The sequence below is a fragment of the Mus musculus genome, chromosome 3, assembly GCF_000001635.26.
Source record: "Mus musculus strain C57BL/6J chromosome 3, GRCm38.p6 C57BL/6J".
NCBI classification, from domain to species: Eukaryota; Metazoa; Chordata; class Mammalia; order Rodentia; family Muridae; genus Mus; species Mus musculus.
The window spans coordinates 129945260-130089438 of NC_000069.6; the positions used below are offsets into that span (position 1 = coordinate 129945260).

At 44.2% G+C, this 144179-nt stretch overlaps 2 protein-coding genes, 1 long non-coding RNA gene and 1 pseudogene across 11 annotated transcripts in view; 1 reads left to right on the top strand and 3 right to left on the bottom strand.

Moving 5' to 3' along the window:
• Mcub (mitochondrial calcium uniporter dominant negative beta subunit) overlaps positions 1–24952 on the bottom strand; it is a 55252-nt gene extending 30300 nt beyond the window's left edge. For 2 of the 5 annotated variants that reach the window (XM_006501901.4, XM_006501900.2), the window contains exon 1: positions 24691–24952. In XM_006501901.4, coding sequence (XP_006501964.1) covers positions 24691–24772 — 82 coding nt within the window. In that variant the 5' untranslated portion in view covers positions 24773–24952. The remainder of the gene's footprint in view (positions 1–24690) is intronic. The other 3 variants (NM_001293644.1, NM_025779.3, XM_011240197.3) reach the window with 2 other exon arrangements.
• On the bottom strand, positions 1259–1930 carry Gm40151. Of its 2 annotated transcripts, none has more exons than XR_867640.1 (2): positions 1804–1930; positions 1259–1453 (listed from the first exon to the last, which is right to left on the bottom strand). It is a non-coding gene; the product is annotated as a predicted gene, 40151 (long non-coding RNA). The 2 variants fall into 2 exon arrangements; XR_867639.1 differs by having other exon boundaries at positions 1526–1930.
• A 12547-nt stretch (positions 24953–37499) lies between the features above and the next one.
• Positions 37500–116340, bottom strand: Sec24b (Sec24 related gene family, member B (S. cerevisiae)). Of its 4 annotated transcripts, none has more exons than XM_006502468.4 (25): positions 116181–116340; positions 95415–96188; positions 88572–88715; positions 85273–85398; positions 75279–75383; positions 66533–66613; positions 64403–64635; positions 62152–62336; positions 59735–59837; positions 57681–57807; positions 57046–57155; positions 54253–54365; positions 51422–51540; positions 51082–51137; positions 50655–50861; positions 49010–49133; positions 48471–48629; positions 47716–47889; positions 46072–46182; positions 45036–45211; positions 44390–44527; positions 43637–43741; positions 42428–42520; positions 38908–39011; positions 37505–38747 (listed from the first exon to the last, which is right to left on the bottom strand). In XM_006502468.4, exons 2-25 carry the CDS (start codon positions 96169–96171, stop codon positions 38633–38635), a joined length of 3765 nt encoding a protein of 1254 aa, XP_006502531.1. In that variant the 5' UTR covers positions 96172–96188; positions 116181–116340; the 3' UTR covers positions 37505–38632. The 4 variants fall into 4 exon arrangements, with proteins under 4 accessions (NP_997092.1, XP_006502531.1, XP_006502530.1 ...); XM_006502467.4 differs by lacking the exon at positions 116181–116340 and adding an exon at positions 115310–115794; NM_207209.3 differs by lacking the exons at positions 85273–85398; positions 116181–116340 and adding an exon at positions 115310–115648 and having other exon boundaries at positions 37500–38747.
• Gm9396 (predicted gene 9396) lies at positions 123134–123762 on the top strand (annotated as a pseudogene).

The window sequence follows — 144179 nt, forward strand, 5'->3', positions numbered from 1 at the left end:
GCAGAGGATGGCCTAGTCGGTCATCAATGGGAGGAGAGGCCCTTAGTCCTGTAAAGGTTCTATGTCCCCGTGTAGGGGAATGCCAGGGCCAGGAAGCAGGAGTGGGTGGGTTGGTGAGCAGGGGAAGGGGAAAGGGGATAGAGGATTTTCGGAGGGGAAACTAGGAAAGGGGATAACATTTGAAATGTAAATAAAGAAAGTATCTAAGAAAAAAAGGAAGATAGATTTTTTTTTCTTTCAGTATATTCTGACCACACTTTCCTCTCTAGCAACTCCTCTCAGATCTTCTACATCTCCCTACCTTTCTTTCTCTCATTAGAAAGCAGGCAACTAAAAGAAACCATAACAAAGAAGGAAAAAAAAAGAGCCAAAGAAAACAAGCACAAGAAATGCATACAGATACACACACACACACACACACACACACACACACACACTCAGTTGCACACATACAAATCCCATAAAAGCACAAAATAGTAAACCATAAGAAGAAGCAAAAAAAAAGTGCTTGGACAAAGCATCATGAGAAAAAACTCTAAAAGTGCCATTGAGTCCATCTGTGTTGGCCATCTACTGCTGGGCATGGGGCCTACCCTTAAGTGGCTTGGCAAACCCAGTGAGACCTTGTTGGAGAAAACGTAACTTTTTTCTTTTCAGGTAGTTGCCAATTGGAGGTAACTCTTGTGTTAGGGATAGGGGCAGGGAGTCGTGTTTACTTCCCCTCTCAGGGCTGAGACCCCATCTGGCTTTGATCCTGTCAAAGTCTGCCAGTCTCTGAATTTATACATGCACCAGTCCTGTTGTGTCTAGACGACAGCCTTGTTTCTGTGATGCCTTCCATCCCCGTTGTCTCTACAATCTTTCCATCTCCTCTCCCATAAAGTTTCTGAGCCCTGAAGGGAGGGATTTGATGGAGACGTCCCATTTAAGACTGGACGGTTCAAGTTCTTTGATTCTCTGCACTGTTTAGCTGTGGATTTCTGTATTTGTTCCCATCTGCTGCAAGAGGAAGTTTCTGTGATGCTGGCTGAGCAAGGCACTGCTCTGTGAGTGTAGCAGGGTTTTCAGCCAACCCTGTTTATAGGCTACAATTTAACCCATGGTTTGAGTGGTACTGGTTTCATTCAATCCTGTGGGTACAATTGACGGTTGACTTTGCACTGCCTGGTGGCTTGGTGATAAGGGCACTGATCTGCCCTGTGGTTACAGAGACCACTTGGGTTCAAGCAGAAAAGCAAACAGCTGCACGTGTTTGACATTCATGGAAGACAATATAAAGATTTATTATGGAGATTTGACCTGGAACAACTGTTAGAGCATCTTAAACAGCCTCTATAAGGTTGCTGTCTTGTCTGGTGATGTAGCTGAGGACCACAGGGAGGGCAGGCAGGCACAGAAGATGGATGCACAGTGGATAAAGAAACTCGATGACACAACCATCGCAGCTTGGGACCTGGGAGGAGGGAGTGGGCTGATAATCTGTCTCGGCTGTAACAGGAGGATATGACTGTCTATGGTAGCTTACATGTTGAACTTGACTGCTTGGGGCTCAAGAGGCAGGGAAATCCACAGAGTAGCAACATGGCAGGGTTCTAGGGAAGGCTCTTTAGGGGTTGGGCTCACATGGCAGAGAGGAGGAAGAACAAGCAATCCCTTGTCTCTCCCTTTAAGGGCTCTGACCAATCAGAAAGACTGTACACTAGTGACCTAGTTATTTACCAGAGGCCCCATCTTAAAGTAGCACCCCAGGGTTTAGGGTCTCAACATCTACATTTTAGAAGGACCCAAACCTTCCGTCCATACCACAGAACCATAGATGGAAAGGGACTTTTCTCAGGTCCCTGTTCTTAAAGGCTTGGCCTGAATCCAGTGATACAATTCTGGATTCTGTAATAATGGTGAAGTGGAATAAGAATTTGGGGGTTGCTAGGCAGTGGTGGCGCATGCCTTTAATCCCAGCACTTGGGAGGCAGAGGTAGGCAGATTTCTGAGTTTGAGGTGAGCCTGGTCTACAGAGTGCCAGGACAGCCAGGGCTATATAGAGAAATCCTGCCTTGAAAACAAACAAACAAACAAAGAATTTGGGGGCATTGGATACAAGTTAGTGTTTTTCAATTGGTTTGGTTTCTTGAGACCAGGTCTCACCTAACTTCGGCTGTCCTTGAACTTGTATAACCAAAGATTTATAAGTGTCTTGGTTTGTGTTGCTGGGGGTTGAGCCTATGGCTAAGTATTAAAGGACACTGATCCAGTTCTACTTAGCCACATTCTTAGCCCCATGTTTTGCACATTAGAGTGATAGGAATCTCGGGGCACACTCTTGTAGGCAGTTTCAAATACAATCCTGTAGCATGAAGTATCTTTGATGCAGGAACATCTTGAGACTGTCCTTGCTGTAGGAACATGTCATGGAGTATAGGAATAAGCTCACAAAAACAAGTTGGGAAACATCACTAACATTGGTGACATCTATCCGTGTCAACCCCTGTGGTGACATCATTTCTACAGTCTTGCAAAATGTCACTTTGGAAGGAAATGAGCAACATGTACACCTGGCCTCTCTATATAATCTCTTACAACCAGTCTGTGAATCTATAATAGTTTCAATCAATATGCTGACTGAAAGGAAACACTTAGCTCCCAGTGACCTGGCTCCTGATGGCGTCAGACTCGGGGCTACAACCTCTGCCTCAAGTCATCTCAAGCCACCCATCGCCAAGGAGCAGATTAAAAGAGACAGATTTAAAGCAGAAAGCAGAAAATGGGAAAGTTATTCAATGTGGCCACAGAGGGAAGATGAGCAAGGATAGCCATGAGATGCTTCCCTCCACCCCCTCCAGTCTATCCTGATGTGAGACCAAAGTTTCAATGATGGCCAAGGATAGACAGATCTAAGCAGTCTTGGTGGCAGTGCGGTCCTACCCACCACTGGCCATCATTACCTGGCTTCAATGTCAGCCCACAAGGGGGTCTGACAAGTTGTTAGATCTGTGTCTATCTCTTTCCAGGAGATAAAAGATTGTCCCTGTGGCTGGCACCTTTTCCTTCTCCCAGAATGAGATTCCTACGAAGATCTCCATTTCTGTGGAGCTCATTGTTTCAGCAATCTGACAGAGAGACAGAAGTGTCTCTGCAGAAGATTCTCATTTCTGCCAGGCCCATTACACCGCTGTGCCCACTCGCTCGTGTGCTCTCTGTTCCGGTTGGTGTGGGTGGGTTCCTCTGACTTCCTTCCAACAAATGGAAAGTGGCTGTCTGCTGACAGACTCCCTCTGTTTGCTGCCTGAAGGTTGTTTGGAGAACTGTGCTGCCTTGCTGGAGAGACCCAAGCGGCAAGGACCTGTGGGCTGTTCATCTCTCAGCTCCAATGTTTCCCCACTGTTTCTCTTCCTCTTTTTACTTCTTTTCTTCTGTTGTGTAAGAACTGCAGGGAGGAAGTGGTCCTGTATTTGTTGGATTATTAATCCTGAGATTCACCAGAGAAAAACCAATTCCACTATTTTGGGCCAAATTTGAAGCAAACTTTATTAAATATTAAATACTGACCAAAGATAGACTTTGGTCAGGATCATTCTGTAAAATTTCCCAGCTCAATGGCCTCAAGACATGTGTTGAGAGGGTTTATGAAGACCAGCCTAGGGAAGGGATAGGGGGTTTTCAGAGGGGAAACTAGGAAAGAGGATAACATTTGAAATGTAAATAAAGAAAATATCTAATTAGAAAAAAATAATGAAGAAACAAAACCAAATCTGCCAATTAAGGACTGAATATAGTACAGCATGATGGTTAGGCTAACTTAAATGTTCTTATATAACGATGATAATGAAGTAATAGATATGCTTACTAGTGTGACTTAACTGTCTCATAGTGTATGTGTGTAAATACCATGTTGTACACTATAAATACAGTTGGTCTTCTTATCTACAAGTTCTTCATCCATGAGTTCAAACAAATGCGAATTAAAGTAAAAGAATTCAATAGCATAGCAATACAAAAATAAGATACAAAAATATGCACACAAAAAAGACAAGCCATGTGCTTTCTCGTGAGTCTTTGTTATATTTTAAGAACTACAACTCCCAGCATTCCAGGAAGTCACGTGGTCCTCGGGAAGGTGGGGCTTACAGGTTGATTTTGGGCATTCTAGGACCTGCCATCTTTCATCAGAAGTCATCATCCATCCCTCTGTTAGAGACCAAATGGTTGTATCCTCTCTTCTGTACTGCATGTTGAAGCACTAGTTCCCCGTGAAATGACACACTCACAGTAATGGTTATGAGAGGGATTAGGTTTAGATGAGGTCATAGGGTAGGGCTCCATGACTGGACTGGTTCCTTTAAATGAATAGACACACCAGAACTTCCCCTTTGGAAATGAAAAACTGTAACAGGGAAGTGTCATTGTCAAGCCAAGCAGGGTACCCTCAATCATGCCTGGTACTAGTGCCAGCCCCTAGGAATCAGAACTAAATGCCAGGTTCTAGCCCACCCTACCCATGGTATCTGGTTACAAATACATCACAAGAGCAACACAATGAGCGAGAAGTCCCTTTCAAATGAGCTCTGCTCAATGTTTCCTGCCCCGTGTACCGTGGAGGGGACGGAGAACTTGTATTTCAGAATAGTCTTTACTTTAATGGCTTCTTCAATACAACACAATCACCAGGCTTAATTTTCTTCTTATAGTTCCAGCTAGCAGTGAAACCGAAAAATGCCCCAGTTTGCCATCTGCTGCTCTTTCTCAACAATGAGCCATACCAATAAAAAGCAATAGCCATCAAATAACCAGCCTTCTTCATTTAACAGAGAGAAAAATAAACTCAGGGCCTAGACTCCTGGCTCCAGTGAAGCTTGGCTCTCATTGTGGGAAGCATTCACCTGTAGGAGATCTAAGCAACTGAGTTTCTTTTTTTTTCTCTGTCTAGTCAAGTGTGTGTGTGTGTGTGTGTGTGTGTGTGAGAGAGAGAGGGGGGGGACAAAGAGAGGGGAGAGAGAGAGGGAGGGAGGGAGGAAGGGAGAGAGAGAGAGAGAGAGAAAGAGAGAGAGAAAGAGAGAGAGGGAGAGAGAGAGGGGAGAGAGAGAGGGAGGGAGGGAGAGAGAGAGGAGTCAAAGAAGGGGAGGGGATGGGATGAAATGACTAAAGTTTATCATATGAATGTATGAAACTCATAATTAAAATTAATAAAAAATTAAAGTTAGTATGAATCTAGTTAGTTAGTATGTAGTTAGTATGTATCTCACTGAAGGGCAAAAATTTTCCTGCTCATTTTGGAAGGACGGGGTGGAGGCTGCCTTTCTTCTATACTAGATGAATAGAACATATTATTTTCCCATTCTTACTGATGGGATGGAACGATCCTGGGGACTTTCTTTGTACCATCTCTGCATCAGTTAGTGGAGCCAAGAGCTCACCACTCTACAGTTCATAAGCATCTCACTGGCCTTCACAAGTGGTCAAACATTTCAAACCCACTCCACCTTTGTGAAGACAGTAGGAAACAGCAGACCCCAGATCAAACAAGCATGTTTGGAGGAAGACTCACCAGGAAGCAACCAAGAACTCCTCAGTTCACTTAGGTTAGGGAAAGAAAACCAAAAGGCTTCCTCTGAGGTCAGAGCCGTGTGAAGGATCACCGGATTAATGTTCATTGAGTAAAAGTGCATGCTATGCAAGCCTGATGACCCGAATTCAGTTCCCAGAAAAGGTATGTAAAAGCCAGATGCAGTGGCACACATCTGTGGATGGGAGGCAGAGACAGAGAATCAGCTAGGGACCTGGAGCTAGCGACAGAGTATGCAGTACAATGGCTAGCTAGACCAAGACATACCTACCCTGCCTCTACATGGTGGAAGAGTTCGTGTATACAGAAAGTGGTAACAAACCATCCTAAGTTATAGCATTTCCCTCCAGTGATTGACCTTCAACTGTGGTACTATATGTCACTGTGTAGGCACTAAGGATAACTCTCACCCGGAGAGACGGCTCAGCAGTTAAAAGTACTTGCTGCTTTTCCAGAGAAGCCCAGTTTTCTTCCCAGAACCCATGCTGGTCTCTGAGAGCGCGTATATTCATGTACAGAGATGCACATGAATAATTTAAATAAGTAGAGTAGAATAGATTAGTTTTAAAATTTTAAGATTAGACTGTTTTCTTTGGAGCAAAGGGAGACTGGATTAAGGGACAGAGAAGAAAACTGTATACTGGGTTAATTGCAGTTTTGTTATGAACACAATACTGACCCAAACACACTGGGTTGGTATAGCCTTGGCTGTCCTGGAACTTGCTGTGTAGACCAGGCTGGCTTAAAACTCAGAGAGCCACCTGCCTCTATCTCCTGAGTCCTAGGATTACAGGCATGTGCCACTATGCCAAGCTAGCCCAATATTCTTAGACAAGTCCCACTTAAAACTGATTTTATGAAAAATTAAATCTCAATAAATTAAGTAATTTCTTCCTTTGTAAGGGCAAATGCTTGCTTCTCTTGGAGATAAATGTAAAGTTTGTTTGGAGTTTTATCCAACAGTTTCTTTATTGTTCATGTGAAAGTCTATAAAAGCTGAGGAAATGTCAAACTTTCCTATCCTAAGTATGAAAGGAGTTTGGCTAGGTCATTGATTGGTTAGGTTTCTGTTGCTGTGATAAATACCATGACCAAAGGTAATTGTGAAGGGAAGGGTTGATTTGGCTTACACTTCCAAATCACTGTCCCTCAGGTAAGTCAGGTCAGAAACTCAGAGCAGAGAACTAGAGGCAGGAACTGAAGTGAAACCACAGAGAATGGTGTTTACTGGCTTGCTCCTCATGGCTTGCTCAAACTGCTTTATATAATATATTGTGTGTACACATTATATTATATATTATAATATGGATGATATATCATATATAATACATATACATATATATATTCCAATACCACCGGCACTACTTATGATGGTCTGAATCCTCCTCTCTCAATCATTAACCAGAAAATGCTCCACAAAGGTTGGGGAGTTGGCCCAATGGTTAAAAGCACTTGGTACTTTTGCAGAGGACCCGAGTTCTGTTCTAAGCATCCACAGGGTGGAACATGGCTAGAAACTATCTTAAACTTTAGTTCCCAGGAGGAAGGAAGGAAGGAAGGAAGGAAGGAAGGAAGGAAGGAAGGAAGGAAGGAAGGAAGGAAGGAAGGAAGGAAGGAAAGGAGGGAGGAAGATAAGGAGGGGAGGGAGGGGGAGAGGAAGAGGGAGGGAGGGAAGGAGGGAGGGAGGGAGAGAGAAAATACCCCCCATAGACTTGTCTATAGGCCAGTCTGATAGAAGATTTGTTTCAGCTGAACGTCCCTCTTCTCAGATGATGCTAGCCTGGGTCAAATTGGCAAAAGTTGCAAACCGAGCCATCTTGTGAAGATCATTACATTGCATATCTCTTAGAGAATTCAAGCCTCCATTTCAGACCATGGAACAATGACATTTTAGCAGTAGTTGAAGCTTTCAGGTCATTCAGATTAATCAAAGTCTAAAAAGAAGAGCCAGCCCTCTACAGCAACATAGACTAGCTGTTGGGGTGCTCATCTTAGAGGCCAAGGGCGGGCTTATGTCTCAGCTGCTATTGATGCTATTGATGGCATAAGAGTTGCACTCTCCTAGTACAGTGGTGGGGGACTGAGTGGAAAAAGCTTTCAGTGCTGGTTGGCATGTGTGGAGGATGGGCTGTGCTTATTATGCGTTATTATTAATTAAAACAAAGAGTTCTAAATTCAATGACTGCTGATATTCAAAATTCATAGGATGAATATGAGTTTGACTTGGAAAGTTTGTTCCTTCATTGAATCTCTAGAATGTTGCAATTTCAGTTTGAATGTGGTTTTGGAATGTTAACCTTTAAGGGAAGTGCTTGCCCTTAGGTCAGAGCTGTGGTCCACAACTCCTCCTTGCCCCTCACAGCTAGGACTAATTGAGGGTTACCGCATCATCCCTACTGACTTCCCTGCAATCACACCAGGAGAATGCTTCCTTTTTTTAAACACACCCCCCACCCCCCCACCCCTGTTTATGATAAGCTGAATGGGCCATATGTTTCCTGTAGGGACCAAGAGTTACACTGTAGCTTTCCACCCTCATGCTTTGCTTTAGGCTTTGAGTGTTGTGGTGGTTTGAATGAATATTGTCCCTCACAGGCTCCCATAGTATTTAAATACTTGTTCCTCAGTTGGCAGCCATGCTTGGGGTGTTGTGAAACCTTGAGGAGGTGGAACCCTGCTGGAGGAAGTATGTCGCTGGGGACTTTGCTTCAGTTCCTGTTCTCTGCTTCCTGTGTGGATGCAAATGTGATCAACCTGCATTCTATTCCTTCGGCCATATTTTCCCTGACTCTTGCTACGCCTTCTCCACCATAACAGAATCTGTCCTGTTTGAACCATGAGCCAAATCGACCCCTTTTTTTTCTAACTTGCTTTTCATAAGCCAAATAAACCGTCCCCCCCTTTTTTTTCAACTTGCTTTTTTTTCCCCCATGGTATTTATCACAGCAAAACAAAAGATACAAGTGTTATCTTTGTGTTGGCCAATTTATTCCTTTTTTTCCAAAAAGAAAATATTTGTCTCAGTCCCATATATCTACTTCTTTGGCTACTAATGAGGCTGACTTGTTCCATATTTAGTCGTATTTCATTTTTTGAGAATCACTCATGCCCCCTGTCCATTTCTCTCCTAAGATCTTGATGTTTTCCTCTAGGTTGGAATGACTTCCTACATACTTACTGCTTAGACGAAGGAACAAATATCTCCATGAATTGGCTCAATCAAGAACAGAATTGTGTTCTAAGGACACAAGAATGTCTCAGAGGAACTAAACAGATGATTCAATGAAGCATCGCGAATACAATAGACTATGAATCAGCCTCATGAATCAGAGACTGGAGCATGATGCTGAGAGTAGAAAATTCTCTTTATCTGTATTTTTCACATAAGCATCACCTTGCTTAGGACCAGAACCTGATTTCACTGCTTCAAGTAGGCAACAGTCACTACCCACCAGCTCCAAGTACAGTTGATAGAGCTGGGTGTCCCAGACTCAAGTCTAAGTTCCAAGTTAGATGGCAAGTGCAGTAAAGCTTGTTTCCCACTAAGATGGCCAATCCCTGAGCTATGTAGGCAAGATGCTGGACCATGCAGATAGAACGATGGACAGTCCCTGAGAAGCAAGATGGCAAGCGCAGACATCAAAGTTGTTGTCTTGAATTTCACAGCTGCTGGCGGTGGTGGCGCACGCCCTTAATCCCAGCACTTGGGAGGCAGAGGCAGGCAGATTTCTGAGTTCGAGGCCAGTTTGGTCTACAGAGTGAGTTCCAGGACAACCAGGGCTACACAGAGAAACCCTGTCTTGAAAAAAAAAAAAAAAGATTTTCACAGCTAAGAAACTCACTATGGGAAACTATTAATAATAAATAATAAACTATGGGAAAATATTAATAATTTTAATGTTTTGCCTGTGGAAGATTGTTGTCTAATGGGTTTAAGCAAATTAGTATAAATATTAAGATATTTCTCTCTAGTTCGGTATGAAAGGTACATTCAGGCCATGTAATTTCTAAGAGAGATTTGATTTTTATGTTTCCTCATAATTGCAGGCTTTGCAACGGCTGTTGATTGCTTAGTCACTGGCAGACATTCCAGCTCCACTAATTAAGTGGCAGCACAGTGTCACTAAGTAGAATAAACGAATTTAATGTGTCTTCATAGACAAGCCAGGTTTCAAGCTGATAGCAGAGCAGCTTAAGCAACAGCTACACGCATCAAGGTTGTGTTGCCTCCAGGCAAAACCTTATAGCCTTCTAAACCCAGGTGTTCTGAGGAGATAAATGATTTCATAGAAATAAAAAGGTCCCAAACAAACCTATCCCCACAAAATACTTAACCCACAAGAACAACCTAAAGCTTTTTCTTGGACAATAAGAGAGATAGTAAGGGCTGGACAGAGAGAGATGAGAGTAAAATTTCAGTGAATTCAAACTTTTTGATGGACATCAGAGGTCTAAGGACCACAGGGAACATGAAAAATAAGGGAAATCTTGAGAATTAAGGATCCTATTCTAGATTCCCCTACACAAGCCAACCTCTTGGCTTTTCAATATTTACCCCATTCTCTGAGTCTTCATTCTGATGCCCCTTCGTGCTTACAAGGCTCACATGCTGTTGTGGATCTCTGGGTCTCATCCAGGCCACTTTTGAGCTGTATCCCAGGGTCATGGGCTAGCCATGTGCTTCTTCCTTGTTTCCTGCTCTGGTAGGCAGATACCTCTTTAGCAGTGCCTTAACCACGTTATGGTCCCACCTCGCTTATTCCCTTGGCCTAGACAGCTTAGCCATGTTCGAAGGAAGCTGCTACCTTCAGTGGAGCACAAGGGCAGTCTGGTCTGCCTATGGTGATTCTCGACACACCGCCTGTCTGCTCCAAATTTACCCGGTGGGATTGCTTGTCTAAATGGATCTCTGAGTCTTTACCTGCTTTTCCTCTACTGAATAGCTAAGTTTTGTTTTTAACAGAGGATACTGGGGAGAACCTTGAGAAACAAATTGGTTTTGCTTCCTGGTTCTGGGGTATTTACTTAGGCCCTTCCTTCAGGTGTGAATGTTGATGGCTTCTCTTCCTGCCGTGCTAGTGATATCCACAGCTTCTGCCTGAGTCCCCCTAATGACACAGAACCTGTAATATGAGTAGCATAAAAGAGCCAAAATAGGTATAAACAGACTCTTAAACTGGATTGAACTCGGCCTACCCGTTCTCCCCAGTCTTGAGAGGCGTTTCGGTGGTTAGACACAACGTTTTCAAGAGGAATACTCTTTCACAGGATATTCTCTCAGATATTTGAACATAAATATCTTGAGTTGGGGATGTAACTCAGTGGATAGAGACATGGGTTTGTTTTCCAACATTGTACAAATGTGCCATGATAGTGGATGAATGGAATCGCAGCCTGGAGAGGGGGAGCCATATCACGCCAAGCTAATGAAACATCATAAACTTGTATGCTAGAAATCCGTGACATTGCTCTAGCATTGACTACTGTCACACAGCTGCTAGTCACAATGCCTTCTAAAGGAAATCATTCTGTGAAACTGCACTCTGGGCATCTTTGCGCGGCTGCCTTTTCTTCTCCTTATCAAGTGTCCTCTCAGAGATGAGAATTCTGGCCTCAATGCTGACGCCAACTATTATAATGCTTCTCTCTCTTCTTTAGCTCAGAGTGTACTGGGAAGACTTCGCCCTTTCCTATTAAGTTTCTGCCTGGAGGGCTGCTTATAATGAACCCAGCAAGGTGTCAAATGGTCCTGTTGCAAACAAATTAAAAGTGCTGACTCCCCACAATTCACTTTTAATTGTTCAAGAAGAAGTCGTGTTTCCTGTTACTGTTTCCTGCAGAGGAACCCCTGGGGTGCTTGGCAACTCAGTCAGCACCCCAAGAAACAAAGTTACCTTGTTCCCGACGAACAGAATCGTGGGAAATATCACTAAATTTCCATTAGACTCTGTTCTTCCTTCTTCCAGGGTAGTCAGGTTTAGCTGGAATGTGGCTCCTGGTCAGGACTGCACCACTTAGCCCTTTATTCTAAATGCAGCCACGTGTCACCTTCAATGAAATATTCAATGGAATATGAGCTCAAGCGACATGTAACACCCCAAGGCCTGGCCCACATTACCCTGCAAAACTAAAGCCCTGGGTGTTTTTGACTTTGGAAGATGACTGTGGTCAACAGAGCAAAATATCACTGTGGGCTCCTGAGTGCCTTCCTGAAGGTGAAGAGCAGAGCTACTGCTTGATCCATTTTTAAAGCTCAGAACCATTTCACAAGAGAGAAAAACCATGGCGTTAAGAACACAGACGTTTCTCAAGGCCCTGGGCTCAATAGCACACTGGAAATAAAAACAAATGTCGTAACACCAAACAGTTTTGTTACTATTGATTTTGTTGTTGTTGTTAAATAGTTGAGGCTTGGTTTTTGTTGTTACTGTTGTTTTAAGTCAGGGTGTGGTGGTGTGAATAAGAGTGACCCCCATAGGCACATATATTTGAATGCTTGGTCATTAGGGTGTGGCACTCTTTAAGAAGGATTAGAAGGATTAGGAGGTGTGGCCTTGTTGGAAAAGTATATTGGGAGTGGGCTTTGAGGTTTCAAAAGCCCATGCAAGGCCCAGTCTGTCTCTGCCCTGCCTGCCTCTGCCCCTGCTCCTGCCCCTGCCCCAGGCCCCCTGTCGTCCCGTGTCTCTCCCCCCCCCCCCCCCCCCCCCCCGTCTCTGCCTCTTTCTCTCCTCCACTCCTTCACTACAGAAAAGAACTTTCATTAAGCCCATCTTGCAATACCAAGGAACAGCACTAGAGAGTGTTTCCAAACTGGAAAGACTGAGCGAAACAGCATCCTTAAATAAAGCAAAAATATGGGTAAGTTCACTAACACCAATCATAGTGACCTTCACACAAACGAAGGTGTATGCTTGTACCAGTCACAAGTCACGGACTGGGCCATCAGTACGCAGTGCTTCTCTCTTTCTCTCTCTAACTTGAGTTAAAATCTTTCCTAGAGTTCCCCCAAGGTTTGTGACAGCAAGCTATTTGAAACAGTACTGGTTAGGAAAGTACCTTTTAGAGTGGAGTGGTTTGGAGCCAGCAACTGCTGTGGGTGTAGCTTGCTTCCTTTCTCTCTCTCTCTCTCTCTCTCTCTCTCTCTCTCTCTCTCTCTCTCTCTTTCTCTCTCACTCTCTTTCTCTTTTTCTCTCTTTCTCTCTTTCTTTCTCTCTTTCCTTCTCCCCAACAAGGTTTCTCTGTGTAGCCCTGGCTGTCCTGGAACTCACTCTGTAGACCAGGGTGGCCTCAAACTCAGAAATCCACCTGCCTCTGCCTCCCAAGTGCTGGGATTAAAGGCGTGAACCACTACTGCCCAGAGTGGTGTATCATTCTTAAGCAGCTCTGTAGCATTCCGAGTAGCTAGGCTGGCGTGAAGGCCGCCTTGCTGGGCTGATAGTCCTTCATTCAGAGCAGCACAGGTGCTGGGGATGGGTTACCAGTTCTCAACTAAGGAGTCAAACTCCCTGGCTCTTGGGACCTTGGCCACCTTTAAGGATCAGTCAACATTCATAGTGGTCCTTACAATCAAGTCCCATCATTAACAACACTTTAGCTGTTTTTAACAGTGCTTCACTCTTAACCAAAAACACTAAGGGGGAGTGGTTTTGTTTTATCTGTCTCTTCCATGGTTTAATGACCTTGCTGATGAGAAATCTATGGGAGTGAAGACCCAAGGCCCTGCCTTTCAACAACACTGTTTGGTTCATCAAATCACTTCACTTTGCCCTAAAGAATTAGAATTTATCACATGACAGCTTATTGTCTTGACTCAAAACAATAGCTTACCTTACATGTCAATCATAATCAACTCACTTTTTTTTTTAATTTCATACCTTTTGGGCACTGGAGCCTAAACACAGAAAATGGTTGAGGTTTATACTCAGCTTCACATTCGTCACCTTGTTCCATATTAACAGTTCCTGTTATTCTAGTTCCATGGGCAGTGACCATGACTTCATGATGTCTCCTTTGTCTTCTCACTTACCTCATGCTACAAGTCGCTAGGTCTAATTCATCTTCTAGCATAGTATCTTTAATGTTACCATGAATATCTTGGTGGAGCGTCTATAGACCAAAGATCAGCAAATGGTGTCCGAGGGGTTGAATTTTATCTGCTGTCATATTTTGGAAGCAGAGTTTATTAGAACACACCTTTGCCTGTTTGCGTACACATTGCCTGCAATGCCTTAAACTGTTGACTGACTAGACTTTCACAGGGAAAGTTTACCTACCAATTCTTGGTCTAGATCAACATCAATTCTCATGCAGACCATGAAAGCTATCTTCTTAAACGCCATTCATTTATCACAACGTCAAGTACTTGTTGCTAGTAAATAAAAGATATGACCAAATCTACAGCTGATATGATACCTGCTTTCTTAAGAGTTACAGTGGCCAAAGAAAGATATTTTGCATGGAAGAAGGAAGCTGGTAATACCAGACATACAGAAAGTCTTAAGGCAAGGCAGTAGATGGGTATCCAAAGAGTAAGAAAAACAATATAAATAGAAGAATGATTTCCACCTAACCAGGAAAGGTCAGATATCAGAGCTTAACTAGAAAGAGAACATGTGTCAGATATTGACCATTCGGAGATTGGTTATGCTGTATGAAATGCATTATATCCATGCATTTACTGGTTGTTCTCATTCAGCTACTAATCATGGGTAAACACGCTCAATGCTTGTATAGTAATTCTGAGAGGCTCCAGCAGTATCCACCAGAGTGTTTCAAATCTCTACAATTCAGAGATTTCTGGTTAGCGACCAGACGTGGTGCCACACACCTGTCAGTCATACCTAAGAAGGCAGAGGCATGAGGAACCCATGACTTATAAAAAATGCTAACCCATCTAAAGGTCCAATAGCGATGGAATCAGGGACTGTTCTTCACAGAGAACTGTATGTGGCTTCCCACGGAAGCTCGAGTGCTATGAGCACCTGTTTGTAGACTCCACTCTTACCCGTCTCTTTGTTGTGCTAAAATATGTCTGCTAAACCTTTACCCTACTCTCAGAGCTTGGATGACCTCATCTCTGCAACTTCTCTGTGTTTGATTTTAAGACAGGGTCTTGCTGTGTGGCCCAATCTGAATTGGAACTCACTATGTCCAGCCTCAGCTTCCAGAATACCAGGGCAGCAGATGTGTGGTTGCATGCTGGGTTTCTCCTCTGCAATTTCTAATGATGTTCCATCTCTGAGTTCTTCTAGAATTTATTGTCTCTAATAATTTATATTGTCTCATGAAGGGTCAGAACCATGGGGAGTGGTGCCTATAACTAACCAAAGGCCATCTAATTGCAGCTAAGGCCATCTTAGGAGTGAAGGTGGGGTCAGATCTTGGAGTTATTCAACGTGATGATGGCATACCAGAGGTTTTGCCAATGGCTAGAACCCCCACCTGATATTTAAATGCCACCCATTTATCCATCCTGCTCCACAAGTCTAGAGAAACTGGAGCAATGGCTGGAGTCCCTGCATGGACCCTCCAGCTCTATAAGTGAATAAGTCTCTATTCAAAACTCAAAATGTACAGATTGTAGTCTTCATAAACCTGTGGATGAATAGCAACCTCTGCCAGGCTAAGTACTCATTGTGGGAACACTCAGTAGTGCTGGGCTAAGTACTCAGTTTGGGAACACTCAGTAGTGTTCAGAACTCAGCGTTGTACCCTTAGGGCTTCCTCCCACTGGGAGGAGCAGTGGATGGCAGTAGTACTCAGGCTTATTTTTCATGACAAAGGAGAAACGTCCCATATTTGGCAAGGAATGAAAGTACTGTTACTGAAGGGTCTGTACACACCTTACAATAAAAAACTTAATCCTTTTCTAAGGTTTGCTCTATTTTATATTTTGTGCAGGAGTTTTATATTATGAGAAAATATTTTTAAGTAAAATTTAAAGTAGTTTCTAAATTACTTAAATTTTAATGATTAAACTTCTCATCCTGAGCTGGCAAGATAGCAGGTAAGGGTGTCTGGCACCAAACCCAGGGATTTGAGTTCAAATCCCGGCCCATATGATGGAAGGAAAGAACCAACTACTGAAAGATGATCTCTGACCTCCACACCCAATAAGAAAAGCAATTTTTAAAAAATTCAGTCAATCTAAGCATGATGATGCACACCTAGAAGTCAGGCTGCAGAGCAGGAGGGCCTTGAAGTCAGCCTGCTTTACATAGTGAGTTCCAGGCCAGTAAAGGCTACACAGCAAGCCCTGGTCTTAAAACAGCAGCAGCTAATAACAGCAAAAATAACGCAAAGCAACCTGACTCTAAGACTAATAACTTTGGGTGGTCACAAAGGTGTACTTCATAAGTTTATAACAGCATGGCCTTCAGAGAACCCTTCTACGAAGAGTCTCTTGTCTGGGAGAAGAGTGATGTTTTCCGGCACGTAAATAATCACCCTAAAGTAACTGTCAGTGGGGCTGGGACTGTAACCCGACTGAGAGAGTGCTTGCCTAGCACCCACAATGCCTCGGGCTTCAGTGTTCATCACCACAGGCCTGTGATCCTAGCATGCTGAAGGTCCAGGCAGGAGGATCTGAAGTTCAAGGTCATTGTTTACCACACAGTTCAAGGTCAGCCTGGGACACAGGATACCTTGCCTGAATAAGTAAGTAAATAAATAAATACTTTAAGAACAGACAAGAAAGTACTTATATAGTATACGGTCATTGAAGAATGTGTATGTTTATTAAATTATATTAATGAACATCTTTAAAAAATACTGACATATCTGCCTTATTGGTTAAAAGTACACACTGCTCTTGCAGATGACCCACATTCAGTTCTCAGCCCCTGCCAGGCAGCTCACAATCTCCAAGCGCCAGGTATATCTAACACCTCTGGCCTTGTAGTACCCACACACAGACACATAATTAAAGATGAAATAACTCTCTTTAAAGTCCTGACAAAATTTCATATCCTGGATGAAACTAAATATGAGGGAAGGCTACTGTTTGGACGTAATAGAGAAGTCCATAAGGATTATTTTTATGTATCAATTATATACAGGTGAACTTGACAAAATGTGCCTCTCCTCGGTCCCCTGGAAAAGAGGACATTGGGATGGTAAGAACCAAAAGGGCCACGCCATCTTGAGAGCTGGCTTAACATTTACAAGTGCATCCTGCTCTTGCTGATGATCCACGTCCAGTTCCTGGCATCTAAACCTGCTAGGCAGCTCACAGTCTCCAGTGCCACACAGCCATTGAGGAACTGTGCACAACCATCTGTCTGTTCCTTGTCTTCCATTCTGTCATTCTTCAATTCAACATGAGTCTCTCATGTACCTACTGTGCCAGAGTGGAGGTGGTTGGAGATGGAGAGTCATTTGGACTACAATGGTAATTAGAACCCAGCTGGGAAAACCATATGCACACAGCTAAATACATTGCATAGTCCAATGTCATGGATGCTATGGTAGAGTCCTTCAGCCACTGGACAACACTCAAAAAAACTCAGGTGGGGTAGAGATGGGTGGCTGTTAAAAGTGGGGTAGTGTGAGGGGTAAGCAGCAATCAAGGAAAGCCATGATATCCACAGAAAGAAGAAAAACACGGGACAAGCCATGAGACACAATTATTTCAGCCACGTTGAAGGTGGGTTATGTGGGGTTTGGAGCAGGGAGTGGGGCTGCAGGCCGAATCTGGGACACACTCTGGATCAACAACTAACTGTAGCTTTCATTTGAAAGCTGGCTTATTTTGGTATCAATAATAATAAATCCATAGAAAGGCCTTTACAAGCGTCGAGGAAACAACTTTCTCTTGATGAATGAACATCGCTTTTAATTCTCTAAGCAGAAAGCAGAGCTGCAGAGGCGAGCTGGCAGGCTATAAAATGCCACAGAGATCCTCCAGCAAGGGTTTAGGCAGCCAACACTGTGCTGATGTGTTTACAGCGTTTTCTAAACCAATTCTTCTTTCCGGGTTTATGGGCACATTACTGTCAGCCTCTAGAAAAAGCAATTATCCATTCTTATTCATTCACAGCCTTTAAACCCAGTATTCAGACACCTCGTGTATAAGCCAGGCCTGATGGCGCACACCTGGAATCCTAACATTCAGGAACTTCACGTGGGTGGATCCCTTGAGCTTGGGAGCTGGAGATCAGTCAGAAGAGCAAGCACACAGAGATTCCCTCTGAGAGGGTTAGAAGATCACCACCATCATCATGGAGCGTCATCTAACATTTTACAAACTTTACAGCCTCCTCACCCCCAGGAAAACACGGCCAGAGAAACAAAAAGAATCCCCCGCCCCCCACGGGCTGCTCACTCTTCCCCACAGAGTCAGTGCAGTTGCTATGCACTGTTTATGCCCAAGAGGTTCAAGATCCACAAGCTCACCTATCAGAGCCCAAGATGGGATTTCTGTCAATGCAATCATTTTAGAAAGTAGGATATAATGGGATTGCTGTGTCGGTAGCAATGCAGAGGGGGAGAAGGAAAGAAAAGAGAATGTCCTGCCAAGTTCAGATATCTACTCAATCCAGTAAGTGCATCCCCCGAGCCCCAGGGTGGACTCAGGACAGCCTCCAAGATGTCTTCTCCCTGAGGGTTACCACAAGGCTTCTTGATGAGGTCACTTCCTTGACTTACATCACTTCCTGGTTTTGTTTTTTTGTTTTGTTTTTGGTACAGGCTATAAAAAATTGTTAACTTTAAACCTATCTTTTGCTTCTTTACTACTTAGTCCCTGCCCTTTAATCTGTTCAAACCAATTCTCTTTAGTAGCCTTGCTTATCTGCACACTTAGCCCTCAATTCTTATCTCAATTTTCAAATCTTAAGACAGAAAATTCTGGGGAAAAAAGTTTCAGAGAAAAATTTTGTTCGTTCAAATAATATCAGTTAGAGCCGGGGTAGTGGAAACATGCCTTCAATCACAGCACTTGAGAGACTGAGGCAGGAGGTTCTCTATGAGTTCAAGGCCAGCCTGGTCTACATATCAACATTCAAGGCTGCATAGTAAGACCCTGTTGTTGTTGATGATGATGATAGCAGCAATAATAATAATAATAATAATAATAATAGTAATAATAATAAAACAGTGAGGAGCTTTTTAAAATGGAAACTAAAGTTTACAGGCCTGGGTAACTGAACCAACCACCCCTCAAGTGTGGACGATAGAAATAACAATAAAATAGAGACTGTAGATCTTATGAAGGTAGGCAGAGGGAAAACATGAGGAGTCCAGGGCTGAGCAACAAGCATCAGTGGTCAAAGCACTTGCATGCAAATGTGAGGACCTGAGTTCAAATCCCCAGGAACCCAACCAAGCAAAGCACATGTATCTGTAACCACAGGGCGCCTGTAGTGAGATAGGCGGCAGAGCAAGAGAATTCTTGGAATCTGTAAGTTAGGCTGGCATGTGCGGCTGCAATCAGCGAGGACACCACACTTAAAACCAGGTGGACAGTGGGGACCCACAATTGCCCTCTGACCTTCACCAACATACCCACACACATACATCACACACATCATATACATACACTATATACACACCACACACATATATACACAACATACACATACAGCACACACACTCACACACCATACACAGATGCACCACACACCACACACACTCATACATACAGAGCATGACAGTTAGAGACTCACAGCAAGTCACTAATTTGACACCCTCTCTGGAAAAAACACCAAAAAGACATTGCGCGCAAGAAGCCAATGGTCTGCCATACTTTCACGGTTTACTACTGAGAACACTTTGGCTCAAACACCTAAGTGCTGAGTTGTCCTTCACACTTCTCAAAGCTGTATTTGACAGTTGCTTTCCCCATGAAAATCATTATGAGAAAACAGATGATGGCACGATGGGAAGAAGTTGGGGCAGAGGATCTAGAGCTATGAGTGCCACAAACCCTGAAATGCTGCTCACAGCCCTCACTGTTGCTAGAAGTGAGTCAGGACCTGGTCCTCAGCTTTCTGGCAACTGGCACACAGAGATGCCACCGCTGACTCTGCTGTGCGTCATGACGGCTCCTGCGTTTGTTCAGGAGAACCCCACCCACTCCAATGCCTAGATTGTGCAACAGTTTCTTCCATGAATCCTCATAAGGGCACCATGGTTGGTTATAGCATTTTATAGAGCTATGTCTATATAACGGTATGTGAGCATGGAAAATTCCGTGCAAGCATTTGGGTATGGAATCCCGTGACTCAAGGTTTCAACACCTGGCTCAGGACCCACAGTCCTGGCACTGTTGTTTACAAACCAAGAAGCTGATGAAGGGGGCGAGAGAAGAGACACCTCACAAACACAAGGAATAAAAGCAGGCGAGGCCATCAGCCTTAGACTTCAGATGGCAAGGAGAGAATGTATTTGATGTTCGACACACCTTTGCCTCCTTCAGGGACCTCTCTCCAGGTCACCAGCTTCTCTACCAAGGAAACCATCTGCACATGACTCTTTAAATGCAGACAAGGGCTGGAGAGATGGCTCAGCAGTTAAGAGCACCGACTGCTCTTCCGAAGGTCCTGAGTTCAAATCCCAGCAACCACATGGTGGCTCATAACCATCTGTAATGAGATCTAATGCCCTCTTCTGGTGTGTCTGAAGACAACTACAGTGTACTTACATATAATAATAAATAAATCTTTGGGCTGGAGCAAGTGGGGCTGGAGCGAGTGGGGCTGGAGCAAGTGGAGGCCCTGAGTTCAATTCCCAGCAACCACATGATGGCTCATAACCATCTGTACAGCTACAGTGTACTCATATACATAAAATAAATAAATAAATCTTGAAAGAAAGAAAGTTGAATATGCCATGAGAAGCAAGCTTCTGATTAAAAGTAAATAAATAAATGAAAGAAAGAAGGAAAGAAAGAAAGAGAGAGAAAGAAAGAGAGAGAGAGAGAGAAAATAGCCAACTGAGACGAATTCTCCCATTATGGCACTATATGAGGGACCCAAGATGTATCTCAGAAGTGCAAGGAGCTGATCAACACCTGCTCTACACACCAAACTCTGGGCCACAGGAGGAAACTGGCTCAAGACCCCTGGCTGGGGCTCAGTCCATCCTCAGAACACCTGCTTCCTCATCAAAGGGACAGAAGACGTCACCCCATCCTCTCCAACAGCACCTGCCAGAACGTGTCGCCAGGCTCACAGTCTCTTATCAATTTGTTTTATTGTGTAAGTCAAAAAAAAAAAAAAAAAGAAAAGAAAAAAAGAAGAAGAAAAAAGTGCTCAGAGAGATGGGTCAGGGGTTAAAAGCATGGGCTTTGATTCCCAGCACCCACACGGCAGCTCACAATTGCCTGTAATTCCAGTTCCAGGGAATCCAATGCCCTTTTCTGGCCTTTGCTGGTACCAGACATGCACATGAAATACAGACATATTGGCAGGCAACACAGCCATGTGCATTAAATAAAATGTAGTTATAAAAAGAACCAGTGACACCATGTTAAATGGGATTTAAACTAGATTTTCCTTGTATATGCTTTTTGTTTATTTCCTATTGGCATATGGCCTGTATGTTAGTCTAAAATACCTACAGTGATCTTAGAGTTCTGATCCTGGACACTCTTGAGTGGGCAACATTTCACAGATGGAGATACTGGGATGCAATATTGAGGGACTTACTCTGTTCTATTCTAAGACATAAAAACCCAACTGAGCGAATAAAAACTTCCCTTGGAGGGTGTTTGCTAGCTCTCTGGTTAAGGACACACTTTCTAACACAACCAACTCTTAAGGAGGAAAATTTCATTTTGGCTTATGGCATAAGAGACTTCAATCTGTGGCCAGTTGGCCCTGTTGTATTGCTGGCACAGAACAACCTGGAGAATGTCCTAGAGAAGACTTCACAATGTGGCAGCAAGAAGAGGAACAAGAGTCCCGACCACTGCCCTGTCTCCTGACCGCCCAGTCTCAGGCACTTCCAGCATCTAACATCCTCCCACTGGGCTCTAGTGGTTCTTTCCCTGGTTTTGGAGAACCAGTCACGTTCCAAACTGTAACAAAGCTACAACAGTTGCCCACCAGGGAGCATCACTCCTCACTACCCAAGACAGAATTCTTCTTAGAATGTGGCTTTCTGAACAGTTTTCTGAAGTTGACAGTACTCTATTCAATGGTATGTCATACCCTGGGGTAAGAAAATAACAAAACAGCATGCCTACAGATGGGAAGGGGGTATAAGATCAAGAAGACAAATCCTCTTGTGGAAGACAGGTTTATACGGACTGAATGGCCTGAGCAAATGTATAGAGCTAAGAAATGGTAGGGCTAAGCCTGCTGGCACCCTGATGTCCTAGTGTAAAAACCAACAAGATTGGATGACCTACACACATTTTGAGTAGCCAGCAAGTATTTAACCCCAGGCTTTCCAGTTCACTGTCTCGTTGACAGATCTTATCTGCTGGGATACAGAATGACTTCCTACTGTAGTCTGCTACACTTAGTTGCACAAATATCACTTAGTTGCAATAAATAGCAAGTGACATCTTTTTTTTTTTTTTTTTTTTTTGGTTTTTCGGGACAGGTTTTCTCTGTATAGCCCTGGCTGTCCTGGAACTCACTTTGTAGACCAGGCTGGCCTTGAACTCAGAAATCCACCTGCCTCTGCCTCCCGAGTGCTGGGATTAAAGGCGAGCACCACCATGCCTGCCATAAGTGACATCTTTTCTTAAAAAGCACCAATTCCTACAAACTAGGGAGACGGTGACTTTTAGTATTTAACAGACAAGCTGATCTAGAACCACTTTGAGATCAAAGCATCAGCTACTGCTACAACCACTTGCTCTCCAAGACAGAGCTCTGAAGGCAGAATTGCAGAGCGCAGAACCCCAGGGCGAGGAGACATGGCGAACAAGAACAGTGTGCTCATTAAATCCCATACAGGAAACCAAGACTTCAAAGTTAACACCATGAAGGATCTGAAACACCCAAATGCTTTGTTTCTGGAAGTTAAAAGAACAAAGCAAACTTGACCCTTGAGTTTCTTAGCAAAAATACGCTTGCCTTTTAAAAAAATTGTTAAACAGCTTGTGTTGGGGCTTTAAACAATGTTTTGGGAACACAAAATCCTATCTGGGAGTGTTTCGATCTAAGCAGCAGAAAACCCAAATTACGAAAGGCACAACTAGGCAAGAGCTTTTTGTTTGGATATAACTCACCAGGCACTGTAATCGCTCAAAGCAGTGTCCACACGCACCAGCAGGAGCCTCCGATCACCCTGACAACCACCTAGCGCTGGAGGCAGATGTGCAGTCTCCAGAAATGATAATCGTGTCACCAGACATGATGATCATGGATTCCAGGCCAGGCCAAAGATAATGCAATATACCCATTTGTTTTTTGCTTCAGACAAGAGATGTTCTTTAATAAACGATTCTGCTATATTAAACGTATCATGTCAACAAACTGTGGGTTTTTTTCCCATACATGAAACACAGCCAATTACTCACCTACCACAAAAAGGATGAGAACCATATAGTTTTCAAAGTTATTAAATGCAGACCTATAATTTCAGAAAAGACTAATTATTGTTGCTTATTAAATATGTGTCTTATAACAAGTCCTTGCAAGCTAGGATTTTATGAGAAAACCACTTTTTTCTTCCTTTGCTTCCTTTCTTTTCTACCCTACCCCTAGCTTTTTCACAGGCTTTGGATGGTGGGATTTTTTTGGGGGGTGGGGAAGATATAACAAGGATGTTGGCCTTTAGCCACAGGGCATCTCATATGGAAAGCAATAAGATCTTAGAGAAGGAAATGTCCCTACAGTGGGGAGATCTGATTCACAGAAAATGGTCCAGCAGCTGTAGCTGAAACTCTTAGGGGGTAGAGAATCCAAAGCTGCACAGAGATGCAGCCCCGCAGGCTTGGCTTTATTCTGGGATCCGGTATTTCATCCAGGTATTTACTCCAGGTATTTAAATGGGAGAGACCTAGTGGTAGGTGGGTGTGGCCTAATAGAGCCTCGTTGTTTGGCTCCATTCTCAACACTTCGAAATTGTCAAATGAGCTTTCTAGTCAGCACTGTTTAATTATCACTGTGTTTCTGTGGTGTGAGGCAAAGAAAGGAGTGAGTAGTTAAGAGTGTTCGGAATGCCTTTGTCTCTGAGAGGTAAACCTTAAAGTACTATTTTTAGAGAACTTTTCTGAAACCACTTCACTGAGTTTGCCCACAATAAGTTTTAAGGAGTTTGCCTTAGGTAGAAGTGTCAAAATGGACGTTTCTGCTTGCTTTCAAACATTTAACAAAAGTGTTCCTTTAAGCATTGAAATATTTCTTTTATCGGTGTAAATTCTGGGGCATTAAGACTATACTTGGGGGGCAGAATCCAAGGATTGGGGCACTGGGGCAGTCGAGCCGGAAAGATACAGGAACTGAAAGCGATGGAGCTGACACAGCTCCGTTCTCACTGCAGTGAGAGATAGTAAATATGTTCATATATCGCTCTCCCTTTAGCAGTCTGAAAGCTAACCCAGTAATTGAGGTGTGGGCAGACTCAGCTCCAGTCCCAGCCCCAAGCAGCCTCGGGTCCCTTTCCCCTGGCCCCCTTTGTATCATGAAGCTAGTAAACTCAGCACGTTCCCGCTCTTCTTCCTTTTCTGTGCCCATCCACACCTCTTCCCTCCTCCTCGAGGTTCCACACAGGCCATGACACAAACTGTGCCCGCCTAACTGTTACAGCACACACTTCTGATTCACCACTGACTCGGGTTTACATGTAACGAAAGGGAGGGGCTCCGGGTTTGGAGGAGGGGCAAGACAGGGTCCTGGGCCAGTCCACCCTGGAAGACAGCATCCCAGGTTACAGCCCACCCCGATGACAGCCACCCTCCGATGACACAGCCCACCAAGCTCTCGCGGCCTCCCCTCCACCCCGGCGACTACAGACCGCAGGACACAGCGGTGGGGTCAGCGGGCTGCGCTCCCGGGAGATGCGCCCCGCGCTGGCCGCTCCTGGCCTGTCTCCCCCACAGCCCCGGGACAAGTCGCCCGCGGCCACCACCTGTCGGGGTGCGGAGCAGCACGCAGGGAACTGCTTTCACTCCTGCCGAACTTGCCCAACGCAAACTTTCCACCCGAGGCTCCCGAGCCTGCGCCGCGCCTTACCTGGGGTGTGGATGGCAGCTCCCTGGGATCCCCGCGGCCGCGGGCTCGGATCGTCCGCAGCAGCTGCCACCGACCCAGACATAGCCCGCTCGGGAGCATCCTCCTGCCGGACAGAGCTCCTGGCATTAACGACGCATCCTCATCCGGCTGCTATAGCCCAGCCCGCTGTGGGCTCTGCCCGCCCCGCCGACTGGGGCGGCGACAGGAGGGTGTGTCCCCGCTTTGACTTCGCTTGGTGCACACCCGGGCTCCAGGCTGGGTATTTTTCCTCCGACAAAAAAAGAAACATTTTTTTTTCTCTCTCTTTAAAAAAGCGCAAACGAGTGGCGAACTTCTTCCTGGCTCCCTCACATACGTCTTGAGAAAGGAAAGAGGAGCTGGACTCACACCATGCAGCTGTTGATGTCAAAACCCAACAGAAGCCAGGACCGGAAGTAGTGAGGCTTGCTTGGGACCTCAGATTTGGGAACGCAGGCCGATGATTGGGAGTTCAAGGCCACCATCCACTAAAAAGTTGGAGTACACTCTGAGCTACCCCAAACCCTGCCACAACATGAACCAAAACTCCAGGGCTCTGAGGAAAGGACTGGGAGCTGGGAGCTGAAAGGTCCCTGGAAATTGCGCTCCTTTGCCCGGCTGGAAAGAGGAAGAAAAATGAGTTTGCCAAAGCTCCACCTCCAGGTGGGCTCCAAGGCTTGGGATGAGCCTCTCCTGGGCCTCAGATCACTGGCAAAGTCAGCCCAGGACTCTAGATGCTCCAGAGATTTGTAGTTCATTACAGGCTGGCCCAAGTCCAGACACTGGGAAATTTTCTTCCACAGCAAAGCTTGCTTCTCTTTGGGGGGCACATGAAAGGACCCTGCTCCCCGAGGGGCAGGAGTTAAGCATTGCGAAATCACTGTTAAAACCGCTATTAGCGTTAACGATCAGTTCTGTAGGCTCGCATTGTAAGCACTCTCAATGCTCAATGCTCGACGCTCGCTTTCCTGTAAATGGCAAACATGTGGGGGTGGGGAGGCAATTTGGCTTCCTAATTGGCAGCTGTTAGGCTTCCCCTGATTCCTGGCTGCCTCGAGCCAAAGGACTGTCAGTCAAACACTCTGCCATTCTGAGCGCAGCACAGATGCCTTGAGGAAACTACAGGATGGTGATCAAAGCTCCCAAGGTTACAGCCCCAGCCTGGAGTGTTTCAGTTTACACAGGGCGGTTTTGCTATCACATGCCCTGTCACTATTTCTAACCAGCCCAGAAGAGAAGCATTTTACCTGGCAGCTCAAAAGTTACAGTTGTTGTCTTTGGTGTGAACACAAACCATCTGTGTGAGAGTTTTGCTGTGATTGGTACACTATCCCCCGCCCCACCCCCACCCCCGCCCGCCCCTCTAGCCATGTAATCCCAGTGTTTGGCTGGTTGGTAAGCTAGCTGCGGAGGCACCATTGCGTTTCCCTGCTCTGGTGTTACAACCTTAGATCCAATAGAAGGCTTCTCCAGGTCAGTGGTAATGATGCACTTTAATTCCAGTAATCAGGAGGCAGAAACAAGAGGACCTTAGTTTGTAAGTTCAAGGCCAGCCGGGACTCTATAATAGGTTCCAAGCCAGTCGAGGCTACATAGTGAGAATCTGTCCCAAAATTTAAAAAAAGAAAAAGAAAGTCACCTACACAATTTTCTTAGTTAGGGTTTCTATTGTTGCAATAAAACAACATGACCAAAAGCAAGTTGAGAAGGAAAGGGTTTTTTTTTTTTGGGGGGTGGGGTGGGCGCGGGGGTGTTATACTTCCTAATTGTAGTCCATTATTGTAGGAAGTCAGGACAGAAATTCAGACAGATGTAAACCTGTAGGCAGGAGCTGATGCAGAGACCATGAAGGGGTGCTGCCTGCTGGCTTGCTCTCCATGGCTTGCTCAGCCTGCTTTCTTATAGGACCCAGGCCTACCTGTCCAGGGATGGCACTACTTACAATGGGTTGGGCCCTCCCACATCAATCATTAATTAAAAAAATGCCAAGCCGGGTGTGGTGGCGCACTCCTTTAATCCCAGCACTTGGGAGGCAGAGGCAGGTGGATTTCTGAGTTTGAGGCCAGCCTGGTCTACAAAGTGAGTTCCAGAGAGACCCTGTCTCGAAAAACCAAAAAAAAAAAAAAAAGCCTTACAGCTCTGCCTACAGTCCGAGCTTATGGAGGCAAATTCTCAGTTGAGGTTCCCTCTTTTCAGATGAGTTTAGCTTGTGCCAAGTACAACTACCCAGCACAAAAATGGTCTTCTCTTGCCTACTTGTGTAGAGTAGGTCGAGCTGGTTATACAAAGAAAAAAGCAGAGACAAGAAGCAGGGGAGTCAGTGATGGCAGTCACCGAGTCCAGGCAGCACGCTGAGCACCAGAAGCAGTGGGGTCATCAACTGCTTTGACAAACCAGAGGGCACAGAGTGGCGGAGGGCACAGGACAGGCCAAGACACAGAGGAAGAGGGAACGCAGGCTGCACTGACAGTCGGGAAAGAGCTGGGACCTGAAGGAACTGGTGAGCCAGGCAGACAGAAGGGAAGAGCTGGCTGGATGTTAGGAAAGCTGTCAAAGCAGAGCCACAGCCACAGATATGCAAAAGCAAAAGGAATCTGAGAGAGCAACAAGAGCCCGGGCAATGCTGGCTGCAAAGGTCAGCCGAGATGAGACAGTGGTTAAGAGCCCCCTTGAAGAGGACTCAAGTTCTAGTCCCAAACTACCAGTCCTCAGGTAGTACTATGTTCAATTTTCCAAGGAACCACCAGACTGATTTCCAGAGCGGTTGTACCAGCTTGCAATCCCACCAGCAATGGAGGAGTGTTCCTCTTTCTCCACATTCTCGCCAGCATCTGCTGTCACCTGAATTTTTGATCTTAGCCATTCTGACTGGTGTGAGGTAGAATCTCAGGGTTGTTTTGATTTGCATTTCCTTGACTAAGGATGTTGAACATTTTTGTAGGTGCTTCTCAGCCATTCCATATTCCTCAGCTGAGAATTCTTTGTTTAGCTCTGTACCTCACTTTTTAATAGGTTATTTGATTCTCTGGAGTCTAGCTTCTTGAGTTCTTTGTCTATCTTGGATATTATCCCTCTATCAGATGTAGGGTTGGTAAAGATTTTTTTCACAATCTATTGGTTGCCGTTTTGTCCTATTGGCAGTGTCTTTTGCCTTGCAGAAGCTTTGCATCTTATGAGGTCCCATTTGTCTATTGTTGATCTTAGAGCAAAAGCCATTGGTGCTCTGTTCAGGAAGTTTTCCCCTGTGCCCATGTGTTTGAGACTCTTCCCCACTTTCTCCTCTATAAGTTTCAGTGTATCTGGTTTTATGTGGAGGTCCTTGTTCTACTTGCACTTGAGCTTTGTACAAGGAGATAAGAATGAATCAATTTGCATTCTTCTACATGTTAACCGCCAGTTGAGCCAGCACCATTTGTTGAAAATGTCTTTTTTTCCACTGGATGATTTTAGCTCCTTTGTCAAAGACCAAGTGACCATGGGTGTGTGGGTTCATTTCTGGGTCTTCAATTCTATTCCATTGATCTACCTGCCTGTCACTGTACCAATACCATACACTTTTTAATCACTGTTCCTCTGTAATACAGCTTGAGGTCAGGGATGGTAATTCCCCCAGAAGTTCTTTTATTGTTGAGAATAGTTTTAGATATCCTGTTGGGTTTTTTTGTTGTTCCAAATGAATTTGCAAAATGCTCTTTCTAACTCTATGAAGAATTAAGTTGGAATTTTGATGGGGAGTTGGTTGAATCTGTAGATTGCTTTGAGCAAGATAGCCATTTTTACTATATTAATCCTGTCAATCCATGAGCATGGGAGATCTTTCCATCTTTGATTTCTTTTATTTATTTATTTATTTATTTATATTTATTTATTTATTTATTTAGGTTTTTTGAGGCAGGGTTTCTCTGTATAGCCCTGGCTGTCCGGGAACTCACTTTGTAGACCAGGCTGGCCTCGAACTCAGAAATCTGCCTGCCTCTGCCTCCCAAGCGCTGGGATTAAAACATGCGCCACCATGCCCAGCTTTTGATTTCTTTCTTCAGAGACTTGAAGTTCTTGTCATACAGCTCTTTTACTTGCTTGGTTAGAGTCACACCAAGGTATGGAATATTATTTGTGACTATTGTGAAGGGTATCTTTTCCCTAAGTTTTTTCTCAGCCTGTTTATCCTTTGAGTAGAGGAAGGCTACTGATTTGTTTGAGTTAATTTTATATCCAGCCACTTTGCTGAAGTTGTTTATCAGCTTTGGGAGTTCTCTGGTGGAATTTTGGGGCTCACTTATGTATACTATCATATCATTTGCAAATAGTAATATTTTGACTTCTTCCTTTCCAATTTGTATCCCTTTGACTTCCTTTTGTTGTCTAATTGCTCTGGCTAGGACTTCGAGTACTATATTGAATAGGTAGGGAGAGAGTGGGCAGCCTTGTCTAGTCCCTGGTTTTAGTGGGATTGCTTCAGGTTTCTCTCCATTTAGTTTGATGTTGGCTACTGGTTTGCTGTATATTGCTTTTACTATGTTTAAGTATGGGCCTTGAATTCCTGATCTTTCCAAGACTTTTACCATGAAGCGGTGTTGAATTTTTGTCAAATGCTTTCTCGACATCTAACGAGATGATCATGTGGTTTTTGTCTTTGAGTTTGTTTATATACTGGATTACGTTGATGGATTTCCGTATATTGAACCATCCCTGCATCCCTGGGATGAAGCCTACTTGGTCATGATGGATGATTGTTTTGATGTGTTCTTGGATTCTGTTTGAGAGAATTTTATTGATTATTTTTGCATCGATATTCATAAAGGAAATTTGTCTGAAGTCCCCTTTCTTTGTTGGGTCTTTGTGTGGTTTAGGTATAAGCGTAGTTGTGGCTTCATAGAATGAATTGGGTAGAGTGCCTTCTGTTTTTATTTTGCAGAATAGTTTGGAGAGTATTGCTATTAGGTCTTCTTTGAAGATCTGAGAGAACTCTGCACGTTAACCTGGGCTTTTTTTTTTTTTTTTTTTTTTTTTTTTTTTTTTTTTTTTGGTTGGGAGACTTTTAATGACTGCTGCTATTTCTTTAGGGGTTATGGGACTGTTTAGATGGTTTATCTGATCCTGATTTAACTTTGGTACCTGATATCTGTCTAGAAAATTGTCCATTTCATCCAGATTTTCCAGTGTTGTTGAGTGTAGTCTGTTATAGTAGGGCCTGATGATTATTTGAATTTCCTCAGTTTCTGTTGTTATATCTCCCTTTTCATTTCTGATTTTATTAATTTGGATATAGTCTCTGTACCCGCTGGTTAGTGTGGCTAACGGTTTATCTATATTTTTTATTTTCTGAGTTTGATTGCTTCCTGCAATCTACTCCTCTTGGGTGTATTTGCTTCTTTTTGTTCTAAAGCTTTCAGGAAAGCTGTCAAGTTGGTAGTGTAAGCTCTCTCTAGTTTCTTTTTGGAGGAACTTAGAGCTATGAGTTTTCCTCTTACCACTGCTTTCATTGTGTCCAATATGTTTTAGTATGTTGTGCCTTAATTTTCATTAAATTCTAAAAAGTGTTTTAATTTCTTTCTTATTTCTTCCTTGTCCAAATTATCATTGAGTAGAGCATTGCTCAGCTTCCATGTGCACGTGGGCTTTCCATTGTTTTTGTTGGTATTTAAGACCAGCCTTAGACCGTGGTGATCTGATAGGCTGCATGGGATTATTTCAATCTTCTTGTATCTATTGAGGCCTGTTTTGTGACCAATTATATGGTCAATTTTGGAAAAGGTACCATGAGGTGCTGAAGGCACAGATTTCTTTCCTCATCTTGAGGACAATGTCCACAGTTCTTCATTCTGTTCTAGAGACAGGGTCTACTGTGTCACAGGCTAGCCTGCAACTTGCTAAAGTTCCAGGTCATTAAAGCCTGGTCATTTTTGGCTAAAAATGACCTTGAACCCCTGATCCTCTGGCCTCCCCCTCCCAAGTTGCCCAATTACATGCATACTCACTACATCTGGCTTCTTTTTCAACTTATTTGCTAACTTAGAATTGTCCCAAGGAGTTTCCACAAGCATTACTGAATACCTAGTGTGGTGGTTTGAATAAAAATGTCCCCCATTGGCCCATAGGGAATGGCACCATTAAGAGGTGTGGCCTGTTGGAGTAGGTATGGCCTTGTTGGAGGAAGTGTGTCACTAGGGTCAGGCTTTGAGGTTACAAGTGCTCAAGTCACATCATGTGTCTGCCTCTTCCTGCTGCCTGCAGGTCCAGGTGTGGAACTCTCAGCCCCTTCTCCATGTCTTCCTGCTTTCTACCATTACAATAATGTACTATCCTCTGAAATGGTAAGCCATCCTCAACTACATGTTTTCTTTTTTAAGAGTTGCTGAGGTCACGACGTCTCTTCACAGCAATAGAACATTAACTAAGACACTCTGTATGGCAAACACTATAATAAAAAGGTCAATGTTTGTGTTGAAGAGAGAATGGTAATTATTTCACAGCACTGCTGGGGCTGTGTTGGAGACAATAGAGCACACAGAAGGAAGATCTAACCCAGGTAGGGAGTGGTCAGCAGAGACTGCAGGGGGTAGTTTTGCTTTGGCTGAGTTCTGAGAGGCTCATTGAGCAAATCCAGGCAGGAAGGGGTCTACAGGGATTCAAAAAAGGAGGAGCGCACTGCACTAGGCTTGGGTTTGAGTGACAGCAGATCTGACAACGCTGTGCAGTTAGCTGTTCGTAGCTTAGTGCTAAGTTCTGCTTTCATGTGCTGTGTTCTGTTTTTAAACCATCTTCCACTCTGTCTTAGGGTCTTACTGCTATGAACAGACACCATGAGCAAGGCAACTCTTATAAGGACAACATCTAATAGGGGCTGGCTGACAGATGACGAGGTTCAGTCCCTTAATCATCAAGGCAGGAAACAGGGCAGCTTCCAGGCAGGCACGGTGCAGGAGGAGCTAAGAGTTCTATATCTTTATCCAAAGGAAGTCAGGAACTGAATTGCTCCCACGTAGCTAGGAGGAGAGTCTCAAAGCCCACCCCCACAGTGACACACTCCAACAAGGCCACACTTACTCCAACAAGGCTATACCTTCTAATAGTACCAGTCGCTGGGCCAAGCTTATACAAACCATAAACATTCCAACTTTGCTCCAATCTGTTTTTTCTTTTCCTTCCTTCCTTCCTTCCTTCCTTCCTTCCTTCCTTCCTTCCTTCCTTCCTTCCTTCCTTCCCTCCCTCCCTCCCTCTTTCCCTCCCTCTCTCTGTCTGTCCATTTGTCTGTCTCTTTCTTTCTTTCTTTCTTTCTTTCTTTCTTTCTTTCTTTTTCTTTCTCTCTTCCTCTTTCTTTCTTTCTTTCTTTCTTTCTCTTTCTTTCTTTCTTTCTCTTTTTCTTTTTTCTTTCTTCTCTTTCCTTCTTTCTTCTTTCTCTCTCTTTCTTTCCTTCTTTCTTTCCTTCTTTATTTCCTTTCTCTCTCTTTCTTTCCTTTCTCTCTCTTTCTCTTCTTTCTTTCTTTCTTTCTTTCTTTCTTTCTTTCTTTCTTTCTTTCTTTCCTTCCTTCCTTCCTTCCTTCCTTCCTTCTTTCTTTCTTTCTTTCTTTCTCTCTCTCTCTCTCTCTCTCTCTCTCAGATGTCTCAAGATTCCCAGTACAGAATCACTGAGTGTGTCAGAGGTTCAGATGGTTGCTATGGGCATGCCGTTTCAGCCCTGGTCATTCAAGTCATTTCTTGTTAAAATGTGAAATTCATTCATTTATTCTTTATTCTTGACTCTGAAATAACAAAAATCCCTTTTTAATAATGAATTGGAAATGGTCACAGTACCTTCCATCCCATCCCAAGTCCATCACCCAGTAGGAAGTTAAATCCGAGTGGAGCAGGACTATAAAGAAATTAAATACCAGGGCTGCAGGGGGTCCATAAAAATGAGAAAGTGGGAAATTCATTTAAAAAAATGAATGAGAGTCCTCTTAACAGTACATATTACAACTTGCCCAAGGGTCAATGTGAAATGAACCGATTGTAAGTGTTGGTGGTATGACGTAAGCACAGAGCCCTCCAGGAAGGGCCAGTAAGTTTTTCCAGTCATTCAATTAAATTAGTATGGTTTTATATGCTCTCTCTGCCTTGGGATGGGAACTTGGGGATATGGGAAGTAGGATAAGAAGGTGGACTGCGGTGTAGCTTAATAGTAGAGTACCTGCTGAACAGGCAGAAGGCCTAGGGTTCAATCCCTAGCAATGAGGAAGGAAGGAAAGAAGGAAGGAAGGAAGGAAGGAAGGAAGGAAGGACAGGAGGAAGGAAGGAAGGGAACCTAAGATTCAGTCAACCTGTCCCCTTAAGCAAGTTCATATGTAAAGAACTGAGAGGAACATACAGAAATTGCTTCTTTATTTCTAAGAATTTAAGCACACAATTATGAAACTTTAGATTATTAACCTAAAACTGCGGTGTTTCTATTGCGCCTCTTAATCCGCTATTACCATCAGTCAGTGTCATAAGCAAGGGAAAGGCTAGGTTACACATACTTCCAAGTTTTGGTTTGGATTTTTTTTTTTTAGCAATGTCATGATTATTTTTTTTTAAAGATTTATTTATTTATTATATGTAAGTACACTGTAGCTGTCTTCAGACACACCAGAAGAGGGCGTCAGATCTCATTACGGATGGTTGTGAGCCGCCATGTGGTTGCTGGGATTTGAACTCAGGACCTTTGGAAGAGCAGTCAGTGCTCTTACCCACTAAGCCATCTCACCAGCCCGTCATGATTATTTCTGAGCTATCTTAAAACCTTATTACAGAAAACCAGAAGAATAAAGTATAAATCGTGCCCATAAATGCCACCACACAGTAATCAAAATAATCTACAGCAACCGAATGGGTTCTCAGGGGAAGGTAATCATATTAGCAACAAAGCGAAGATTGCGACCGGAACCAAGGCCCCCCAGCAGGGCTGCTCTCCTAAGGGGACATCCAGCACGGACCGTCTGCTGCTGGGTGACCTATGTGTGGGATGGGACCTGCATACTTGCTTCTGGGTAATCTTTAAAATTACAAACCTTCTACAGAATACAGAATTTTGTGAAGAGCCGTCTCAGTAAAATCCTCATAAAATATCAACTACCATTTGTGCACACAGCTCTCTTAGTAATCTTCATTTACGGCAGACTCAGAACAACAAATATATTTCCTCTCATATGCAAAACCTATGTACTTTGGTACATGATCCTAACAATTCATTCGCTGGCAGATGAGCGACAGCAAAGAAGAAACACAATGTGTCTACTCTCATTTTAAAATGTTTATTATTTCAGACAGGGTCTTGGTATGTAGCCCTGGCTGACCTCTTGGAACTCAATATTGGCCTTGAACTCAAAGGCCCACCTGCCTCTGCCTCTGCCTCCCCAGCTGGGATTAAAAGTGTGCTCTATAGCATCCAGTATGTTTGTTCTCATAAGTGAAATCTAGATTTCAGTGTGTGTGTTTGTGTGTGTGTGTGTGTGTGTGTGTGTGTGTGTGTGTGTGTGTGTGGCAGGGAGGAGTGGGGGCAGAAGTGGGACTCTGGAGGGAGGATCTGTGTGTGGGAGGGTGGGGAGCAAAGTGAAGGAGCAAAAATGAGCAAGGGACAATGAGATATATTATTATATGTCACGGTGAATGCTGTTATTTTGTGGGCTAGATAAAAATCCCAATAAAATGGGTGTGTGTGAGGGGGTGGGGGGCGGTGGGGGTGAAGAGGCTGTGAAATGGCTCGGTGGATACAGGACTTGCCACCAAGCTTGACTACCTGACTTTGATCTAGACTCCACATGGCAGGAGAACTAACAAAAGCTGACCTCTGACCTCCACAAGTGTGCCTCTGCATCAACAAACATTAAATCATAATTAAAAAAAAACAGTTTAGAGTCGTCGGTGGTAACTCACTTAGCTGCGTTGTAGTTAGCCTCACTGTTGCTGTGATAAGACACTGACCAAGAGTGACTAGGAGGAGGGAAGCACATATCAGGCTTGTTTTTAAGTTCCCTGGAGGCCAGCACTGAAGCAGAGCCCACAATGGAAAAGCGGCTTCCTGGTTGCTCTCCAGGACTTGCTCACAGCACCCATGAGCTGCTTATTCAAGCCAGAACACCTAGTCCAGATGGGTGGGCACTCACACAACAATCCTTAACCAAGAAAATGACACACACAGGCCCACAAGCCAATCCTCGCCTAAGGCAGTTCCTTAGGGAAGGGTCTACCCTTACCAGGTAGGACTAGTTTAAGTTGACACAAACTAGCTAGTACAAGTGGTTACGGTCAAGCAAGTAACGAGTGCGTTTGTTCACCAGTAGGCGGGGTTCCACTGTCTCATCAGAGGGCACAAGCAGCTGTGTAACCTCAACCACGGCTACCTCTCCTCCTAACGCCACTTACACACACGCATGTGCTTGCCTACTTCTTACAGCTATCATGAGCAGGAAGGAAGGGTGATGTCCAATTTTCTGGTGGGCAATATTATCCCTAAATTTGGAAATCAAAGAAGAATGAATTATAAAATACTTTCCCATAATTTTATATCTTAAGTCTTTGTCTCATGTGCCAAACCAAGATTGAAAGTTTCCCTAAATGTTTACATTTGTGTGCGTTGTGTTGTGTTGCGTGTGCATGCTTGTGGGAGTTGGTTCCCTCCTTTGAGTCTAAGGGCTGAACGCAGGCTCTCAGGATTAGCAGCAAGCACCTTTACCCACTGAGCCATCTCGCTGGCTCCTTTTGTCCCCCACCCCCATTTTTGGTTACTTGTATCTGGAAAATATCTTTATCATTAAACTCTTTGTGCAAATACATATTTTCATCTTTTCCTGTTTTCAAAAAAAAAGCATTTTTGTATAAATACATGTTGAATGGCCTCATGGCTTCCTTAACATACCCATTTCCCTTCTATGCGTTTTCTGGTCTCATGACTAAAATAGTCACAATGTTCCATAACTATCAAGCACTGCCTGGGGAGAACTCAGTTTGGTAGACTATTCACCTATGCATGAAGCTCTAGGTTCCACCCACAGCACCCTATACTATCAGGCAGCAAGGTGCACTCGTAATCCTAGTACTCAAGTAAAGACATGAGATCAGAAATTCAAGGCCACAACCCCATGGGCTACATAGTAACTTGAAGACCAATTTGAAGTACAAAAGACCCTATCTGAAAATAAAACCACGTAAAAACAAATGCCGAATGCTATTTGACACATACGTACATATATACTAATGTATACTATCCTCTCCTAAAATACGGTATGTGTTTCTGGTCAGGCCCCTGACCAGGTGGTGTACATCTGGCTTGGAGAAGCAATGGTAGATGAATATATATTAAAATTTCTCCCTGGAATTCTATTCCTTCCCCAGCATCAATACTAAGAACTGTCTTTTTAACTCCCCCCCCACCCCCCACCCCCGACAGGGTTTCTCTGTGTATCCCTGGCTGTCCTGGAACTCACTCTGTAGACCAGGCTGGCCTCAAACTCAGAAATCTGCCTGCCTCTGCCTCCCAAGGGCTGGGATTAAAGGTGTGTGCCACCACTGCCCGGCATTTTTTTTTTTTTTTTTGAGATGGTATTAATGTAGCCCAAGCTGGTTCAGAGCTTACCATGTCACCTAGGATAACCTTGAACTCTTGCTTTTCTTACCTTCATGTCTCAAGCGCTGGGATTACAGCTGCACACCCAGCTTTGGAACCCAGACAGTGCCTTGTCTGGCAGGTCTGCTACACACCAACACAGAGTTGAGTCTCCCGGTTTCTGGGAGGCAGTGGGCACTTTCCCACTTCTCTGCTGATATTCTGGAGTCTTCCAGAGGAATCCAGCGTAATCCGAAGTTACCTTTCCGACTCACTGGCTCTAACAGCACTGCTCAGGCAGCTCTCCCCCAGATACCCACTGGATTTTAGGTCTTCGAAGTGCTCTTGCCATTCAGAAGAGCCTTGTTACGAAAGGGCCTTCTGCTCCTCTCTTATACACAGTGCTGGCAGCTGCCACACCCAGCTCTACTTGCCGGCATCCATCACACAGACGGATAAGACACAGTTCCCCTCTCTTCTCACGGTACGCTGTAAGCACCCTGGACATCATGCTTGTATTACACAATGACCAGACCAGTGAGAGCTCAGTCAATCAAAAGTGCTTGATGGCCGGAGTGGATGGAGAGAACTAACTTCCAGAAGATGTCCGCACCTCCACACACTTGCTCTCATTCATACACATATACACATGATAATAATATCGAACCCAAAATAATGGTGTGACAGTATTTAGTTATCCTTAAATGGCTGTGAGCTCCTGGGTGGTAACAATGGGGGGGGGGGGGATACAGAGAGAAACAGTCAAGTGGGGGCCGGGGGTGGAGAGAACATTTGGTTTTCATTACAGCTCTGCCACTAATTAGTGTGAGTCACTTAAACTCACTTCCATCAGGGGAAGGGGGAGAGTGCTTTTATCTCTCTCTAAAGAAAAGAGGGAACTCCAGGGTGCTGTCTCTGGGGGCTCTGGCTATTCTCAGAGAGGAAAGGCCCATGTCTACACTCAAGTGTGCATCAGCTGATTCATCAAAGCACAGCCGCTGCCAAGGAAGCGCCTTCATCTCTCCAGGAGCCCCCTCTTCTTAGTCAGCGGCGCCTTCTGTGTCCAAACACCAGGACCACAACACAGTAAATTTTGTTCTGGAAAAAATGGAGAAAAGGGATGCAAAGCCTGAAATCAACAAAAGCCACGCGTGCCAAGAGCCTTGGTGTCCCCACCATCTACCAACAGGGACTCTCACAGAACATGAAATAAAATTGCACTCCACAATGCAATGGATCATCACCAATCTTTATAGTAAACAGCCTGCTGGGAACGACAGAATTCCTGATCAGAACAAAAATCTCTCAGAGTTCAATATGATAATCATCAAGTCAATTAAAAAGGAAAGTCACATGTTTTTAAAAAAATTCTCATTACAAATAGGTAGGAAAAAAATCCTTAATTTAAATGAGATTTAAGATTATCCTTAGTCATTAAATGTATTCTGAAAATAACATCATGTTTTTAGAATACAAACAGTAATTACTTGAAGTATCCACAAACTAATGACAGTGTATTCATTCACTAATGAATGAGACTTGGTATTGCATCTTCTCCAAGCGGCAAATTTAAGATTCCTACTGTTTAAAAAATATCACCAATACCACCAAAACCAAAAAACTTCTACAAACAAACAAACCACCAAACCAACTGTCAAGCAAAATATTTTTAATTAGTAGGCTGATCATAAATAAATCCACATAAAAGATTTAACAGAATTACAAAGTCTCATGTTTCTTTTGTGGACTCAATTCATAATATGCATTAGTCAACCTCATTCCCTCACTGTGACAGAGTTGTCAGCCAACATTGCAGCACAGTTGAAGCAATTCATCTTCTTAGTTACAGCTTACATTTTCTTTACAAATGTAACACTTATGTACAGTATATATATTTTTCTATAGTCCGTGTAATGAAGCTCTATTGTCCTTACAGGGAAATGTTGAATTCATTTCATGAACATGAGTCGTTCCTGTTAAGAAGTAATTCATACAAGCGAGTACCACAGTGCCGCTGCCCTTCGGCATCTCTCATCAGAGTTCAAGTCCAGAATGCTAACTGTACGATGACTCTATCTAGTTCCAGAGCATGACATGTCATTCCGTGGTCCTCAGGTCTGCTGGCTGGCAGAGGGGCACCGCACTGCTGCTCTCCTGAGAGGACGCAAAAACCGACTCTGTCTGCTGCCTCAGCGTCCTTGGAGGGGCTCTGCTGTGTCTTGTTCTCTCTTCCCCTTAATCTCTGGCCCAAGCCTCAGAGTGATGTGCATCGTTCTTCTAGCAGCAAACACCTCGTGTCCAGTCCCCTGTGTGCTTCTCCGATGGCTGCGGAGCTGCTCAGCTGACCCGGCTCTGCTGATGTCACTTACAAACCTGCTGTTGGATGTGAATCAGAAACTCATAGTAGGAGAGTGCGGCTTCCGTGCGGTCTTCAAGCAAATGCTGGAAAAAGTCTGTTTTGGCAGGGCTCTCATCTCTGAAAGGCAGAAAACACCATGTATCTAATATATATATTATTACAAAGAAAAACTACCCATTGCGGACATCACTACTCCACGGACTTGAGGAAAACCCTGAGATGTGCTTCGAGGAGAAGCACAGAAGAGCGGCATGGCTGGAGGTTCTGGAAGACTTACTTTACCAAGTGAAGGACAGGGCTTAACGGTCGGCTGTCCCTGAGCCAAGTCACAAAGGATCTAGTTCTTTCTGATGGAAGTGTGTCTAGCTCTGGAAGATGTGTCTGGTAAAAGAAACGTAATTAGAAAACACAAACACATGGGAACCCCAAGCATACCCTTCCCTCTTCAGGCTACATTCCTTTTAGAAAACAGAACAGAACAGTATTTAATCCTGCAAGCATGCACGTACATACACAATTTCCATGAATACATTCACAATGAACAGCGTTTGGGAGAGATAATTTACTGTATCATACATCATACACTGTGTGATTTAATTAGAACAGCTATCCTCAACTGGCTCACTTTCTCCTTCTCCCTCTCTCTTGGTTTTTTGAGACAGGGTTTCTCTGTATAGCCCTGGCTGTCCTGGAACTCACTTTGTAGACCAGGCTGGCCTCAAACTCAGAAATCCGCCTGCCTCTGCCTCCCGAGTGCTGGGATTAAAGGCATGCGCCACCACTTCCTGGCTCTCAACTGGCTCTCTTAAGAAGTCTTAGAACACTTGGGAGGCAGAGGCAGGCGAATTTCTGAGTTCGAGGCCAGCCTGGACTACAGAGTGAGTTCCAGGACAGCCAGAGCTACACAGAGAAACCCTGTCTCGAAAAACCAAAAGAAAAAGAAAAAAGAAAAAAGAAAAGTCTTAGAAACCTTTCCCATGTCATAGATACCAGGGTAGCAATGGAACTGTGTCTCTCAGGGCCGCCAACTACAAGCCTGCACTCTGCCCATGACCGCATGAGGGGAACTTCAGCTGTAGAGAAGTGTGCTTCCTGGTAAGTATATGGCTATTTACATGACTACTGTACTGTGTTAGACAGCCCAGCAAAGCCTACACAGACTGGGGGGACTCTGACAACTTCCCGTTTCTTCTAATGCAATACTCAAGTGAAGGCCGCCACTAAGCTCCTACCTCACCCTAAAACCACACAGAACTTAAGGGAAAAAGTCACATTCCAAGAATTTCATTTTTCTTTGATTTTAAAAGATTTACTTATTTGGGGCGGGGGTGAGGTGGAGGCTGGAGAGATGGCTCAGTGGTTAAGAGCACTGGCTCTTCCAGGGGACCCAGATTCAATTCCCAGCAGCCATTTGGCAGTTTACAATTGTCTAGCACACAAGTCCTAGGTGATCCAACACCCTGTTCTGGTCTCTGTGGGCACCAGGCAGACTTACCCATAGGTAGCCATACACAGAGACAAAACACTCACAACATAAAATCAATAAATTAATTTAAAAAGGAAAAGTTTCCTCCTTGTGCCTAGCAGGAAAAAAAGGATTTACGTATGTGTATGGGCATTTTCCCTGCATGCACATGTGTGCACCATGTGCGTGCAGTACACTGAGGCCAGGAGAGGGCGCTGGATCCCTTGGAACTGGAGTTACAGATGGTTGTGAGCTGCTGTGTGGGTGCTGAGATCAACCTGGGTCCTCTGGAAGAGCAGCGAGTTCTCAGCCACCCTATCTCTTTAGGCCCCATCTTGGAACTGTTGAATTATCATTTAATTCATGTCAATAACTTACATTTTTTAAAAATAAGATTTCCAGAAGTATTTTTTTGTAGTTGTTTTTGAAACAGTCTTAGTGTATAGCTCTAGCTGGCCTGAAACTCACTATAGCGACTGGGCTTGCACTGAGCTTGCAGGTCTGCCTGTTTCCACCTCTCAGGGGCTGGGGTTAAAGGTCTCCACCATTGCCACGGACATTTATTTACTTATTTGGTTGTTTTTTGTTTTTTGTTTTTGTAGTCAGGATGTAGTTGGGTTGGCCTTAACCCCCTGATCTTCCTTCACCGATCTCTCAAATGCTGGGATTATAGATGGAGGTTACCACGCCTGGCTCAGAGAGACCTCCATGTTCAACACTCAGTACTGGGAGCCACATTCCTAGAGAATCACCACCATGTATCAGCACCCGTGAGCCTAGTTCCTTTTTTTTTTTTTTTTTTTTTTTTTTGGTTTTTTTCGAGACAGGGTTTCTCTGTATAGCCCTGGCTGTCCTGGAGCTCACTTTGTAGACCAGGCTGGCCTCGAACTCAGAAATCCGCCTGCCTCTGCCTCCCGAGTGCTGGGATTAAAGGCGTGCGCCACCACCGCCCGGCTGTGAGCCTAGTTCCTAACGACCCCAATGCCTTAACTCACGGCTGGTCGCAAGGAAAACAACCCACTCTGTAAACCTTGTGGGGCACACTAGTGAGATGCCCACTCTACAGCCCTGTACCCTGTTAAGATGGCTCGAGACAAGACCAAGTATTTCCCCTTAATTTCTACACAATCCCACCCCTCGGTCATCCCATCCTCCCTCTGGGGACTTGCCTACTGGCTGCCTCTGAAGCATATTTTAATGAATCCTTTCTCTGTTCATGTACCCAATGAATAACATTTACAGTCACATCAGCAGCCTTCTAGATTCTGTCTCAGAGATGGCAGAAAGGCCAAGTAGTGTGGAACTCCATTAATATGGCTTATCGAGAATAGATAAAATCATAACTAAACAGTAGACTGAGCATTGCCATGGAGGGGAGGGTAACTGGACAGAAGGTTTTCTTTCTAAGTATGATGGAAATGTTTACAATTGGACAGTGCTGCCGGAGAGGCAGGATGAAAGACAGCCCTGGGAAGACAGGGCCCTGGAGCCCGGGGCATGGCTTCTGTAGCTGGAGTCAAGATGCTCACCACAAACCAACAAAGCCTGCAGAGGAGACAGGGCTAGGCACTGTGGCTGACTCCATAATCCTCAGCTCAGGAGGCTGCAGATTCAAGGGCAGGCTGCAGTATGCAGTGAGTTCCAGGACAGCAGAACTACACGCAGAGACCCTGTCTCAACAACAACAACAACAACGACAACCCCCCCCCCAAACAAAACAAAAACCAACAAAACAAAAAGATCACCTCAGATACCTACACACCAAATATTCCAGGTAACCTTACAAAATGTTTATAATCAACAACAACAACAAACCTACATGCACATCTGTAAATAAGATAAAACGTAGTGAGGAAACTGTTGACACAGAGTTGCTTCCTCCAGGCCTAACATTCAGATCGACCATTCCAACTCCATCACTGAGGAGAGAGGACACTGGTGTGCAGAGATGCAAACAGAGCAAGTGGAACAGCACACTGGCAGGTCAGGTCTGTGAATACGAGGAGTCTGCTAACACTCCCTCACCCGGGTTCCATCCACCAGTCTCGCCTGCCTCCCACCTGTACGTAGGCACTGAAGAATGTAAGAGGCGGGCTCACTGAAGGGAATTCCACGGTTAAGTGTCCTTCAGGGACGCCGCTGTTTTTGTGTCACCCACACTTGTGTAACCCCGCATGTATGTTCCTTACATAGGCTGAATAAATTCAGTGCTCGGGAGGCTGGCTGAAGGAAACGCTTGCTTTGTCTGTCGTCTTCAGTGTCCTATCCCAGGTCCACAGACATCTGCTTACCTCCCCCAGGAAAGTAGCGCAACACAACAAAGTGCACTGACCATTTTCTGTGGTATTGATGCAAAGTCAGGGTATCCAAGCACGTTCTCTATGAAGTTACTGTCACAGCCTTTGCCAACCCAAATGTAGAAAACCTGAAACATTAAAAGGGAGGGGGCAGAACAGGACATTCAACTCCCTAAGAGAAAACTCATCACAACTGATGGGGGGTTATCACACATATCATCATTACACTGTCTCACACAAAATCTAACGACCATAAAGGAGAAGAATCAAAAGCAGCTCCCATTGTCTTTGCTTAAATTTTAAGGCTTCTTGTAATATTTTACATTCTTCCTCATTTAAGGTTTATTTATTTAGGGGCTGGAGAGATTGCTTAGCGGTTAAGAGATTCTTAGCCCTTGCAGAGGGCCTAGGTCTGGTGTCAGCATCCACATGGTGGTTTACAAGCATTCCTCTCCAGCCCCAGGGAGCCAAAGCCCTCTTCTGGCCTTTCCAGGTGCCAGGCACCCATACGGTACATGGACAGATATGCAGGCAAAATACTCGTGGGCATAAAATGAAAAATTTAATACTTCATTTATAGTCTTTCTATGTGTGAGTATTTTGCCTATATGAATGTCTGTGTGCCTCTTCTGTCAGTGTCCCCAGGCAGATCTCTTCTGTCAGTGTCCCCAGGCAGATCTCCTGCAGCTGGAGTTACAGGCGGCTGTGCGCTGCCCCGTGGGTGCTGGCACCCGACTCAGTGAGCCGCTGTCTCTCCAGGCCTTCGTTTAGCTCCCAAAAGGAATGCACTGCTTTAACAAGATTTAATCCCTGGCCTTCCTTCCCATCCCCCTCAGCTCCCGAGTTCCGTGGTGTGTTCACTTGTCTTGACTACTGGATACCCCTGCCTCCACTCCTGAGCAATGGTGACTTCTCTGACCCTCTAGCCACCGGCAGAATTTCTAGCAATGGATATAAGTTGAACTACAAAAGAAATTCTGGAGCTGCATTTGAATGTTATGATTCTGATGGTAAGGTTCTGGGTGGTAGGAATTTCTTTTCTGACTATATCTAACTCTGATTATTTACTACTTTATGCTAATGTGCTGTCCTACTATGGGATCTAAAGTAAACTAAGCCCCTGTGCCAGACACAGACTCCTGTGTCACAGCTGACTATACCCCTGTCTGCTAGGTGACAACAGGGCCAGACTGGGAGCTTTGTCTGGCAGGCAGAGCAGAACCTTGGCTGGGAGTGATGCTTACTGAGCCGCAGTCCATGAGGAAAGCGCCTTCTCGGGTCAGCTTCTCTGCAGACAGCTTCTGAAGCGGTGGCTGAGGTACTACCCTGTCATTCACGTGGATGGCGCCCTGAAAAGAGAAGGGAGAACTCAGCCAGAGAGCAGATCTGCACTAACAACACTAAACTTCGATGCTTCCGTATCAGAGAATGAAAACCCTATTGACTGAGAACCATGGCTCCACAGTAGGAGAAAGAGGTTCAAATGGGTTCCCATTTGAAAGGTAAGAATGTCACCTGGATCCTTTGTCTCATTCAAGTCCCTTCTGAGGTCACTGTTAAAACCTACCACAGCTGACTGCTACTTTTTACAACATAATACTATGCATGGAATGAATATTAAGCCCAAAGAACACAGCCTGAAGACGAGGAAGAAAAGATACTACACAGCTGTGCATTTAATTAATTACTAGATAACAGACCTGGTTTACTGTGTAACTAATACTGCAATCTGGTCACATCACAAACTGCCAATAGCTACAAAATGTGAATGGGGATCACTCGGTAACTTAGCTTTGAATCAAATATTAAAAGTAAGCCCATGCTGAGTTCCTTCCCTCCCACAGGCTGACGGCATCTGAAGGTCCTCTCATGTACCTAGATCTCTAAGTCCCTATTTGAATGTTTATCTCCACAGATAAGAGCATGGAAGAACGAACCTACAAAGTTAGGAGTGACACCAAGACAAAAGCATCAACTGTGCTCGCTCACGTACACACCTCGTCTGTCAGCCTGTCTATCCTGTATAAGTTGGGATGAATCATTTTCATGAGATGCACAAGCGGCTGCGACTTCATCTGGCACATGGCATAGACACGGTCATCCAGGCGTGTGCTTGTCCCTGTTCTAAATGCTTTCTGCAAGGAAGGAGACACGTGATCAGAGTGAAGCACACACGTACGAAGTGAAGAGCGAGTCACACAGTCACTGGAAAGCTAGTCTTCAAGTCCACCCTGGATTTCAAGACTCAGCTGATATTTAATAGGTAAGAAAGTAAATTAGTTTCTCTCAACTATCCTGTTCTTGCGGGAAAAACAGGAACAATCTTCAGGTTGTTGTATCTCACAATGCCGTTAACAGAATACAACACTGGACAGAAACACAGTCAGTAAACCTTAGACCTTTCCCTTAGCAGAGAAGGGCTGGCTTTGACCACGTCATAATTCAAACTTTTCATTCAAATGAAGGACGAAGGACATATGCTGACAGGGGTCAGGGTTGCCTCTGAGCACCTCCATATCCCACATTTTCCCCCAGTCTTCAAAAGTCTTTAACCGCCAAAGTACATAATCCTCTAGCTAAGAGAGCAGAGAAAGGGGAGGGAAGAAGGGGGAGAGAGGGAGAGGGAGAGAACGAACGAACTACCTGTTTAAGAAGTGCCAAAACATAGAGTGGGAGCAGCTTAAGTGAGCTTGGTGCTGTCAGGGTGGAGCGGGGCACACTTGCCACGGCGGAGCTGTAGGCAGACAGGGGATCCACCACAGCGTTCACCAGGGCATCCCTGGCATCCGACAGGCTCGATGACACTGAGCGGTCCACAGCTGCAAAGCAACCAAAGCAAGAGTGTGCTCAGCCTCTGGGCTCCAGGGAGTGCTCTCTTGTGTGTGCTCATGTACGTGCACACACACGTGTGCAGAGTTCCTTCTACATGTTAAAATCCTGGAGGAGGTGCAGTGTGGATCAGTGACATAACCCTTGTGTCCTTGATTCAATTCCTAGTGCTGCCCAGTGAGGTGGGACGACCAGGTGTCTGTCAGCAATGCTATTATAATTCTGCATCAAGTTAGTAATAATGGCTGCTTTCTAGTGTATGAGAGAAATAGCAAGGTTCACTGCATGTTTATCCATGAAAGAAAACACATTAAGAACAAAACCCTCTGCAATATATTAATGCTGAAGGCTTCTTTAAGCTTCAGAGTGAAATATACTTTTCTGAGTGTAGTTCTACAGCAGCTACGTGCCAAATACAGCCCAATCACCAGGCAGTAAAGTTCTCTGTCCCTGTCTTGGCAATCTGTTCTCCATAAGTTTCCTTCTACTGAAGGTCATGCATTTGGAGTCACATTTGCATTTTCCTGTTCGCAGCTGAGCTGTATTCTACAGTGTGGATGTGTGGTCTACAGTGTGGACGTGTGGTCTACAGTGTGGACGTGGACAGTTTACATATTAGCTGAAGGGGATCCTGTATTTTACAAACCACAATCCCCCAATAGATTTAATCTAGGAACTAATTTTTAAATGTAAGAACAGTCTAATTCATCCTGTAATAGATAAAAATGCATTGAAATTTTTTTTAATTGAGGGATTTCTATAGTTTTTTTTTTAAAAAAGAAAAGTAGAAAGTCCCCAGCTTGGTTTTAGGTTAGGTTAGGCATTTCCCGTGTTATCATATGCTACTCACCCATGTTGGCGAGAAGGCAGACAGCGGCTTGCACATCCACTCCTGCATAAACGTCAGCGAGGGAACTTACGACTGGCAAGCACAGTGTATGCACTCGAATTCTCCGCTCGCCTAAACAAAGTGAAGCACAGCGGTCAAGCACACGAGGCTAAGAGAGAGCAAGCATCACCAGCTCACTCGCACGGCTGTTCTGGCACCAGCACCAACACGCTAGAATAGAAAGAGCTGTCTTCAATACTCTTTGAGCGCCTTCTTTTATTGGTTTTTGGTGCTAGGAACTGCTGGGCAAGCACTATAGCACTGAGCAACACCCCCAGTCTAATTAGCATGCTTCAAATAAAATATTCCCCAGAGACTGGAAAGATGGCTCAGACGATAAGAACACTTGCTATTCTTGCAAAGGACCCAGGGTGAGTTTCCAGCACCAATATGGCAACTCACAACTGTCTGTAACTCCAGTCCTAGGAAATTAATGCACGCTTCTTGCGTCCACAGGCACCAGGCAAGCATATAGTGCTCGTATATACACACAGACAAGAAATTCACACATATAGGATAAAATAAATCTAAAAGAGATTCTCCAATCCTGTAAACTATGAACATATATCTTACACGGTAGTTTCTAGTTGGCTTTGATCTTTTACAAAGATTTTATTTGTAATAACTATATATATATGTATATATATATGTATGTATGTATACACACACATATGTATAAATATGTATATATGTGTGTGTGTGTACACATACACATATATACACACATACACGTGTGCATGTGCACACAGAGGCCAGAAGAGGGTGTTGGATCCGCTCTATGGGGTGTTGGGAACCACAGACAGCTGTGATCCGCTCTATGGGGTGTTGGGGACAGAACTCCAGCCTCTGGAAGCAGCAAGGGCTTTAAATGCTGAGCCACCTCTCCAGAGTTTCTAGTTTCACTGTAATGTTGTTCTAAATTATGCAATTATCCCAATGCAAAGGACGGCGGCCTCTGTGCTTGCGAGAAACATGATGATGAAAATTGAATTTTCTACCAACTAAGAAAATCTCACAGCTGGTAAAACAGCTCAGCAGGTAAAGACACTTGCTGTCAAGCCTGGGACCTGTGTCTGAGCCCTGAGAGTCACTTGTGAAAGGAAGAATTGATGCCTGCAAGTTGCCTTCTGACCTCCACGTGCACACTGTGGCATTCCTGCTCCTGAGTACACCACACAGAGTAACTAAACATAACAAAAATCCGTGTAAGTGCGCTGTAAACAAGGCTGGAGAGGTGGCTCGGTGGTTAAAAGTGATTCCAGCTCTTGCAGAGGACCTGGTGACTCCCAGCACCCATACGCTGGCTCACAAGCACTGGCAACTCTAGGACCAGGAGATGCAACCCTCTCTTTTGGGCCCCCCTTGAGTCTCTGTTTGCATGTGGTACACATAAACTCACTCGGGCATGCATACATAAGTAACAAATCTATTTTGAAGGTGTATTATGTAAGGATTCAAATGTGAGTTATGAAGAGAAAGAAACAACATACAGTCACCTACAACAAATGCCATCACCCTCACGGCACAACATGCTTTTCTCTCTACTAAAACGGAAGTGGAAAGAGGACCCATGGCCACAAGCCATGTCAGTTTGGAGAACATTACCTTTGCTAGATGTGTACAGCAGGGCTGTCTGAAAGCACACTAAGGCAGTATCTGTCAGGCTCTCTTCGATTGACAACTGTACTGCAAACCCAGCATCAGGATTGATGTTGGCAAGAGACAGTAAGTCGGTGGAGCGGACAAAGAAGTTCCCGTGGAAAGTGTGCATTGAGAGCCCTGAGGGGAAAGGGGATGGGCTTGAGACAGCACGAGCAACACCCTCCCCGCAGCCCGAGCCGCTGGCCGATGCTCTAACTAAACAAACCCACCCGTTCTCTAAAGGGAGCCTACGTAGTCCACCTATATTTATACCTAGACGTACCATCACAGTCTACATGCAAGTCTAGATCAGACATAAATATAATACACAAAACGAAGAAACCGAGGCTTCCCTATGTTGGGTGTAAAGTGAGAGATTAGAGCCCAGAGATTATTACCCCCAAACACTTGGTACCCCAAGGACACTATCAGCTAAACGTCAGCTAAGCCCTTTCCTGTTCTCCCCACTGTCACGTCACTCTCAAACAATTCGTCACGTGCTTTCCTCCTGCTTTTCTTCAATAAACCAAAATGTTGCTTTTATCCCCTTATTCTAGTTATTAAACGGAGGTGGTCAAAGATTACTCCTAACTGTATTTCAAACAGGGTTGCTGGATCGAACAGGAAGTCCTCTATGATAAACCATCGTCACCATGGGTCTGAGCATGCGTACTGACTGACACAGGAATGTAAGGAACACACTTTTCCCAGAGCCATACCTTTAGTGCATCTTATTCTCATAACAGCTTCAAATCCAATCTTCCTCGTGAGGTACCGTTTTAGGTCTTTTTGTAACTTTTCTGCTTGCGAAGGATTGTGGGTAGAGTGGAAAGATGGATAGTAGAATATGCACCCTGCAGAGTACTTGGACATGCAAGCTTTAGAGAGAAATACATCAAGTATTAGCTAGACAATTACGATAATTTACTTGCTTAACAGTAGTACAGATACCAAATTATGAAAAAAAATCTGTTATGAATAAGCCCAACACAGACAGGAGCAGTTTAAACTGTAGCCTGAAACATTCATAAAATATGGCAAACACTGAAGTTCATTGCTGAATGGCTAAGGGCTACAAAGCAGAGTAAGAGCATTTTCTTCATGTTTACTGGCTTTAGAGTTCACTGGTAATCGTCACAAATATTGCCTATCTGATCCATCTGCCTGTCTCCCCCAGTACTAAGAATGCTTCCTGAAGAGCCCAGCTTTAATTACATGTAAGAATGTTTACGTAGGTAACATAACAACATTGTCTTACCCAGAGAAGCAAGGTCAGAATACTGTGAACTTAGAAGGAACAAATCCACTGCAGTTTGCTGCCCTGAGCAATCTAAAGCGAGCTTCTTATAAAAGTCGGTTGCAGGGCCAAGATGGTGCACCACCTAAGCCAGCAGATCATAAAGAGCCTTTGGTTATGCACACAGTATATGTCTCTCTGATAACAAGGAGGATATATACTTTATTCCATTATATACCAATATATACCAATAGCGTATGGGCCCAGATTTCTAAGAGTAATAAAACCCAGTGTTTATTAAAAAGGCATTACAAGGAACATGGGTCAGACCCAACACTTTGGAAACTGAGGCAGAAAGTAATGAGTGGGATTCTCACCACCTTCACCTCTAGAAGAAAAAACAAATGTTCATGGCTCACTGCCTTAGCTATTTTATATAAACTGAATGATCAATTCTCATAACACACAATCCATATGACTTTGAATATTTATCTTCCACAGATGAGAACACTGAGCCGACTGATAGCATCAGACTGATGAGAGTGAGTGCTAGTGACCATTGCCGTATCCTGTCACTCGACTGGTGGGGAAGGCTGAAGGCCTCCCTCCCAGCCCTGACAGTTACCTGAGGAACTCACGTCACTAAATTACACAGAGATCACAATCAAAAGGCCCAGGTTAACTGTCTGTGTGTGTGAAGACAAAGTACGTTTGTCCGTGTGTAAACTAAACAATAACACACACATGTGGTGCTGCTTACATTTTTCTGTTCCACCTAACTTTTACACAGGAATTGTTACCCCTGCAATCTAAGTTTACTCACAAGCACACTAAGCTATAATAGCTTAATTAAGTTTTCCACTTGTATCACAGAAATGACACTGGGTGTCAACTGGCCAAATCCCTCCAGAGCTCCTGGGGACTGGACCACCAACCAAAGAGTACGCATGGAGGGACCCCTGGCTCCAGTTGCATATGTGGCAGAGGATGGCCCTGTTGGACATCAGTGGGAAGAGAGGCCCTTGGGCCTGAGGGTGTTCAATGCCCAGTGTAGGGGAATGCCAGGGCAAGAAGACAGGAGTGGGTGGGTGGGTGGGGGAGCACCCTCATAGAGGCAGGGAGAGGGGGGACGCAATAGGGGGTTTCTAAAAGGGAGACCTGGAAATGGGAAAACATTTGAAATGTAAATAAAATATCCAATAAAAAATATATTAAAGAAAAAAAGAAAGAAAATAAATGACACTGGGGACAGAAAATCAAGCCACAGTTTGATCTCTAAAAAGCCATCCAACCTTTGACAAGACACTACTTTTTTTCATCTGTAAATAAAAGGATTAGGGTAGGTTTCTAAACACTAAAACAATAATTGATCTTGTTAGTGTGTGGGTATGAGTGCAAACGAGGCTAGAGGAGCTGCAGGTCTGCTGGTCAGATGGGTACCAGGGTACCACCACACCCAATGCTCATCACGTGCGCTCCTCAAATTTATGGCTGCTAACTGAGTAAGAAGAAGAATACACCTAACCCCCAAATAAAGGAAATGTGGCTTCAATTCTTCCTGGCTATTTATCACCGCCGATGAAGCAATGACGAGGACACAGATGACTTGACTTTGTGGGGAAAGAGAACGCCCGTGGTTATGATCCAAACACTCGACATACAATACCTTGGTACTCGACCTCTGATTCGGATCTTCTCTGGACTGCAGAAGTCCTGCCCCCAAGGAAGGTAACTGTGTCTGAAATACAGACACGCGGCCGCCCGTGGGAGACATGAGTTTGAAGGCAGCCTGAAGTGCAGGTCCAAGGGCACTGTGTGTTTCTCTGGTATTGATGAACATACTTGGTAATGCATTCAGTAAGTCTTTTATAAGCTGAGGAAAGAGTGGAGGGTGAATTACTGAGACAGCGGGACAGTTTTCTTCTCAAGCACACTCCAGGGTAAAGCACGGCAGCTGCGTCTCTGGGCTGTGAAGGAGGCTCACTAGATTCCTCCCTCCAGTGTCTCACGCACTGCACCAGGAAACCAAGCTTACTGCGAAACTGCTGAGGCAGTAAGTGTCTTGACATTTTGAGAAAACAAACTAATCTCACCTCTTTGCTTTCATACAGATTCACAAGCAGACTATCCGGCGTGGGCAGAAAAACATCTACAGGGACAAAAACACTCCATCAGCACACAGTCGGGAGAACATCAGAAAGTAGTGAGGGTTGGTTCTACAAAGACACTTGCCATGCATATTGGAATTCTGCCTTAGTAAATACATATACTCCATATGCTTCATATATACACATGCAATGCATGCGTGCGCATGCACGCACACACACGTAAAAAGTTAGAACCAAGCATTTCCAAGGTATACCAAATCATGCTCACAGCACATGACCCCACGGTAAAGTCCACAGCTACAGAGACTCCCCCGCTGCCGCTTACCGTCTATATCAGATACAATCAACATCTGCGGCTGGGATAACCCTTCTTGTAGATTGTAGAAGTGAATGGTGCTGTCAAAAGTCATGAATCCTATTCTTGTTCGTGAATCTCCAGGAAGCCTTGTGACAAAAATGACAACTTGAAATTCAAAGTGTCCAGTCACATTGTTTACAAAACAATGACACAGCACATTAGGCCGCAGAGTAGCTGCACATGACTTCATACAGGGGACAGGAATATGAACCACACACAGGAAAGTGACAGATTCAGTGTCTTGTTTTCAGGCAGGAACACTCACATTAATTTGGGCTCAGAAGGCGAACTAGCCTTCAGGGAAGAACAAACAGAACTCAAGTGCTTTCTAGAAGCTCAACATTGCATGCCGACTTTCTCCTAAGGCAGCGTTCTCAACCTCCCTAAGGCTGCACCCTTTAATACAGTTTCTCACATTATGGTGACCCCACCGTAAAATATTGTTGTTGCTGCTTTATAACTGTAATTTTGCCACTGTTATGAATTGTAATGTAAATATCTGATATGCAGGACATCTGATATGTGACCCCTGAGAAAGAGCCGTTTGACCCCACAAAGGGGTTGTACCCCACAGCGAGAGAACCACTGGCCTAAAGTGCTGGTTGTTTTGTTTTGAGACCTGGACTTTCGTCACTCTGGCTGGCCTTGAACTTGTGGCTCTGCTGACTCAGGTGCTGAATTATAAAATTACAGGAGTGAGGCACCACATCTTACCCTTACTCTTAAATAAAGATGTGCTCTTATTTTCTGTCTTAGTACCACACAGTAGTATAACACATTGCAAGTGCTGACTCCTGAAATGGATGACTAATCTGCATATTCAGACACAGTCTCCAGGGCAGGCAAACCCAGGGCTGAATGCACTCTCTGGGAAATACTTTTCAGGAAAAGGTTTTTCAGTAAAAACACTAACAACGTTGTTAGACTTTAAGGGGCGAATTTTAAACAAAAATTAGTTATGAACATCAAAATGATTATTATCAATCACCAGGAAGTTGTCTGTTAAAGAACTCAGTTTTCAAAACAATCCCACGGCCCCAAGAATGCAGCCCGCCTGCCACTCGCCCCTCAGTTTCCGTCATTACAGAAGTGCATCTCCAAGTGTGCCCGCCCAGCTGTGTTCATGTGGTTACATAGGGTATGATTTAGAATGCCTTAGGATATTTTTTTTTAATACAAATGATTCCAAGGGTTATTGATGGCTCAGTGGTTAAGAGCACTTGCTGTTCCTGGGGAGAACCCAAGTGTGGTTCCCTAAACTGATAGAGGCTGATAAGATCCTAACTCTAGTTCTGGGTATCCAATGCCCTCTCCTGCTCTCCCTGCATCCCAGGCACGCATGCAGTACACATCACTGAGCTATGCAAATCTTCAACAGCAGAACGTGTGCCAAAGCACAACCCTTCCTCCTGCTACGGATGACTGATGTGTTTGCTCAGATAGTCTCAAGGCCAGTCAAAAACACAGTATTCAGGGGCCGATACTGCTCAAGACTTGTCTCTAGAGATTAATATGCACTCCTTTGAGAAGTTCAGAAGTCTGATGGCATTAGTCAGCAACCAGAGTCAGACTCCTGACCTCCCCCACGTTCTCTCTTTTAGGAGCATCTGCAGAGCGCTGGACTTCAGGAAATGGGCTACTACAGCGCTGGATGTGCTTCCAGGCTAGCTCTGCCCTCACTCTCCCAGGGTCTATTTTCTGTTGGAACCAAGCAAAAATAACTCTTTCCCATTCTCAGTTTTGCCCTTTTAATTTTATGCCATCTAATCTATAAATAGTCACTTCTCACTGGAATAACCAGGGCCGTCTCCTCGTACTTTCCTGAGACTAATGGAGGACATGGATTGCTGGAGCAGGAGACACAGTGGGAACCTGCTCCACTACTCAAGTACCTCCAGGGGCCCTGAGCCCAGGGGGAACACAGACTCCTTCACATCTGCTGGCAGACAAGCAGGTGAGAGTTAAGACACTATATATACTCTGCTCCAATTTCCACGAGGCAGCAGCGTGTGGCTCATGCACGGGTGGGTATGCAGAGCTCACTCTCTGGCTTCCGAACGATTTCAGCACAAACTCAGCTCCTACCTCCCTCTCTTCAAACCAGTCTCTCACCATACAATACAGCTAGCTTGTGAAAAAATGCCTTGTACAGCCATAAACTATAGCTAGAGTCTATAGATATTTGTATTTTAAATGTCTGGAGATGCACCCACACTGTGGAATAAACAAAATCTAGCTAATTAATAGATACTGTCAACACCTGGCAAGAATACTTAACTCAATATTTTCAGGAACATCCTAGCCAGTCACCAACTCAGCAACAGCTGTGAAGGCCTGATCCTTTCATGCCAACCCCCTACTGCCCAGGCAGCCCAGCCGCTAGCCCCCCACTTACAGATCAGCTGTGATCTATAGATCTATAGGTCCATCAGCCCAGATGGGACTGAAACCACATGGCAGTGCCTGCTCTGATGTCACTCGACCTAACATCCCTCAGATTTAACCATCCTGGTGACAGTCTCATCACAACTCCTGACACAGTCTCTCTGGCTCAGTGCTCAGCTTAGCCAGTCAGAGGGATAGATAAAATTCAACAGCATTTATTATTTTGTGAATCAGATACCACGCCAGTTATTAAAACGTAACAACTCAAGAAACAGAATTCTTATTTTATAAAGTTAGGTAAATACAGCAGAATCTAACAAAATTTAGCAAAAAAAAAAAAAAAAAAATGTAAAAGACAACTTCAAATGTATGCACACGCTTATATGCCCACATATGAATAAAAAAATTCTTACTTGTCTAAGTTTTCTAATAAGGACTGGCATAAAACTGTCAAATACCCAGCTTCCACTGCGTTATGAGACACATCTAAAACAAACAAGTAGACCGCGGGCTGAGGAGGCCGGAGCTGTGGGGAAGGAAAACAGTTGGTTAGCAGCCGCACTTCCTTTAGGCCCTGGTCACTATCGTCACTGGGTCACTTACTGCACAAAACTACATGGAACCTAATGAGACCAGCATGGCCTTCGTTATTTCTCTTGTACATTTATGTGAGATTAGAACGAAAGGCAGTTGTAATGGCTAAGTATGCTAAGGGGTTTTGTTTTGTTTTGTTTTGTTTTTTAAGGAATCTTGATTAACGTGTCTTCTAAAGTAAAAACATGATGGGTTATTGTTATATAATGCTAACCTGTTTAAATATTTATTTATTCCTAAAAAATTTATACAATTTTAAAGGTTATTCACATTTTTTAAATTTATTTGATTTTATTTTGTGTGCTGGAGTGTTTTTGCCTACTTCTAAGTAAACAACTCTCATGCGGTGCCCTCAGAGGCTTGAAGAGGGCATCGGATCTCCGAGAGCTGGAGTTACAGACAGCTGTGAGTGGCCATATGGGTGCCGGGAACCAAACTCTGGTCCTCTGTAAAAGCAATAAATGCATTGACCCATTTCTCCAACCCCTAGAACTTTAATTTTTAAATTAACTTTTTACTTTTTGCTTTGTTAGGAATTAAATCTAAGGCTTTGCACATCCTAGACAGATTATTATCACTAAACTACATCTCCAGCTCCTAATTTAACTTTTTTTTATTTAAAAATAAAATATTGGTGGGCTGGAGAGATGGCTCAGCGGTTAAGAGCACAGACTGCTCTTCCGGAGGTCCTGAGTTCAAGTCCCAGCAACCACATGGTAGCTCATGGCCATCTGTAATGGGATCCTATGCCCTCTTCTGGTGCATCTGAAGACAGTGACAGTGTACTCACATATATAAAATAAATAAATACTTCTTTAAAACAAATTATTATTACTAAAAGATAAAATAAAACGCTGAGCCTAAAAGAGATGGCTCAGTGGTTCCAAGCACCCTCTTCTGGTCTCACTGCACATCCACCCCCTGCCCCAACACTAAAGTCTGACAATCTGCCATCAGTATCGGCTACTAGATAACCTGATGGTGAATCCCAAAGCTTACGGCTACATGTAAAGAAGGCTCCTATGATGGTAAACAGTATAACCATTCACAGTAAGTTCTCATCTATTAGAGAAACATGGTGACACATACAAGAGGAAAAGGATGCGGGTCTCAGATTACAAGACTTTATGTTTACAAACAAATCTGGGGGTAGTATATGTAAATGTGTGTATGTATATATGTATGAATGTGTGTCAATGTATGTGTATATATGAAAGTGCGTATGTGTGTAACTGTATATGAGAGTAAGTGCTAAGTGTGTATGTGTGAAAGTGTGTGACTGTTTGAGTGTGTGTGTCACTGATTTGTCGTGCTCTATCACTCTCTGTCCCTAAGCCTGGAGCGAGGCTGCTGGTCAGTGAGCCCAGTAGTTTTCCTATTTCCGGCTCTCCCTCCTCACTACCGAGAACTGCCGCCTGTAGGTTGTGCCCAGCTTTTATGTGGGTACCAGGAGCTGAATGCAGGTCTTCACGCTTGCGCAGTGAGCACTCTTACCCTGAGCTCGCTCTCCATCCTCCAGATTAGAATATATTCTAGCACAGGAAGGGGCAAGCGGACGAGGAGTGGGTGGACAGGATGTTAAACATATGTTTACTTCTGTTAATAATCTATACGCTCAAATTATGTACAGGAAGGCTTACTGAACTGAGTCACAGAAAGTAATACAAGGGCATAAAGAGCCTTTTCTCTCCCTTTTTTGTGAGGTCCCTTGTGCTGGGGAATTATACCCAGGACTTCACAAATGTGAGGCAAGAGCTTTACCACTGAGCAGGACTCGGTCCATAAAGGCTTCCTTAGAAATGTCACCCAGAGGTCATGAAATCATACAGCAAAGGTGACAGCTGATTGCACTGCACCTAGATTAAGATTCTAAGGACTCCAGAGCCGAGGGTACGCGAGTTCCAAGCTCTAGAGAGAACTTGGTGGAGTTGAGATAGAACCTGACATGAAAGCCACAGTTCAGTCGGCTAAGCTAATCAGCAACTCTACAAAAACGAACGAGGCAGCACCAAAAATCTACCAAGCCTCAGTTAGTTGTTCTGGCTACCTCTCTTCACTTGCAGCTCTTCAAATGGCCAGCAACCAGAGTAAAAATGAGTGATGGTGTGCGTGTGTGTGTGTGTTACTATTATTTTTAATAAAAATGAGAAAACAAAGATGAGCATTATGTAAACCTAAAATCTATTTTTAAATAGTTTGTAAAACCTAGTTTTCTAAGTAGAAAAGAACAGAACTTTATGACTGAAGTTAAGAACTGAACACGTCAGCCATCCATCTCACTATCTGCACTGGAGGAGTCGTTAAAGATGGTGATAATTTTAAGACTATTGTTTTGGGCAAAAATATACACTAGTTTTCTTCTATTTGGGTCACTTAACTGTACATGATAGAAGTATTTATATCCCAGCTCCGTACGTCATCACACTCAAGTGGCTATGGGTGCTTTTCGTTCATAAGCCATAGCTAACGTTTCTTAGCAAGCAGACCAAATCAGACAAACTCTCATATTAATATCTTACAAATGCAAACTTCAAAATTTGGATGAGAACTTACTTAAAAGAACTGACTCACTGAACTGTGTCCCACAGCCAACCGGGACACTGAATAGTTACCATGTAGTCTGAGGATGCGATGAACTCCACAGTAGAATTCTGGACTTCTGGCCGTTTATGAGGCTCTCCGTAAGACCGAGTCAGGGGGTTGTACAAAAACTCTTCTGGAACTACAGGAGATAAGAATCCAAGGCATATTTAGCAACACACTGGGAGTTGAACATCTTTATCACCAATATTTATGAAGATTACTAAAAAAGAAAACCCTTAACACTCTTAAAATAAAAGGTATTTTCTGAGAGAACCAGGCAGGACACAGGTTGCCTTTCTTCTTAGACTTGTATCTTAATAATAAACCTCACAGGACATGGGAGTGGGGGACCCAGAGAAGCAGAGCTGGGAAGCAGCTGTAACAGGAAGACCCAGGTGCCTGCATGTAAGCTCACAGAACCACCACTCAGCCGAGCGGCTGGGAGCACGGTCTACCTGAGAGCCCAGCCCAGCTTCCTCTCCATGTGCCTTGCCTTCCACTCCATCTTTTACTTTGCTGTCAGCCTCTCTGTGGTCAAGCATCTCTTCAGAGATCAGACCGAAGGCTTCTTGGCCTGTGTTGTCTCCATTAAATGTCATGAAAGCTGCTTTTAGGCAATGAGAGAGATGTCAGAAAAGACTTCATTTTAGAACCCGAAACTCACCATCATTAACTCTATAACACAGGTTGCATTTCCATCTTCGCTGATCAATGAAGGACACAAAAGGGTTGATGTACGTCCGACAGGACCGGCACCTCACGATGGTGTTTGAGGTTATCACTGGCAATTGCTACAAGACAAAGTAGAGACACTGCTGCAGCACAAAGACCCCAGGGCAATCAGGACACAAACACGCCCACTGCACGTACAAGACAATGGGTGTGCCATTCAACCTAGTGACGTGGGTGCTTAGCAAGAGGAGCAGCTATCACTCCCCACAGAGGTAAGCCACATAGTATAAACAGTCAGGAGCTGACCAAACGGCCTGGTGAGCTGAGAAAACAGCGTCAGGACTTCTCGGCCTGACTCGAGAAACAGCAAAGGATGGCACTCAGGTTGAAAGGAAGCTGTGCCCTCTGCAGCATGTCTGCCCCTGGGACCAGGCAGAGGAGGCTGCTGTCCAGCTGACTGTCATCCCACAGCAGCCGAGAACAGAAAACACACCCTACACTCAGTTTGGAAAAGAACTTTATAGTTGGTCAATTTAGAAACTATAAAACACATTAAAACGCCATATACTGTTCTATGCCCCTTAACCCATCCGTTACCATTTTACATGCTTCATTTGGGATTTAAAAATCAACACCAAATTTCTGTATTTAATGTCCTGCACTATTATCTTATCATAGAAACAGCCATATGTCACTTGTGAGGAACAAGTGGAAAATAAAATTAACTAAAAATGAAAAAAATTAAAGTGCACATAATTCTAGACCCCATAAGATGTCACTATTGACTCTCAGGTGCACATTCTAGAAGTGTCGTATGTGGGGTCTGTACTTAAAGAAAGACCCTTAGCAGCAGGCACAGTCACATCTGCCTATAACCCCAGCAGTCGGGGCAGAATCAGGTGGGTTTATGTGAGTTTATAATCAGTCTGGGCTACATAGTGAGACCCTGCCCCCCTCACCCCCAAAAAACAAAAACAAAAACACAAAAAGGAGAAAAACTCTCAGCTATGCATGGAAGAGTTAACTGTCTTAGTTTAATGATGAAGGTTATAATAGTGTTTAAATTGCATAGTATTCGTTAAATGACTAAATTCCCAGAACTGGCCATGTGTTATCATTATTTTCTATTCACTGATACTTTCCACCCAGCCTAACAGGTGGACCCGGAAAAAAAAAATGTGACAGAAAAATGCAGCTTAAGTACAAATGCCTCCCGCTAAATTCTTTTCTAAATTTAAATTTTTTATTTTTAATTTTTTTGGCTAAACAGGCTATTTTGTCAGCTACTGCTAACATTATCTACATGAAATGCCAAAAAAGATGTGCTAGAGTCTAGCAAAGTGGCTCTTAACTGAAAACACACTGGAGACGTAAGCAACTGCTGCCATTCAGCAGACTTGGCATTTGTAGACTTCCCCCTCGGTCACAAGGTTATTTAATTTCAATCAGGGAATTTCCCACTCTACCTGGACATAGCAGATTAACAAAAGACTCTTGAAGTTTGAGCATCGGCCCTAGTGGCAAACTCAGTTCAACGTGAGGCCCAGACTTTCTTACAGACGCCTCTACTAACTACACCCACAGGGGCTCACACGGACTGCTCCCCACACTGTGCTTAGTGCTCCATGTCAGTGAGGCAGCACACAGCTGTAGTTCACATCTGTCCCACTCGGGAGGAGACCCAGGCTGTGGCCAGCGCTCAATGGCACCCGGCACAAAGCAGCTACTCAGCGGACAAGTGTTGACTCAAATCTTACAGAAACAGTAACTGTTAAAAGAAAGGTATTACATTTATTTATTTCTGTTCTGCATGTTCCACGGGATGTGGGAATGTGTGGGGGTGTGCTAGCCATAGCCTGAACATGGAGGTCAGAGGGCAACTTCTGGGAGTTGGCTCTTTGCTTCCACCACGTGGGCCCTGGGGACCAATCACCAACCCAGAAATGATTATTGCAACTCTAATCAAAGACAAGCACCCTTAGGAAACAGAGTAATCTGGATACCTTACACATGTATCCGAACCTAAATACGTAAAATGTTCTTTACCGTCAGGTCTCTGAAGGGATGCAACAGCAATCCTAAAGGAAGCTTAGCTTTATTCAGTAAAGCCTGTGTCTGGGGGATACTGGTCAAGGTACATCGAAACGAGCTGAAAAGACACAAACATGCAGTATGTTAGTAGCCATGATAACCGTACCCTCAAAGAGCTGAGTGTCAACTACTTAGGCAGGTTACCACAGCTATTCGCAGAAAGGAAATTACTCAACCAGGCATGTACAAGACAGCTATCAAAAGACCAAGGACCCCACATTTCACTGTTGAAAAGTGCAACATACACTCTAAATGTAACAGTGAGCTCACTGGACGGCATAAGCAGGAGCTAGAGACACCACTGAAGGAGCCCTGTTCCCCACGCCGTCTCCAGCTTACCTCATCTTCCCCTCTGACCTCACTCTCACCACAAGACTCTCACCCAGCTGCCACTTCTTCAGGAGCCCTGGCCCTAAGCCCCACTATCTGAGCGGTGGCCTCTACCTGGGCTCTGAGGCACAGTCCTACTGGGCTCAGCAGCAAGGACAGGGAGCTGCAGCTGCAGGCTTGATCCCTGAACAGCTTGCTTGCTGCCTCACTACGCCCTGCAGGGCAGAAGCTTGGACCATTTTCCCAGGGGCACTGTGGGTGGTCTCTCCCCAGTCTCCTGACATCCATCCATCCTCCTTAGCAGCATGCAGGAAGTTCTTGGGTTCCACAGAGCTCTGGAGAGCTGTTTTGTGGGCTGCCTTACTCACAACTCAAGGCATCCAGGAACTGTTTACTGACTCAAGGATGGACCCTGTGTGGATGTGCTATTACCACAGGCTCCAGTGTTCTCATAATCTGAAAATATGAAGCCAAGAAGGCTCCACCCAAAATGTGTTGAGCGAATACAGGATGCTCAGGTTTCAGATGATGTAGTGTTTCAGGCTTCCCAGATAATGCCAACCAAAGCAGCCCAGGAGAACAACCCACAAGCTGCGAGCTTTAGAGAAAGGGTCTTCAGCCTGAATCCCTTACCTGATGGCACCACTGACACCTGAAGTGTCATAAGTCACACGCACCCAGAGCCACAGGGGAATATCTGGGTCTGCCCTGACCTAAACCCAGTACTAATGACTTGTTTTCATTTTAAAGAGAGCTGCTGTTAAAAATAGTAAATAAACAAAAATATATACATCATTCCCTCCTTATAAGATTTATGTATTCAGATGCTAAGTAGCCCGGGAAGACCTTTAACTGGAAATCATCCCGAGTCAGCGTTCTAAGTACCCACTGCAGCCTGGCAAGACCTCACACATACACACACACTACACTCACTCCCTAGAAAATGTGCAGCCACTCATTAATGCAAGGTCATAATCAACCCAACAGCCTAGAACTGGGGCAGGCAGCTGCTTTTAGCCTGCAATTCTCAGTGTGCTATGTTTTTATGGAAATCACTGTAGCCTCATTCAGCAGTCACAGGTCAGCGTGGTAGAGAAGGACACTGTTTAATTCTATGTAACATTCCCCGTCTCCTTCAACTACTGAGAAAAATGGCGGAAAGCCACGGCCTTGCTCTGAGGAGGACGGACTCTGGTGTGAGGAAGATGATGCTCTCTGACATTTCAGGTCTACGATGTGCAGAGAGGAAACCGGAGGAGCAGGTAAAACAGCAGTGAACAGCCTGGGCGGCCCTGGGCCGTAAGGATGGAGCCCACCGACCAACACAGAAGGCAGGCATGGAGACACCAGCTACACCTCTCCAGGAGGTAAGGACGTGCTCAGTGAAGGAAGTGCCTGTGTGAATTCATGATGCTCCAATAAGCTGGGGCTTCCATATGGACTAAGAAAAACTATCTAAACCTATTCTTGGGATAACATTAGTTAAATTTACGTCACTTTCAAGAAGGGCCAAAGAAAGAATTTTCCAAAGACTATGTTACTTAAAGAGTGTCAGGGTTTCTGGGGAGATGGCTCAGCAATAAGACAGCTTGCTATGCAAGTATGAGGAGCGGAGTTCAAGTCCTCAGTCGCCATGTAAAAGAGCAGGAGTGGCCTCGTGTGCCTGCTGTGGGAAGCGGAGGCAGGGGAACTGCTGAGGTGCTGAGTGCCAGCTCACTCTACGTTTAGTGCCTGGCTGTCTCCAAGGACTACAGCAACGTGACAGAGCAGGGTGCCTAATGTGTGTCTGTGGTACCACCACCACCCCGACACATACACAGTGTGCCACATATACACACACCACAACCCAAACACATATACAGTGCACCACATACACACACAATCAAACAGAGGAAAGCTTACATGCACTTCATACAAACCGAAACAGAAAAGCCCATATGCCCCAAGCTTCCCATCAAGGGACCACCAGCAAGCACACTGCCTGATGGCTGTTTTCATCCGAGCTCTCACTGTCAAGATGCTGTAAAGTAAAGAGTACCTACTCTGGACTACAGTTTAACTTGCTGAGTTCTGCACTCAGGTTAGGTACAGGAGCCCAAATAGGAGTTGGAGGTAAAATATTTTTCTCCTGGGTGAGGTTGACAGGTCTTAGGCTTTCTGGCTGTGGAGAACTCTGCAGGCTTAGTCCTCCGAGACCTGAGGACAGCTGGTTCACACCTGGGTAATGCTGAGAGAGAAATTCAAGGCAAAAGGAACATTTTTACAAGTATGAAAAAAGTTTCTGGATACCAGATTTTAATGCAAAGAAAATTCAAGATTTTGAGAAAATTTGTATCTGGGAGTCGTACTTAGCAAAACAGTCAATTTAAAGCATAAACATTTCAAAGCAAAAACAATTTTGTTCATAATGTTATTCTGTTCAACATCAAAAAACTAGAGCTTACATTTAATAGGGCTGAGAAACGTTGAAGCATTTCAGGTTCCATAAGTTTTCAGGGTAAGCTGATCCCTTAGAGCAGTGGTTCTCAACCTCTAATGTGTGGCCCTCTAATACAGCTCCTTATGCTGTGGTGACCCAACCATAACATTATTTCTGTTGCTACTTCAGAACTGAAATTTTGCTACTGTTATGGACCATAATGTGTAAACATCTGAAGTGGCCCTGTGAAAGAAAGGGTTGTTCAACCTCAAAGGTAGCAACCCATAGGTTAACACCCGCTGCCTTAGGACGCGCCCGTGTCTAGAGGTCTCCTCTGCTGCTTTCTGTTCCTGTACTATGCTTGTAGTATAACTATGAGGTCACAGCTTTTTATTCACTCAAAATAATTTAATCAATTACTGTCATACTTTAAAACTACTCAAGCTTTGAGCTAAGTAAGTCAAAACTGACCAAAATAGTACCTATATTTATGCTTCCTTTAAGACTATTTTCATGACCAGTTTTCTTTATGAATGTTCCCTCAAAATACAAACTACTGTATTTACACAACAACAAAAATATCCCGATGATACAAAAAAGCAATCCTTACAGTTCAAGAAACCAAACCACGTTCTAGTTAGGTTTGAACTAATTTTACTGACAGTTGCGATACATATCTAAGGACAAAGATTATGACTAGACAAATCTTTTATGTAATATGTGATTCATACTGAAATGGCTTTTCTGTATTTTCTCATTACTTTTGTAAACTTTAAATTTAGATTTCATCTTATGTATAAATAGTTTGTGTGCATGTATGTCTATATACCACTTGTGTGCTTGGTGCCTTCAGAGACCAGAGGAGGGCATTAGATTCCCTGGGGCTGGAGCTGTGTCCCACAGTGTAAGTGCTGGGAATTGAACCCAGGTTCTCTGTAAGAACAGCCAGTGCTCATAACCACTAAACTGTCTCTCTAGCACTAACAACACAAATCTTACATTTAACAATTTTACACTCATAATAAAAGTTGATATAATTTTGAAATTATTTAAATATATTAGATGTATACTGAGTATAGTCTATATTCTATTTTGTAAGCTACAAATGATAGATTCAATCAACTATGGGCCAAAAATTGTTTTATTTTGATATGAAAATGTTACAAAAGCATACAGGGATCTCTCACCTCATATTTTACCTCTAGTCAACATTTTAAGTCAGTTTCCCATTTCTTTTGTTGTTATTTATATTATAAACTTAGACATACACATGACTCCAACCACAAACTTTTTAACAGAAAAAGGGAAAAAAATAAATAAATAAAGGATACGCTGTGTGTCTATATATATATAGTTATCTCCCATATTCTTTAGTACAGGGTCCAAGGTTCACTATATGAATGCACTAATTCTAACTAGTACATAAAGAATCATAACTCCAAGTAAAGAACAGAGGCTAAGATAAATACTAAATTACATTCTCTTATTTTTCTGAGGTAACTGTCAGCTCAGCACTAGAACCATCCTAAGTTCTATTCCGGGTTAGAGAAGTGGCTCTCTCAGGGGACCGAGTTCCCACCCCAGGATTCAGACGGGGACGCTCGAGACTGCCTGCCTTCTGTTCCAGCTCAGCAAGCTCTGGGCTCTGTAGTCATCAGCACATACATGGCAGACACAGACACACGTGTAAACGTTAGCTTTAAATCACCATTTAATTTCCTGATTATAAACACCTGGACAAAGCCTGCAAACCCCTAAAGAAACCCAAGCTACTCACTTTTCATCCAGACTCTACCTCTTTAAATCCAGATCATCAGAGACGTGCTCCAATGGATCCAAACTTTATCGACTTACAAACACGACTGGATACACACCTGAGGATATCCAGTGTACGCTGGGCCGCTGGGATGTGCTGCGGGCATGGGTGGTGGTGCTGCGTTCTGATAGGCAGGCTGCAGAGCTGGGTAGCCATAGCCAAAAGGCTTTGCCACCTTGGCTGGCTGAGCTGCAGGGGGAGTGGGGGCTGCAGACAGAGCCTGGGCGAGGGTGGGACTGGGTTCCAGGGCATGGTCAGGAACAGGGCTGCTTGCTGAAGAAGAATGCATATCTACAAAGAAATAATTAGGTGTTCACAACCGCAAATCCGGTTGGTAAGCAATAACCTTTGGCGTTCTTTTCTGAATGTTTTACTGTGACAAATGCAGAACACATCAATTAGAAAGAGAAGATCTCGACAACCATGTTCAGTTCACCCGACTTTAGTAACTACCAATATTCTGTCCATCTGAATTTATGTATTGCTTTGCCTATGGATAATATTCAGTAACAAATACTTCAGGTGTTACTTCTAACAACGCCAGGCACAGATAATACAGTAGTGTATATTTTTGTTTTTTAATTCTCCCAGGATGACTGGAGCTAAGAATCAGAAAATAAAACAAAGGAATTAAGATTAAAACTTAGTTCTTTCTAAACTGCCCTTTATCTGACCCTTAATGTAAAATGTCCATGAAAATAGTGGCATATTCCTATAATACCCTAGAAATATGTATTACCTACATAGGTGAATTGTGAGTAGAATATAAAATAGTGTCCTAAACTTCTAGGACAACAGCTAGCATCAATAAGTGACTAAGACAATTTAGTGACTGGATGTCCTTCATTTTTATTTAAACTTAAAAGCAAAAATTCCAGTAAAACTGGGAAAAATGAAAAAAAAATGGCAGCATATGTGTGTGTAATAAGTGTAAAATTTTGGTATGTTGACTTGGTCTTACTTTAAATTTATCTTTAAGTTATAATCACTTGATCTTTTTTGCATTAAAAATGGTATTTCTTACCAGCTAAGAGTCTGCAAAGACACAGACTGAAAAGTACATGACTTAATAAAAATCGTCGTTTAAAAGTTCTCTTGAAGAATCCATCTTTTTATTGACTGTGTTTGAATTTAGAAGACACCTGTAAACCTCCCCCCCCCCCCAAACACACACACACACATACCCATTAATTCCTAGGACAAAAAATGCTTGACCACAGAGGACTAAGAGGGAGCTGCACACTAAACTCAGAGGATTCCATTTTCTACGGATTCATGGTATTGTGACAGTGAACAGTGTGTTAGGTACAGAACAGTACAGCTTTGGCTAAATTTCATCCTAGTGAAAGTAATATTATCAACGCGATGAGAGGACAAAGTCATGTGCGCTGTCGTGCTGTCATGAGAGGAGGGAGTGTGCCCCTGAGTGGGTGACAGGAGACCGCAGCATCGGAAGACTGCAGCATAAGTTCCTACTACAATGAAATGACTACTGCTTACAACAGCTTATTTTCCACTTTATATCCACTACCACTCGGTTCTCCTCAGGTAATGAGGTTCTTCCCAGATATAATTAAGAATGATGGCTTTGGAGCACTGGCTCTTAGAGGAAATGGGCTCAAGTCCGGAGGCACACAACCTTCTGCACTTCCAGTTCCATAAAATACAACCCTCTATTCTGACTAGGAATGCAGGGTGCAAATATAAGCAGGCTAAACTTTCTTATACATTTCAAATAAAATATTAGAAAACTAGCAATGTCTCTAAAATCTACTCCCTGTGTCTACTTGGCTTTTTACCAAGTGGAGGCAGCAGGAGCCACAAGGGAAGTAAGGAATCAAACACACACCCAAGGCTTAGCTGGAAGGGATTCAAGGACCCGTGCAAATCAACAGAAATAGCACAATTTAAGGAGCTGTTTTTTAAAATTAGAGAAAAAAAATTACCTTGTTCACTATCATTTTTTTTAGGAAGAGAAAAGAAAAAAATCCAAACAACAAATGTCTTCAGGTCACCAGAAACAACATGAATGGTTGTTATATTACTATATTACAGCTGAGAAATGTCAGGAAAATGTCTCACTTTTTTGTTAAAAAGGCAGTATGCTTTGATATGCAGTCAGTCCCCTTTACCATGCTGCAGCAGGAACGTAAATGAAGAGTGCACAAGCTGGATCGAAACAGCTTACCTGGGTAGCTGCCTCCTTCCAAGGCATCGTAACTGTTGGGCAAGGGCGAAGCACTGCTGGTGGTGGAAGAGCTGTCAACACCTACAAGGAAAGCAAACACGGGCTAAGTTCAAAGTGATGGTGAACCTCACAGCACAGCTGCCATCATGAATCAAGTCGGTGTGGCTCAACTAAAAACGTTCCCAACTCTGCTACCAAATTAAAATGACTAATGTTTTTGAGAGCACTCTCACACACACAATGACTGATGTTTTAAAAGATAGACAGACACAGAGAAACACACAAACACACACTCACACAGGCTATATGAATGGCTCAGCACGTAAAAGCACTCGCCATGATAAACTGACCACTTGACTACCTGAATTTGATGGCAACAACAAAAAAACTAACTCTGGAAACTTATACTGGCCTCAACATACTGGCACATGCCCATCCTGACAAATACACAAATTTAATTAAAAAAAATAACAAATAACAAAAACAGTGGGGAGACTACACAGCTGATGAGTGGAATAAAATTCAGTCACACATCAACTTCAAGAATAAACATCAAATTTATAAAAAATAAGCAAATAAAAATTTAGCGCTAGCAGCTCTTTTTAATGGAACAGCACGTGAAATGGAGCTGTTTCACACATAAAAGACTGGGGCTACAGAGATGGCCTAACAGTTAAGAGATCTCAGAGAGGACCTGGGTTGGATTCCCAGCACCCACACGATGGCTACAAAGGAGCTGGAACTCCATCCAGGGGATCCGATGTCCTCTTTGACCTCTCTGAGCACACACAGACATGCGGTACACATACACACATGAAAGGAAAACAGACACGTGAAAGTACAGCAGAAACATGAAAACAAGAAGACCTTATGGCTTGGGTTTCTTCCAGCATAACATGAAAGTATTTTAGTGTCTCCATTTATCCATGTGCAGAAGAGAGATTAACAGCACTTGCCATGTGACTGGAAGCCATGCTCACAGACATAAACATCAGACAGAAGAACTTACGGTTTGTGACCATTCAAACCGGTTAGATTAAGAAAAGCGGAGAGGTGCTAGGACACATGGGAGAATAGAACATAAGAGACAGTTCCTTCATTCATTCACTCAGCAGTACTTCATTGAGAAACTCAGGTAAATACACTGCCGTTTACACAGATAAACACAGTAGAAAATGCCTTGAGACCAAAGTGACAAAACTCTCTGCTAGAGCACTTTCCCTGGCTCTTAACTGACAACAACCGGGAGTTTAGTTTTTCCTTTTTTTTTTAAGTGTTTGTTTTGCCTTTTCATCAAGTATAGACCACATGTTGAACACGACCTGCCATGCCTCTCCCCCTCCACTGGCTCCCTTTGTTCACAGAATTTTACTTTCACTTTCTTGTTGTTTATATGTGTATGAGTTTATAACACTATATATATATATGGGAAGAAACATACACATTTGTCTTCCTAGGACTGGTTGAACTTGAGTGGTCTGATTATCTCCAGGTACATTCATTTTCTCTGCAAACAACTTAACCACTCTTTAAGTCTGGAAAAACCCATCCATTGTCATAAAAATCATTTGTTTTATTTACCCTAACTCCTATGTTGTTGGACACCTTAACTTCATTTTTTTAAAGCTGTGATGTAAAAAGAATGGGCATTACAGTTATCTTCCTCGAAACAGCTTCCAGATAACCTTAAGAATTAAGTGGATGAATTAAGGGCACCATTGACAGTTATTTGTATAGGGATGCTTCACTCTCAGCAAAGAATGTGACTTCAAGGCAGAAGAGCACAGGCACAGTTATAGCTGCTGTGTAACTCTGGGCCAGTTACCACCCCTAGAAACACATGGCTAACCTGATGGGAGGCTCTGGAGGGAAAGCCACTTGCCATCAGGTCGGACTACTAGACCACATGAAGCGGAGGACTGACTGTATCTACTAAGCCCTCCTCTTTGGTTATAAACAGTTTACTGGGAAGTAGTAGTTTTTCTGTTTGTCCACATATTAAACTCGAGCATGACGCTGGTGTACAGGGTCACACCCTCAGTGTGGGACACAGTGGCACAGCTATAACACTGGTACTTAGGAGGCTCAATGCTGAACTTGGGCTACCTAGTGGGATCCTGTCTCCAAAACGTGACAAAACATATCATAGTAAACGGAAGCTGGTGTGAGAGTGCATGCTGTAATTCTAGCACCCAGGAAGCTGAGGCAGAAGGATTATCACTTATCTAACTATACAAACAAGTCTAAGCTATATATAACAAGACCCCAACCCAAAACAAACAGTAAACAAAAAAAAACACACATAAACTCAAATAATTACCAATAGGTAATGGCTGCACAAAATGTCTAGAATAATGGATTGCCATTCAATCAAAAGGAATAAAGTATTCATATTTGCTATAAGGTAAACAAATCTTGAAACCATGCTAAAGCAAAAAGGCCAGGCCAAAAAAGAGCACATATAATATACTGCATATGGTACGGTTCTATTTCAATGAGAGTCTCTAGAAAAGGCAAGTCTACAAAGTCAGAGGGTACACTGGTGGCCACTGAGAGCTGAGGGGAGAGTAAAAGGAAGAGACATGGCTCAGTGGGTGCAGGGTTCTCCTCTGATGTGACAAAAATGTTTAGCAACCTACTTTAGCTCACCCACAAAGCTAGCCAGCACCAGAAGAGCACATATAAAATCCGCTATGGCCTAAGTGTTTGTTAAAAACCACATAACTGGAGACCACAGAACCCTGCATTATACGGGGTCCATGAAAGGCAGTGAGCATCAAAGGATGCTCTCAGCATCACCGGCTCCTGGGACGGTGGAAGCCAACCCAGGAGCACAGCACCATCCTCACACCCACCAAGGCGGCGGCTAACCCTAAAAGGATCTGGAACAGCATTTTTTGGTGGTTACGAATGCAGAAAAACCAAAAACATCATGAAATTTTAGGAGTATAGCCACTTTATAAAACATTATGACAGTTTCTAAAAATACAGTTACTATATGACCAAGAAATGTCATAAGATAAATAAACACAAACCACACAAAAACTTACTGACAAACGTTCATGGGAGCACTACTTATCACGGCCAAAAGACGGAAACAATCAATGTGCACCAACTGGGGGACAGGGAAATAACTAAAGCCGTGTACACACGGGCCTGCTCTTCAACAGGGCAAAGGGATAGAGCACTGGTGTGGGGCCAGCTTGGAGGGGCCTCACACATGCTCAGAGAAAGAAGCCAGTCAGAGAATAAATTAGCACAACTCAACAACATAATAAATCAGCAGTTGCTTGAGCTGTGTAGCTGAGAAAGGCAGAATGTTCTGGAACACTGGTGGGGAATAAAGTAAGAAAACAGTAAAACTTGCTGAGCAATAATCTAAGTAAGTTAATGTTATGGTATGTGAGTTAAACCTCAATAAGACAGCTATACAGTAAGGGAAAAGGCAGTCCTCTATGAGTTCAAGGCCAGCCTAGCTTACGTAGCGAGTTCCACGCCAGGTAAGATTACATAATGAGACCCTATCTCAAAACAAATACCAATTTCTGGTATGCTCTATGTCCAAGAAAAAGGTTTAAAGGTAACTGCTGAGAAATACTAATTCTTGCTGGGCATTTAATCCTAGCACTCAGGAGATACAATCTGTGAGTTGAGGCCAGTAGGTCTACATAACTAATTCCAAGCCAGCAACACTACACAATGAGACCCTCAAAAAAGAAGTGGAGGAGGAGGAATCATCATAATAACTGAGGCTGGAGAGATGATTCAGTTGCTAAGAGCACTTGTTATTCTTACAGTTCCCAGAATTCACATGGTGACTTAGAACTGTCTATGACTCCAGTACCAGAGGATCCAGGGCCCTCTTCTGGCCTCCTTGGGTCTCAGGCACACACGCAGTGCACATACATTTGGGCAAAACACTCAAACATTTAATAACTCTGGGGCTGGAGAGATGGCTCAGCTATTAAGAGCACTGCCTGCTCGTCCAGAGGAACCAAGTTCTAGTCTTAGCACCATTGGTAGTTCACCACCACCCAACCTTCTAGTTTCAGGGGACTCAACACCCTTTGCTGACCTCGGCATGGAACTGGCTCTTTCCCTCAAGCCTAATGCCCTGAGTTAGACTGCCCAAGGCCAACGTGGCAGAAAGAGATTCCTGACTCCCACAAGTTGTCCTCTGACTTCCACAATATGCGGTGGCACACCTTCACCCCACAGAAACACACACTTTTCTTAAAAAAAGTAAAGCCAAAGATTAATATATTTATATCAAATTATTAAAGATCATACTTCTATTTAATCATAAATCTGAGGTTCTTTCATGGCAAGTTAAATGTTAAAATCTTAACATCTTAAGTAAAATCTGTACTTTTTGAAAGTCCCATCCCTAACCAAGAAGCTATTTGCAACTGGTATCTGCGGAGGAGGGAAAAATGGGTTTTCTTAGGTAGACTGTTACTTCACCTGTCAACCACGCTACAGGAAAGCATCCCCAACAACAGTGGCTGACCCAGTGTGGGCTCCCTGTCTGTGCGCTTCTTGGTTTGTGGGGGTTTTGTTTTTTTCTCTTACTGATTTTCTTTCCTTCTTTTTAGTTTATTTGTCCATACTGAATTTCATTTTTTGCTGTTTTTCTCTTTTGAGAACGATCGAGAGAACAAGAGAGAGGGACAGAGAACAAGGGTAGGGGGACTTGAAGCTGGGTAGGACTGCAATGGGAAGCTATAGGAAGAGATGGACTAAGATTACAAAGATTGTCATTTTAATTAAAGTTTTAAAACACCCATCTTAATAATACCATAGCCACAGACTTTCAAGTATGCCTCTTACAAACAGTTGTTCTAGCTTATCTAGTGATAATTAAGTCTGCTCATTTACTTTCAGAAGTCCAAGTCTTGTCTCAAGAACAAAGCAGTAACATTTGTAATCACAAATGGACCACTAAGTCAGACCCAGTTAGCATAATTGAGCTTTGGTAAAACCTAATGCTAACTTGATCCGCTCTAGTGCTTTCATAGTATCACTGCCGACACCAATCACAACTGTGCTAAACCCACATACATGCAAACACACATGAAACCAGCAGGTTGACATCCTGGACACACATAAACCAAGAACTCACTACAATCCTAGAGGAATAACATGGACAGACCTTCACACTGTAACCCTTCAGACTATAGCCGACTTGCCCTGCTGCACCACCCCCTCGCCTTACAATGCAGTTACACTGTAGACCTACTAACCAGGGCCAGTGTGTTCACCAGTATACTGCAGTCTGATTTCCTCTTTCCACTTATGAAATCTTCCCTTATGACAATAGAAAAGCATTTCCTCTCGAGGTAAGGCACTGTTTAAAATCCTAAATCACTGTCTTTTCAAGTTATAATTATAAATGCTGTTTCCCTATTAAGTATTGCTGGAAGCCACTGTATTATTCCTTAGAATAAAAATACAGGTTGAAAAATTCTTATCTAAAATACATGGAGCCAGAAAGTTTTCAGTTTTTAAATTTTTCAGATTCTGGAATATGTATATATAAAAGATGAGGTATCTTTAAATGAATCTAAAGCTAAACATAGACTAACATATATTTCACATGTACCTGAAACATGGGTCCAATAGTAATTGTAGGCGTTTCTAGTACATCTAGGATTAACTATGTATGACCTATCATGAGAAAAGTAGAACTGTCCACTTGAGTCATATCAGTTCTGAAAACATCTGGCTTTTGTAGTATTTAACATTCCAGATTAAGGAAACTCTATCTGTCCCTTTTCAGTGTGAAAGCTAACTTTAGATAAACAATCAATTTTGATGGATTATCCCCCTATTGACATCAGGTAGCTCTACGTTCCTCAGTCCTGTCACAACCCTAAGAACAACGAGGCCAGGTGGGAGAAGTGTATGAATGGAGGTCTTGAGAAGAACTGCCCCTCAGTCTATGCTGGCTCTAGGTCCCAGCTTTTGAAGCTTTGAAAGAAACCAAAGGAGAAAAAAGGAGGAGCTGGAATCTTCTCAAGCAAAGGAAAGAAGAGCTAAATGAACCATTCACCTGGACGACACAGGGAAACCCTCGCTCAAGAAGAAATAAAACTAGCACAGACTCTGAAGCTGAGAAAATATGAAAACACAGAAGCCTTGAAGAAAAGGTGTAAGGTAAGGTGCTCTCTAGGGGTCAGCAAGACCAAGAATCTTTGCTTGTATGGCTCAATTTTAAGAACTGGGCAAAGTGAGGTTTTGCTTCTACATAACTTAGATAAAACATGCAGAAAGATGAAAGGCAGATCCCATGTCCACCACCTATCGGCTGAGAGAAAATGGATACCTGGCACCTCTGAGCTGTTCTTTATTACTAGCAGCAGGCTTCACAGTAACGCCCACTACAGGACTGGCAGGATTCATCCAGTGCAGCAGACACACAGGAGCTCTGCACTCGTGAGACTCAAGGGATGTTCTTCCCTTTCTGTCCTATCTCCCATGCCCAAACATATATTTACAAGGGATGAAGAAAGATATCAGAGCCCAACTGAAGGCATTGCCACTAGCCAAATCAATGGGTTTTCGTAAGTCCAACTCATCAATATAGATGAGAGTTTGAAGATATTAATGAATACTAAAGCAATGGGTGACAGTTAAATAAAGAACATGGTATTCGGGAATGGAGCGCTAGCTCAGCCACTAGAGTACTTGCTGAGCAATGAGGACCAGAGTTAAGCTCTCAGCACCTACAGAAAGTGAAAGGAAGATTCCAGTCCACGTGGAATGCCATTGCTTACATGCCTGCACTTCCAGCTCCAACAAGTCCAAAGCACTCTCCTGACCTCTGCCTGTGCACAGACCCATGCCTCTGCACATGTGCACATACATAGGAATGAAAAAACAAAAACCAGTACATTTGCACATCTCAAAACAATTTCTACAAAGTACTCATTAGCTTCAACAGGACAAAGCAATGGGTTTCCAGTGTCAGCCTGGCAGATGCCACCTCATAGAATGCTAAGGTCATCAATATGTGAACATACATCACCAAGGGCATTGCAAATAGCTTTAAAATCCTGTCAGAGACGTGTCCTTTAACCCAAGTGTGGCTGTGAACATGTGTTATTACAGCAGTTGGAGGGTGGAGGCAAGAGTTAGAAGGATAGCATTGGCTCTACAGAGAATATAAGACCAGCATGAGCTACATGATACTCTCAGTCTCAATAAGTCAAGAGCATCAATTAAAAAGGAAAAACTGTATGATCTGATGCTCATTATCAGGAAACACTTTAGAAAATAATTGGCCCGTGTGAATGAAGTTCTCAGAAACAAGCCATACCCGTGTTAAACAATTCTATAATACTTGACAGGTTTTACCAAGCTGGAATGCTACAGGCTGAAATCCAGTCATCTTGCCTATAGCTCCCTTACTAGCCATTTATTTCCCACCTCTGTGTGTGACCTAACATCCGAGAGACAGGTAAATCTTTCTGGAATGTACAGAAACTCAGCCTCTGCCAATGCAACAAGAATGTTGTCAATCAGATCACATCTGAGCCCCAGCAGAGGTACCTCCACTGGGCTGTGCATCCCCTCGGCCTGATGTTTCCACCAAGAGATTTGAAAAGCGCCTCCATTATGACTCCCTTTACTCTGCTGCTATCAAACTCCCCAAATCATCACCACACTACAACATAGGACTTAGGGAAACCTGTGTTTGCAAGTCAGTCACTAACACTCAGCTTTGAATAAATTCTTAATCCCTTTGAACTGACAGCTTTGTTTCTGTTTGTTTTGCATCAATAGAACTACTGCAGGCATACCAACTAAGTTCAACGCATATGGCAAGCAGTATTTGGGAGTAAAGTTCATGGCTAAGATTTGCCTTTCAGACAACGAAGGGAAAAGTATATAAAGAATTATAAAGAAGGTGGTTTATTTGGACAAAACATACAAGGGAATACCTTTTAAACTTGAAAAATCTGAAATCAAGTTAAAATAAAAATTTAAAACATTTCTGAAAAACAACTTCTTCCTACCTGGAATCTCTTATTTTTATCCCCCTCAAATCATGTAAAAAGATTTGAATATTTTAAACAATACACACAGAACAGCAGGTTTTGGTTGGACAAATTAGCAACTCCTTCCAACAATAATAAATACAGTAGGAAGAGAACTCGGTCATATAAAGTCACTTGAAAGAGCATCCTCACTCCCTCATCTCCTCTCAAGCCCTGAGCTGTTTAATTGTTAATAGTTACCTATCAAAGCACAAAAATATAATTAAGCAGGTTGTCACTACACAACCATATGTACTTCTTTAGTGAATGATAAAAACTGTTTCACAAGCAGGCAAATACTGATGTGGTGCGTCTACGCACATGCTGAGAGGACCCAAGGGGACCCAGACCCTGTAGAACAATCTTACTTTCCTACCACATTAAAAAAAAAAAATCCATATAGCTCATTTTGATTAGTCTGAAGGAACATGCAAAGCAGAAAACATTATTCCTAAGGGGTACTACGGCAACCAGCCAGGAGCTTCAGTCAGGTTTCCCTCCTTTGCACACAGCTTGGCAAGACAGGCATGTCTAAAAGAGGAAAACATTCAACCATCATCAAAGACATGAATAAGTCAAGTGAGCCAAGTTCTCTAACCCACTTGATTGTTCATCGAGCTCAATCTCAGACATTTTCTAAAGGCTGAGACTGAAAAATAAAGACAGTTTGAAGAAGCGAAGACGGACACTGTGAAGCTAGAGCAGACCTGCTTCCTCATCCTCCTCCTGCTCCTCCTCATCATCGGAAGCTGATGACAAGGGAGTCGCTGTGGAGCTAGCTTGATTATTACCATAGTCACCATACTGCATGCCTGTAAAGTGGAAAGCACAAACACAAGAGTCAAACCAACAGGAAAGGCAAGGAAATACATCTTGACATTACATTAAAAGTGAGAGAGATCTGACATTCCAAAGGACATCCCAGCATGCATATTAATATCAGCAGATTATTATCAAAACCAGAACCATTAGAAAAATTTATGCAAAGCAGTTTAGTAAGAGCAATTTTAACTTGAACTAACTGGTTTAAGCATAAAAAAAAGTACCATATGTTTCACTGACTGTAGAATCCACAGTGGTATTTTCAGAAAATATATCTGAACTCTTATCAATATTTACCTCCTTCAGCCTTGAGACTGTTGTAGTCCATTTCCTTTGAGAACACGCTTTTGCTGGAAGGTAGTGATCATTTCTAGTGAACTAAATTTGTACAGCTAAACACATTCCTCTTGTATGCTAACACTACCTTGATGATAGCTCAGTTGCCATAACAGAAAAGAATAAATGGCAGTTAACAACTATACTGAGCTCAGTTCTCTGCTTACTGGAGACACCGTGGCCTTGAGTGTGACAATAACAGAAGTGCTTTTCAGTTCCTGAGATGCTCAGTGCCCAGTGTCACCCCACAGCTTACATATGAATAGGAACTAAGTCCACCAGAAGGTAAACTGTGGGAACGCCACACCTGGTGCTGCTGGCTGTATAAGACTTCCCTTATCATACAGTTATTACCTAATCTGGTAAAACCAAAATGTAAAAATTAACATCCATAAAATTTTACAGGAAAATACAACTAATCTAACTTAAAAATGACAACACTTTATAAATAGGAGTAAACACTTGCTTAGAAGAACAATCTCCTAGCTCTATTTTGAAAAAGGAAAACTCCAGAAACAGCTGGGGTTTCCAAGACCACTCAGTAAGGCTGCAAACACCCTCAAGTGTCACCATCACAGGCTCTGCCGCCTCCTGTGCTCTCACGTCTATTTTTTGGGTGGCCTGTTTGGTTCATGTGAATAAGGAGAAATCATCCTGAGACTAAGAAGCAGCTGCTAATAAAAAGCACATCTGAGTTCAGAGGAAAGCCGAGGTTAGTCTGTACATAATTAAGACTGATCTTTCCACTGATTTGAAAAGAGTCATGGGGATCTGCTAGCTTTGATGTTTTGGGACTTTGTTTGTTTTTTGTCTTTTCAGTTGGTTTCATGCTGTAGTCCGGGCTGGTCCTGAACTCATGGAACTCCTATCTCAGTCCCCTAAGTGATGACATTACAGGGGTGAACTACCATACCTGGCGAGCTGAAACATTTAATATAGATAAATAAGAATATGCTTGAGTTCATCTAAAAAAGTAAAACTCAACATAAAATATATTCACGAAGCACATGACAAATTGACACCTTCCAAATTCAGCAGCTTGGTCTACTAACCACCTACTTAAAATAAAAACTAATAACAGATTAAATTAAATATACCAACAAGTTACAGTTAAACAGACCCAATATAAAAGTTTTTTCACAGAAGAAATCTTTACATTTAGTGACTTATGTCATACTTCCTTGATGTGCTATTGTTAGTGCTATACTTAATGTACATATGTATGTGTAAAGATGGCATAGGAAAAAAAAAGATACTCTGCTGCATTAAAGAGAAGCTAATAAACAGGAAAATAAGAGAATCCTTTCTTCATGACTGGATTAGGACAGTTTGCTACTCAGAGGAGCCACAGAACAAAGCAAATATATATATATATATGTGTATATGTATGTGTGTGTGTGTGTATATATATATATATATATAAACATTTTCCTCTCCAGATTTAGAGAAAAATGATTTATTTCAATTATTAGAAAAAATATAAGGTCTGGTTAAGAGGAAATAAGATAACTAAACAATAATAAGAATTCATTCAGCAATGCAATGATTTAATGCACTAAAACAAACCTTTAACTATGAGAATATTATTTATGTAGCCTTTAGAATACACTGTGGTTGTCCACTTACTATATTAACTAAATGTCACATACCTTCCTCCCACCATGACTTTAGTATGTTCAAAAATTAGCTTACCTTTGCTTGTTCAAATAAGCTCCCTAAAAGCTTGGGAATATTGATAGATAAGAACATGATAGTTCTGGACCACAAAAGAATGGAGTACTCTTTGGAATAAGAGTACTCCATTTAAAAGTCTAGTTTATTTAGAAGGCAACAAAGGGGTAATTCTTGCCACAATCACCAACACCATAACACAGGTATCTCACAATACAGGAAGCACTTAAAGAAAAGAGGGTTGCTTCCATTCAAACCCCCTTTAAGGGCTAAAACCCGTATTGCATGGGCTAGGTCACCAATAAAGTAAGACTGTAACATCACCTCCTAGAGCTCACCCGGAAAGTCCACGGAAATTTATAGAAAATGCCTACTATACTTTAAATCAACTTACGAGCTATGGATTTAGTGAAGCCAAGAGGCCGAGAGCACTTGAGAGGACTTGACACACTGAGCACTGCAGGTGACAGACTCTGGGATTTAAGAGTGGCAGTGGCAGCACTAACAGGAACACTCAGGAAATAAACCAAATAAGATTTCTCAGGGGGGCGGGGAGGGTCCTCCTGCTGAGCTCTCTCAGAAAAATCTCACTATCCTGAAGACAGCTGGACCTTTGAGGGTATATTTCCTGTGGGTTGCATCTTTCCTATTAGAGATAGAGCATTGCTATAAGGAAGCTGGAAAACAAAACAAAACAAAACAAAACCAACTCATTTTGTTTCCCTTTTCCAAACAAAATAAATCCACTTTCCTGATCAATTTCTATTTTCTAATGTCTTCTGGAATACAGGGAAATTAAAATTATGGACCCAGGAGTCAAATTTCACAGGCTTCTTATAAAACCAAAAGAAAGAGCCATCATATCACTCATTACTGTGGTCTGGAAACGTGGCTGATGTGGAACACCGGTCCTAGGGTACACACATACCCTAGGTCTGCCCCCACCCCCACCCCAAAGGGCACAGCGATACTGACAAGCACATTTAGATTAAATTACTACTGAAGGTCTTCTGCAGAAGGCATCCTTGGGGGTGGCCTAACAAAAGCTATCCTCACTGTCCCCACCCCCTACCCACCCATACGCAGCTAAGATGGCAGAAACTGAACTGGCCTCAAGAGATCCACCCCATTGTGAAGGTCATTTTTTTTTTTATTTCAAGAGTTTAGATTTTTGGAGCAACTTTTATCTTTCCTAAGATGTCTTCAAGACAACAAACACTAGATGGCTTTGCAAGAGCTCTCATGAAGGCCAGCTTTTTAAGAAACACTCACATGCACATTCTGTGGGCACTATCTTTCCACCCAAAGAAGTGCCTTGTTAACAGCGTTGTCCCCACCTTAGAAAGGACACGGTAACCCTGAAGCATACTCTGAAATACCGCACTGCGGTGTAAGAGCTGCCTGTGGCTACAAAGAAAGTATCCTCTCCCCTTAAATGACTAACAAAGGCAGCCGAACTTAAGACTGTTTTCTCAAGATGCCTCGGGTACAGGTGAAGCACGGTAGGACTTCACTGGCACTGTCCTCTTCAGAAGCAGAGGGGGTGGGAAACAGGAGCAAGGACGGTGAACCTGTGTGTGCATATCAGCCTGTAAACACTACTGGCACACCTATCAACCTTCAAAGTGTCCCGTGAGAGCAAAGCAAAAACAGTAAGAAATACTCAACAGAGGAGCAGTGTGACAGTGCAGGAGACAGAGACAGCTGGACACTAAGTGTGAGTTCAAGGCCACCCAGGTCTACACAGTGAATCCCAGGTCAATAGGGGCTACATAATGAGACCCTGTCTCAAACACACAAGAAAAGAACAACTGGGCTCTGGGTTCAATTTAGGTTCAGCCATATACTAGTTGTTAGTGCTTATGAAGTTAGTAACTGCTATGCCCAGGGCTGCTGGGTCCTGGAAACCTGACTGGGGCGACGCAGGAATGAAGAAACTGCAGACACTGAAGAAATGACAGACACACATACAGAAAAGCTGAGACCGGGTGGGCTTTGCTCTCTCTGATGGAGAGCAATTACTATGTGACCCGAAACTCAGCATGTTTATTATGTACAGCACAAGGAGGAGGGGTTAGTCTTGGTGGGAGGTCTCTGTAAGGGAGCAGTCTCAGCTGTAAATATCCAGGAGGAAGAAGCTGTAGGTAGGAGGAGGAGGAAGCTGCAGTTGGGAGGAAGAAGCTGCAGTTGCTGCTTTCTGTACACACTGTCAACATTCGTGCTTGGACCAGGGGAAGGCTTTGGCCCTGAGCCTGACCCGGAAAAGGCCTTGCCATGTCCATGGATCTGAGGCACTGGGTCCTTGACATGGCCGTGCTCATGTCAGACAACACACAATTCACTTAGGCCTTCCTTTGCTCCCCACATCTCCCCCTTTCTTATTTCTTAGATGTTCACGAAGACTCTCCGTGCTTAGTCCAGAGGTGGTTCGCTGAAATGCTCAACACCAGACTGTAAGAAGGAGAAGAGGGAAGAACATAACAGCTGCTGTGCCCAACAAAGTGAAAGGAATGTTTAACAGGTTCAACAGACGGAAGACTGAAGCTTGTCAAGGACTGTTTTCTGACAGTAATAGTAGAGCCAATCTTACATAAGCCTCCTCCATTCCTCAGGTGCTGACATAACTGGCTCAAATACACACTATCATGTATCCAAACAGCCGGGGTGGGCCTCGGCTCGTTCCCCAATCATATCTGCTCTTGCTATAGATCTAAGGGGCTGCTCTCACACATGCCAGTATTCATCTGTGTGACATTAAATTCTGTCTAAATTTAAGAGCTGTAGCTCACCACCAATAGCTGAAGAGAGCCCACTAGAACTCCGGGTAGTTAAAGAAGTACTCTCTCAAACAAAGGATGCCTTTAGTATAAACAGGTGTGGAAAGATGTGACCAAGCCACTGAGTGAAAAAGCGATGGCCTGGGGATGTATGTCCAGTAGGCTTTTCCCCTGACTGGACTTACCTGAATGGATATGATTACCAGACACATCAGAAATATAGCTGCAGGGTTATTTCCCAACCCCAGGCCTCGTGCTCCCTCCTCCGACATTTGCATCAGCCTTTTTATTTGACCCCACGTTGGTGGTGTCGCCCTCCTTGAAGTTTGTGCAGGAGGCCTCCTCCTTGGAGACCGCTCGATTGGCTTCAAGGGCCACACTTTCGGTTTCTCTGTGGGCTCCAGTCTCAGCCTCTTCACACCTGCAACCAGGAACTTCACTGCATCCAAAGCTCTTTAGGTGCCTTGAAGGTACCCAAAGTGGCTGTTCCTCACCTTCAGGGAAGACACAAGAATACCCTCTTCCCCACATTAGCAAGGGGACAGGCCAAACCACTTTCCTGTCACCTCAGGTTTTATTTCCCTGTTCTCTGGCAACCAGTACCATTCTGTTAATGTCATCTTTGCACAATTAAAACTTAGTGTAAATGAAGCCCTGTTTAGAGACTCAGTAGGAGCAGAGATTTTACCCTTTTTGCTTTTCTAACTGTTGCTTGATCCACCTGTGGGGTCTTTCTATGTTCCCCTGTCCCTGAGGAATGCCCATGTTGTGAGCTATTTTGTGTTGAACACATTAGTTTTTTAATGCAGAAAAGCTATAAGCAGGAACACTGTCTACCTATGTGCTGTGGATGGCCCATCCCAGCAAATCCAAGAAGGCAACGAGCAACAGCATGCTGGCTGGCAGCCTCCCTGTGCGAGCAGGGCACAAACAATATGAGAACAGCTATCAACAGACACACGCACCAACTGTACACTGCCAAAGGAGACGACATGAAGAAAGAACAGCAGCCATCTGCCAGACAGCACTAGGACATAACATAACAGGGTCAGGGCCGTCACGCGACAGGCTGGAAAGGACCACTGTGGGCATATCGCGTTAGCCTCGCCTGCTCTCAGAAAATGGCAAGTGTCTTTTGTAAAAAAGGGGGGGAGGGGTGATGACACAAAGCATGACTATTATGGATTTTTTTTTTTTTAATCAAGGCAGGCTGCACAGCAAGAGGGAATTGGAGCAAGGACCCTGAGACCAAGATGTCGGCCATGCATTACCAACCAGCCAGTGGTCTGGGGAAAGCTATATGTGGCCACATATGGCCAACATAGCAAGGACTCTGACGTGGAAGCAAGAGTTCCAGGAGCTGATGGAAAAGATGGTATACCTTCTGATCTGGTGCCTGACCAATGTAGGCCATCTCTAAGGCTTGCCATACTCCTACTATGTAAGAGTATAGGCTGCAAATATTGACAGAGGGAAAGGCAAAATAATCTAAAACTATGCAAACTGCAGAGTTAACTCACTGAGTATACTGTGCATGGTACTTCAGAACCCAAGGAAGAGTGGTGGAGTGGTAGGGGCTGTAACATCGTCAGGAGCGTGTGTAAACAGGTTAGCTAAAACAAGGGGCTAAGACTGTGTGCCTTCAGGAAAAGCAACCCCATGAGTCAGGTACAGTATACTACCTTGGATGGTGGAAGCCGAGAATCAAGCTGGCCAGAATAATCAGCCAATGAATGCTGCTAGACATTGAATTGCTGCCCGAGCCAGTGCTGCCGACCTCCTGAGTGAGACATACCTTACTTCTAGAGCTTTACCTAGCATTCCTATAGTATGTTTGAGTCCCTTTGAAATAAAATTTGCCACCAAATCATAGCAAAGGTTCAAAACCCTAGATAAGGAATGCCCTAAATGCAACTATTTCAGAATGCTCTGCAGTGGCCAGAGTGCCCCAGTAGGGATCATGGATGGTTTTAGGATTGCTAGTGAAAAGGCGTGGCTGGGTCCTATATATGTACTTGGACACAGCCACTTCCATACAGCTAGGGTCATCCTATCCTCAAAAGTAACTGGCATGGAAAAGAGTGATCAGTGTCTCCGTCTAAGTTCTTGGGTAATAAGCTTAAGTGCTGAGCCAATCTATATCTCCCAGCTGTTCCCAAAATCATTAGAGTTTTGAAAAAAAATCCCTGTGAATTTCTAGTTTTTGAGGGTGTACAGTATGCTCCCCTATAATTTTATCTAGGTATTGGAGTGGAGATACCTTCTGAATCTTTTCTGGAGCAATTTGAAGACACCCAGATCTAAAGGCTGTTTTTGAGGCTACAAAGTTCATGGCCAGTTCGGTAGACTCAGGATGACTGATTAGAAGATCATCTACATAGTGGGTGATGTAAACCTTAGCTTTTTTGTCAGGTATGAGCTTGCTAGCCTCACCAACCAATTCCTAACACACAACAGGGCTGTGTTCATACCCTGGGCTAGTGCTGTGCAGACAGACCAAGATTAGGCATCAGAGGGGTAAAAGCAAACTTTCTGAGATAGCCAGGATGAAGCCAAGTGGTGAAAAGCAACCCTTTAAGTCAACTATAATGAAATGAAAATGTGATAATACAGCAGGAGGTGCTGGGGCCCACTGCCCACATGACTTCATTTATATTCTTAAATCCTATAACAGCCTCTATTCACCTGATTTCTTTTTTGGATAGACAGGGGTTTTCTGGGGATTAATAGACTTGTCCATGTGTCTGCACTGTACCTGTACTACAGTGGAGGCAATTTCCCCCTATGAGTGGCCACTGATCTACCCACACAGGTTTCTCTGATGGCCAAGTGATCTGGGAGGCAAATTTCCATTGGGCATGCATTGTAACATTGACCAGGGCTGCTGGTGAAAAGCAGCAGTCATGTGATACCCCACTCTGAGCCTGTAATAATCACCCTGAGTAATCACAAGAGGAACTGCACCTTGTATTTTATCTAAACCTCATAAAGGATTAAGTCGGTGGTGCAATATCTAATGGTAGTATGGTTTTGGCTATATAAGAGGAATCCCATTTGGCTCAGATACTTCAGCCTTATAAAATCACAAGGATGCTGGGTAGAATGTGAGGCCTAAAAGCACCTTTATGACCTTCGGCACCCTGATAACTAATTATAGCAAACTGTGTAATGAAGGCCACAAGTGTGAACATCTTTCTTCGTTTAGCATTGGGGAATTGGTTCAGCTATTTTAAATGCAGGTATAGTTCCAAAAGAAGTTGGGGTTACTGAACTAAAACCTTAATTCCTCACTGCACAATCTTCATCTATTACTCCCAGGTGAATCTGTAGCTACTGTAGGCTCTGACTGCTTCTGCCTAAAGTAAGTCCTACTATGGCTGCTTGCTTAAAACTATCCACATTAGAGGGTGGTCTAAGTCAGGTGGTGGAGCTGAGGTTCAACCCCCTCCCCCCCACGGCCTGCGGCTGCCTTACAGAGCTGACCAATGGTACATTTTGGTAGCTGAGGGTCACTGTCTCTCCTATCACTCGTGGTTGGCCCTCGGGGTGGTGGCACCTGTTGTTTAGAGGGGCATCAGCCATTCCCCGGGCCCTCTCCAGGCTGCAAATGAATTCTCAGTTGTGAATAGCATTTTAGCCCAGTGGACTCCTCTCTGACATCTCAGATAAAAGTCTGGGAAGCTGTGCAGATCATGGGACATGGTGGGTACATGCTTCTTTTTTAAAAAATTGAAATCCTTGTGGCAGCAATCACATGCAAAATGTCCTGTTTTTCTATATGTATAACAGGCAGCATTTTCCCCTCAGGGCATATAACTTATTAAAGGACTGATGAGAGAGACATGTCTTGAAGGTGGCTAGGACATTATGTCCACATAAAATCTAATCATGCCCTGTAAATTTAAGTGCTTTTGATGATACCTACGTGTTTCCTTACAAGTCTTATCAGCATTTTCAAGGACCAAGTGATAATGTAAATACCTTTCCTGCCCTAGGGTCAGCTATAAGGTGGCACTGCAGCTTGAAAGAACCAGGCCACAAAGTCTGGGTACAATCTGGCCCTGTCCGATCTGTCTTCCATAAGGGTTTTTCCCCCTTGGAGGACAATTTTCTCTATGGCCTTTAAGGCAGCTATGTTAACTAGTTGGTGAGTTTACAAAGGATAGTGTACTTGGCTGCTGGTGCCTACAGCCATAGCAGTTCCACGAGCCAGACTACGCTGTGCTTGGTCCTCACACAACTCTGTAAGCGCAACCTTAAATAGCAGCTAATCCTCTGGGTGGACTTAAGAGTTTTCCATGTTTAACCAATCACTGCCAAGCATTGCCACTGAGGATATGCTAAGTAACTCCTCGGGTACAGAGAGCTACAGGCCCTTAGGTTGTCCAGGCTTGCTTGATCTCTCAAGATTTAAAAGGCAGTCTCACAACAGCTATCATTTGAATTCTGTGACTCAGTTTTGCTCCAACAGGAGAAAGCAGCTGAGTATTTTCCTCAAATCTGACAGCCTAACAAGGTTTGCTGTAGAGGAGAGATTATGTCCATTAAAGCTCGCTGCTGGTCAGGTCCAACGCACAGTTCCCTGGGACTGGGCATCCTCAACCCCAATTACCATAATCACTTTCCTTAGTATTGGGGTCCAGGGCATCAGGCAGTCAGAGCAAGCCTGCCCTGTGAATTCAATTTACCTCACTGCCTTTGCAGATCCAACTCTACACAGCCTGCCCTCCTTTGAGGAAAGAACCATGAATCTATGCACTCACATATGGTGAGACTCCAGAAACTGTGAGTGAAATGGGAATAGGCTTGGGTGCTCAGCCCTGCATCCCTTAGCTTTTCCCTCTCCTTTCCCAAGTAATCAACACCTTGCCCCTCTTTGGGAAGCCTCTCCTTTCCCAAGTAATCAACGCCTTGCCCCTCTTTGGGAAGCCTAAGAACTGCTCGAGAGGGAATGTTTTCCCGCTGCTTCACAGCTCCCCCTCGGAGCATTAACATGACTGCTCATCTCTAGATTCTGTCTGCCATGGTTTAGACCTAACGCTCACAATTAATTATACCCCGCCCCCTTTACCTTCATTTTTATCTTTCTCTTTACCTTTATTTGCGAACTTCTCTGGGGGGCGTTCCCTCATCCGACCGATGCAAGCTCCCCACAGTCCAGGGTCTCTGTTCACAGGGCGCCACTTGCCACATCCAGCAAGGCTAGGTACTGGAAACCTGACTGGGGTGACGCGGGAATGAAGAAACTACAGACACTGAAGAAATGACAGACACACATACAGAAGAGCTGAGACCGGGTGGGCTTTGCTCTCTCTGACAGAGAGCACTTACTAAGCAACCCCGGAACTCAGCACTGTTTTCTAGGTGCAGCATAAAGGAGGAGGGGCTAGCTAGTCTTGGGGGGAGGTCCCTATAAGGGAGTAGTCTCAGGCTGTGAATATCCGGGAGAGAGAGGGAGAGAGAGATGCGGTTGGAAGGAAGAAGCTACTATCAATGCTGTCTGCACACAGTGTCAACATTAATGCTCAACCCAGGGGAAGGCTTTGCCACTTCCCTGAGCCTGACTAGGGGAAGGCTTTGCCACTTCCCATGAGCCTGTATGGCATTAGGGTCTCGGCATGGACATGTTCATGTTAAATAATACACATTCACTCAGGATAGGACTTTAGCTGCTCCTCACAACTAACTTCTCCATTTTTCACTAACTAATCTGTAAGACGGGATAGTTACTACCTCAAATACTTCTTGAAAGGATTAAGTCTAATGCTTAGTTAGGCATGTGGTACCTGACATGAACAAAATAGCATACATGTTAGTTACTGCTGTATTAATTTGAAATGATTACCGGTTTGTTTTTCAGAGGGTCTCGTGTAATCCAGATTAGCTTCAAACCTTACGTGCAGCTGAGGCTGGCCTGGCTTTCTGGGGCTGATCTCTGTCTTCTTCCCACTACCTATGTAGTGCACTCTCTCTTCCGCTGGGGCACAAGGACTCAATGAATGTGCCTTCATACCTGGCTACCTGTAAGCTAACTCTTACAAAACCAAAAATAAAAAAGGGAGTGTTTTCTAGAGCTGCCAGGTGTTTTCCATATGACCGTCTCTAGAGTCTGCCCGCCATGTTTGAGACCTATCAATCACAAGTACATCCCGCCCCCCCCTTTACCTTCATTTTTATCTTTACCTTTATTTGCAAACTTCTTTGGGGGGCATAAAATTCTATGTGAAGGCTGGGATGATGGCTCAGTGATGGATAAAGCACTTGTGCAAGCATGGGAACCAGAGTCTGTGTCCTCAGAGCCACAGGAAAGCCAGGCAGATGAACCGCCACCTAGAATCCCAGCATTCGAGGAGACAGACAGACGGGATCCCTAGGGTGAGCTAGTTAGCTAGACTACAGAAAACAGCCAAGCTCCACGGTCAGCTAGAAACCCTGCCTCAAACTAAAGTGGAAAGCTATTGAGAGACACCCAGTGTTAATGTCTATCAGGCTTACACACTCACGTGCACACACGCACACCCTCACTCAAGGAAGCATGCATACACAGTGCACACCACACACATATACTAAAATAAAATCTACAAGTGCCACCACACCTAGCTTCTGTAAGAAAATCTGAAAGCCCCTGTACACTCAAGTCCTCTATAAAATGGTATGTGTGTATAATCTATGCATATTCTCCTCTATATTTTAAATTCTCTCTAGACTCTATACATACCTAATAAGCTTATTCTATAGAAACAGTTGTTCTGCCGAATCACTTAGGATATAACAGTGCCTGAGCATGCTCGGTACGGATGCTTCCTAGGAATTCTCAATCCCTGGTTTATGAGGTCTTCAGACACAGAGCTTAGGATGCAGACAGCAGTAGTGGTCACGTGGTCCTAGCACACTATATAAAGATGGAGCTCTGCACAGCTTCCAAGCGCTCCATTTTGTGTAGGCTACAACTTGTACAACCACAGTTTTCTTGACTCATATCAACAATTAGATTCTATACCCTAGATCTACTCAAAGGCAAAAACAATTTGCTACTTAGAAAACAAATGAATAATTATGGGTTATAAATGTACACATCTGCAATATTACATTTTTCTGTTTTTTTATGCAAATAGCTGATCTTAGTTAAATCAAAAGGCAGTCAACAGCCAACAATAAAAGTTGTATTTTATAGAAAGAATGTATAACGGTTCTGAATTAGACGCCTTTCGCTTTACTACTTACTAACTCGTACTCTGGGCCAAGTTACTTCAACTCTATGAATCTTATTTCTTTAATTTGCCAAACAGAGATTTATGCCATATGATTAAAATGGGGATTAATGAGACAAACATATAGTTATTCTGAGTATAATAAGCATTAAATAAATGGCAGGAGTTTCTTCTCTGTCTAAAATGTGCCAGGAGGCAACACTGTGCTTGTTTAGGGTCAGAGTGCAGTGGAAAATGGTAACTGAAGACATCATCAGTATAAGACACAGAAGGGGGGGGGGGCGTGGGGTGTGTTCAAGTTCATAATAAGAAAAGTCTTCCGACCACTGTTCCCTCTGGAAGCCAACACTTAGAAGAACTAGATTCTATTCCTAGTTTCACTGGCTTTGGGGAACTGATAAATAGTTTAGCATTGATTCTTTTCAAATCAAATAAGAAAACTTACAACACTCCAACCAAGTGACCACATAAACACTCAACAACCAGAGGCAGTGACAGCGGCCTAAGGATTTCCAGGGCCTCTTCTGAGATTAAGAACGTACTAGAAGAGCTTTCACAGTCAAGGCTAGAGGCTGTCACGCACATGAAGTATGATCCTTAAAACAGTTCCAGTGAGTTGGAAATACAAAGTCTGATAAATGAAAACAGATTAGCCAGAAACATCAAGATTTTAGAATTTTTGCCATATAGAAAGTAACCAAGAAAACTTCTGAAAGACAGGATAATGGAGAAAACAGGATCAAACCAGTCTATGTCAGATCTGTCACTGACTTATTCAAGGGTACTAAATTAACCGCACGGTATGTCGATGATACACGTAGAAGTTACAATCCCATGACATCGCTCATCCCCAACCCCCTCCAAGTCGCGGATGACAACAAATGACAAGCACAGAAATCTTCAAACAAGACACAAAGATTCACTAAATAACACGATGATGGTTGATTTAGCCTAAAAAAAAGTCTATAATGGTTTAAGAAAGGAAATTTAACATCACAGATTGTATCCAATCAACAATAAAAATTATAAATTAACATGCAAGACTAAAGCTGTCATTATTAAGTCTGAATTATAAATTACTTTTTCCATGTTTTCAGTTAGTTATGGTTATACACTGGCATTTTTAAATCAGCTACTGAGACATGAGTGTGCATATGCATAAAATGAGCAGCTACTCACATACCTTTAGTCTGCATCTGCTCTGGGGGGGGTGGAGCAGAGGGCACAGGCCCAACTGGGTGACTTGGAGCAGGTGGCATTCTTGTTGATGAGGGTCCTGGCAAAACTGTGGATACTACGGAGCTTGACTTGGGAGGTTGGACATTTTCTGAAATAGAACAAGACAGAGAATCTGCACCTGAAGACAGGAAATCATTCACCACAGCAACAAACTAGAAACATGTTAAAACAAGCTTACTAACCAAATGCAATGGCTCTGATGTCCACACACGCTCCAGTGCCATCACACCCGTTTGGTAGCTAGAAAGAAGGCGGTCCAAACAAGCCATGGCTCCCAAAGTGGGAAAACTAGTCACTAATGTTTTAATAATTTGTAATAACAACTTTTATTAAAAGATTTCAAAGATGTCATTATCTTTCAGACAAAATGAAATGCTGATTTTCTTTACAAACTAACAATCTCTGCTATTAATTACTGTACTAGACAATGGTGACCAAGGTAAAGTGAATAAAGGAAAGGAGGTCTTGGAGGTTTCTCCTGAAGCTGTAAATGGCCATCTTCCTCTTCATTTCCTATGGCCTCTGTGTACATCTGGGTTCTAGACTTCTTATAAAAATGCCATTCATATTGGGTATGGGCTGGCAATGGGCCTACCCAATGACTTCACTTGAACGTAATTGTCTCTTTAAAGACCCTGTCTCCAAATAGTCACACTCTGTAATAAGGTTCTGCCCTGGGACCTTATTAGTGCCTTGTATCTGAACTTTTGGAGGGGACACAATTTACCCCCCAACAGATTCATTGGATGTTAACTAACAGTGTAAAAATGGGGAGAGGGCATTAAAGGCCTACAACTCTCGGCTTTCCTATATCCTAGTGTAAGTGGCAGTGCATGGCCCTCCTATACTCTGGTTACCTGCCCACTTTATCCTGAATCTCAAGAAACACCTAAACTACTGAAAGACTAAAATACTAAAGACTGCTGAAGGTTTTATAATGATAAACAGATATAACAGATCAAGTATTACATACTGGTCATCCCTAATCTTAGCTGAAGAGCCACTGTTTATGCTATGCAATGACATTTTCTGTAGATTTTAATGAGCATATTACTGAACATCTTTTCTACTTAGAGTAGGTATTTAGGAAAGGGTGTGAGATTCTAGAAGAAATAGATGGTAGCCGGCAGACCTTGGATGATGAAGTGATGTGTGTTGGAATTAAAAAAAAAGAGGAAAGTTTTGAAAAACTGCAAAAGAATAAATGGGGCAGCTGTAACATATAGGGAAAAGAAATGGAAACCCAGTCAGGTGAGACAAGGGAGAGGGGAAACAGAGGTCTCATTCAAAAATTAAACCAGGTGGCCTTACCAGGAGAAGACCAAAGTTTTCACAAATCTCAACAATCAATTACAGGTATTCACTGGACAGTGACTTTTCCCAGGGGATGGTTAGTAGTGGTAACAAGTTGTCCCGGCTCAGAGTGCTGTGCCCAGGGGCCACCATCAAAAGGAACCTCTCATCTTGTACTGTTAATAGCCACTTCCTGTCTACTGCTTTTAAGCAGATGCCCTATTTCAAATATAACAAAGCAGGGCCTCTGCCCTACAGCGCCCTGCTTGTCTGCTGGAGTGCCCGAGTGCTGCAGGCATGCCGCAAAATGGGACGGTCATGGAATGCCACAAAACGGGCGGTCAAGGCCGTGTTTTCCTTCTCCACATCAGAAGGAAACCAGCAGGGGTCTGGGTCGAAGGCTATGACTCCCAGTCTTCTGGGTACCCTGGTTCTGCAAGCATGAAGCTGGGAGTTAGGAACAGGGCCCCCAGGGCTGGCAGAACCTAGCCTGACTCAGAGTTCTAAGTACCAGGAGGCTAGAAGTGAAAAGTCCTTCCTCGGGAGTTTAGGCACAGCCCTTTAAGATGAAGGCCTTCTCTGCAGCAATCCTTAATGAAGACATGGTCCTTGCTTGTTCATACTGGCTTATTTAATGGTGGATGTGGATGCATACACTTTATTCAGGGCTAACCAGGGATTAAATACCTTTTGTGAGAAGGAATGCCCAGGAAGGGAAGCTCATCAGGCCTATTTAGATGCCTCATTAGCATGGAGAACTCCAGTGTTTATGCTACATGTCGCAGTGCACATGGTCCTCAGTGGGATACCACTGTGGGTATGTGCACCAAAGCAGGAAGAGGCAGGTAGGGAATGGCTTCACTCATGCCATTCTCAATTCTGAGACTCCCGGGGTTTAAGCTCATTCAACCTTACCATTCTTATGCCTGTCCCATAGGCCCTACAGGTATCACTATAATAGGATAGACTTCTAGGATGCAGTATCTATAATTCATAGTAGTGAAAATCACTGAAGGTGATCTTAAAGAACCTAATGATAGTAGAAAGAAAACTTAAAATTAGAATCAAAAGTAGACGATGCCTCCTCCTACAAAATAGCAAAGGCTGTATGGGTTAGAGAGGGAGTCAAAGGCAGGAACTCCCATGCATTTAGAAACACATGGATTGCACTAGGAAGAAAATGAGGCTTGGAACGAATCAATAACCAAGGAAAACATTCATGCTAGATTAGTTCCACAGGTGTACACCATGATAAGTGAGTCATAAACAAGGAGTGGGCAGTTCTATTATGAGTGTAAGAACAAAGAATGGACGATTAGCTAGTGTAACTAGACAAGACTTCAAAAATAAGGTGTAAGATAGGTGACCTGTTTCTTGGTAAAAACCTTGTTAACCTATGACAAAAAAACCTCTTGCACTGGACTTAAAATGAACATATGGAAAAAAGATCTATAAAACGACTGCTCTGAACTCATAAAGAACTGAAATAATAGATAAAACTACTGCTTTGAACTTATAATAAACTTGTGGAATGAAAGAAGATTAAAAAATGTTTAGTTAGGTACAAATTTTAATAGAAAAACATGCAATCAGTAGTCCTTCTGCAACTCCCTCTTATGTAACAATGTTATCTGTTTTCCAATGAGGTTGTTCTTTTTCTTACATAGAGAGCTTTGCCCTAGGAGGTATAAAAGGTCAAAGAGAAAAAAATAAAGAGGGTTGGAGCCTGCTTTGCTTTATTCAGTGTGTGTGTGTGTGTGTGTGAGAGAGAGAGAGAGAGAGAGAGAGAGAGAGAGAGAGAGAGATTTTTATCTGTTTTTTTATTAGATATTTTCTTTATATACATTTCAAATGCTATCCCAAAAGTTCCCTATACCCCCCCCCCTCCACCCTGCTCCCCTACCCACACACTCCTACTTCTTGGCCCTGGTGTTCCCCTGTACTGGGACATATAAAGTTTGAAAGACCAAGGGGCCTCTCTTCCCAATGATGGCCAATTAGGCCATCTTCTGATACATATGCAGCTAGAGACACAAGCTCTGGGAGTACTGGTTAGTTCATATTGTTGTTCCACCTATAAGGTTGCAGACCCCCTTCAGCTCTTTGGGTACTTTCTCTAGCTCCTCCATTGGGGGCCCTGTGTTCCATCCTATAGATGACTGTGAGCATCCACTTCTGTATTTGCCAGGCACAGGCATAGCCTCACATGAGACCGCTATACCAGGGTCCTTTCAGCAAAATCTTGCTGGCATATGCAACAGTGTCTGGGTTTGGTGGTTGATTATGGGATGAATCCCCAGGTGGGGTAGTCTCTGGATAGTCCATCCTTTCGTCTCAGCTCCAAACTTTGTCTCTGTAACTCCTTCCATGGGTGTTTTGTTCCCTATTCTAAGGAGGAATGAAGTATCAACACATTGGTCTTCCTTCTTCTTGATTTTCTTGTGTTTTGCAAATTGTATCTTGGGTATTTTAAGTTTCTGGGCTAATATCCACTTATCAGTGAGTGCATATCAAGTGACTTCTTTTGTAATTGGGTTACCTCATTCAAGATGATATCCTCTAGATACATCCATTTGCCCAAGAATTTCATAAATTCATTGTTTTTAATAGCTGAGTAGTACTCCATTGTGTAAATGTACCACATTTTCTGTATCCATTCCTCTGTTGAGGGACATCTGGGTTCTTTCCAGCTTTTGGCTATTATAAATAAGGCTGCTATAAACATAGTGGAGCATGTGTCCTTATTACCAATTGCAACATCTTCTGGGTATATGCCCAGGAGAAGTATTGTTGGATCTTCTGGTAGTGCTATGTCCAATTTTCTGAAAAGACACTGTCAATAAGACAAAAAGGCCACCAACAGATTGGGAAAGTATTTTTACCAATCCTAAATCTGATAGGGGACTAATATCCAATATATACAAAGAACTCAAGAAGGTGGACTTCAGAAAATCAAATAACCCCATTAAAAACTGGGGTACAGAGCTAAACAAAGAATTCTCAACTGAGGAATATGGAAGGGCTGAGAAGCACCTGAAAAAATGTTCATCAACATCCTTAACCATCAGGGAAATGCAAATCAAAACAACCTTGAGATTCAACCTCACACCAGTCTGAATGGCTAAGATCAAAAATTCAGGTGATAGCAGATGCTGGCGAGGATGTGGAGAAAGAGGAACACTCCTCCATTGCTGGTGGGATTGCAAGCTTGTACAACCACTCTGGAAGTCAGTCTGGCGGTTCCTCAGAAAATTGGACATAGTACTACCAGAAGATTTTCATCCATTCTTTTCTCTAACTGCCAGCCACCATCAGTGGCAGCCCAGCTGGCTACCATCCATCAGTAACAGCATACCAGTCACAATCAGCTCTGGTTTCTGCCTCCTTCCTGTCTCCTTTTAATCACCAGCTGCTATCTGCAGAGACCAATGCTGAGTGCCATTAATACCCAGACCACTGCCAACTCTACAGCCACCTGCCTCAGTTTACCCTGTGTTGTTGCAGCTTCTCTTAGACACTTCACTGAACCTGCAGTATTGGCAGAGTTTCTCATTTTTATTGATCTAGTAGATATTCTGGGTTTCCTCTGATTGCTTTATATCATCTATGACAACTACAGTTTTCTCTTAGTTATGATCTTTTTTCACATCAATTTGTATATTTATTTGTGTAGCCTAGAAAAATATCGTTTTCCCTCCTACTTTCTAGTTTGTTTCATTTTATACTGCCTGTCAAAGATAAAAACTTTTTCATTAGACATTACTTGAGGTTTTCATGTTCGCCCTTTATGGCTAGCATGAGCACTATGTGGGCTTTCTTTATAAAACTTGGTCACTCCAAAGTTCTGGAGATAGTCTATTTCCTCTGAAGAATTTTAAAGTTTTACCTTTTTAAATATTTTAAATTTAAAAGATCTAAATATTTATTTTGGCTACCACTTATTCTTGAGAAATCCATCCTTCAGATTGCAGCTAAAATATCATTTCATGAGAGAAAACTCCCCTGAGTCCAAAATAGGCCATTGTGCCCACCACAAGCTCTCCAAGGACTGTACCTCTACTTCTTGTCACTGACACAGCAGGTCTGCATTTGTTGGTGTCCAGCAGATGTCTGTTGCCTCAAGTGGACTACAAGCTTGAACTATAAGAATCTATCTTGTTATCACAATTATCTCCTTACACCAGAACCAGCCCTGGCATGATTGGCTTTCAAACAGCTAATGGGTAGTGGGTAGATCTACCAACACTTCAGTCTAAGTTAACAACTAACCACGGCACTGCAAACACACTGGACTCCTTAACGCAATCACCTAAAATCCCAAGGCAATCCTCTTGTCTGCAAGCTGGACTGAAGGTCTTTTCTCCATGTCATCACAGTATTAATTGCCTATTAATTGCCTATTAATTCAAGTGTACAGTTCAGTACTACTATAAATTCTAATTAAAATGTGAAATACTCTAACTGTCCAGGCAAGGATCTCTACCTCTCCTTACTGCCCGTGACATCTGACTGCAGGGATAGTTATAATCTAAATGCAACACCCAGAACGCACGCTACCACAGCTTCATCAGCTACCGTTCTGGATGCACATTTTCTTTTCCTTTTGTTTTCTGTTTGTTTCTTTGGAGACAGGGCTTCTGTGTGTATCTCTGGCTGTCGTGGAACTTGCTCTAAAGACTAGGCTGGTCTCAAACTCGGATATCTGCCTGCCTCTGCCTCCCTAGCACTGGGATTAAAGGTGGGCGCTGCCACCACCCAGTGTTGTGCATACATTTTCATCCCCTTCAAGAGCACATCATTAGATTCAAGTTCACAACTTCAAAGTGAGTAAGAATATTCCATGGAAACAGAACACTTAAAATATAGATACACAGTGGCATCTCCTGGCTTGGCAGATACACACACACTTATATTTTATCATACGTACTATGCATACCTTATATAAGTAAAATTACAAAGGTTTAAGTAACAGACTTAACTATCAAGGAGTCACATGACATTACTTCCCCTTCTTCATCCTAGTGCACTCATTTAAGAATAGGAAAGCAGCCTTTATCTCCAGGAAGCACAGTTTAGGAAGGCGGGATAATGACTCTGACCATTTTTTTTTTTTTTTTTGTAATAGTGGAGCTAGTATGAACAGAAGTAATGACCAACAAGACACATCATCAAAATAGAATCTTCAACGTGTCCAAGCTGTCCAAGCCATGTTAGGGACGAGTAATGCAGAGGCATAAAAGACATCAACAAACACTGTCTGAGACCACTGTCAGGGCATGGAAGCAGACTCTTCAAACAGACCATTGAGGAGCTAACTATGAATGAGGATACAGCAAGGGTTTGGGGAGATTCAGTAAAATACCACAGAGACCTAAGCAGATACAGTGCAACAGTGAGCAAATCTCCAGTATTCCCATCAGGAAATACCACTGTTCGCAAGACTCTAATGTTCAGACTGTCAGTCCTGTTCTGGTGAATTTCATACTCAACTTACCATTATTAGTTGGGTGGCTGTTCGCTGTAGCCAAGGATCCCATTTGGTTTCGGATGAGGCTGTCTTGGGCTGGTGGAAGGGCTGGACCTGACCATGGTAGAGAACTATATCCTGAATGACTCTGCTGCTGCTGCTGCTGCTGCTGCTGCTGCTGCTGCTGCTGCTGGTGCTGAGAAGGTGGAGGTGGAGGTCTCGAGGGGTAGGTAAGAGCTGTGCTGGGGCCAGAGTATGACTCTTTAACTGGCCTGGCAGGTGGAGGAGCACTCTGTGAGGTAAACATCTGCCCATATGGCTCACTGGCAGGCAGCGAGGGATAGGAAACATTAGGATACACCACATTAGACACAGTTGAGATGGGATAATGACTACAGGTAGAGGGATATCCCTGAGAAGCAACAGAAGCATTGGCAGAGTACGTGGTAGGACTACTGTAGCGATTCCCAAGAGAGGAGTAGGGCTGGGAGGCACTCGAATAGGAATGGGATGCTGATGCTGGAATTCCTTGGAAAGATCCGGGCATGGAGCCCCCCATGTGAGGAGCGGAAGGACCTCTGCCATACATCTGCTGTGCTCCTGGTTGGTTTGCTGAGCTGGGAGTCCCCGAATTTTGTGTTGGTACTGTATATGGACGAGAGTAGTAACTATCACACTGGCTATCCAATGGCAAGGAGGTCATTTTCCCAGGTCCTTGAGAGTAATGTCCTGAAGGGACCATATAGTTTTGATGAGGCAGCCCATACCCAGATGGAACTTGCATTGGACTCTGTGCTGGACCTGAAAAAAAATTACAACATTGTACTAAGAGATGATGCATAAATAGCTCCCATCTAAATGCTGGCCCAATTAATCTTTTTCTCCATAACTCCATCATACTGTCAAAGATACGTATTGTTACAGGCATCATGTAGCCAGACTCCAAAAATGATCCTTAGTGAGGCCCCACCCCTGCTCTCTAACCCTTGAGGAGTCCATCCTCCCTCACCTTGGATCAGGAGCAAAGCTGCTGAGAAACTACTTCCTGCATTAGCAGTCTTAACTCTAGTGCTCCCTCTTCCTGATAACTCAGACCCGAATGACCTTGTAACACAGACAAAGAAGGAAAGCCATGTGGTAAGGAATAGACAGCCAAAGCAAAACCACAGCCAATAAACACATGAATATGCTAGCATCCTTCAAATTCAACGGAGTCTTGAGACAATGAGAGCCTAACGGGTAGCTTGACTATAATCTATGAAACCATACAACTGATTGGCTCCCAAGCCAGTATTCCTTAACCATGACACAGGGGCTGAAAAGAAGGCTCAGCAGTTATGAGCACTGGCTACTCTTCCAAGAGGACCTAGATTTGATTCCCAGAGCCCACATGTCAAGTCACAGCTGTCTGTACTTCTAGTCTCAGAGGACAGGATGCCCTCTTCTTGCCTATAACCCCATACTGAAGGCCATGGATGGATGCTTTGAGTTCCAGGCCAGCCAAGGATATATACCAAGACTTTGACTTAAAAGAAAGGGGGGAGGAGCAAGGAGGATAGGAGAAAGGAAGATTGTCAGAGGATGGGTTAACCAAAACTAAGCATGTATGAAAAAGTCATATAGAAACACATAAAATTGCTTTGTAAGGCAATTTAAAAAATACAAGAAGGAATTTAATTGGACACTGCTGCTTCCAGAAAACATGATTTATTAAAGAAAACTTTGATGCCAGGCATGAGATATTTCCCTACATGTTATTCATCAAGAAAGCTCCAGAGTCTCCCAAAACAATATAAGCTATTCCCAACGTCCTTGGTTGTCTACTACAACTAAATGGTAAGGCACTAGTGAAGACTCAGCCCACTGTGGTTGCAGGACATAGAAAGGCCAAACTGGAATTACCCAGCAAACGTCCAGCTGGCCAGCTTTCACACTGCCAGAAGGCATTAGGCTGGCTGCTGTGGTCTTACCCAGGGTGGGACTCTGCATGCTACAGTACAGGCCTTCTAGGCAATATATACCCATGGAAACACTGACATGAGGCTTTCCGCGGTAAGCAAACACTTCCGATTTGGTCTCATCTTGTTCTGTCTGAAGGAACTGTAAACCTGGTCAGAAGCCCAAGGCTGGGAAGGTTTTCTCCTTAGGAGAAAACTTAGGAGTGTGGTTTCTTCCTTCCTTCCTTTCTTTCTTTTTTTGGTTGTTTTGTTTCCTTTTTTTTTCCGAGACAATGTCCCACCTTGTAGCTATGGTTGGTCTGATTAGACAGGCTGGCCTAGAACTCAAGAGATCCAGCTGCCCCTGAGATTAAAGGCATGCACCAGCACAGCAGGCTTGTTTTTGTTTTGAGGCAGGGTCTGACTACATAGTCTCAGCTGGCCTGTTTGGGAGCTTCTATAGACGAGACTCGTCTAGCTCGGCACTCCCTGACTTGCCTCTGAGACTGAGCATCTGCTACCATGCCCAGCGGCCACTCTTGTTGGCAAGATGACCATGTTGCCAATATATGTATGCTTATACTCAGACCACAGCTACCCTCAACCTTCATCTAAGACATTTCTAGCCATGGCAGCATTAACACAGACTCATATCTAATCAAAATACTAAGAATGAGTAGCTGTTGAGAAACCAGCCCTACACAAGCACATCTATGTTACCCAACTCTTCCCAGAGTTCAGAGGACATCCTCGAAGAGTAAGGGTAGAAAGAATTATAAGTGTGGGCTACAGAGATGGCTCAGAGGTTAAGAGCACTGGCTGTCTACAGAAGGCCCCAGGTTCAGCTGTTCTTCATGAGGACCCAGGCTCAATTCCCAGCATCACAGGGAGCACCCCACTAAACTAACCCTCCCACACCCCGCTTTGGCATTAGTCAGCACCAGGCATGAGAGTGGTGCACAGTTCACGGGAATCAGTGAATAACAACAAACAGTGGATATAAAGGGACATGTGGGGTATAGGAGAGAAAGGAAGATGGTGGGAAAACTATGAACAACGCACACACATACATTTATAAAATTGTTAAAGAATACATTCTTTTGAAAGTTTAAAAGCATCTGAAAGATCCTGGCAGAATGTAAAAGGACACAGAAGCCCTGAAATTGACAAGATAGACGTCAGTGTTAGCAGAACTAGCTTCACTGATTTAGAAAAATAGAGGTGCACAATGCTCTGGCCACTCCTTGAACCTGTGTGTCTGCCAATGTTCTGACCAGGTGTGTGCCCATTGCTGCACCTTCATTAGACTCTTTCCTTGTACCCCTCCCATACCCATTTCTTGAGAATAGACATTGTTTAGATCTGGAAATCCCCTAATCTCCCCCTTCTCCTTTCCCCCCTGAGGGCCTATAAAAACTGGGAACTCTTTCCCCTCGAGGTCGACTCCTCTACCCCTGCGTGGGATATGAGTCGTCCCCAGAGCTCTGGCTTTCCCCGAATAAAGCCTCATGAGGTTTGCAACAAGCTCGGTCTGTCGTGAGTTCTTGGGTGTCCGCTATTGTCCTGAGGCCTGAGCGAGGGGCTCCTCTTGGAGTCTTTCATTTGGGGGCTCGTCTGGGATTGGCGTGACCACCCACATCTCCGAAGACCCACTTGGAGGTGAAATTTTCTATCTAAAAATATTTCTGTAAGCCGGCTAGGTTCTGTGCTGAAATTTGCAGCCGGCGACATTTCATGAGAAACGGAGACCTTTGCCTCGGGATGAGGCACTGAGTGTGAACAGCAGACGTGCTGGAATCATCGGCTGCTGCTCGCTCTGGGGGACGCCCTGAGTGAGGGGAAGAACTCTAGGAGTCCGTCTGGGGCGGGGACTCCCTCGACCATCTGCATTTCTGAAGCCCTAAGCGAGGGGAAGGACTCTAGGAGTCCATCTGGGGCGGGGAGTGTACTCCCTCGACCGTCTGCATGTCTGAATTGGTTTTGTCTGTTTGATGGAAACAGGCATCTGTCAGTGTGTGTTTGTTTTTTGTGTCTGTTTGCAGGCATTTGTCAGTGTGTATTTGTTTTTTGTGTCTGTTTTCAGGTATTTGTCAATGTGTGTATGTGTGTTTTCTGTGTTTGTTTTGTGATTTCCGTGGTACTGGACGGACTGTAACGACCCCCCCTAAGTTTGACTTTAGACCACTGGACTGAAGTTAGATCAAGGGCCCATAATCTCTCAGTAGAAATTAAGAAGGGACCTTGGCAGACTTTCTGCGCCTCCGAGTGGCCGACTTTTAATGTAAAATGGTCACTGGAGGGGACTTTTGGTTTACTCTTATCTTTGAAGTTAAAGCCATTGTTTTTCAGAGTGGACCTGGGTCCCACCCGGATCAACAGCCTTACCTCATTCAGAATTCACCGCCATAAATCAAACCATGGGTTCCCCAACACCTCTCAGAGCCCTCCCCCGGCTGCTCCCATGCACTCGAGTGGGTCAGCACAGTGCCCTCGCTTTCTGCCCTAAGAAGCAGTCCCTGCACCTGGCTCTGAGATTGCTAAAGGCACAGTCTGAGGACCGAGGACCTACACCTGGGACCCGGAGCCGACAAGCCCAGAGTCCCCCAGCAGATGAAGCTCCTGACACCACTTCTGCCTTTTCCTTTGCGAGCTGTGGGCAACCCGCCCACAGACAGGCAGTCTCTGCAGACCCTCCAATATTGGCCTTTCTCATCGGCTGATCTGCAAAATTGGAACGCTGGGTTCCCTCTGGACCGGCCAGATTAGAACTACAACACGGGGCAAGGTAAGGAGAGGTTGACAGTTTACCGGCCGGGCTCTAGTCTAAAGGGAGAGATGAGACGCCCCACCAATTTGGCTAAGGTAAGAGAAGTAATGCAGGGCCTTACAGAGCCCCCGTATGTTTTTCTAGAAAGATTGATAGAAGCTTATAGATACTATACTCCTTTTAACCCGACCTCTGAGGGTCAACAAGCCGCGGTTGCTATGGCTTTTAAAGATTACATGCCATGACTTTACAAGATTTAGTTAAGGAGGCAGAGAAGGTGTATCACAAGAGAGAAACAGAGGGAGAATACAGGAGAGGAATTTAAGCAGGATTTTGGCCGCAGTAGTAGGGGAACGAAAAAAAAAGGAACAGGCCAGAGAATAGATAGACAGGGTACCTGGGCAACAAGGAACCCAGACCTGAAGGAAGAAGATCTGTCCAGAAGATTTTAGAGAAGGACCAATGTGCCTATTGTAAGGTAAAAGGACATTGGGCACGAGAATGCCCAAAGAAAATGGGAAGGGCCCCTAAGGTCCTGACTCTGAAAGATGATGAATAGGGGAGACAAGGCTCGGACCCCCTCCCCGAGCCTAGGGTAACCCTGATGGTGGAAGAGACTCCCATGGACTTTTTAATTGACACAGGGGCAGAGCATTCTGTGTTGAAACATCCACTGGGAAAATTAAAAAATAAAAGAACCATAGTGATTGGAGCCACTGGTCAGAAACAATACCCCTGGACCACTGCACGCACTATAGATCTGAGAAAAGGCCAAGTGAGTCATTCCTTCTTGGTCATTCCTGAGTGTCCCACACCACTTCTAGGAAGAAATCTTCTGACTAAATTAAAGGCCCAGATCAGATTTACCCAAGAAGGGCTGAGAGTAACTTGGGAATCTCCCACCTCCGTAGTCTTAGCCCTGCAGCTTGAGGAAGAATACTGATTGCATGAAGGCATAAAGCAAACAGAGGTGCCAGACCTAAAAGACTGGTTGACTGCTTTCCCTAGAGCATGGGCAGAGGCTGGAGGCATGGGAATGGCTGTCAGAGTTCCCCCTGTGGTTGTGGGACTGAAGACGGATGCAACCCCTATAGGAGTGCGCCAATATCCAATGAGCCGTGAAGCAAGAGATGGAATCAGGCCACATATTCAGAGACTATTACAATTAAGTATTTTGGTACCTTGCCAGTCACCCTGGAATACTCCTTTACTGCCAGTAAAGAAACCTGGCACGAGTGACTACCGACCAGTCCAAGACCTGAGAGAGGTCAATAAGAGGGTCCAAGATATTCACCCAACTGTTCCTAATCCCTATAACCCCCTCAGCTCACTCCCTCCGGAGTGAAAATGGTACACAGTATTTGATTTAAAAGATGCTTTCTTTTGCCTGAAGTTACATCCCCCCAGCCAGCCCATATTCGCCTTTGAGTGGAGAGATCCTGACACTGGACAAACAGGACAATTGACCTGGACGCGGTTACCCCAGGAGTTCAAAAACTCCCCCACCCTTTTTGATGAGGCTCTACATCGAGATTTAGCCTCCTTCCGAGCTGAAAACTCCCAGGTAACTCTGCTTCAATATGTTGATGACTTGCTCCTTGCTGCAACCATGGAGAGAGAATGCTGGCAGGGGACCAAGAGATTGCTAGCAGAACTGGGTGAGTTGGGTTACCGGGCCTCTGCTAAAAAAGCCCAGCTATGTCAGATGGAAGTAGTCTACTTGGGATATACCCTTCGGGATGTAAAACGGTGGCTGACAGAGGCTAGAAAAAGGACTGTGACTCAAATACCAACACCAGCTACTCCAAGACAGGTGAGAGAATTCTTGGGCACCGCTGGGTTCTGCAGACTTTGGATACCTGGGTTTGCAACACTGGCCGCCCCCCTGTACCCCCTGACCAAGGAAAGTGGGGAATTCAGATGGACATCAGAATATCAGAAAGCCTTTAAAAATATTAAGGAGGCCCTGTTGACTGCGCCAGCCTTGGCATTGCCAGATCTAACCAAGCCCTTCATCCTCTATGTTGATGAGAGGGCAGAGGTGGCCAGAGGAGTTCTTACTCAGGCTCTAGGGCTGTGGAAGAGGCCGGTGGCATATTTGTCTAAGAAGCTGGACCCAGTGGCCAGCGGATGGCCCACATGTTTAAACGCCATTGCTGCAGTAGCCCTACTCATTAAGGATGCTGACAAATTAACTTTGGGACAGCAAATAACTGTGGTAGCCCCCCACTCTCTTCAAAGCATTATCCGCCAGCCCCCAGATCGATGGATGACAAATGCCCAGATGACTCACTACCAGAGTCTGCTGCTGACTGAACGGGTCGTGTTTGCTCCTCCTGCTATTCTCAACTCTGCCTGCAAAGTGATCTATGTGACCAGCCGTGGCCAGGTGTTCCAAACTGGTACATAGACGGAAGCAGTTTCCTAGTAGAAGTTTTTGTAGATACCTTTTCAGGATGGGTGGAGGCCTACCCAACAAAAAAGAAACTGCCAATGTTGTGGTTAAGAAAATCCTAGAAGAGGGCTGGTGAGATGGCTCAGTGGGTAAGAGCACCCGACTGCTCTTCCAAAGGTCCAGAGTTCAAATCCCAGCAACCACATGGTGGCTCACAACCATCTGTAATGAGATCTGACTCCCTCTTCTGGAGTGTCTGAAGACAGCTACAGTGTATTTACATATAATAAATAAATAAATATTTAAAAAAAAAAAAAAAAAAGAAAATCCTAGAAGAAATTTTTCCACGGTTTGTAATACCTAAGGTAATAGGGTCTGACAATGGACCCACCTTTGTTGCCCAGGTAAGTCAGGGACTGGCCATCCAACTGGGGATTGATTAGAGATTACATTGTGTTTATAGACCCCAGAGTTCAGGACAGGTAGAAAGGATAAAAAAATATATATATTAAAAAAAAAAACTTGACTAAATTAATCTTAGAGACCGGCGGGAATTACTGGACAGCCCTCCTTCCCTTTGCCTTGTTCCGAGTTAAGAACACACTGGGAACATTTAAGCTCACTTTATAGAAATCCTGTAAAGGGGAGGGGGGGGGTCCCCTGCTCACTGAAGTTGGGAAAGTGTTAGATCCTTTAAAATTTAACCCTGGTCCTTCATTGTTTACATGCATGAAAGCCCTAGAAGTGGTCAGAAACACCGCCTGAGAGCAGCTCAAAGAGGCCTACGAACCAGGAGACTTGATAATACCACACCAGTTCCAGGTGGGAGATGCAGTTCTCGTCTGACGACATCGAGCTGAGAATCTGAAACCTTGTTAAAAAGGCCCTTGCAGCGTGCTGCTGACCACCCCCACTGCTGTCAAAGAAGAAGGCATCTCTGCTTAGATTCATACCTTTCACGTAAAGCGAGCTCCTGAAAAATAAATCCCCTTGGTTGACCACCCTCATTTCTACTCTGATAGACCCTCTAATAATTTTGCTCTTACTGCTAACGTGTGGCCCATTAATTCTTAATAATCTAATGACTTTTGTTAGAGAGAGGATTGGTGCCGTCCAGCTGTTAGTATTAAGACAACAATACCAGTCTCTGCAGAACTTTGAAAAAGAGGTTGCAGTTTAGTTCTAAGATTAGAACTAGTAACTAGAAGAAGTGGGGAATGAAAGATCCTGGCAGAATGTAAAAGGACACAGAAGCCCTGAAATTGGCAAGATAGACGTCAGTGTTAGCAGAACTAGCTTCACTGATTTAGAAAAATAGAGGTGCACAATGCTCTGGCCACTCCTTGAACCTGTGTGTCTGCCAATGTTCTGACCAGGTGTGTGCCCATTGCTGCACCTTCATTAGACTCTTTCCTTGTACCCCTCCCATACCCATTTCTTGAGAATAGACATTGTTTAGATCTGGAAATCCCCTAATCTCCCCCTTCTCCTTTCCCCCCTGAGGGCCTATAAAAACTGGGAACTCTTTCCCCTCGAGGTCGACTCCTCTACCCCTGCGTGGGATATGAGTCGTCCCCAGAGCTCTGGCTTTCCCCAAATAAAGCCTCATGTGGTTTGCAACAAGCTCGGTCTGTCGTGAGTTCTTGGGTGTCCGCTATTGTCCTGAGGCCTGAGCGAGGGGCTCCTCTTGGAGTCTTTCACATCAAGAGGGGAATCCACACCTTTTGGTATTAGCTTCTTCTTTGCCCTAACTATGAGAGTTTACAAAATCAGAGTCTACTCAAGTGGAAATCAGAGTCTACTCAAGTGGTAGAGCACATGCTTAGGACACACAGGGCCTTGGATTCAGTCTCCAGCACTGTGGTGGAGGGTAGTGTTAGCAATCTATATAAAGAATGTAAAGTATGAAGTGAAAGACCCCTTCTTACTCTGATCATTGATATTCTACTACCCATGAACATCTGGAACCAGTGGTTTTTCTGTGTAACTGGATGAGTGAACCCTAGCATGGTTCTACAACTATTTTTTAATTTAATGTATCCTAGACACTATTCTGTTATCATGTGTAGATCCTCATTTAAAAAAAAATACAGAGAGGGGCTGAAGAGATGGCTCAGTGGTTAAGAGCACTGACTGCTCTTCCAGAGGTCCTGAGTTCAATTCCCAGCAACTACATGGTGGCTCACAACCATCTGTAATGAGATTTGATGCCCTCTTCTGGTGTGTATGAAGACAGCTACAGTGTACTCACATACATAAAATAAATAAATAAATCTTTAAAAAATATATATGAATAATTCATTTTAGGTAACATTTACTAAATCCTCATCAACAAACATCATTTCAGAAGATGAACTTCTATGATCAATTAAGAGATGGGTTTCCTGCAAATGAACGTGAGGGTTTGTGCTTTAAAAATTGGCCACGACGCTGAGCAACTTGCCTATGGTCCTGGCACTAAGGGCCCGAGACAAAAGGATTATGAGTTCAAGGCCAGCCTAGACTACATAGCAAGAGGCTATCTCAAAAACAAAAACAATAACAAAAACAGCAACCAAAGTGGGGCATGCTACAGCTCTCTCCAAGAAGGACCACCAATTCGTGCTTCCCATTAATAACGCGCATATCCCCAACACTAACAGTTTGCTTTACCAGCATGTCAAGTATTCTAGAAGCATTTTAATTTAAAAAAATTATCTATTTCTTTTATGTGTATGAATGTTCTGCCTGCATGTTTCCCGTACACCATGTGTGTGCCTGGTGTGCTCTGAGGTCAGAAGACACTGAATCTCCTGGAACTGCAAGTATGGATGGCTGTGAGACACCATATGGACACTGGGTATTGAACCATGGTCCTCTGAAAAAAATGCTACTAACCACTGAGCCATCTTTCCAGCCCATTTTTTCATTCTTGATACTTGGGGTTGAGCTGAAGTCCTCCTCAAGTATGCTGCCACTGAGCTAAAGGGACTTGAACTCTCCCTGTAGCCTAGGCAGGCCAAGCCTGTGATCCCCCTGCCCCAGTCTTCCAGGCAGCTGGACTATAGGTCTATAGCACAGCCCCAGGGGCTAAGATGACTCTCACCATCATCATCATCATCTTCTTCTTCTTCTTCTTCTTCTTCTTCTTCTTCTTCTTCTTCTTCTTTCTCTCTTTCTCTCTTTCTCTCTTTCTCTCTTTCTCTCTTTCTCTCTTTCTCTCTCTCTCTCTCTCTCTCTCTCTCTATCTCTCTTAAAAATAAGGTGGACATACTACTTTGCCTTCAAAGACCAGAAAGGCACTAGTATGTAAAGCACTTAGAAGAGGGATGCAGCATAGAATATATTTAATAATGTCTATAATGTTGCGCTAACAAAAAGCAACGCCAGCATCAGTGTGGTAAGCTACATGTGTGTAAAGCTAAGGCTGTTCTTGCAGAGGACCCAGGTTCAATTCCCAGCTCCTACATGGCAGCTCACAGCCATCTGTAAATCCATTTCCAGGGGCCTCAATAAGCTGTTCTGCCCTCCACAGACACTAGGTATGTATGTAATGCATATAAATACAGAGAGGCAAAACACCAATCACAGAGAATGAAAACAAGTAAAACAAAGGAGAAAAGGGTACCTGTGCTTTGGCAGTGACAGGGCTGTAACTGAGTCAAGGGCTCAGACACGACAGCAGCTTCACTCAAGCCCCTCTGCCCTCAACACACTAAACATGGCTCACGTTAGCCAAGCAAATGGCCACATGTCCCAACAACAGGATTCTAGTCTTAATTCCAACTATTTTTGACTTTGGGCAGACCTTAACTACCATTCCATCCCCCTCACAATCCCATCAACCCCCAGGGCTTTGCACATGCTAATACATGTCCTATCACTGAGCCACATCTCCAGCTCAGATTTTTCTAGTATCTAGTTTTCCTGCCATGTGTAAGGAAATAGGGGTTCTACCATACCTCAAATGACACAGTATCAACAACAAAAAGTAACACTTGTAAAATTCACTGTAGCAAAGAACCACTGTATTCCTTGTCATAATAATATGGAAGATTCCTGCTCCTCAGAGCTGAGTAAAAGTTATACTTTCTGTTTATTTATAATTACTAAATAAGGTAGGAGAAACTATCTGGGGGCATGCAATACATGTTCTATAGCCAACACAACGATAACTTATAATCAGGTGTAAAGGAGACAAATATCCACTTCCATAATTCAGAGTCTATACACTACTAAGTTAACAATTTACTCCCCCAATAGGTTATTTACCTAATTACAATTCACCTGAGACAACTGACTAAATAAAAACAAATCTTGGAAGTCTTTCACTACCTTAACAATAAAATGTGAAAAGCCCCACACATTCAAATACATAACTCACTCACGTCCTGCCACTACAGTTTTCAGAAGGAACAATGAGGACAACAAGTCAAATCTATGTAAATACCTGTCCTCTGCTTACCTGCCGACTTGGCTCTTTCCTGCCACATTTCCCGTACAATACTGGGAAATACCACGCCTCTGTAGGACCACTCAACCAGTCCAACAAGCCCGGGCAACTGTGCCCGTGACAGCTCAAAGACGACTTTACAGTCCATGAAAGAAAAGCAGGGGAGGAAGTGGACCACTGTCTGACCAGCAGGGGTTGGGGCAGGAGTGGGAGGCTCCTTTCCATTTCTTATTCAGCATCACAGTCTAAGACCCAAGCAGACACTATCAGCCCTTAACCCTCAGGCACATAGAGCTCTGGGAGTTCGCGGCCAGCCTGGTCCACACAGTGGAGTTCCCAGCCGGTCAGGTCTGCACAGAGAAGCTCTCGTCTCAGAAAGGGAAGAAGAATTTTGCTTAAGCACATAGCAAGAGTACACACATGCATTAGAAACCGGATTCTAAGCTTTGACTCTCCTCTCCTGAGCTGGTGACAAACCTCCCCACTCTGCACTCTTGACAGCAGGCAGGAAGCCCTGAGCTAAGGGTCGCCTGTGGAGCTTGAATGCCTCTGGATAAGATGGTCAGCAAATTAGACTGCAAAGCTGGGACTAGTAATACAGCTCAGATTGTTAAGGCACTTGCTACCAAGCCTTGTGATCTGAGGTTGATCCCTGGGACCCATGTGATAAGAGAGAACTGATGTCCCAAAGATGTCAACTGACCTCCATACCTGCCCCCCAACACACGCATGCGTACATGTAAGGCTACATGGCAGAGGAGAATTAAGACTATAGATGGCATTAAGGTATTAATCTGAAGACATCTATTAAAATAGTTCTATTATCCTTAACTATGGAGAGAATTAGAGGCCTGACTATGAAAATCTTTAGGGAATTACTCTATGGTTGGTTCTAAATACAGAGCAAATGGGCCATGAGCCAAGGAATGTGGGCAGCCTCTAAGCTGGAAAAGGCAAAGAAACGCTCTAGAGCCATGGAACAAAAGTATCCTGCAGGGACATCTGAGTTTAGCCCAACTAGACTTCTCACCTACAAATAATAAATTCAGACTGTTTCAAGCAGTCAATTTGTGGCAATTTGTTATAAAAATAGAGTCAAAGGCCCTCCCTGACCTGACTCCTGGGTCACAGTTTGCCTTGCTGTCACGTTGACTGTCAACTGTTGGGTCTAAGCACACCAAGTCCTTTGCATCCAAGCTCAAGAAACCAAAGCTGAGTGTGCCACACTGAGAACACTTGCTGATGAGAAGTCAAACCAAGTGCTGGCCTGGGGAAAGATGTGCAACGTGCATGCCTTGCACACCACACACAACAAGCCACAGCATACTGAGCCTGACCCCTGGGGCCCAGAGGCTAACAAGGACAGAGGTCTGACTTGGCAAAGGCGTCTGAAGCAGGCCAGTGTGACAGTGTCTATAGACACGTGATCAAAGCTTTCAAGAATGGTGATAAAACCAGATGCAAACAATCCCAAACATTGACAAGCCATCCGCTGTTCTGCAAGCCATGCTTCCACACCTCCAAGTCTTTACAAAGCTCATCTCTACCAGGATCCAAACCCTCCCTTCACCTGACCTTTCCTTAACCACTCTTCAGATCTCAGCACAGCTCTGCCTGAAGAAAAGCATTCCCTGACACTGGGCGGATGCAGCTTAATGTTGCTTACATAGTAACCGATCCTCAAGAGAGAGAGCTCTTTTGCCCTTTGTAGCTTCTAGAAGCTGCCCACATTCCTTTTCCCATGGACAGGTCTAATTTCAAACTCTCACATGCAAAGGCTGGGTTGCCTCTTTTCAAGGTCTGCTGCCTGACTCGTAGAAATCGTGATTTCGAAAATCTTAGACTCTAAGTCATCGCCAAGAATTCCTGTACCTGGCACTTATTAGATCACACAACACACTTCAAGAGGAAAACAGGAAACCTCAGGAGTGTCTCCTGCACTTCTGGAGGAACAGACTAAGATGGGTTTTACTAGGCTGTAAAACCTAGAAAAGAATTCAGGACTGACTTTTACTAGAGCAAAGGCTAGACTCCACACTGGCCCCTTCCCTTCTGGAGGCTCCTCGTGGTATCTTCATCTAGACAGCATACAACCATGTTTCTGTTACTGACTTTCTCTGCCACTTCAAACCCCTCATCTCTCTCCAGAAAGAATGGCTACAGTTCTAGCATGCCAGATAGAGCTCTATCTATCTTTGTAGGTACCATACTCTGTGTCTAAGTATGGCTTTCTTGGAATTTGTTATGCAGACCAGGCTGGCCTTGAACTCATAGAGATCCAGGCGCCTCTGCCTTCCGAGTGCTGGGATTAAAGGTGTACACCAGCACCCCAGGCTCAGATCACAATCTTAACTGAACATTCAAAAGTCTAGGCACAATTCTTTATTTAGTTGGTTATTTATTTTTTACTTTGTGAGACACTACCTCACTATGCACCTTTGCCTGGTTGAAATGCACTATTTACACCAGACTGGCCTCAAACTTTCAGAAATCTCCAGAGTGCTGGCTGAGTGTACGGGCATGTGCCAACTCGCCTAGCTTGTTCGTCATTTTAGACCCAGCTGAAGCACCACTTAACCCTTCCCTTAAACTCTCCTGTGACAAGGCTGGCAGGTGGCTAGGCAAGGCATGGCTTCACAGCTCTTCCTCTGCACTTGAGCCGGGTTTTTCTCATCACTGTCTCGGGGCTTTTGCTGCGTGACTCTAACTCACCCTCTGGCAAGCCAGCTGGCTACAGAGCTGATCTATTAGCAGAAACTTTCCAAGTCTGCATGGAGAGAGGAGGAAGGTGAGGAAAGCAGAATGAACCAAGTGACAGAAGTGACCAAAACAGCGACCAAGCCCTAGATGTTAATACACTAGAAGGAGTAAAGCTGTTATTGACTTTCAGAATATTGTAAAGCAAGAAGGAAGTATGAAGGCAAGTTCCCTTATCAGCTGAGCATCTACTACAAGCTGCTACTGGGAATATAAAGGAAATGCACACACAGTCTGCCATTCAAAGAATGTATAACCTGGCGTCTTAAAGAAAATGGAATAAAGGCTATTCTCAGGGCTGATTCCCTACCTGGACTGGGTATCTTAACAACAGTACTTCATTTAATCTAATCCTCTCAAAGGCTCTACAAGGCAGAGATCACTAAACTCAGAATCTCACACGTTAAGTAACTTTTCTCCATAAAGCTTGGACTAAATCAAACTCTGCACCCATTCTGTATCTTCTAGGCAATCCCAGGTGGTTGACCCTTCTCCAGGCTACTATTCTATCTCTTCACATGTCAGTACTATGAACGTGCCTCACCTCTAGAACAAGTCCCTTCAAGACTGTTCCACTCCAGTCTTCCCGTCAGACAGTTTAGCTGTAGGTGGGTTTTTAAAAGGAGGCTGGAGCCGGAGAGCAGCTCACTTAAGTCCTCTTCTGTTGGATCTGAACTCCTAGCGCCCGAGTCAGGAGACTCTCGCTGTGCTCCAACTCCAGGGAGAGCGGATGCCTCTGATGTGTGTGAGCATAAGGGAAATACCTTTTTTTAAAAGTTATTTTAAAAGCAGAAGTTACCTGAAATTGCTGGGGACAATAAACAGAGTTCACACACACACACACACACACACACACACACACACACACACACACACGATAGCTATAAACTCAGAACCCTGAGAGGTGTGAAAGCACAGAAAATAACTAAAAGCATACATTATAATAACAATTACTTCTTAGGTTACTGTTATTACAGGCAGATGGTTGAGTATACACAGGACAAAGACTTTAAGGTCCTCGAGATTGCCAGTCAGCAGGTTAGAAGGAAAAAAAGTGCATTCAGACAAGTCCATGACAGCCAGAGGAAGAGCTCTCCTGAAGACCTATGCTTCTGGGCAGCCCCAGATGTGGACACTGCACTGACCAGATAGGACACTGCACTGCACAAAGGTTCTGAATTCTGTGTGTGCTCTTAAAGCTGACAGGTTTCTCAGAGTCCACAACCAGAAAGAATCTGAGTTAATGGTTTGCCGGTCCACCTTTCCATAAAAAAAAAGTCTAGTAACTCCCTCTCTGTTTAACCTCGTTGCGTCATTGACAATTATAATCAGTGCTAACCTTTTGGGCAGAGGTACACTGTTAGATCTGGGTTGTTCGTGACACTCTTGGGATGTCAAGTTGGTTGGGAACAACTTGGGCGTTATACTCTGTTGGGCTGTTATTTCCCTCGGCAGCACATCTTTGATGACTCAGCTTTGAAGTAATGTCAAGCCAAAGGAAGCTGGACATGGTGGCACACACCTAATCGCAGCACTTAGGAGGCAGAGACAGGAGGATCTCTGTGAGTTCAAGGCCAGCCTGTTTTTTATAGAGCAAGTTCCAGGCCAACCAGGGTTACACAGGGAAACCCTGCCTCAAAAAAAGAGTTAAAATTGAAAAATATTCAACTAATACTTCATATGGAGATGCAAATAATTCTACAAATCCATGTGTTACTCAGAATGAAAATCTGAAGGTAGCGCCAAGGTGAACAGAAGAGTTTACAGATGCAAAGTCCTCATACTATCTTCAAGCAGTGAGAACCTAGCACTTAATCTTAGAAAGACAGGAGACTCAATGATAAAGCCTATGATGGCGAACCTTTGTACCTATGTCAGACACTGCATGCCTGTATCTCACTCAGCATTTGGAAGTGAAAGCAAGAAGATTGGGAGTTCAAGGCCAGCATGGCACCTTAGTAGGGTCTGTTCTAAGAGCACTGAACTTGGAATTAGGACTAAGTGGCCTCATTCAATAAATCTTTAGTGAACACCTGTAACTCGCCCACCACTATTTGCAACACTAAGAACACAGCAGTAAACGAGACAAGCAACCTCTCTCACCAACCTTCCTCGGGCATGGGTGGGAAATGCCTCACCAGCTCACCTTTCTGGATCTTAATTTCACCTGCCAAAGCATGGGACTGGACAAGGTGCTTTCCAAACTGTGCTCCAGAGCTACCCAGACCCCACCTCCATCTTAGCGGTCTGTGGAAATCAAATCTGTCCTGAAAACACTTGCTGCTTCTTTGTTCCTTTTTGAAGGGGTGTTTTTGTCTACATGTATGTTTGTGTGTCATATGTGCGCATCACACGCAAATCTAGTACCCCCAGAGGCCAGGAGAGGCCATTGGAAATCCTGGAACTTGAATTACAAACACTTGTGAGCCACCATGTGAGCATAGGAATCAAACTCCAGTCCTGTGGGAAAGCAGCAGCCTTCACTCTTAGCTGCTGAGCCATTAGCTTGGTGCTCTTAGCTGCTGTGCCATCTCTCCAGCCCTCATTTGCCACTTCATGTAAAAAACAGACAAACAAACAAATACCTGACACTGAAGACTTCAGGGAGCAGCTGTGTGGGTTTCTTCCCTTCCCAAGCAAGCTCCAGTGACAGCGTCTAAAGTCAACTCTGATCATTCCCACCTGCACTGAGTCAGATCCCACAGCACTGTCCCCGCTCGAGAGCCCAATCACAAGTGGCCGGCTGTCACAACTTTCCTTTATGTGATAAAGTAAGTTCCTACTACCTGCCCCTTGGAAACACCTTTTCTGGTTTGTTAAAAGACACTACAGGGAAGTGTGGCCATGCCCATAACATGAAGGTGGAAGCAAGAGGGTCAGCAAGCAGTTGGGAGGCTGGGGCAAGAAGATCAGGAGTTCACTGTCATGCTCAGTTACATGAGACCGTGCTCAAGCAAAACCAAGTAACCACGACATTTCAAAGGGCTATACCCTCAATTCCATCTTCAACAAAGGAAAAGAAAACATTTAAGAAATAGCCACACCTCGGGGGAGTGCACACAAGCAAGGTCTCGGGGAAGGGGTGCCTCCAAAAGCATGCAGGTCAAACCAGAATGTCTACCCGGGTTACTAAGTAGGGACTGAAAGATCCCCGCTCACCAGTCTCATCCTGAGGCTACCCGGGCCCATCTTATGACTTAATTACACTAGTGTAAAATTGGTGCAGAGCCAATGATCGTTATGAGTAACAAAGACCCCCTATCGCTCTCAAAATTCCAAGAGTTTTAGCTCACTGTGACAGGACCAGATACTGCTCCCAGTCTACCGAGGTTATGAAGGAAGTGACCTCATTCTGTCTGCTATGGTGTTTCTCTTGTCCCTGGCTTGTTTTCCCATGGTATTTTTCATACTTCTGATCTATTCTTTGGTGTTATTACCATGGCTGGAATTCCAGGGATATAGTAAATAGAAAGCAAAGTGATTTCTGTACATAACAAAAACTGAAATTATTGTTTAATCTTCGTGATGACTTTCTCTAAAACCGAGGAACAAAATCAGATCTGATCCTCTCATCTCTGGGCTCGTTAATCCCTTCCACAAAACCAAACCAAAGGGACTCTAGTTCTGTATTTCCAAATGCCTCTGCATGACGTCTCAAGACCTTTCTGCAACCTGGCCTCTCTATGACTCCTTCCACCTTCCTCCCTCTCCCTTCCACCCAGTTCCCTTTGCTCTTCTCCACAGCTTCCAGTTTCTACCCAGGGCCTGCCCTTTCTAAGCCCACACTTCCAGGATTGCTCATGATGTAACCTCTTCCTAGAGACAGCCCTTCCCTCTCCTCCCCACCCCCACTACCTACCAAATCACTCAAGACCAGCCAGAACCAATTTGAATGTTGCTAAAATACAATTCAGGAGGAGGGATTCTGTTTCATCCACTACTCTAACTTTGAATATCGACCTGGTAGCCAAGCAACAGATGTTAGACGACAATTCAGATGTTGTTATGAAGAGTAAGAATAAACAGAAACCAAGTATCATTCCCACTGGGCATCAAGACATGGATTTATTCCTACAACCACGTGGCTGAGTAAATGTCCTGGCACCTCTGTGTCATCTAAAAAATAAAAATGACACTTGACAATCAAGGACACCGTCCCTGAAACTGTTAAACATTGATTTACAATGTTAACAAACAAAACAAAGCCTAGTTAGCAGTTCCTAGAAGCCTACCTAAGTTGGATTTCCAAAACCTACAAGGTAGAAAGAACCAACTCTCAGAAGTTATCCTCTGAACTCTATGTGCAAGGAGGGGCACAGTCATTTATACCCAGGCACACATAATAGACAAAGCTGCTCACAAACCATGTTTTCACCTGGACAAGTGTGATACAAATGACACCGTTCACCTTCAAAAGCTCTTGATACTAAACAACAACTATAAGAAGCATGAAATATTGATAAGTAAGACCAACCTAGGGATCTTAAGACTAAACCATCATTTTTTTTTAATTGTGAATAAAAAATTCCACCTGATTCTTGGGGTGTTTCGTGTTTGAAAAGCATTACTGATTTTCCAAACTTTGGCTGTAAATTTGATTAGCACGCTGTGTAAACTAGGCCAATGATTTGATGAGTATTGAGTAGTTTTGTTTTTTGACACAGGGCAGAGGGATTTTCTTCGCTTTACTTTGGGAGGGTCTCATTAGACACACTCAACTCTCTAAGGAGGGCCCCTCCCCTACTTAGGAACATTCCAGATATCCAGAGCAGGGGCCAGGCACGCTAGGGTAAGATCATTTCTCAGCAATAACTCCTGCATGCTCGGAGCCTATAACCTCTGTATGAAAGCCACAGTCGTGTTTCCCTACGCAGGCCTTGCATCAAAACAGGGCCAAGCAACTCTGGCACGTTTTCCTAGACTTGAAAGTGAAGCTGGAGATGGGGGACTCTAAAGGTGTTCGCTTAGTTGACACCTGCTACCCCGGGAACACTACACTACTACAAGCGAACTCCAAAGGCTTGAGCAGCAACCGCAGCGGCAAACCACAACAGATCCGAGGCCGAAGTGGGTCGGGGTTACAGTTACACTTCTGCAGCACATTTACATCCTTCTGCCTACAAACTTGAGTGCAAACTAAGTTCCCTTCCAGGCGGCGTGCTCGCTGGGCCTTAAAAAAAAAAAAATCAAAGCTACGTTCCTGGGGCCCGGAAGGATGCGATCCACCAGGTACCAAGGTTGCTCCCAGCCCTCCATAGACCAAGCACTCTGCGGCCCCGGCGTCCTGTGAGCTCTCGGGGCCCAAAGGGTCGCCCGGGGCAACCGGCCGGCGCCCAGGTCGGAGCAGACGGTCGTGCGGGCCGCCGACCCCTCCACTCCGGCCTCGGTCCGCGCGGGAGGGCAGGCCTGGATGGCAGGCGGCCGGCGGCCCCGCCCTGCCGGCCCTTCGGTCGCTCCCCTCGCCGCATCGCGGCCTCCAGGCTCCACCGCGGCCTCGGGGCCCCACCGCGGCCTCCCCGGTCCGGCCCTGCCCTGCCCGCCCCCAGCCACCGCGCAGGCCGCCCGCCCGCCCGCCCGCTCTCCCTCCCTTCCGCCTGCCTAGGCCCCACGCCGCGCCCCGGCCTCCCGCCTCACCGTTCTGCTGCGGCGGTGCCAGGCCGGAGACAGCTCCGCCGAGCTTGGGCGGCATCCGGGCGCCGGCGGCCGGGTGAGGGGACCCGGCGGGGGCCGACATGACGGCGCGGCTGGCGGCGGCGGCTCCTCCGCGGCGGGAGATGGGCGGAGGGAAGGAAGGCGGGGCCGCGGAGGAAGAGGAAGAGGAAGGAACGCGCCCGCGTCACAGGCCGAGTCACTCTCACCGACGACCGCGGCCCGGGCACCCACGCTCGGCCGCGCCACCACCGCACGCGTGCGGACCCCGGCCCAGCCCTCCCGCGCCAGCGCCCCCTGCAGGCCGGAGCTGCGACCACCTCCCCGCACAGGCCAGACTGCGGCTGCGGCGCCGCCGCCGAAGGGAAAGGCGCGGGCCACGGTGGCCGCCGCTACCCGGATGGAGCCTGCGCCCTGCAGTGCTGCAGAGCGGTGCAAAGCTGCGGGCTGAGGTCCCGAGTCCTGGGTCACGCCAGTCCCAGCCCACCCACGTACCCATCCTCGGAAGAGGAAGCCTGGCTTTGGATTTGTTATTTATTCTTGTACAACGCCACCCCCCCCCACTCCAACTTAATTCCAAATTAACAGCGCAATCAAGCTAAATGTTGATTGAAAATGTGTAATTCCCAAGCAGAGAGAAAACATTTCTCTATGACAGATTCCCCATAACAGTGGCAGTAAAGCCAGAACTTTGACCAGTGGCTTTAAACGCTAGGAGAAAGATGAATGCCTAATACTAGGAGAGCTTGAAGACGAACTTTATATTCCCCCCACCCACCAAGGGTTGGCTCCGCCCGCCCGTTGGTGTTTAGGAGAGCTGTGGCATCCAGAAGACAGGTCAGCTTGCTTTGACTACCTTAGTGAAGTCTTAGAAGCAATCTCCCTGGTCCGTTCAGCATGCTGACTGGCAAGTAAAGACTACTTTATCCAAGTCATTTGGGCATCTTGGTCCCAACTAGGTCACGGTCACACAGTGGTGGGTGTGCAACTGCTCAAAAACGTTCGGATTCAGAATGTGATCTAGTAAGATGGCATTTCCGGAGCGCTGGAATCCTATTTACTGGAAGGTTATGCCAACCTCAAAGGTTCGTAGTTCTAGAACACAAAGCCTTCCTTAAATAGTTGCCGTGAGTTAATGACGGATGCCCTATCGAACCGCACTAAAAATAAACTTTGGAGTTCTGAGATTTCCAGCCACATTATGCTCTGTATTCATGTGTATTGTGGCTTTGTTCGCAGCAGCTCAGCCTCCCTGAGCTAGAGATCACACCCCCACTTCATCAAGGAGGTCACAGTTCAAGCCCTTGCCAGGAGTCCTTTGAATTTACTAAAATTAAGGGTGACACCATGTGAGTAAGGGAAGAATAGGCGATTGGCTTTCTGCCTCTGCAATGTGTTCTTGATGTTAGCTGATTTCAATCAGGTGTATGGATATGTTATTTCTTCAGGGAAGATTCCTCACACAGACTGAGATATTACACTTCCATAGATCTCCATAATGTAATGGCTCCAAAATTATTTACTTCCGTTGGTCGGTTGTGTTGGGCCTAAAGGAAACTTCCGTACCCCAAATTCCAAATGGCAATCCAAACATCAGCCTGGACTATAGGAGGGTTTCTGGCAGTTAGATAAAAGGCAGCCTTCCTAACAAACCTGGGAAACTGTTCCCCACTGTGATGGTTTGAGTAGGTATGGCCCCGAAGACTCAAGTGTTTGAGTGCTTAGCCCATCGAGATTGGCACTATCAGGAGATGTGGCCTTGATGGAAGAATTATCTCACTGTGTTTTGAGGTTTTGAGGTCTCATATGCTGAAGCTACACAAGTATGGTGCAGTCTCCTGCTGCTGCCTGCAGATCAAGATGTAGAATCTCCGCTCCTCCAGCACCATAATCTGCTTGCAGGCTGCTATCCTTCCCACCCTGATGATAATGGACTAAACCTCAGAAACTGGAAGCCAGCCCCAAATTAAATATTTCTCTTTATAAGAGTTGCTGTGGTCATGGTGTCTCTTCACAGAAATGAAACCCTAAGACACCCTCCATCAAAAGGAGTTGTTTCTCATACCTCTAGCAGGAGCGACTATATATATATAACTACCTGTGGTGTCCATTAGCATATCAAAATCCATGCTGCCCTCCATCGTTCCTCTGTACCACGAATACCTGTTATACATCTCAAAGTCCATCCTAGCCCGTCTCACCTCATCCCCACCCTAAATTCCTTTCAGCTCACAGGCTCCTCTCCCCTCAGCTACTCAGTCTCCTTAGAGCCCTGCTATTTTTGCTATATCTTCTCTCTTCTGTGCTCTCCCTCTCTCCTTTGGCTCCTGATTCTCGTCATGTATTCTCTTTTCTCTGCCTCCTGCTATTCTCCCCTGCCTTGTAGAGAGACCTGCCCATGTCCAGTCTGCTGGCCATGTTCATTAACACACACACACACACCCCTACAATTAAAACCTTCACCTTAATCATACCATGGATAAATCATACTATCAGTTTATATAGGTTGAGTTTTTGGGGGTGGGGTGGGAGTCTTATTGTTTATTTGTTTCGTTTTCCTTTTGAGACAAGATCTCACTATGTAGCTCCAGGCTGGCTATGGACTTGTAGATCCTCCTGCCTTAGCACCACTACACATAGCTCCTCACAATCTGTAGCACCACTTATCCATTAGTTCACTGTAGAATTTGTATTAGTCAGGTGTGGGACAATGGACAGTGCCAGGAAACTTGGTAAGGTTGAGTGGGTCCGAGACCCTGGCACTCAGGTACCCACCTGAGATGGTAGGCACCTCCCGGCTTCCTGCTAGATTCCTAGCCCAGAACACATGACCCCACTCCCCATGTAGCATAGCCCAGAACAGAGTTCTCCATGCTAATGTGGTATCCTCAGTGTGGTTTTCCAGAGGTACCTAGATTCCTGGGACTCAGGGAAGCACAGCTTTGGCCTCCCTACATCCTAGGCTGTTGTCTCACCCACTGAGCAGTGTCTGTCTCCACGCTTCCCTAAAACCCAGCCACCAGACAGCGGTGGTACAGAGTAAACTGGGTCAAGCACTCTACATTTCTCTTCTGCTTCTTCCACACTCCAGCGGTGGGACAGAATCAGACCCACAGTCAGGGCTCTCTGGAGTCACAGAACTTACAGAATGTCTCTGTATATTAAGGGAATTTACCGTAATGACTTACAGTCTGTAGTCCAACTAACTCAACAATGGGCAGCTATGAATGGGAAGTGCAAAGGTCTAGTAATTGCTCAGTCCCAGGAGGCTGGGTGTCTGTCTCTACTGGTCTTCTGTATATTCTGGAATCCTAGCGAAGTAGGTTCCAATAGATGTGATGGCAATTAAGACTTCCTTCTTCCAATGTTCGATGTAGGCCTCCAGCAGAAGGTGTGGCCCAGATTAAAAGTATGTACCACCTCACCTGGATTGGGAGTTTGCTTTTGTCCCAGGCTGGCCTTGAACTCAGATATCTGCTTGCCTCAATCTCCTGGGATTAAAGGTCTGTACTACCTTGCTTGGGCCTACGTTTTTCATGGCCACAATGCCTCAAGATCTCCATGCTAGGATCTGGGTCAGAAGCCTGTGATCAGCCTCAAGATCACAGGTGTGCCCTCCATGTCTGAATCATTCCAGGCATAGTCAAGTTGACAACCCAGGCATAGCTAGTGCAGTATTCTTCTAGCACGTTTATGACAGTATTCAGGAACTGCAGCACCAAACAGTGTACATCAGTGACCCTTGGGCATGTTGTAAACTGAAGGAATTGAAGAAATGATTGCTGTTGGAAGAATTCCCCAACCTTTCCCCAAGCAGATCATGGAGCAGAGCATCCTCATCCCCGCCAGACAGAGATGCTTGGACCATTTGAAGGGAACCCTGACCTTCTGTTCCTTCTCAAACCCAGCTTTAAAACATTTAACCCTTTCTTCAAATTTCCAATTCTTTATGAAAGCCTCAGTGTCGTATAAAATGTTTTAAAGTTTGTAACTTTGGGGTTTTTTTGGTATATGGGATCCAGCTGGGAGCTTAATAGAGTTTAGGGACACTTTGGGGGGTGGGGACGGGAGTGTCATCAGTCTTTAATTAGCAGAACCAGAGAGAAAGCCAAAGCCTGTTTAGCACCAGTACCTTCAATTTACTGCAAGCATCCTGGGTTAGTTTACACTGCTCCTCATAGAGCCACACTAATTACAATGGCCCATTTTGCCTGTCAATGGAGTCTCAGTTTTACATAATTAGTTTCTGAGGCAGGAGAGGTAGCTCAGTTGGTAAAGTGCTTGCATTGCAAGCTCTCAGTTGGAGTCCCTAGCTGCAAATCTTTACCTTTTTCCCCCTCTCCTCTAAATCCCTGTCTCTACCCTAGCAGGCCACATGCTACAACCCACTCCCCCCCTTCCTCTCTACCTCATCTCCAGTAGACCATTCTCCTCTAACCATGCTCCCCATCTATGCTGTTATCCCAGCCCATGCTCTGGGGACCTGCAAGTCGAGTCCGGCAGAGATGCAAATAGGGCAGCCAGTGAAGCAGGGAGTCGAGCAAGCTTCACATCTTCTCTGTTTCCTCCTCTCCAAATCCAATCCCCCAGTCTCATCCTTAAGTCTGTGGCAGACGACCTGTTGTAGCTTCTCTTCAAATTCTGCCGCCATTCCCAGGGGACTAAAAAAAAAAAAAAAAAAAAAATCTTGTGAATCCCCTTGCCTCACACCCAGTCCATCACCATTCCTAAATGTCAGCTCCTATCCCTAGAAACACATTTTACCCAGAACCCTCTGTGGCCACACCTAACAGAATCCCAAAAGAACTCTCTACCAGACAACACACAGATACCACACCCTCCTTAAGAACTAGAGAGAGTAACAGAAACCAAGGAACAAAAACCCACCCAACAAAGACAATGCCAGTACCTAAAATTACAATCATCCCAAACCCAGATGCCTAGGTGCTTGTGTAAAAACCCAATCAATAATGGAAAATATATCTCCAGTAGAGCCCAGCACCCAGCCACAGTAGGCCTTGGGAATTGCAACAAAGCTGAAGTACAAGGGAAATCAGCCTTAAAATAGACTATGAATATGATGGAGACCATAAAACAGGAAATGAGTAAAACAGGTCAAGACCTCACAGTGGAAATAGAATCAATAAAGAAAACCCAAACTGAGAGAAATCTGAAAGTGAGAAACTTAGGAACTCAACACCAGAGGCATGACTCACCAACAGAATACTAGGGATGGAAGAATCAGAGGCATTGAAGACATGGAAGAAAAAAAAAATGGATACCTCTGGCAAAGAAAATGTATGTGTGTGTGTGTATGTATGTGTGTGTGTGTGTGTGTGTGTGTATACACACACACACACACATATATATATATGTAGAGAGAGAGAGGGGGGGAATATATATATATATATTTCTCCAGGCATAAAACAGAAAACATCTAGGAAATCTGGAACACTATAAAAAAGACCAAACCTAAAAAATATTGGAATAGGGGAAAGAAAAGAAAGCCAGGTCAAAGACATAGAAATGTTTTCAACAAAATCACGGAAGAAAATTTTCCTAACTTAAAGAAGGAGATGCCTATCAAGGCACAAAAACTAAACAGAACTTCAAATAGAGTAGACCAGAAAGCAAAGTCCTCTCAGCACATAATAATCAGAACAGTAAATGTATAAGAAAAGAAGGAACAAAAGCTGAAAGGGAATATTAGATGTTATTAGAATAACATCTGACTTCTCAATGGAAACTCTAAAGTCAGATGGGTCTGGACAGATGTGCAACAGACTCTAAGAGACCACAGATGCCACACCAGAAAACTATACTCAGCAAACCTTTCAATCCCAATAGATGGAGAGAATAAGGCAGTCCGTGATAGAACCAAAGTTAAGTAATGCCTATTTACAAATCCAGCCCCACAGAAGGCAACAGAAGAAAGACTCTGGTCTAAAGACCTTAAACACTACCTAGGAAAACACAGCAAACAAATAATCCAAGTCCAGCAAATCAAAAGAGGGGAAACACATCACCACCACCACACAACAACAACAACAAAATAATAGTAATCAACAAACGCTGCTCATTGATATCTCTCAACATCAATGGTCTCAACTTCCCAATAAAAAGACACAGGCTAACAGAATGGATAGAAAACAGGATCCATCCTTCCACTGTATCCAAGAAACACGCCTTAACATCAAGGATTGGCATTACCTCAGAGTAAAAAGGATGGAGAAAGATCATCCAATCAAATGGACATAAGAAACAAGCTAGTGTAGCTTTTTCAGTATCAGACAAAGAGATTTAAAATCAAAACTAATCAGAAGATATAGGAAAGGATATTACATACATCAAAGGAAAAACCTTCCCATAGGACATTGTAATTCTTAACATCTGTGCAGCAAACACAGGGCATGTAAGTTCCGAGAAGAAAAACTACTGCAGCATAAATCACATATGATCCTTGCACACTGGTATTGGGAAACTTGAATATTCTACTTTTGCCAATAGATCATCTAGAAGAAAACTAAACAGGGAAATTCCGGCTTGAGCTGACATTATAAACCAATGGACCTCACGTATCTACAAAACATTTCACCCAAACACAAAGAGTGTACCTTGTTCTTGGCACCTTATGGAACTTTCTGTGAAAGTAACCACATACGCGAAAGCAAAACAAGTCTCCGCAGATGCAAGAAAATTGAAATAACACCCTGCATCCTCTTTGAACATCACAGATTAAAGCTGGATAGCATCAACAACAGAAAGCCTACAAACTCATGGAAACTGAACACCTCGCTACTGAATGAAAAATGTGTCAAGACAAATTAAGAAAGAAATGAAAGGCTTTCTATGATTCAATGAACACGAATACACAACATACCCAAACGTATAGGGCACAAAGATGGCAGTCCTAAGGGGCGAGCTCACAGTACTAAATGCCCACACCTTAAAACATAATGGAGAGGTTCTGAAAGTCACTGGTGGAGGTCTCACCATCTCCATCCCCAAGCTGTGCTACAGACCCAGAGTCATAAAATCAGCATAGTATTGGCAGAAAAACAGACACACTGATCAATGGGATCTAAGTGAAGACCCAGGTATAAACCCAAACCCCTTTGGACACTCAGTTTTGATTACAAAGCCAAAAATGCACACTGGGGAAAAAAAAAAAAAAAGACAGCGTCTTCAACAAAGGATGCTGTGCAAACATGAAGAAGAGCCCAAAGAGACTCATGCTTGCTACCCAGAACTCAGCTCCAAAGGGATCAAAGACCTCAACGTAATGGGTACAGTGAACCCGATAGAAGAGGAAATAAGGAATAACCTTAAACTCAACGGCACTGGGAAGGGGCTTTCTGAAAAGAACGTGATTAGCATAGACAGTGAGAGCAACAATTAATAAACAGGACCTTATGAAACTAAAAAGCTCTGCCAGGCAAAGAAAACCATCATTTGGGCAAAGACACAGTTTACAGAATGAGAACAGCTTCTTTCTTCCCTTTTTTCCTTATTTATTGATTATTATACATAAGTACACTGTAGCTGTCTTCAGACACACCAGAAGAGGGTATCAGATCTCATTATGGGTGGTTGTGAGCTACCATGTGATATTGCTGGGATTTGAACTCAGAACCTTTGGAAGAGCAGTTAGTGATCTTACCTGCTGAGCCATCTTGCCAGTCCGTAGGAACAGCTTTTTATCTGACAACTGCATATCCAATAGAGGACTAATATACAAAATATATAAGAAGTCAAAAAACTGAATGTTGAAAAAAACCCTAAATAACCCAATTTAAAAAAAATGGGGCTTTTTCGGCTTTCGGCTCGGAGGAGGCAACGGTGCAACTTTCTTCGGTCGTCCCGAATCCGGGTTCATCCGACACCAGCCGCCTCCACCATGCCGCCCAAGTTCGACCCCAACGAGGTCAAAGTCGTGTACCTGAGGTGCACCGGAGGCGAGGTCGGCGCCACATCCGCCTTGGCCCCGAAGATCGGTCCTCTGGGTCTGTCTCCGAAGAAAGTTGGCGATGACATTGCCAAGGCTACCGGTGACTGGAAAGGTCTCAGAATTACAGTGAAACTGACCATCCAAAACAGACAGGCCCAGATCGAGGTGGTGCCCTCTGCCTCAGCCCTGATCATCAAAGCCCTCAAGGAGCCACCGAGAGACAGGAAGAAGCAGAAGAACATTAAACACAGTGGGAACATTACTTTTGATGAGATTGTCAACATTGCCCGGCAGATGAGACACCGGTCTCTGGCTAGAGAACTTTCTGGAACTATCAAGGAGATCCTGGGTACTGCACAGTCTGTGGGCTGCAATGTGGATGGCCGCCACCCTCATGACATCATAGATGACATCAACAGTGGTGCAGTGGAGTGCCCAGCTAGTTAAGCAACAAGAAAATATTTCAATAAAAGACTATCTGATAACCAGTAAAAAAAAAAAAAAAAAAAAAAAAAAATGGGTTACAGATCTAAACAGAATTCTGAAGAGAGAAAACTCAAATGGCTATTAAACACTCAAAATGTTCAGCATGCCAAGTCACGAGGGAATTGCAAATCAAAACTATTTTGAGATTTCGTTTTACACTTATCAGAATGGCTAAGATCAATAACACAAGTGACAGTTCAGAGTAAGGGAAGCACTCACCTGTTACTGGTGGGACTGCAGACTTATACGGCCACTATGGAAATCACATCCTCGGGAAGACGGGAACTAATCTACCTCAAGACGCAACTACACCACTCTTGGTCACAATTTAAAAGATGCTTCACCCTACTACAGAGGTGCCTGCTCCACGACATTCATTGCTGTTCTATTCATAATAGCCAGGAGTTGTAAACAAACTAGATGTTTCTCAATGAAGCTTCCTCCTGCAGCAGAAGGGAGCAGATATAAAGAAAGATCCGGATCCAGACATTATACAGAGAGTGAGAGCCCTTGACACTCAGGCCTAAACTGGATGTTGCCACCAAGTCCTTCCATTCAGGACTCAGGGAACTCTGCAGAAGTAGATGCACAAAAAGGTTAATAGCCAGAGGGGATGGAGGAAATGAAGGAAACAAAGCCCTCTGTATCAACGTGACTGATGCACATAGGAACTCACAGAGACTCCAGACACAGGCATAGAGCCTGCACTGCTCTGTACCAGATGGAGTCCTAGAGCCGGAAGAAGTGGACACATGCCCCACCCCTAACCCAGGAGCTAGCTCCAATCAATAACTACTCGCAAAGAAAAATATAGTTCCCTCCGAGGCAGTATCACTGAGGAATCAGGCTCTTAAGGGCAGGCTGTGTGCCCAGCTGCAGATGCCAACGGGAAAGAAACTCGAGGGCATCTCTGGAGGTTTCCTAGCTCATAATGCCAGAGGTTTTCATCCTATTTTTTTTTATCTTAATTAACTAATTGGAATTTTTCAAGCTGGGGTCTCACAACAAGCTTTGGCTGTCTTGGAATCCACTGTGTAGACCAGGCTGGCCTCGAACTCACAAGGATTCACCTGCTTCTGCCTCCCACGCAGATAACTGGGACTAAAGGTGTGTGTCACCATGCCCAGCCTTAATTTTTATTCCCATTTTTACTTTTATTTTGTTTATTTCCACTCTCTTTAACGCTACAGGTCCTTCACGTATATATTATGGCTTCCAGCTTAGTTTTTATGGGATTCCCGAGTGTGCAAACAGGTGGCTCCCTTCATCTATCTCTGTTTCTTGTGTCTTCTCCTGGGATCTTTTCCTTTTGTTTGTTTTGTCCTATTCTGATGTGTTTCGTTTTATTTTATTATTTTATTTTATCATTATCCCTTAGAAGCCTGGTTGTTTTCCAATGAGAGACAGAAAGGGGATGGATCCCGATGGGAAGGAGAGGGAAGGGGAAAGGAGGGGGGAGGGGGAGGAGAAGTTGGGAAGAAGAGAGGGAGGGGAACCATAATCAGGATATATTATGAGAGAAAAAAAACTATCTTCAGTAAAAGGAGAGAGAGAGAGAGAGAGAGAGAGAGAGAGAGAGAGAGAGAGAGAGAGAGCGAGCTAGGCATGATGGCACATGCTTGTAATCTCAACACCAGGGAAACAAGAGTCAAACAAATCTCTGGGGATCATACCAGCCAGCTTAGTCTACTTGTCACACTGTGGCCAGTGAGAAACCTTGTCAAGAAGGAGGAGGAGGAAGAGGCTGAGAAAGAAGAAGAGGAAGAGGAGGAAAAGATTAAAAACCAAACCAAACAAAACAAAAAAGTGAACAGGTCCTGAAGAATTAACTCTTAGATTGTCTCTGATATCCACGTGCTGGTTTACAGAGGCACGCCCACCTGTATGCGTATATGCGCACATGCGCACACGCCCCCACCCCACAGGCACACACATTTAATCAGTATTCTGTAGAATTATAGTACGCCGTAAAATGTCTGAAATACAGAGTCTCCAACCCAAACGCATATCTAGTGAGTCCGACAAGCTCGCGTGGGATTGAATCTTGGTCACAGATCTGGTTAGACTGAGAGATGTCTAAATGTCTCCAAGTATGTCTCTGATCTTGAGGGCCAGGACTCAATCGGCGGTGGAATCCATCCATGAACTCGCCATTTGAATGGCCTACTTGAAAAGACCAGCGCAATTGTGGAAGATGGGGTGTGTTTGTAGGAAGTGTGGTAAATCTCTAACCCCAATTAGCCCGGACAAGGAAAACACAACTCAGTTAATATGAATGCAGGCTGCGCACCTAGATTGGGCAGATCTGCCGCTACACTACTCTATTCTCCATCTATGAAATCCCTTGCTACTTGCGGTTCCTCCAGGTCACGTGCTTCCTTCTTCCTTCCTCCATCTTCCTTCCACCTCCTCTTCTTCTGTCTTCCTCTCTCTCCTTCATCTCCTCATCTCCCCTCCTTCTTCCTCTCTCTCCCTCTCTAGAACTTCCAGCCCCACCTTTCCCTTCCACTGCCCAATCACAGGCTCTAGCCTTTATTTTACCAGTTAAAATGTGGAGGGGGTGGGGGAGGGCTGGCGAGATGGCTCAGCTGGTAAGAGCACTGACGGCTCTTCCAAAGGTCCTGAGTTCAAATCCCAGCAAGCACAAAAACTCACAATCACCGGTAATGAGATCTGATGCTGCCGGAGCAAATGGGGTCGACTGGAGCAGAGGTCCTAAAAATTCAATTCCCAACAACCACATGAAGGCTCACAACCATCTGGTACAGCTACAGTGTACTCACATACATGAAATAAATAAATAAAATGGGGAGAAGGTTCGCATGAAGTCAGTTGAGTATGTGATCCACTCCTACTCTGAGGCAGCCCATGTTGGAGAAGTGGAATTAGCATCAAAATACAAACAGTACCAGGGCAATCCACAACATGGAAGTGGTTTCCTTGAGGGGTCTGCTCTTACAGAGCACTTATTGGCTCTGGTCTTTTGTTGTCAGGATTTCTCCTTGCTTCACAGCTGTCCTCCAACATTCCCTTCTCCCATGATGCTTCTGCCTTACCATGGACTGAAACCACAGAAGACCTGCAGCAAATTGTTCCTGTGCTTTTTTTTTTTTTTTTGTCACAGTGCTGAACAGTCTAACACACTCCCTGGCACTCCTATTTTGAGAACTACCACGTTTGAATAGCAAAGTTAAGCTAAACGGGTCTGCTCTCTCTCTCTCTCTCTCTCTCTCTCTCTTTTTTTTTTTTTTTTTTTTTGTTTTGAGACAGGGTTTCTCTGTGTAGCCCTGGCTTTCCTGGAACTCACTTTGTAGACCAGGCTGGCCTCGAATGCAGAAATCCGCCTGCCTCTGCCTCCCAAGTGCTGGGATTAAAGGCGTGTGCCACCATGCCCGGCCCAGGTCTGCTCATTTTTACTTTGTGAGAGGCTTCAGGTCCCTCCTCTAGGACATCTCTGCCAACTGCAAACCCACAAAGAAGATATTTAGCACTAGAGTAGCGTGAACGTCGAACACTCCAGCTCCTTGTCAGCCTTTACTGTTTGAGGTGCAAGGTTGTTGTAATGTTGCGGCCAAGTCTAGGAGGAGAGAAAAGGTCTCTTTGTCTGTGTTTTTTGGAGTGCAGGGGAAGGAGACATAGTTCCCCACTGTCACCCTCAGCAGCCTGAGGAGTACCTAGAGTTTCAGGGACCTCGACTTGGGCCCAAACAGGATTTGTAGCTTTAGCACTAAACACAGTTTTAGAGCTAGCCTGTTTATGAAGTGGAGTTGCAGGTTTTATCAGAGATATTTGAATACAGGCTTAAGCACAAAGGTTAAGTGACACCGAGATGCTCAGAAGACAGACACACCAAAGTGTGGGCACCGCACATTGTTTTGGTGAGGTTTGTTTGTTTGCTTGCTTGCTTGATTTTTGAGACAGGGTCTTGCTATGTGTCTCTCTGGCCTCTCATTGTAGAACAGGCTGGTCTTTGGCTCAGAAAGATCTGCCTCCTTTTCCTCCCGATTGCCGGGAACAGTACACCGCCATGCCTGGCTTAAGGTCTTCTGCATCCAGCTTTAAGCTGCACGTTGTAGATTCTCTAGTTCCACCCCCTGCCATATTAGAAATAAAGAGTCATAAGTCAGAGGAGGGAAAGGGGGTTGGAATAGAGGTGTGCCTGCAGAGAGCAACATCACTACAAGTTGTCAGAGGAAGTTCAGGACAGATCAGAGGACTGGGAAATGAAAGCATGAAAACCACACAGTGGCCTGACGCAATAACTGAGGTTGAGCAACTGCACGTACTCCCCCGGGAGCATGGGAAACAGCCCGAGAGCCTCTGCCGTTGGAGAATTTATAGCCTGGCATTCTGAAGGGAATAGAGCGGAGGGTAATTTGCTAAATACACCTGAGTCTCAAGCCGAGCAGGCGTTAGGATAGCACCATATGTCAGGATCAAAACAGATGCTCAGAGCGTTGACCCTCAATTACAAAGAATTAAATAGTACCGAGCACACTGAGAAGGGAGGAAGCACTTGCAGTCCATTTCAGAGTCACGCAAATAAATGTGTTTGCAGACAAACAGATCAGACGTCAAAAGCTCCGTTGCTCTCCTGTCACCCTGCTCTCAGGAAGAGTATCTGCTCACAGGATATATCCGCATCACTAAATAGAAGAGTATCTGCTCACAGGATATATCTGCATCACTAAACAGAAGAGTATATGCTCACAGGATATATCCGCATCCCTAAACTGAAAGGGGAGCCAGGACCTTGAAGCGTCTGATCCCAGCTCACTCTTTTTCTTTGTTCTGACATGTGCTGGTACCTCTAGTGAACAAGTGAATCACTTGAAGCTCTTTTCAAAATGCAGGTTCTGAATGGCTTGTTTGGAACTGGCCTGATAGTGCCCGTTTATTTATGTTATTTGAGGCATTATCTTATTAGGTTGACCTGGCTGGTCTCAAATTTTGAATGATTTCAAATGATCCTCCTGTCTCAACTCATAAGTATCTGGGAGTCCAGTGCAACACACAGTCTAGGATAGATTCTGCATTAGCTGTTGTTATTGTTGATGTTGATGATGATGATGATGATAATGATCATGATGATGATATTCTGTTGGTTGAGGCAGGGTCTCACACTGTAGCCAGGGCTGGCTTCTAACTCACTGTATAGCTCAAGCTGCCTCTTGACGAGATCCTCTAGCCTCAGCCTTCTGGATGATTAAGCCTGAGCCATCACAGTCAGCTTGGAGTCCATGTTTTTGATGAGCTTCCATGTGATGCTGGTCCTGGTCTATGGGTCACACATTAAGTCATAGTAACTAAAGTTCTCACGAGAGAGGGTGGGAGGGAGGAAGGGGAGAGAGAGAGAGAGAGAGAGCTATACCCGCATTAATAAAGACTCTACAAGATCAAATGACTCATCTCTGATAAGAGAGAGTAAGTAAAGTCAAATTACCTTGGGCTAACTTGAATCCCTCTGAAATCCATTCATTATCCACCACTGTGCATGCTTTAACATCCTTGTGACTGTCAAAGCCTTTAAAAACAGCTGGGCATGGTGGCCCATGCCTGTAATACCAGCACTTGGGAGGCAGAGCCAAAGGCAGGTGGATCTTTGAGTTTAAGCCTAGCCTGGTCTACAGAGAAAGTTCCAAGACAGCAGGGGATATACAGAGAAATCCTGTCTCCAAAACCAACCAAAAATAGAAAGACTAAAACAAACAAATAAACCCTGAAAACATGTTCTGGGTCTGAAGAGATGGCTCAGTGGCTCAGTGGCTAAGAACCGTTTTGATTCCCACACCTACAAGTTCCCTTACAACCATCAGTAACTGTAGTCTGGGGGAGATCCAACAGGGAGGAAAGGGTTAGTCGTCAATATATGAATTTTGGGAGGTTACAAACTGACTATAGAAAATGGATTTTCACAGATGATGTAACATTTTTCTTTTCTCTTCAGATTTAGTCATTTCAAATGGGTTGCTTGATTATAATATAGACTTTTCACTATGAATTTTAAAGTTCTCTGCTTTTATTAATTGTTTCAAACAATTTGTGTTACTACAACTTTCAAGTTTCTTTTGATTTGTCAGTGATGAATTAAGGTGGATATATAGAATGCGTTGTTGTTATTGTTGTTTGTTGAAAACAGTCTCACTGTGTAGTACTTGCTAGCCTAGAACTCTCTGTGTAGTCCAGGCTGGCCTCCAACTCTTGTTTCAACTTTCGGAAAGTGGATCCCCTCAGATCTGAGGACAGCTGAGGGACTGAGGATAATCCTCAGACTAGCCTGGTTTGGCTTCAAACGTCCTTGTCTTCCTTTTCTGTAAAAACACTCTTAGTTTGTAGCCATAACACCACCTAAGGGGCCCGGAATGTCGCAGAAGTCCTACAATCATCGTGTGTGCTCTCTACTGCCATTATCTGGGAACAGGAGAACCTGACACACGATCACCCCCAGACAGCAAGTCCAAGGGCATTTTGAATGATAGAGAATTTGTTTACATTTTTTTTTTTCATTTTGAAAAGGTAAATTCAGGGCTAGAGAGATGGTTTGGTGGCTAAGAGGTCTGATGCTCTTCCAGAGGACCTGGATTTGATCCAGCATATCCACTCGGTGGCTCACAACCATCTGTAACTCCTGTTCCAGGGAACTGACTCCACGGGCATCAGGAATGCCTGTGGTGCACATTCAGACATTCAGGAAAAACACTCATATGCATTAAAAAAAACCTTAAAAAATACAATAAAATAAACTTTAGGTGTGCAAAGAAAGGTGAAATTAATTTTTTTTCAAAAACAAAGAACCCCAAACCCAAACCCAAACCCAAACCCAAACCCAAAACCAAAACCAAAACCAAAACCAAAACCAAAACCAAAACCAAAACCAAAACCCCACCAGATTTAGCAACTCTCCCTTGAGGCACCCTAACCACACTTGGAGGTTTGTCTTACTTCCTATGATTCACTCCCAGAGAATCTTGGGTGCATCTTATCTGTCAAATGCCTGCCTTCTAATCTTCGAGTTTAAGCCTGCATTGAACTATCTTTATTACCTTCCCCCATCAAAATAATTCCAGATTTAAAAAATGGCAAGCCAGGTATGGTGGTAGCACATCCTAAAATCCTAATAACTCCAGAAGTGGAGGAAGAAAGACCATGAGTTCAGGGCCTGCCTTAGCTACATATTGAGAGAAAGAAAGAGCCAACCTTGGTTGGAGAGATAGCATGTTAAGAGCTCTGGCTGCTCTTCTAGAGCACACAGGCTCAATTCCCAGTGCCCACACGGCTCCTCACAATCAGCTATGTGACCTTGACACCCAGGGTCCGCAGAATTCTCCTCTGCCCTCCAAGGACACTAGACTTGCAGATGGTGCAGACAAAATGTCTATACACAGAAATTTGTGGAAAAAAAGAATTAAGAAACAATTGTTAAAAATATCAATTCACTTAGAGAGAATATCATACATACTACATTTGTGAAGTGCCCATCAAGGCCAGAAGAGGGTCTTAGATCCCCCTGGAACTGCAGTTACTCTGTGAGTGCCATGCAGGTGTCTGGGAATTGAACTTGGTTCCTCTACTACTCTCAACCACCACAGCATACTCATGCATGGAATGATTCCGAGTCCCTCACGTATTTGTTTTCTTTCTTTTCTTTTTCTTTAAAAAAAAAAAAAACTTCATGTTCATTTTTGTTTAGGTACAGGCAGGTTTGAGAAATGAAATGCAGCTCAAATCTATGGGCAATCCCCCTGCCTCTTCCTTCTAAGTGCTGGCATTGTTGGGGGTAAGCCATCATACTAGGCTTTTTTTTTTTTTTTTTTTTTTTCCCCTGAGACAGGGTTTCTCTGTATAGCCCTGGAACTCACTTTGTAGACCAGGCTGGCCTTGAACTCAGAAATCCGCCTGCCTCTGCCTCCCAAGTGCTGGGATTAAAGGCATGCGCCACCACCGCCCGGCTCTTGTTTGTTTTTATTTTACAAAACAGCTCCTTGAAAAATTGACATGTAATAATTGTACATTTTTGGGATATTGTGTGAAAGTTGATACTTGCCTATAATGTGCTGATCAAATCCTCTCTCAAAATCGACACATAATAATTGTACATATTTTGGAGGTACAATGTGATAGTTTAGTACTTGCATTATCAAACCTGTGGAAGTTTTCTGTGTGGGTTATTTTCTGTTTGGATCTGTGTGGTGCACACATGTGCATTTATGTGGGTGTTGGTTCATGTGTCTAAGTATGTGCATATGGAGGTCCTAGTTAGATGTCAGGGAGTGGTGCTTGATAGCTTTTACCTTATTCATTGTGGCATCTTTCATACCTCGTTCCCATTTGGGGGGAGCATTTACCATGTTCAGGCCTTATTTTATATAAATTAGCACATCATTTACGTATAATGTAGACAACTGAAAAAAATAAATCACTCTACACACGGCACAGCTGAAATCCGAATACTCTTCGTCAAGTCCATGCACTACTAATAGGAGTCTCACATGAAGAATGGGGAGTTGCCCCAAAGACTTCAGAGTCCAGCACTGATGTCCTGTCTCCAGCTGCCGCTGCTGCCCATGAACAAAGTTCTCCTCTAAGTCATAGCTGGGTCTGCAAAGGAGGAGATCGCAAGTATCTCAGGGAATAGAACTTTCTATCCGTTCCCAAGCTAGGCGCTTCAAAGAATGTTACCTGGGACAACAGCATCAAAACAAAACAGCCCCCTAAACTAAACACCCCACCTCCAAAAGCATGCCCCCTCCCCAACAAAACAAACGTTCCACACACAGAAAAAAAAAAAAACTAATCAAAATCCACCTTACCAAACTTACTAATCATGGTGGTTAATCTAGTTTGATTTAATTAAGATAAGAACCAGAAAATGTTAACCTAGCTAAGTTACTAAAATTACTTACTAACATATCTCATTTTAAATGGGCTTTTAAAAATTAAATTGAGATTTCTAAAATAAAAAATTCTAAAAATATTTTAAAAGGTCTTCTACACAAAGATTAACACTTGAGGCTTTAACATGCAAGTATTCTCTTCCATTTAAAGACTTACTTTTATTTGTTTTGTTTTTTAAAGATTTACTTATTTTTATTTATATGAGTACACTGTAACTGCCTTCAGACCCACCAGAAGAGGGCATCAGATCCCAGTTACAGATGTTTGTGAGCCACCATGTGATTGCTGGGATTTGAACTCATGACTTCTGGAAGAGCAGTCAGTGCTCTTAACCGCTGAGCCATCTCTCCAACCCTTTGATTTGGTGTTTGAGATAGTGTCTCACTGTATAGTTGTGACTCATTGTGTAGATAAAGCTGGCTTTGACCTCAGAGAGATCTGTCTGTCTCTGCCTGCTGAGTGTAGGATTAAGGACATGAGCTACCACTCTCACCTAAAAATGAGGGTTTTTTAAAGTGGTTATTTATTTACATGTCAAATGTTACCCCCTTCTCAGTTTCCCCTCTGCAAACCCCATCCCACCCCCTGCCTCTATGAGGGTGCTCCCCCATGCACCCACCCACTCCCACCTCACCACCCTAGCATTCCCATATGCTGGGCATCAAGCCTCCACAGGACCAAGGGCCTCCTCTTCCATTGATGCCAGTTAAGGCCATCCTCTGCTACATATGCAGCTGGAGTCATGGGTCCCTCCATGTGTACGCTTTGTTTGGTGGTTTAGTCTTTGGGAGCTTGAGGTGGGGGGTGTCTGGTTGGTTGATATGGTTTTTCTTCCTGTGGGGTTGCGAACCCCTCCAGCTCCTTCAGTCCTTTCTCTTACTCCTCCATTGGGTTTCCCATGCCCAGTCCGATAATGGTTGGCTGGCTGCGAGCATCCACTTCTGTATTTGTCAGGCTCTGGCAGAGCCTCTCAGGAGACAGCTTTATCAGGCTCCTGTCAGCAAGCACTTCTTGGGCATCAGCAATAGTGTCTGGGTTTGGTGTCTGCCTATGGAATGGATCACCAGGTGGGGCAGTCTCTGGATGGCCTTTCCTTCAGTCTCTGCTCCACTCTTTGTCCCTGTATTTCCTTAGACAGGAGTAATTTTGACTTAATATTTTTGAGATAGGTGGGTGGCCCATCCCTCAACTGAGGGCCGTGCCTAACCTCTGGATATGGTCTCTACAGGTTCTCTCCTTTGTTAGATATTTCAGCTAATCTCATCCTCATTGGGTTCTAGGAGGCTCTTGCTTTCCTGGCATCTGGGACTTTCTGGTGGCTATCCCCAGTTTCTCAACCCCATGGCCACACACCTCTGTTCAATTTCCTAACCCTCTGTACATCTCTGCTGTCTCATCCCACACATGATCCTAGCCCCCTTTTCCATCCCTCTCCTCTCTCCTTCCCAAATCCTTCTCTCCCTCCACCTGCTGTGATTATTTTTCTCCCTTCTTAGTAAGACTGAAGCATCCACACTTGGGTCTTCCTTCTTATTTGAGTTTCATGTGGTCTGTGAATTTTATCTTGGGTATTCAAAGCTTTTGGGCTAATATTGACTTATCAGTGAGTGCATTCCATGTGTGTTCTTTTGTGATTGGGTTACCTCACTCAGGATGATATCCTCCAATTGCATAAGAATTTCATGAAGTCATTGTTTTTAATTGCTGAGTAGTATTCCATTGTGTAAATGTACCACATTTTCTGTATTCATTCCTCTGTTGAGGGGCATCTGGGTTCTTTCCAGCTTCTGGCTATTATAAATAAGGCTGCTATGAACATAGTGAAACATGTGTTCTTACATGTTGGAGCATCTTCTGAGTATATGCCCAGGAGTGGTATTGCTGGGTCCTCAGGTGGTACTATGTCCAATTTTCTGAGGAACCTCCAGATTGATTTCCAGAGTGGTTGTACCAGCTTGCAATCCTACCAACAACGGAGGAGTGTTCCTCTTTCTCCACATACTCACCAGCATCTGCTGTCTAAAGCAGACCAGAAAGTTAATTCTTAGGCCTGTTGGTCTAAAGATGTTTGTGGGCCTCCATTGCCATCTAGTGGACAGATACAGTCTGACTTGAGGGAGAGACATTTGATCTGAAATGCCATTTGATCCCAAAGGAACATGTGGAATATAAAAACTAAATAGATAAAATAGTTTACTTCCAGGCAATAATTATAATATCATAATTATAATAATGTGGAATGATTTTAGGCATTTGATATAGAACCAACATAGTCAACAGTCTCTATCTCTGCTGGATTCCTTCAATTTACGCTCTAGAGTGTGACACTGGGAACAGTCCCGACATCAACAGAGCTGTCTGTGAGGTGGGCTCACTCAAGACCACAGGCAAGTCTGTGTTACATCCAGTTCCATTCATCTCATTTAGAACGTTCAGCATTAAGAATCTACCCTTGGAGCCGGGCGTGGTGGCGCATGCCTTTAATTCCAGCACTTGGGAGGCAGAGGCAGGCGGATTTCTGAGTTCAAGGCCAGCCTGGTCTACAAAGTGAGTTCCAGGACAGCCAGGGCTACACAGAGAAACCCTGTCTCGAAAAACCAAAAAAAAAAAAAAAAAAAAAAAAAATTCTACCCTTGGGACAATTCTCTCTTCGTTCCCTCTGCTATACCCAAGCAGCAAGACCCAGGGAAGGGGGTGACTCCTCCAGTCTCTACTTTCCTGAAGAAGCAGGAAGCCAAGAACTTTGGTGATGGGCAGGTTGTTGAGCTGCAAAGAGACCCCACCTGCTTCTTCAGAGGACTTCAATTCAAGTGGTTGAAAGTGCTTTCTGTAACGATTAAGCAGGTCACTCGAGTCCTGGACTAAGCTACCCGGCTGCTTAAGCTTCCCCACAGGTACAGCCTAGAGACAGATAAAAAGCAGAAACCACTGGACGTTCCCACTAAGAGATAGCCTGTTTCTCCAGCAGAACTCAGTACTGTCACTACTTTAGTGGGGAGCAGGAAGGCTCAGAGGGTGGTGGCTACAGGTGGTGTAGTAGACACCCCAGCCCCGCCAGCTAGTGGTCTTCCAGCTTACCCTGTGTTTCAGATGTGTGATACCCCACTGTATTGTCAGTGGGGAAAGCCAGACTAGGGTGCTGGTCCACACGATAGCATATAGTATTGTTGCCTGCACACAAGTTGACTCAAAAGACAAATATAATTTGGCTACGTGTTGGGGTGTCTGGAGAAAGGTGTATCAGAGGAAAAAAAAAAAGGCTATCGGCAGCCGTGGTAACCAGAGTCTCCCAGCTTCTCCCAGCTTCTCCCAGCGTTCTACCTGCTGCATGTGGCCGTTCACATGGTGACTAGGCTGAGCCATGGGTCCAGCTGTTAAAATCCTTGTGACTTTAAGAACACGATGGACATTTGAAAATGAGGCATGTCATTGTTATACTATTTGACCATTTTAATTAATTAATTAAATAAATATATCTATTGAAATTAACTTCTCTTTTTTCTTTTCCACTTCTTTTTTCAAAAAGTAATTTCTTTGAACTTATTCCGTGACAATTTTCTACTTGTCAAAGCATGAAGCGCATTGTGATTACGCGAATCCCCCTTTCCCATCTCTCTTCCTACCCCCATTGCTGGCCCCATCTCTTTCCCACATTTGTGGCTTTTTGTTTTCCTCTGTGGCCCATTGGATTTCACTGGGTCATCTGTGTGACGATGAATTTGAAACTGTCTATTAGAACCTGGTGGCTTCCTCAGCAGATACACCACAGAAGACAATGGCTACCCATCTCCCAGAATCTGTCAGGATCCTCTAGCTCGGCAGAGAGGAGTAAGGCTCTGAAGACGTTCCTCGATCAATGACTGACCCAGTCTTGTGTAGATCCATTGCAGGCAGCCTTAGACGCTGAGAGACCCTGACTGTGTGGCTCCATCACATCCAGAAGACAGCGTTTCACAGCCCCTCTCCCCAGCCCCCACCCTTCACATTCTCTCTGCCTTTTCTTCTGAAATGTTTTGCTATCAGCGTTCTTCTCCTTCAACCCTGAGGCTCAGGCTGGCCTCGAATTTGCTGCATAGCTGAGGCCTTGAACTAGCTTTCTGTCTCTATTTCCTGGTTAATTTCTATAGTGAGATATTACATACATGGCAAGTTCAATGCCCTGTCCTATAAAATATGACAAATGATATGAGATGGGGTAGATATAATGTATGGAATAATATATGTATATAATAAATAAGGAGCTACATTTTCACACCTACAACAACATATGCTCCTGGCAGCCAGCTTGGTAGCCATGTATTTGTGCTATTGCTGCTTCAATATGCAGATATTGTAGACAATCATGAGCACACAGCTGTTGCAATTGCCTGCACAGAGCCTCAAACAAACAAACAAACAAACAAACAAGTAAACAGAAAGGAATTGAGGGCATGAGGGTGGAAAGGGGACTAGTTGAGAAGAAGAGGCCAGTGAGTGGGAAGGGATGAGAGAGGGGAGTGAGGGATGGATATGACCACAATGCATTGGGAACAAGAATGATACATCCATTAAAAATAGAATAGTGACAATTGAAGAACTATTAAAGATGTAAGGTAAGGTGGCACAAGCCTGTGGTCCTAGCACTCTGGAAGGCAAGTGGATCTTTGAGTTCAAGATTAGCCTGATCTATATACATCAAATTTCGGGTCATCCAGAGCTCAATAGTAAGACCCTGTCCTTAGCAAATATCATCTGAAAGAAGTTAATGTGATCTTACAGCAACTGATGGGCTGCTACTAAGTGAGCTACATAGGGCGAGGCAACATTCCATACGGTTAGGATGCGTTTTCTAAGACTTTCATGATGGCAAGCCACATTGGACCTGACCCTATCTACACTGGATTACTCAATGCTCAGAATTAGGGATAGCCCAACAGTTTTAGGCATGTTCCTACAAGACCGTACAGTGGGCATCTGACCCTGCTTGGTGAGTTCTGTCTAGTTACAATTTCTTTGCCCCCTCCCACCCTCCTCCTCATAGTGACAAGTAAGATACTTGTTCATGCATTTGCTTTGTGTCCAAGGGACTATGAGTGACATGGTCAATGAGTAAAACACTTGATTCCCGGAAAAGCAAACCAGGATGGGCAAGATGTCCCAGCGGGTATAGACCCTTGCCTGGCAAAGCTGGCAACCTGAGTTTGATCCCCAGATTTTAAGGTGGAAGGAGAGAACCCACTCATGAAAGCTGTCCTCTGACCACCACATGAGCCCACACACATGCATGTGAACATGCACACGCACACATACACATGCACACATACACACATGCACACATACACACATGCACACATACACACATGCACAGGATGTGCTAATACTACAACCAAACAACTGAAACAAAGCAGAGTCTCTTGATTGAAGGTAAAATAATGTAGTTTCAACTGGGAGTTTTTCCTAAGTAGAGTTCTATAGATTCTGGATTTGTAAAGGTCCGGGCTCAGTGGTCCTTCCCTTGCCTTGTAATTATGCTCTTGCTGGGAGGGGGAAAAAGCCTACAAGAAGAACCCTCTCAGAGAGATACAGAGGGGATGCAGAGGGTGGCTCACAGCCAGTATGGCTCTATGCCAGCCAGTTCCATACTCTCGGGTGTACTACTGTCCCTGTTAGTGAGAAGAAGCCCTTGTCTCTAAAACCAAACTGGTAGAGGGCTATTTGACACCAAGCTAGTGTAAACCAGTATTGGCAGGTTCTAGCCTGCTTCCTCATAAAGTTAGAAAAGGAGGCTTTTTCAGTGCTACTTCATAAGCTTACTACAGAACTAGTTTTTTTTTTAAAAGATTTATTTTATTATTAATTGTGTGTATGGTTGTGTGTATGGATGCTCTCAGATGCCAGAGGTGTAAGATCCCTTGCCTGGACTCACAGAAAGCTGCGTGTTGCCTGATTTGGATGCTGGGATCCAAACTTTAGTCCTCTGCAAGAATAGTGCGCGTTCTGAAGCACAGACCATGTCTCCAGATCCCAAATCAGATTTGATACATTATAATCACTTCTTACTGGGTGGACAGCACTTACTTATTTATTCGTTTTGTTCTCACTGTGTGACCTAGGCTGGTCAGGAACTCACTATGTAGCCCAGGCTGGCCTCAAACTCATAATCCACCTGCCTCCACCTAACTAGCTCTGGTATAACATGTATTGGTAAGTGATTACTCTGTGCAGTGCTCAGTCTTTGCCAAGTGAATGACTGCAAAGACTACTAGTACATCAGACTTTCTTTGAGAAAGGAAATATCAAAAAAAAAAAAAAAAAGAAGAAAAGAAAGAAAGAAAGAAAAGAAAAACTACTCATTTCCATGAGAAAACCATGATCGCAGCCTTGTGACCAAGAAATGAGTGATTTATTCAGATTCCTGAACATTGTACTTAAAGATATTTTAAACTTTATTATTTAAAAAGTTGCAAAAAAAAAAAAAAAGAGTCATACCTGAAATTAACCAGACTGAAGACTCCACCACTACTTGGTGAACTCCCGCTCAGTCATAGATTCTTTTGGAATAGATGCTGTGGGGCTTCCCATTGGGTTTTCTACATTTGCTATCGAATATATTTTATGTACTTATCAACTACCAAACCCCTAAAAATCCACAACAGTGGTAAACTAGAGAAACAGCTTTATATCCCCTTCCTTCCTTCCTTCCTTCCTTCCTTCCTTCCTTCCTTCCTTCCTTCCCTCCCTCCCTCCCTCCCTCCCTCCCTCCCTCTCTCTCTCTCTCTCTCTCTCTCTCTCTCTCTCTCTCTCTCTCTCTATCTATCTCTTAAGATTATTTATTATATATGAGAACACTGATGCTTTCTTCAGACACACCAGCAGAGGGCATCTGATCCTATTGCAGATGGTTGCGAGCCACCATGTGGTTGAACTCAGGACCTCTGGAAGAGCAGCCAGTGCTCTTATCCACTGAGCCACCTCTCCAGCCCTGTATTCTCTTCCATAACTCATGTTCTTAGGGTGAATCCAGTCCTTCCCATCCCCTGGTATTCAGCCATTTAAAATTGTTCTTCTCTCTATGGGTGCTTTATAGGTCCCTAACTTGGGTCCTCTCCAAGAGCAACAGCTCCAGAATGACCCTTTCAATGTTAAATCTAATCTTGTTATCTCTAACTTAAAAACAACGTTTAGCTGAGCATATTGGCATATGCCACAGTTAATTCCAGCACTTGGAGGCAGAGGCAGGAGGAATCGGAGGCCAGTCTGGGCTACACAATGAGCTCCCGGCCAGCTTGAGCTACTGTTGAGTACCTGTTCTCTCTGAGTTGAAGCATTCCTTCCTAGGGAGTGGAGGACTTCCATAGGATTCAGGAAATAAAGGAAACTTACAAGGTTCAGGAAACTCCTAAAGTTACAAGATTCACAAGGACCCTCAAGGTTATGTAAACAGTAGCAATGGCTGGGAAGAGGAGACCCTCCCGTTGACCCAATAGCGATGGGGGTCATGCTGGGAGCATTGCCCACACTGGGGAGGGCTCTTCTGTAACCAAGCTGCAGGGACTCATGCTTCTGTGAGGGATTTAAATAAACCAGCGTAGTTCACTGAACTAGACTTGGCTTGAGTCATTTCTTTGGCCTGTCGTCTGTGCCTAATCTGAGGTGACTAGATACTTAAATATTCACAGTGTTTCTGCAGTCCATAGAAAAGGGGAGAGGAATGCCCTTTCTACAAAGGCTTGCAGTTCTCATTGGTGGTCATTGGTGATGGCTACCTGAATCATGTGCCTTTCGTAACAAGCTGTGGCTTTTTTGTTCACTATCGTCCCCACCCCCAGACGCACATCTTTCTTCATACATGTGAGGAGATCAACAATTGCTCATCGAATGAAATAATTGCCTCCTCTTTCTAAATCAGAAAAATTTGCCAATTTTAATGGCTACCTTCATAGCATTTCAAGGAAACATACTGCCCACTCTTTTCCCTTCGATCGAGCAAAACTTCCTTAGTCTTTTATCAAAATCTGCCTCTCCCCTTTAAAACTTAGTACTTCCTTTCTATTTATTTACTAACTTACAGTGCTGACAATTGAACCCAGGGCCTCATGCTTGATAGTCAAACACTCTAGCATTAAGCTATAGCCCCACCTTGCCCTGGTTCCCCCGAAGTAGGGATTGAGTAGATAAATATGACATGGCTTTCTTTTCTTTTTTTTCTTTTCTTTTCTCTTCTCTTCTTTTCTTTTTTAAAGATTTATTTATTTATTATATGTGAGTACACTTTAACTGTTTTCAGACACACCAGAAGAGGGCATCAGATCTCATTATGGATGGTTATGAGCCACCATGTGGTTGCTGGGATTAGAACTCAGGACCTTGGGAAGAGCAGTCAGTGTTCTTAACCTCTGTGCCATCTCTCCAGCCCCAGCATAAGCTTTCTTAAGCATCCTCCTTCTATTCCTCCTCCTCTCTCTCTTCTTCCTCTTCCTCCTCTTTCTCCCTTTTTTTTCTATATAGAGAGCAAACCAGGGCCCCACACATGCCACCCAATGCTCCACTACATAGCCACATACCTTACCTGTCTGCTTCCCTCTCCTCATGTCTGCTCAGCAGTGGCCTTTCGTCTCTCACTGCTATAGACTTCCTGGAAACCCCCAACCCCTTCCCTTCTGGGGCTAGTTTCATGGTGTTTTCAACATCTGTTATGGTTTAGAGGAAGCCTTGTCTGGCATAGAAGTCCTTTCCAGACCACGATCTAACATTCCAGTAAAAGCCAATGAAGGCATATACAGCGAGGAAACACTTTTCATAAGGACACTTCCCCGTAAGTGGGCCACCGCAGCAGAAGGGGGCATCTGCCTGTCATTAGTCCCGGCAGTCGGATGGATTGTTCCAGCCGGGTCAGGGCCCTTCCCACCGCACTGTGTGGTTTGCTCTCCATGCTTGGCAGACAGTGGGTTCCACTGTGTGTATTGGCACTGGCTACACAGCAAGTGCAAACAGCTGGCTTCCTTGCTGTTCATCTCATGCCAAAAATATCCCTCTCCTGATGTTCTTAACTGCTTTTGCAGCTAGCAACATCAGCGAGTGGGAAATCAAATATTTTATCTCGCGGTTCATTTTAATGCTCTTTTCCAGATGTTTTCTGGGCTGTTCCTCAGATGTTGATTTGTGGCGGTGTTGATATTTTCTTTCTGTAGCATCTTATTATTTTGGAGCGGCGAGATTTCATTTAGTCGGAGGAAATGCTGTTCTACTCCTTCTCTTTCTCTTTCTCCTTTTCCTCCTCCTCCTCCTCCTCCTTAATTTTTCTTTCTTCCAAATGCTTTGACTTCTGATGACACACAACCATTCTGTGTCTTGTGGTAACCCTACAAGCTGTAAACCTCAGGACTTGGCCTGACTATAGACGGGACTAGACCGCACCTGTATGAAGGCTACCAGATGCACCCTGATCACAGGCCCGTGGTAATGTTAGAGTCTGAGATGCGCCTTATCCAGCCTTCCTGTTTCTGCATATCAGTATAAGTGGGACTCACAGATGCTAAGTAGCGTGACCACCCAGCTAGCTATCAGGAAAATCAGAACCAGGCGCAGGCCTAGTTTGGTGGAGAAGGGTCTTTCTCTCCGCACTTCTTACCTGGATTTGGATGTGAAGTTACTTGTCTCGCCCCCAGGATCCCACCATCAGTTGACAATAATACCTTTTGACAGCATTTTGAAGAGACAGGACAAGCCCTGCTGCTGGTATCAAGGTGTCCCTGATTCGTCTCTGTGGGCAGTCCTGCCTGCTACACATCACTAGACATGCCTGCAGTCCTGTGCTGTGTGCGGATGCATCCCTGGTGTGGAATGGCTCGTGAAGCTGTTTTGCCAGAAACTGATTCCAAACATCCACTTTCCGAACCCTTATTTCTCTCCAGAAGATCTCCCCTAGAGAATAAACCCGCCCAGGGCCTCTTAAAGCTCTGTGTCCGCAGTGACAGGGGTGCTGTAGGGATTGAGTTCAGCATGCCGTGAGGCAGGCTGGTGTGCGCTTGACAGCAGCTTATAAATAAGTCAGGGTAGATGATGCTGATGATGGGAAGTGGATGTGGGAGAGGCCAGCAGAATGAAAATGTGCTCATTGGGAATGAAGAATGACAGTGCACAGGCAGAACCCCCAAAAGCTGAAATTCTCATAAAACCGTAGGTAAGCTTACATTATGTCTTACACATTTTAAACTCTGGACCAAGGCCGAAAACATCACCTGCCTTGGGTCTCTGCACAGATACTTATGAGCTACAGGCTAACAAAACTGACCAGCAAAAGCACTTCAAAATTTGGTTATAATCTATAGACTGTCAGCTTGGGGGTTACTGGTAAAGTAATTTGCAGTCTCTTTTTTTTGTCTGTTTTAATTGATGGCTTTTCTCTGCAGCTAGCTTTACAGGAGAAATTGAAACACAACTGCAGCGTTATAAATCCACGAAGCAAAATAAGTGGTGTTCAGAGAGTAACGGAGAAGGGTCCAGAAGAGTTCGCCTAACAGCCCTGTTTGCTTCCTTTCCTGGAACATTCCGTGTGGGCTGGGTAGATCTCCTGCCTTCAGGGCAGTGGGGTTTGGAATGCAGAGGCAATTTGGGGATAGACAGGAGCCCATACACACTATTGAAATTGGCCATAATCAACAGCCAAGAAAGCCCCGAAGAAGAGTGTAGGAGTCTCCAACAAGGCTTGCCCTGATGGAAACTGGCCTGCCTCACCTTACTCAACAAGACAAACTCTCACCGTTTGTCATTCTTTCGGCACGGGGCCACTTAGATCCTTTGGCTCCCTTATTCTGTAACACCTACCAATCCTGAACATATTCCTGGTGGGTAGGCTGTGACTGTCCAGCCATCACCCCGAAGGTGTCCCCTCCCCTGGCCTTGGGCAAATTTACTGCTGAAGAAGCCCCTGTTGCAAGCACCTGCTCTTCAGCTGCGCTGGCCACGCCCTGACCATTCTACGCCTACCTTCCCCACTGTCCAGTGTGGATCTTGTTTGTGGTTTGTGTCTACACTCCATTCTTACAGTGCTATGCTTTATAGCATCTCTCTGGCTCTTCCATGGGCGTGAGCAATTCTGGAGTATTTCGACACTGAGGGTAACAGCTCTGACTTACACTTGACTTTGATAACAGGTAGAAGTTGTAGGTGATCTAAAAAGAAGCCCAAATATTTAATTTGTATTTACATATTGTTCTGGAGCTAGAACCCAGGGCCTTGTGCAAGATAGGAAAGCATCCATCTATGGAGCCATACCCTGCGTTCTGGCTTTGATATCTTGACTTAAAGATAATCTCAGCACCTGTCTGACCAGTGAGACCCAGATTATGCTTAAGAGATAAAATACATATGTATTCATATATATATATGTATATATCTACATGTATACATATATATGAAAGTGTCATAATGAAACCTACTCTTTTGTGTACTAATCAGTAATATATTTCTTTTTAGATAGGGTCCCATATAACCCAGGTTAGCTTCAGATTCACTATGTAGCCCAGGCTGGCCTTGAATGCCTGA

What these genes read in the sequence shown, in the direction of transcription:
- Sec24b (XM_006502467.4), bottom strand. Translation starts at nt 115,409, where the DNA reads ATGTCGGCCCCCGCCGGGTCCCCTCACCCGGCCGCCGGCGCCCGGATG. An exon ending in GGCACCGCCGCAGCAGAACG is followed by an intron (nt 96,189 to 115,309) that starts GTGAGGCGGGAG and finishes ATTTTTTTTCAG; the next exon opens with GTCCAGCACAGAGTCCAATG. An exon ending in ATCAGAGGTCGAGTACCAAG is followed by an intron (nt 49,134 to 50,654) that starts GTATTGTATGTC and finishes CTGCTGGCTTAG; the next exon opens with GTGGTGCACCATCTTGGCCC.